Source organism: Muscardinus avellanarius (assembly GCF_963383645.1).
Source record: "Muscardinus avellanarius genome assembly, chromosome: 1".
NCBI lineage: Eukaryota > Metazoa > Chordata > Mammalia > Rodentia > Gliridae > Muscardinus > Muscardinus avellanarius.
The window spans coordinates 150885112-151018240 of record NC_137786.1 but is presented as its reverse complement, the minus strand read 5'-3'; the positions used below and the strand labels follow the sequence as shown (position 1 = coordinate 151018240).

General features: G+C 40.2%; 2 protein-coding genes across 2 annotated transcripts in view; both read right to left on the bottom strand.

The window, feature by feature from the left end:
* Positions 1-12672: 12672 nt before the first annotated feature.
* On the bottom strand, positions 12673-69660 carry MMP20 (matrix metallopeptidase 20; the record flags this gene model as incomplete). Its single annotated transcript, XM_080719838.1, has 10 exons — positions 12673-12773; positions 13794-13897; positions 31417-31573; positions 32488-32624; positions 48816-48957; positions 51899-52060; positions 52859-52984; positions 54639-54787; positions 59987-60237; positions 69535-69660. 10 exons carry the CDS (start codon positions 69658-69660, stop codon positions 12673-12675), a joined length of 1455 nt encoding a protein of 484 aa, XP_080575964.1.
* A 61885-nt stretch (positions 69661-131545) lies between these two features.
* Positions 131546-133129, bottom strand: part of MMP27 (matrix metallopeptidase 27) — a gene marked incomplete at both ends in the record, with an annotated part of 14857 nt that continues 13273 nt past the window's right edge. Inside the window, one exon of the mRNA XM_080688870.1 lies at positions 131546-131778. Coding sequence (XP_080544996.1) covers positions 131546-131778 — 233 coding nt within the window. The remainder of the gene's footprint in view (positions 131779-133129) is intronic.

Genomic DNA, 133129 nt, shown 5'->3' with positions numbered 1-133129 from the left:
CAAGTACTGAGATTACAAGTGTGTATCACTATGCCTAGCTAATTTTATTATTTTATTCTTAAATAGCCATAATTCCCTACTAATGCCATGTGTGCACCTTTTGAACACTCTATTCTTGACAGCTCTATTTTTGGAATGAGATCAATCCACATTAATTTTCATATAGTGCTTTCTTTCCATTATAGCAACCAGCTTTGCAAAGTTCACACACACACACACACACACACACACACACACACACACACACACCCTATACATGTGGCAAGTACTCTGGAAAGAACCTGGCAGTTCTGTTCAGAAGATCTGGGTGGTGATTTGTTTTGCTCTTGGGTGACCTGAGGAACTTTTTTAGCCTCTCTGAGCTTCAAGCAAAGACACAGCATGTTGAGGACTCGTTCAGCCGCAGGTCATCGCAAACCACATGTTAACTGAGAATCGGGACTGAGCCTCAGGGGTGGGGTGGGCTGGGGTGAGGGAGATGTGGTGACTGCAGGGAGCCCCAGAGCCACATCCAGGCAGAACCGGGCAGATACTACTATACCAGTAGGCTGTCATTAGATTTTCAAAAATTGCCAGAAATTTCTAACACTTCATGACAATCCTGATTTTTATGTATTAACTGATTAAAACAAACAAACAAAAAAAAAACAAACAAAAATGCCATGTGGTTCAACACCATGAAATTCAAAACAAAATACATCTGTAGATTTGCTTTCGCCCATGGACCACCTGTCTCCAACCCTGGCACCAGGCCAATCCCCTTTACCTAAAACTGATGGAGGCAGGAGGAAACTTAGTGTATATGGTCCACAGAATGAATTCTTTTTTGATACCTTCTTTCTCTATATGATAAAATCACTTTCAGTAACAACTGGGAAATAAAATTACTGGGGATCAGAAATTATCCCCAGAGTAGGATGCTTTGACATACTGAGCATTTTGAATGATAAGAATCAAGGTCATTAAAGTCTTTATAACCTTCCCTTGTTTGACCTTCCCTGTCTCTGCCCCAAGCTCAGGAAAGGACTTTTTCTGAAGTTCTCTTATTTGACTGAAGGAATGCCTTTTAAAGGAAATTCCGTTGTCTTAAACTCCCTCTTTTAGCTTTTCACTATTATAACAAAACACCCGAGACAATCAACTTATAAAGAAAAAAGGTAGCCGGGCGTGGTGGCGCATGCTTGCAATCCCCGCGCTTGGGAGGAGGAGACAGGAGGATGGCGCAGGTTTAAAGCCAGCCTTGCTGGCTTAAGAGACCCTGTTTCCAAATAAAATATAAAAATAGGTCTGGGAGTGTAGCCCGGAGGTAGAAGGGTTTCCAGGAATCCCAGTACCACAAAAAAAAAAAAAAAAAAAAAAAGCAAAAAGGTTCATTTTGGCTCACAGTTTTGGAGGTTTCAGCTCAGAATGGATCAGTCCCATTGCTCTGAGCTTGTGGCAGGGCAGCACATCATGGCATGAACATGTGGCAGAACAAAGCGACCCACGTCATGAGCCAGGAGGCAAAGAAAGGACAAAAGCAGGGTCCCACAGGCTCCTCTAAGGGCACATCCCCAACAACCTAAGGATACCTTACCAGGCCGCTTCTCAAAGGTTCCACCACCTCCCAGTACTGCCACCCTGGGATCATGGGTCTTTGAGGATCATGTGAGATCTAAACTATAGCACCCCTTCCCTTTGGAATCTCATTAACTAACCAGGAAAGATTAAACTGCTGAGATAAGAAGCTGAAAGTCATTGTCATGCCCAGAGAGAACTTTCATCTCTCCTCACAAGGGCAGCTCGAGGTGGCTACTAGAGAGACTTGCATTTGTGTAGAGAGACAGCCCTTGTGGTTCCATCCTGTAACTTCTCAGCCCCCCTCCTTAAGCCCAGAGGGACTTTGCCCAGGCTATTTTCTGTACTCTAGGCTCTAAGATGGTACTCAACAATCATTTACTCTTCCTATCAAAGTGCAGACGGCAGCCCACTTTCTCCTTCCCTTATGAAGGGGTATTTAGGTTGCACATGGCTGGCACTTCTTTGAGTTTCACATTTCGTGTGGTTCCTACGACAGTGTAGCGAGGAGATTGCTTTTTCTCCTGATAGTCTGTATACTGCCAGTTTGTTTCAGCAGATTTCATTACTGAATGCTCACAGGGGAAACTAGAACTTTTTCTGTAAAATGTAAGAATATTGATTAGAAAAGAAACGAAGAGAGTGAATTTTTCAGTTACTGAACATTTCATAGATAAACATGCCAGGAAAACAAAATAAAAATAAAACGTTTAAGTACAAAATGGAAAGTTAAATTTAATGTTGAGAGAAGGGAAGCATTTATATCTCATGCTAATCTCATGCTAATGAATAATACAGTTTTTGTTTTTAATCTTTAACTGCATTATAATTGATATCAATCTATCTCTACTCAGGATTAATTGAATTTCAAAAGTTCCTGTCACATGGAACAGACAATATACTAATAGGAAAAGTCTAAAATGTCAAGGGTAAATTTGTCGAAATTATAAAGAATCTTATTGTGCATCAATTCCATAAATCACAATACCTATTTCCTTGGGACCACTTTTAACAACTTTTATTTTTCGACACTTGAAAAATTTTTAATGTAAGTAAAAACTCTGTATATTAAAGTGACAGAATTGATGACTTTTAAGTTCTATTTTTTTTGGTCGGTCTGTCTGTCTGTCTGTCTTTTCCTGCGGTACTGGGGACTGAACCCAGGGACATTCTACCTCTGAGCTACACCACCAACCCTTTTTATTTTTTGTTTTGGAACAGGGTCTCACTAGGTTGGGGTAAACTGACAAAGGTAAACAGGAGAAGGGGCAGACACATCTATTAACCTATGTAAGGGAAACACCCCAGCATGAGGGAGGAATCGCTGGAGTGTGATCACCCCAGTTCAGAATTTTTCAGAAACGGTGACACTCCCCTTTTCTACGGGGTGATTTTGAATGGTTTTAGGGGAATTCAGTGAGCATGACAAACATGCAATGGGTTTGGACAAAGTGCAGAAGAGACAAGCGTTTGCAAATTATTTTCTTTGAGACTAAAATGGAAGACAATGGTGTGTGACAAGGTCTATCCAGGTGTGTTGACAGACTTCATGCTCTTCTCCTGGGATATGAGTTTAGGCGATGGAAACTCAGGGGAGGAACAGAGGGAATTATTTCTTCCATGGAGTTCAGACTATTTTTGGTAGTGGAGATTGAGCCCAGGGTGATTCTACCTCCATGCTACACCCTCAGTCCTTTTAATTTAAAATTTTTTTGTGTGTGTGATACGAGGGATGGAGCCCAGGGGTATTCTACCTCTGATCTACACTCCTATACCGATTTTTTTATTCCTTATTTTGAAACAGTCTCACTGAGGTGCAAATGGCCTCACTAAGTAGTAGCTGAGAGTGTCCAGGAACTGCGATCCTCCTGTCTCAGCCTCCCAAATGCTGGGTTTACAAGTGTGTGCCACCATGCCCGGCTTTTATTTTATTTTTTATTTTTGAAACAGGGTCTCTACCGGGCATGGTGGCGCACGCTTGTAATCCCTGTGCTTGGGAGGCGGAGACAGGAGGATGGCGCAGGTTCGAAGCCAGCCGTGCTGGCTTAAGAGACCCTGTTTCCAAATAAAAATATAAAAAATAGGTCTGGGAGTGTAGCCCAGAGGTAGAAGGGCTTCCAGGAACCACAGTACCACCAAAAAAAAAAAAAAAAAAAAAAAAAAAAAACAACTGGAAAAAAAATGAAACAGGGTCTCCCTAAGTTGCTGACAATTCCTGAGGCTGGCCTCAAACCTGCAGTACTTTTTCTTCAGCCTTCCAAGTACTGGGGTTACATCCGTCCACCACTGCATCTGGTTTGGGGTTCAGATTTTTAGCAGACAAGCAGAAAGCCTGTCCCTGTGCTGGAAGGGGAGAAATGAGGGAAGTTCAGTGGGAGCTGGACTCTGAGGTAGGTACTAAGGTCTCTCAGCATGTCAAGGCTCCAGTACTGGGGTATCAGGTTCTGAGACTTAACACAAGGCATGCAAGAATACAGAGCTCATCAGTGAAGACCTAGAGGAGCAGAACCCAGTTTTTCTTGCTTCTAGGCACTGAGAAAAAATAAAAGTCAGCCCCAGAACATGAGGCATGTACTCTGGGCTTTAGAAGGAAAACACAAATAATTAATTTTAAAAATACTGTACCAAAGCTGGGTATGGGGGCAAATACTTATAATCCTAGTACTTGAGAGAGGTTGAGACAGGAGGAAGATCACAGGTTCTCAGGGGTCAGCCTCAACAATTTAGTGAGGCCCTCTGCAACTTAGACTCTGTTCCAAAATAGATAAAATAAGACTGGAGGTGTAGCTCATAGGTAAAATGACCCTGAGTTCTATCCTTAGTACCACAAAATATATAAATAATAAATAAATATCATACCAGTTATTAACCAATTGATTATTATGAATTATATGACAATCTTTATCTGGATTATCTCAATTCCCACGAAAATTCTGTGATTTTTATTCCCATTTTATACATGAGAGTCCCACAAAACATGAGATTCAAAGTAAGGCTAGATGATTAAAGTTTTTATAGTGGCTGAGTTATAGAAAGAAAGGGGCATGGGCTTTTGGGTGAGTTGGCTACAAGTTAGAGGAGAGTAAAGGGAGGAAATCCTTGGTGGATAAAGGTTGTCTTGTGCCAGATAAAGTCTCTCACATATTAAGAGAAGGATAGAGCGATTTTGGTTCTTCAATAGTGCCAAAGCCCCACCATTGAGGTATCATTTCCTGAGCCCCAACACCCCTCATCTATGTAATTTTTTGGGAGGACTTGTGGTAAGAGACAAAGGCTAAGAGGTAATCTGCCTTTTGAGTGTTTGGCTTAGCACTGTATTTTGTGAAACTACCACTTGCTAGGAACTTGGAATTTGAAGGGCAAGTTTTAATTACTCTTCTGGCAATTGTGTTAAAACAGGCAAAAATCTCAACCCATAAGGACCTCGACTATACTGGTTGTTAGGTGTGAGCAATGACCTCATCTCTCAGAGTGATTTCAGCTCTTGACCTAAAGTAGGGGAGCAAAAGAGTTTCTTTGACAAGGATCACAGAAGTAGGACCTGATCTCTCAGCTCAAGATATCATGCACCTTGAAGAATGTTCAGATTTTGTTTGTGACAAAATTTTGTTATTCAGCTTGATTTTATGTGTTTGTTTGAAAAATATGGAAGTGCATTGTTTTCCCAGAGGGAATAGTGTAGAATTTTTTTTTTTATCCTTTGACTATGGCCAATCCTTAAATGGAACTTTTGCCTAGAGCCAAAGACATGACCCATTTGTAGGAGATCTTGTCCTTAAAAAATATTTGTACTTTGCCAGGCGTGGTGGCTCACGCTTGTAATCCCAGTACTTGGGAGGCTTAGACAAAAGGATTGCAGGTTCACAGCCAATCTCAGCTACTTTGAGGCCCTCTGCAACTTAGTGAAATCCTGTTTTCATGAAAAGATGTTCTACATCATTAGCCATCAGGGAGATGCAAATCAAAACTATGCTGAGATTCCATCTAACCCCAATCAGAGTTGCAAGCATAAAGAAGTCAAATAACAACATATGCTGGTAAGGATGTGGGGAAAGAGGAACTCTTTTACACTGTTGGTGGGAGTGCAAAGTAGTTCAGCCACTATGGAGATCAGTGTGGAGATTCCTTAGAAAACTGGGAATAGATCCAGCATATGATCTGGCTATACTACTCCTGGGTATCTTTCCAAAGAGGCTGAAAAAAGAGAACTACAGCAACATATGCATACCCATGTTCATAGCAGCACAGTTTGTAATAGCAAAAATATGGAACCAACCTAGATCTCCATCAACACATGAATGGATTGCAAAATTATGGGAAATACACACAATGGAATTCTATTCAGGTATAAAGAAGAATAAAATAATAGCATTTGCAAGAAATTGGAAGGAACTGGAGAACATTATGTTAAGTGAGATTAGTCAAGCACAGAAAGAGAAGGGACATATGTTTTCTCTAATATGCCCAAGCTAGGGAGTGTTAGGGATACCAGAAGGACTCCAGATAATGAAGGGGAAACCTCAGCAGAGCTAAAATGGAAGGGTAGGAGAGGAAGAAGGCTGAGGTTGATTAATGGAGGAGCTTACGTTTGAATATGTATCTAAGTATGAACGTAGCTTGGTCAACCTGGACACTCATTGTTGGGAGGGGGGGAGGGCACCAAGCACAGTCTGAATGTATGCCATTTTCAGTATGATTCACATAAAAATAAAAAAAAATTAAAAATAGGGCTGGTAATGTAGCTCAGAGGTAGAATGCTTCTGGGTTCCATCCCCAGTATGGCAAAAAAAAAAAAAATATTTGTATATGAAAAAATTCTCCTTTTAAAGAGCTTTAGATTGGATATTTGCCCAGGAAGTGAGAAGAGTAGATTATTAACTGCCCTCCTCCTACCTACAGACTCCCAGGATAGGAAAGCACAGGCACTTTTATCAAGATAACTAAGATATTTTTGAAACCAGAAACTTTAGAACTGTTAATCCCTCCCTGCCTCCTCCAGAGATCTGGGTTGCTGCTGGCTAAATTGGAAAAGTTAGAAGCCCCCAGCCTGCACCAGTTATGACACTGCTCAGGGAAGGAGCGTGGGGAGCAGAGGATGTGCCCACAACCTGGACATTCTCAGGATGGGGGTGGTGGTGACGGTGTCACAGAGGGACAGGGATGGCTTGAGACCTGGTACAGGATGGGGCTCTCATTACTCTACTGGGCATCAGAGGAAAGTGTGGCCTCAGAGGTGGGCATTGATATAAAATGTAATGCTCTAAGCTAGCTCAGAGCAGTGTCTACCCACAGAGTAAGGCCAGGTCCTGGCTTGGGTCTCAGAGAAGCAGACGGAGTCTCCCAGGTCTCCTTCTCTCAAGGAAGTCAAGAAGTTTTGAGGGAAGAAAACTGATGTTCTGCGCACAGAAGCATTTCACCTGTGGGTTGTGGGAAGGTGGTCAGATGGCCAAAGGGTCAGGGCAGCTTGCCCAGAATTTACCTTCTGACTGCAATGTGAGGTTCACCAAAGAGATGATGGGAATTTGAAGAGGAATTCCCCCGCAGAGCGGTGGCCAGTGACTCAGGTGCCAGAAGAACAAGGAAGAGACTTGGAAAATCTCACTCAGGAACAGCCAAGGAACCAAAGAACAAAAGGAGGAGTTCCCCAAGAGATACACTTTCCCCCTGGGAACAGTAAAAGAAAGTGGGCAAAACCATTCTTTTATTCAGGGCCCTGGGGCTGTATCCTTCCCAGAGAGTTCTAGGAAATCGAGGACTCACTGCTAAGGCTGTCACCTGTGCATGAGGGTGCAGGTGCTGAGGCAGAGGGACCCTGTGCACAGAGCTCCTGGGCTCCCTGGTGTGTCCCTCACCTTCCTGCCTGCCAGGCCACACTCCCCTCCTCCTAAGTCTCCAGCCCCTTCCTGTGCTAACTCCATTTGCACCCCCTCTGCTCAGCCTCAGCCTTTCCCTGTGCCGTTGAACTATGCACAGGACCATCCGCAGATCTTCCTCTGGTGTATGATGAGGGTTTTTTATATGTGTTTGCTCTGAGGCATTGCACTGAAGGCTCTTAGAAAAGGCTTAATGGTAAGAGTACTGGACCTGGGTTGCAATCCAGAGTACTGGACCTGGGTTGCAGTCCCAGCTGTGACTCTTTCTATCTCTATGACTAGTATAAAGTCCCTTAACTTGAAAATGGAGAAAACACAGTGAAAATTAAATGAAACATGTAAAGCATTTACATGATACCTGGCACATAATACATGCTCAATTAAAAATTATAATTTGCCGGGTTTGGTGGTGCACGCTTGTAATCCCCGCGCTTGGGAGGCGGAGACGGGAGGATTGCGCAGGTTCGTAGTCAGCCTCTCTGGCTTAAGAGACCCTGTTTCCAAATTAAAAAAAAAAATATATATATATAAATAGGTCTGGGAGTGTAGCCCAGAGGTAGAAGGGTCTCCAGGAACCCCAGTACCATCAAAAATATTTATAATTTAAGAAAACTCAATAAAAACATACCCACTGTTGGTGGGAGTGTACATTAGGACTATCACAACCATTTGTGAGTGTGTGTGTGTGTGTGTGTGTCATTGGGGATGGAACTCAAGGGCTCTCTACCTCCGGGCTATACTCCCAGGCCTATTTTATATTTTATTTGGAAACAGGGTCTCACCAAGTTGCTGAAAGTCTCAATAAGTAGCTGATGCTTCAAACCTGCACAATTCTCTTGTCTCAGTCTCCTAAATACTGGGATACAAGCATGCACCACCCCACCCCACCCTGCTCCTATTACAACCATTTTGAAAACAATTTTTGACATATATTAAAGTGAAACATACACAGGTTATTACTAAACAATATATTTTTCTAGATACATATACTATATAACAAATTCATACATGAAAATGTATCTACAATGTAGCAAGATGGCACTCTCCAATTATCAGGCAGTTTAAGTAGAGTATGCTTTTATAGGAGTTTTGAGCTATCACTACATTGATTAACCAACTTCAAAAGCTGACATTCATCACTGTATTACAGGCATGAGATTTTTTTCAAGAATAAACAAATTTCTAGCTATTGATACCAACATGCTACCCTGCCCCACTCACTGCAGATGAGCTAAAGTTGATTTAAGTGCAACATTTCTCAACTGTTCTTTCAGTTTTCTCTTTGACTTCCTCCTGTCTTTCATCTTCTGTTCTCTCTTGCAACTCTTGTCAGAACTGCATTGTGCAACAAAGTTTAAGTTCACCCTCAAACATGTTCAATGATATAATGGATTAGAGGAAAGGAGGTTGGATTAAGATTAATGAAGAAGAGATGAGAATGAGGATATACGCATGAAAAAAAAAAAAAAAAAACCTCTTTTGGATCCCAAAGCCATCCACTAATTTTTCACTATAATTTATTTACCAGCAAGTTTCAGGTCCTGCTTCTGCTTCAACTCCAAGAGTTTAAATGTTGGAAAAGAGGCCAGGGGTATGGCATTTTGAGTATAAAAAAATGCCCTTTAAGCCAGGCATGGTGGCGCACGCTTGTAATCCCAGTGCTTGGGAGGCTGAGACAGGAGGATCGCGCAGGTTCGAAGCCAGCCTCAGCTACTGAGTGAGGCTCTCAGCAACTTAGTGAGACCCTGTTTCCAAATAAAGTATAAAATAGGTCTTGGAGCATAGCCCGGAGGTAGAAAGCCCCTGGGTTCCACCTTTAGTATCACACACACACACACACACACACACACACACACACACGCCCTTTAAATTGACTCTGGATAGAGCAAAATTATGTTTCTAAAGAAAACATTAAAAAGTCTTATTTTTACTGCTCTTTAAAATAATAAGTTCCATACATGTTAATTAAAGTTTACCAGTATTTTCATACAAATAAACATCTTGCAATAAAAAAAGAAACAAAAAAGATGACTTTTAGTCTGGTCATGTTGATGAGCCACTTGGGGATGAAGTGAGACCAAGGACAGGCTTGGAAGAAGGAAGATGACCAGAGGATGTTGTTTATTCATTTTTAAAGAGGCCTATTGGTGAAAAATGCAGAAACTTTGGCCTGGAGTCTTCTATGCTCCATTGTGGGAGCCTAAAACTCTAACCCGTGTCTCTGTATCTGCAGAGGATTGGTTCCAGGATCCCTGGGGCCACCAATACCTGTGGATGCACAAATCCCATTTATAAAATGTGATAGATGCATGCTCTCCCATGTACTCTTAATCCTCTGTAGATTGTTTATAATACCTAACACAATCTGAGTGCTATGTAAATAGTTGTTCTGTATTGTTTAGAAAATAATGGTAAGAAAAAAATCTGTACATACACAGTACAGACTCCATTTTTTGTAAATATTTTCTATTCCTGCTTGGTTGAATCTGTGAATCAGTAACTCATAGATATGAAAAGGCTGACTGTACATGTTGTGAAGTTCTTGTGAGGAATGGGATAAGTGCTCTGAGTCATGATATGAACACAATCACCATTTCTTGTGCTTTTGAGAGACTACATCCAAAAATATATACTAATTATATTGGGAGCCAGGAGTTCTGTAGTTCAATAAAGGAATGATGATTCCTAAGAATTATTTTTTGGGGGTAGGGATTAACCACAGTCATGATACATTTTTTGATTATTGTCTTAATTTGAAATTTGGATGAGAAAAATTTCAGGTCTCTGGTTATCACTTGGTGTTACATATCAGGTGCTCTTGAGCTATATTCTCCACAATATCTCAGCACAAAATGAACTCTAATTGTTTTAAAGACAACAATTATAGAGCCCCTAGAGAGTAGCAGGAGCTACTCTTAAGAGCTTTGCATATTTTGAGGCATATTTTGAAGCCTCAATATATCTCTAGAAGGACTATTTTTATTCCATTTTTACAAGAGAGGAAATGAAGACAGAGAAATCAGTATATTTGAATAGTATCACATAGCAAAAGACAGACGATCTGGGGTTCGAATCTGGCCAGTCTCTTCTCAGAGGATGGAGCATGTGGTTTTGCTTTCAGCATCTTCCATCTCTGTAGCAAAGGGGGGCGGTCTTCAGTGCGTATGCACCTGCGCTGGTGCTGGACACAGGAAGACGTCTGACTGGCTGTTCAGGACCAGATGTTTTGGGACTGTTGCTTCATTGCTGTGTGCTCTTTGCCACAGCTGCCAGGGTGTGGGAACTTCCTGGATTATCTCACCACTTTGATCTCCTTGTTTATTTATATTTTTAGTGTCCCAACTTTATTGAGATATAATTCACATGGCATACATTTCACCCAATTGAGGCATACAATTCAATGGCTTTAATATATTCACAGAGTTGTACAACCATCCCTGCAGGCAGTTTCAGAATAATGTCATCACCCTAAAAAGAAACCCCAAACCATTGGCAGTCACTCCCCATAACTCCTGACAGTGCCGGTCTGCTCTCTGTCTCCACGAATTTTCATATTATGAACATTTCACAGAAATAGACTCATACAATATGTGTCTTTTTGTGTCAGGCTTGTTTTGCTTAGCATGATATTTTAAAGCTTTACCCATATTACAACATATATTAGTACTTCATTACTTTTCATTGTTGAATAACATTCTATTTTTGAACTTATGTATCCATTCATTACTTGACAGAAATATTTCCCCTTTAAGGCTATTATGAATAATGCTGCTATGAATATTTGTGCGCAAGTTTTTATGTAGGCATGTTTTAATTTTTCATAAGTATATAATTAGGAGTGAAATTGCTGTATTGAATGTTTTTAGATATTGCCAGACTGCTTTCTTCTTTTTTGTTGATAGTAATTTTTCCCTTACCTCAGTTTTTGTAAAGTGACTTTGCTTTTCTATGGACTCACCTTGGCATTTCAAAGCAAGGGTACCAGATGTTGTCTTCAATATTCAACATCTGGTTCACTGTATATAGCCACTTTTGGTAATAAAAACCAAATGGAAAACTTAGAGTAACCTGGAGTAACTACCCCACGCTTTTTAAAGTCTTTTTAGTGAGCACATGTAACACATTTAATAAATGATGGTAGCAATGGTAGCTTACATCTATTAAAAACTATAGATGCTATAGATGGTCTGGTTAGTCTATTAAATCCAGTATATGAATTTTATCATCCAATTTTAGAACTACTGAAATATTTTAGAATATTTACATTCTGAAGGGTATGATTTTATAAAACCATAAGACTTAGAGCCATAATTCTATCTGTGCTGATGAGTAGGTAGAGAAAAATGAGTTAGCTTGAAATAAGAAAAACTAAAACCAAAACTCCTGTAAATGAAAAACTATTCAGAAGAGACCAAGATGGGTCAAAGAAAGTCTCAATGAGGGTATTATCAGGAAACAGGAAGTTGAGTGAATTACTCATCTCTTGGGGCAGTATACTCATGATACTATATTAGAGTTTACATTTTCTGTATATACACAGAATTTGTTGGTAAATAAGGTCTTATACAGGCTAGTATATGTTAACAGAAAAGAAATGAGGAACCATCCTAAGAGAAAATTTTTATTGGCTTTTGTCAAAAAGTTTTTCTGTTGCAAAATGCCTGTTGCCTCGTATGAGAATTCATTTGAATGTTTGCCTACCAAAAAAAAAAAAAAAAAAAAAAAGAGAAACAAACCTTTTGCAGTATTTTACTTGAGATATGTTTAAAGTAAAAATGGGTAATTTGTATTTACCACAATAAATGATGGTCAAGTGATGGCCACAAAAGCCATTGTTTATAAAGGATAATTATAATATGAATGGTAATGACATTTCCACTGAAAAGAATGCTATGTCAGAGAATGCACAGTGGGGTTCTTCCTGAAAATAAAAAAAATCAATCTGATTAATCTACTTTAGTATATTTCATAAGAAGAAAAGGGATGAACATTTAATTGAAGACTGTATTGTATTGATTTAGTTTGTATAAAGCTGGCCCAGTTTCTCATTTGGATTGAAATTCTGAATATGCAACTACAAGAAAATTTAGAAGCATTATTACTTTCATTGAATTCTAAATTGCCCTTAGAATCGAAGGCCATGGGAACAATCCCCATCAAACTTTGTGCTTTAGTCCTTAAGATCCAGTTACCAGCTGCTTGTAGTCATCTTTATTCCTTGGGAAAGACTAAACCTTTCTGTTTAGCAGCCGATCCAGGAACTAGATTTCAGCACACTAACCACGTCTTCCTTCTCTGTATCATACTTGAATGTTTTTGGTCCTGAAAAGAAGTAAATGTAGCCTAAAAAAGACAAAAGTTGAAATTGTGGTTACTGAAAGTGACTTGCAGATCTGTAAACAGGACAGTTTGTCACTGCAGCTTTCTGGAGGTGGTGCCAGTGGGGGACTGGGAACGTGTCTGGTGGCAGTTAGCTTGTCTTCCACATGGCTCTGTCATGCCCAAGAACTGATACCTCTTACTTTTACATTTCTCTTGTTCCAACAAGGGAAGATCTTCTCTTTGGGGGTCATCCAACAAGCCAGCCTCAATTATGCTTTGTGTGTCTGCTCAAGCTTTTCTTTTCAAAGAAACCCCCCCCTTCTTTTCTTAGTCAAATCTCTAGCCCATCTTCAAATCCAGCCCTGCCATGAAACCTCCAGTTACTGCTGCCAATTCCGATCATTTATTTATCAGATCACCTCTTGCAATTGCGAAGTTTCCCATATAATTCAACACTAAATTATAGGTCGTCTTGTTTCCCAGTAATTTCATCTGGTTTCCCAAATATGTTAGCTGTTCTGTGAGAGCAGAGGCCATGTCCGAAACAACCTTTGCATTTCCAAACAATATCCAGCTCTGTGCTATGTCCTTAAGAAGGACAGATTGAATTATTGAAAAAAGTCAATTTCCTTTTTTCAACTCAGTTCATTTAACTTTCTTAGTATTGTGCTAAATTTCAGAAATTTGGTGATAGAAGGGAAAAAGGCACTGGGAAATCTGAGACTATGTGTATTTCAGGATAAAATAGGTGATCTGAGCTTAAGCTAGGTAGAGTTTATGCTCCAGCCGTCTCATGGAGTGAAAGCTATACTTTTAGGCTGTCCACTAGTAAAGAGATAATCACAATGACAAATGTTTTAAAATTCCCCTTTCTATTGGATAATCTGGTTAGCTCAACTTATAAAAGGATTCAGGACAAAAAAAAAAAAAAAACCAACAACTAGTGATTTCCATTTGAAATCTCATTTTCGGAGGTGTTAAAGCCACCCCAGATTCTTGTTATAAGTTCCAAAAGAGAACATTCTTAGTGGAAACACTCACCATTTAATTCCACAGCAGCATCTATTTGGCCATTTACTCCTGAAAATTCTTCTTCAGTGCTTTTTGGGTAGTCTTTTTCCATTTTCCTTTTTCGTTCATCATAGCTGAAGAAAGTATTGTTTCATAAGTAATAGTAATAAAAAGATTTTGTTGATTATAGATGACAGTGGGCTGGACAGTCATTTTAGCCAGGGCTGATTTGTGACTTATTTTAGATGATTCTTTCTCAATAAACAGTTCAAAGCCTTTTATAGGGATGTCTGTTCATGGGTTTGGTGCTATGTACCCATGGAGAAGAGCTTGAACAAATAATTCATATTTAGTGAATAAATCAGTATATGAAGAATCAGTAAATAAGAACCAAGAAAATCTGCAATAACCGAACCTCTACCTTTTAAATCAGTTTAATTGAATTCCATTTCTTTTGCTTCCCAGAAACAAAAACAAACAGTATATTGGGTTTCTTTTTCTGGATCAGCGACCACCATTCAATGATCATTGTGAAGAATGGTTAATACAACCCTTTGTGATCTAAATTATACCTTGCAAGCAAGACTGAGTCAGCGTGACTGTATGAGCTCAGCACTAGGCAGAGATGACTCTTACTCTTCAGGAAGATTTCGTTTAACATGTGAGAAAGTCCCTTCTGCATTAGCACAGAGCTCCAAATGGGGGACATTCCCAGGTGCACACCTCATTCCTTTCCCACCAAAAGGTCAGGCAATTTTTTTTCTGGCTACTGGGTAGTTTCCTGTGACTGCAGATCACACCCACCATCTCCTGAAATGTGCCTCTCATGTGGCTTGGTCTGCAGAGGCCAGGGGATGTAACTCTCATGATACTGAGCAGGAGCTATGCTTTGGGAAAGAAGTATTCAGGCTGAAACTGACTAGGGATTGAACTGGTTTGGGGAGTATGGGGGTAGGGATTGGAGCTAATTTTCCCAACATCTCAATGTATTGACTACAATATATTAATATTTCATTTATACCTTTTATGTAGACATTATGGAGTCTGGGGTCTAATTAACTAACAGATAACTCAAGGTTTCCTACTTTTCATTTTACCAAGTAAGAGCATTACTATTAAAATAAGAGCATTACTATCATCAACAACTATTCTACCTATCTCCTTATCATTTCACAAATAAACATTATCACCAAAAGGGTAGAAAGGACCTAAACTTGAAATGAAAGACTGTTATTGCCAATAATTTATTTTTATGCTGACTCAGAATATATTTCTTTATAATATTGTTCTTATTTTGCTGTAAACTAATGAAAACTATGTGATGTTCTAGCTATTTGTGGGTAGATACGTAGGGATTTCTATAACGGAACAGACTAATGCATACTGTTAGAGGGCTCTGAGTTTGAGTTTCTGACTGTTATTTACTGATACTATGAACAGGAGAATGTTCTTTAAGCTCTGAGCCCTGGTTTCCTCATCTGGAAAATATTAGCCATGAAGAGGAGAGAAAAATTTTCACACACATATACATAACACATGTCTGGATTATATGACACTTATGATAGGCTGTAGCCATAAGACTTTGGCCCCCAAGAACCATTAATTTCAACTAGTTTAGGATGAGGTGTTAGATGAACTTTGCGATTTGATCTGGGATCCCAATTCATCTATGAGTTTAGTCCTTAATTTTTTTCTTCTTTTTAAAATTTTTGGTCTTTTCTTTGTTTTTGTTTTGGCACTAGGGATTCAACCCAGGGGCTTTCTACCTCCAAGCTATACCCTAATTCTTTTTATATTTTGTTTTGAAACAGGATCTAGCTAGATTGTTGAGAATCTCATTAAATTGCTGAGGTTATCCTTGAATCTGTGATTATCCTGTCTCAGCCTCCCAAGTACTCAGATTACAGGTGAGTGCCACTACACTTGGGTGGTCTTTCCCTTTTTTCTCCTTGTAATCACTAAACACACTTTAGCAGATTGCGTTTTGTAGTAGTACAAAAGTGGAGAAAAGGTAGACAAAAAGAGGGCTAGACCATGTTAGATAGATCAGGAGAGGATTAGGGACATCCACTGGTGTGTGTGTGTGTGTGTGTGTGTGTGTGTGTGTGTGTGCGCGTGTGTGTGTTTGCCAAGAGGAAAGGAAGGAGCAGAAGAAGGAGAGGGAGGAGGAGGAGGAAGGAAGATGAAGAAAACAAAGAAGAAATAATTATTTGATAGATGAGAATCATGGACATTTTGACTGACAGTAAATAAGAATGAATGTATGTGGTAAGTGGGAAGGCCCTTTACATTTGGATTCAAAAGACATGAAATACAGCCTCAGATGGGCCACTTTTTAGCTGTGTAATCTTGATTTAACCTTTAACTTCTTGGAGACACAATGCTTTTAACTATTAAGCAGAGGTAACAGTATCCACTTCTCAAGATTGTTGAAAGGCATGTGGGAGAAGGGGAGAGTATAAAATAGAGTTATCTTGAACTCAAGACTCATTTGTCGAGCTTTCTTCTGGACAATTCCATTCTTGGGTCTCACCCGTATGTCAAACTCCACAAGTACAAAATGGAACTCTTCACCCACCAAATTACGCTGCACTTCTCAAGTCTACTATTTTGGCAAGTGTCAAAAATCAAATAACCACTTATCAAAGACATTAACTTCCCCCCAAACACACAACTAACCAGTCACCAAGACCTAAGTCTCCTTCTGGTTGGAAAACAGTCAAATCTATCTCAAACCTCCAAAGCCATTATCTTTGGAAAGATTATTTCAATAGTTTGTGTTATCTTGCTCATTTAACAATTCAGTACAGTTTTAGTATATTTACAGAATCCTGTTGTCATCGACACGATTTGTTTAGAACATTGTCAATGTCCCTAAAAGACACCTCATGCCTTTTGTTATTAGCTCCATCTGAGTCCACCCAGCCTTTGGCAATCAATCTACTTTCTGTCTCTGTATATTGGCCTATGGTGGACATTTCATGTGAATGGAACCATATCTGTCCTTTGTGTGTGATTAATTTCTTTTGTTTATCACAGTCTTTCAAGATGTGTCAATATTATAGCATGTACCAGTACTTCATTTACATAGCCACATAATATTCCATTGTATGTATTCGCCACACTTTATGTATTGATTCAACACTTTATAGACATTTGGGTAGTTTCCACCAGCTGGCTATAATTAATAATGTTGCCATGAATATTTGTGTAAAGTTTATATGTGTGTGTGTGTGTGTGTATGTATGTATATATATGTATGCATGTGTATATATACATGTATACATATATACACACATACATATATACATATATATACATATATACATATACATATATGTACATACATATATATGTGTATATATATATATGTGTGTGTGTATATATATATATATATATATATATATATATATATATAATTTTTGCAGTACTGGGGATAAAACCAGGGGCATTCTACCTCTGAGCTACACTCCCAGCCCTATTTTTTATTCTTTATTTTGAAACAGGGTCTCAGTGAATTGCAAAGAGCCTCACTAAGTAGCTGAGGCTGCCTTGGAACTGTGATCCCTGTCTCAGCCTCCCAAATGCTGGGATTACAAGTGTGCACCACCATACCCAGATTATGTTTTTATTTCTCTTTTGTGTTAGTAGAATTCTGGTAATACAGTTTGACTTTTCAATGAACGAGAGACTGTTTTCCAATGTTGCTGTAACTTATAGTCCTGTCCGCAGTTGTATGAGTGTTCTGCTTACTCCAAATTCTCAACAATACTCATTCCTTGGCTTTTTCATTATAGCCTCTTAGTAAGTATAAAATAGTAATTCCTTGTGGCCTTGACTTGAATTTATCTGATGACTATTGATGTTGAGCATTTTTTCATGTGTTTATTGACCGTTTGTATATTATTCAGAAAAATAGCTATTTAGTTCTCTTGCTCATATTTTAACTGGATTATTCATCTTTTCATCAATAGTTATAAATTCTTTATATATTCTAGATAAATACTTTGACAGATATATGATGTACAAATACTTTCTCTCAGTCCTTATGTTTCCATATTACTTTCTTGACACTATTGTTTGAAGAAGAAACGTTTTAACTTTGATAAAACCAAATCTGTGTAATTTTTCTTTTTGGCATGTGCTCTTTTAGGGAGAAGGGGCTCATATCTAAACATTCATCACTAAATCTAAGGCAATAGAGATTTACATCTATATTTTCCTTTAAGAGTTCTAAAAATAATTTTAGCACTAATATTTAAGATGTTTGAACAGTTTTGATTTTGGTTTTATATATGGTATGAGGTAGGGGTCCAACTCCATACTGGAAATTTTTTTGTTGTCACTGATCATAGGGGGAAGGCAACCAGTCATGTCATTCGCCACTGAGCATGATGTCAGCTGTGGAATTTTCATAGATGTTCTTTATCATGTCAAGGAAGTTTCTTTCTATTCTTCATTTAGTGGGTGTCTTTTATTTTATCATAAATTGTATTGTATTTTTGTCAGATGCTTTTTTATGCATTTACTGAGATGCTTATATGGCTCAATTTCTTATTCTATTGATAGGTTATATTACATTATTTGATTTTTGGATGTTAAGACAACCTTGCAATTCTGACAAAAATCCCACTTGGTCTGTGTTTAATTCTTTTTAGATATTGATGGATTTTATTTGCTAATATTTTTGGAGAATTTGTGCACCCACATTCACAGTAGATAATGGTCAAAAGTTACATTTTCTTACGATATCTTTGTCCAATTTTAGCATCAAGGTAATGCTGCCCTCATATAGTGGTGACTCTTGTATATTTTGGAGAAGTTTGTGAAAAGTTGGCATTCATTCTTTAAATGTATTAGTAGAAATCACCAGTGCAGTCATCTAGATTTTTTTTTTTAATTGAGAATTGAACCCAGAGTCATTCTACCACTGAGCTACATCCCTGGGACTTTTTTTTTTTTTAATCTTTTATTTTGAAGCAGGGTTTTGCTAAGTTGCTGAGGCTAACTTCAAACCCAAGATCCTCCTGTCTCATACTTCCAAGTACTGGCCACCATGCCTGGCTTTATGGATAGTTTTTAATTACTAATTCAATCTTTTATAGATTTATTCAGATCTTTTTTTTTTCAGTACTGGGAATGGAACCCAGGGGGATTCTACCTCTGAGCTTCACCCTCAGCCCTATTTTTTATTCTTTATTTGGAAACAGGGTCTCACTGAGTTGCAGAGGGCCTCACTAAGTAGCTGAGGCTGTCCTCGAACCGCGATCCTCCTGTCTCAGCCTCCCAAATGCTGGGATTATAATCAAAACTTATGGATGCAGTAAAAGTAGTCCTCTGAGGACTACTTTTACTGCATCCATAAGTTTTGATATGTTATATATTAATTTTCACTTAGTTCTGAATATTTTATAATTTTTCTTATGATTTCCTCTTTGACCTACCAGGTGTTAAATAGTGCATTCCTTCAAATTTACATTTTTATAAATTGTTCACTTTTCCTTCTGCTATGGATTTTCAGCTTTATTTCATCGTGATTAGAGAAGGTAATTTTACATGATTCCATTGTGATTAGAGAAGGTAATTTTACATGATTTCAGTTGTTTTAAATTTTTTGAGACTTGCACTGTGGCCAAGCCCATTGTCTAGGAGAATGTTTTGTGTGTACTGGAGACTGTTGTTCTGCTCTTGTTGGCTGGAGCATTCTGTAACCCTCTGTTGGTCTAGTTGGGTTGCAGAGCTGCTGCTCAAGTCTGCTCTTCCTTGTGAACTTGCCACTTGACCCTTCTGTTTCTGAAAGTGAGTGTTGGCACCTCCAACTATTATGGTTCCATTGTTAATATCTTTCTTCCTTTCTGTCAGTGTTGCTTCCCACATTTTGGGGATCTGTTGTTAGAGTCACATATCTTTATAATTGCTATAGATTGACCATCGTATCATTATAAAATGCTCCTCTTTATCCCTAGTAGCATTTTTATTTTAAAGTCAGTTTTACCTGATACTAATATAGCTACTGAGACTTTCTTATAATTGATATTTACATGATATATGTTCTCTATTCTTTCCCTTTCAATTTACGTATGCTTTTGAATCTAAAGTGTATCACCTAGACAGCATAAAGTTGAATCCTTGTCTCTTCTATGGCCTCATATATGTTAGGTAAATGCTTCACCCCTGAGCCTTACCCCAGTGCTTTTTGTTTTTTTCAGATCTAGTCTGGTAGTCTTTGCTGTTTGATTGGGTTGATTAGCCACTTATATTTAATATTATTGATGAAGTTGGATTTATGCTAATTGGATTCTTGTTTTCTCATGTCTTTTGTTTTCTCTATTCTTCCTTAGTGCTTTCCTTTGTATTGATGAAAATTTTCTATTATGAGTCTATTTTCTTTTGTGATTTTATACTATATTTTCTTAAGTTATTTCCTGAATGGTTGCTATAGGGTTTGCCACACACAGTTTTGCTTACAAAAATCTGCTTCGAATATACACAAATTTAATTCTAGTGAGATATAGAAATATTACTCCGGATTAGCTCTGTCTCCTTCCTTCCCTTTGTGGTTTTATTTTTTCAGACACATTACATTGCTATATCACAAGCCCCAAATAATTTTTATAATTATAATACTATATAATTTAGTGTCTTCTAAAGAAGCTAAAAGAAGAAAAAGAGTGAGTACAGCTTTGTGACTTGCTATATTACTCTTCCTGTTTACTATTTCCATTTCTTTTCTTTTGTTCTATGAATTTGAATTACCATGAGGTGTCATTTGCTCCTACCCACCTCTTTGTACTGTGGGCAAATATGTTTTCTACACAAGCTCAACAATAGAGTTCTATACACATTGTTTTAACAATTGATGTTTACATCAGTTAGGAGAAGAAAGAAGAAGAAATAATCATTTATACTGCTTCATGATTACGTAATTACATTTGCTGGCACTCTGGTTTTTTTGTGTGGGGGGAGTTGAATTATTATCTGGGGTCATTTTCAATCTAAATAGCATTCTTTAATAATTCTTGTAAGGCTGACTTGGTAACAAATTTGTTACTAGGCAACAAATTCTCCGAGTTTTTGTTTATCTGAGAACATTTACATTTTTCTTTTTTCCCTTAAAATAAAAAATCTCTTATTTTAAAAAAGCTTTGCTAGGTATGGAATTGAGATTTTTTTCTTTGAGCACTTTAAAAAGTTTTAAAAATTTTTATTTTATTTTATTTTATTTTATTATTTTATTTTATTTTTTGCCAGGTATAGTGGCACACTCCTGTAATCCCAATACTTGGGAGGCTGAGATAAGAGGATTGCAGGTTCAAGGACAGCCTCAGCAAGTAGTAAGACTCATCACCTAGCAAGACTCTGTTCAAAAATAAAAATAAAATAGGACTGGAGGTGTAGCTTGGAGGTAGAATGCCTCTGGGTTTAATCTCCACTACCACAAAATAAAGGAAGGGTGTTTCTAAATCTGGTTTGGTGGTGCGCCTATAATCCCAGTACTTGGGAGCCTGAGACAGGAGGATTGCAGGGTTGAGGCCAGCCACGGCAAGTTAGTGAGACAGATCCTCAGCAACTCAATGAGACCCTATTTCAAAAACTAGAAAATGAAAAAGGCAGGGTCCGTAGCTCAGAGGTAGATTGGCCCTGGGTTCAATCTCCAATATCCCCTCCCAAGGAGCAGTTCTAGTTCACTAAGCCTACATTTTCCTAAAATTTTAGTTTATTTATTTGGGCTTTTTATTGTGGTACTGGGGGTGGAACTCAGGGGGTTTTCTACCTCTGGGCTGTATACTCCCAGACCTATTTTATACTTTATTTGGAAACAGGGTCTCACTAAGTTGCTGAGAGCCTCACTAAGTAGTTGAGGCTGGCTTTGAACCTGTGCGAGCCTCCTGCCTCAGCCTCCCAAGCGCTGGAATTATAAGCATGCGCCACCACCCCCGGCTTAAAATTTTAGTTTTCTAAAAAATTGCATTGAGTTAGCCAGGCGTGGTGGCGCACACTTGTAATCCCAGCATTTGGGAGGCTGAGACAAGAGGATCACAGTTCATGGACAGCCTCAGCAAGTACTTAGTGAGATCCTTTGCAACTCAGTGAAACCATGTTTCAAATAAAGAAGAAAAAAAAAATAGGACTGAGGGTGGAGCTTGGAGGTAGAATGCCCCTGGGTTCTATCCTCAGTAAGACAATAAAAAAAAAAAAAATTGCATTGAGTTCAGCTAAAAATGTATTACAGTTGAAGTTATAATTAAATTACATATGCCTTAAAATAATATTGGATAATGCTTCTTGTTTTGGGGGCTTAACAAGAATAATTGTCTATATACTTTAATATTAATGTTAAATTAATATAAACAAATTAGAAATTAGAGGACTGCTTTCTGATGCCTTTTGACTTACTAACTTAGGCTTTTTTGTAGCCCCGCCTCTCTTAACCCAGCCACACTGCTGCCAGGGTGACATTTTTATAACATGAATTGCTTTGCGTGAGTGCCTTATTTAAGATATTTAAACATGCCCCTCTTTTCGGTAGAATAACCGTAAATCTTCCTAGAGGGTTACTAGCCCGCAGTGACCTGTCTGTATCCTCCTTCCCTTGGGCCACAAGTCTCCTTTAGCCCATGTTCTAGTCACACTGGGCTGCCTGGGGGCGCCCCATCCCCGCACAGGCCCTTCCTGCCCCGGTCCCTTTGCCTCTGCCTGGAAGCTGTGGGGCAGCGCTGCTCCCACCCCCGCGGGGAAACTCCACTGGCCTCTCAGCCAGAGCTTGGGGTGGCTTCTTCTGAGAATTCTCTCCCTGTACCCTTCGTTTTGGTCCACTGATCCTCAGGCAGTCTTCTGTTAGGGCACTTTTGGTACTCAGATTACTGTTAGTTACTTATTTATATATTTACTCTCAACTGTGAGGCCTGGTGGGGCATCCACTTAGCCATTCTGATTTGAATACTAACCACATGGTGGAGATTCACATTTTCCTCATCAGTCCTATAACTTATGAAGTACGTGATGCTTCTGCTTGCATTTTGCAGATGATAAAACGAAGAAAGAGGACATATTACCAGACGGCTGCTGGTAAAGATCAGCGCTAGGGCTCTTTTCTTCCTGCCCACACTGTTATCTGTTTTTTTTTCTCCCCCCGTGGTATTGTGGATTGAATCTAGGGAGTTTCTACCTCTGAACTCACCCCAGCCCATTATTATTGTTGTTGTTGTTGTTGTTGTTGTTATTATTACTACTACTACTATTATTATTAATTTTATTTTGAAACGGTCTTGCTGAGTAGCTGAGGCTGGCTTCAAACTTGCAATCCTCCCATCTCAGTCTACCAAATACTGGGATTACAGGCATGTGCCATTGTACCTGGCCTGCCCCACACTCTAATCTCACAAATTTTATGCCTTTTTTTGCTATCAAGGACCCAGTACAGAGCCTGACACATAATCATGCTCAGCTGGTAGTTTGGTAAATTAAAAAAAAAAATTCAGGCCGGGCGTGGTGGTGCACACTTGTAATCCGCGTGCTTGGGAGGTGGAGACAGGAGGATCGCGCTGGCTTAAGAGACCCTGTTTCCAAATTTAAAAAAATGTATAAACATAGCTCTGGGAGTGTAGCCCGGAGGTAGAAGGGTTTCCAGGAACCCCAGTACCAACACCAAAAAAAAATCAGGCATTAGAAAACAAGATTTTGAATTCTTTTTCCATCATTTAAATTTTTGTTACTTATTATCTATTTCTGTATGTTGACCATAAAATCTTTAAATAAAGTGATATGTTTAAAGTATTACTGGGGCATTCAAGAAGGAGAGGATGTTGAAGATGTGTTCTATTTTGCAGCAATAATGTCTCCAGTCTGTCCACTTAGAAAGACTAATTTGGAGCCTGGCATGGCGGTGCATGTTTCTAATCCCAGTATTTGGGAGGCGGAGACAGGAGGATTGAAAGTTCACTGACAGCCTCAACAACCTGTGAGACCCTCTCCAACTTAGTGAGACCCTGTTTCAAAATAAAGAACAAAATAGGACTGGGGGTATAGGTTGGAAGTAGAAGGCCCTGTGTAACACACACACACACACACACACACACACACACACACACACACACACACAAACACACGCACACATGCACGCACGCACGCATGCATGCATGCACACAAGTAATTTGAGGGTTGTGACATGATTGAAAAGATCTGGGACCTGCTGATTTGAAAACCACTTTACATAAAATTCAGAAATCATTGGTCCTCTATCTTAAAGAATGATGGCAGCAATGGTGCAACACCAGTCCCTAAAAGCCCTTGACGTAGAGCCACTGGCGAGGGAGGATAGCTAGAGGAAGAGATTGGCCATAGAAGGTGGAATTAACAAGAGGAAAACACTACTGACTCGCTGGCCCCTGATCGAAAGAGGGAAGGGGAGGAAGAGACGTACCTGGATGAATGGACAAACAGCCTGCTTGGCAAGGTTTAAGCCATGTGTCACTGGGCGATGTAGCACCAGCAGCGTCAACATGGTGGGGCCTCCTCACGAGATTTCACTTTGTACGTTATTACTACACAACACATGGGTTCTCACTCTTAGTGCCTAAAACAACCCGGCCCTCAGCCAACCTCAATCTATTTTTTTTTTTTTTTTGTACTGGGGATTGAACCCAGGGGCATTCTATCTCTGAGCTACACCCCAGCCTGATTTATTTTTATATTTAATCAGGGTCTCACCAGGTTGAAAAGAGTCTCACTGTCCTTGAGCCTGAAATCCTCCTGTCTCAAGCCCTAAGCAGTGGAATTACAGGTGTGTTCCACCACACCTGGCTTCACTCTTTGATGAAGACAGTTCTTCAATCATTTTCCCACTCATGCCATTCTCTGAAACTGGGTCCAAATCCTAGGAATTCATAGAGTAGTTACCCGATAATAAGCATATGTAAAAACTATTTTTACCTCCTTGGTTAGATTTACTCCTAGGTATTTTATTGGTTGTGAGGCTAATTGCTTTGAATGGAATTGTTTCCTGCATTTCTTTTTCAGTGGATTCGTTGTTGGCATATGGAAAAACTACTAAATTTTTAGATTGATTTTGTATCCTGCTAATTTGCTAAATTTGTGAGTAAGCTCTAGAAGTCTTTTGGTTGAGGTTTTTTTCTTTCTAAATATAATGCCATGCCATCTGCAAATAGAGATAATTTTGGTTATTCTTTTCCTATTTGAATTTCTTTGATATCCTTCCTTTGCTCATCACTCTGGCAAGAGTCCCAAGTACCATACTGAAAAGGAGTGGTGATAATGGACATCCTTGTCTTGTTTCTGATTTTAAAGAGAATTCCTGCAGTTTTTTTCCCCATACAGAGCTATAGTAATAAAAAGAGCATGGTATTGGCAAAAAAAAAAAAAAAAAAAAAACAGACAGATAAACCAATGGAATAGAATAGAAGATACAGAAACAAGTCCACACACTTACAGCCAATTGGTTTTTGAAAATGTTGCCAAACACACACATTGGAGAAAAGATAGCCTTTTCAACAAATGGTATTGGGAAAACTGGTTATCCATTTGTAGAAAAATGAAATTAAATTCCTACCTCTCACCCTGCACAAGAGTCAACTTGAGATGGATCAAGACCTGGAAATTAGACCAGAGACTTTGAAATTAGAGGAGGGCATAGGTTCAACACTCCAACATATAGGCATAGGTAGACACTTCCTCACTAAGACCCCCAAAACTCAGGAAATCAAAATAAGAATTAATAAATAGAATGGTTGTTAATCTGGAAAGTTTCTGCTCATCAAAGGACCATCAAGAGTCTAAAGAGAAGGCTTATAGAATGAGAGACCTTTGCCAGCTATTCCCTGATAGAGGACAAAGAATATACAAAGTACTTAAAAGACTAAAAAAAACAAAATATCTCAATCAAGAAACGGGCAATTGAGAGCTGGGTGTGGTGGCGCACGCTTGTAATCCCAGCATTTGGGAGGCTGAGACAGAAAGACTGCAGTTCATAGACAGTCTCAGCTACTTAGTGAGGCCCTTTGCAACTCAGTGAGACCTCTTTCAAAATAAAGAACAAAAAATAGGGCAGGGTGTGTAGCTCGGAGGTCGAATGCCCCTGGGTTCCATCTCCAGCCAGACCGCAAAAATAAATAAATAAATAAATAAATAGACTGAAAACATAGGGCTGGGGCTGTAGTTCAGAGGTAGAATGTCCCTGGGTTCCATCCCCAGTGCTGCAAAAACAAAGGAAGGAAGGAAGGAAGGAAGGAAGGAAGGAAGGAAGGAAGAAAGAAAGAAAGAAAGAAAGAAAGAAAGAAAGAAAGAAACTGGACAATTGAACTAAATAGGCACATCACAAAAGAAGAATACAAATGACCAATAAATACATGAAAAAATATTTAACATCCTTAGGAATCAGGGAGATGCAAATCAAAACTATACTGATTCCATCTAATCCCAATCAGAATGGCAATCATGAAGTCAAACAGCAATAAATGCTGGTGAAATAGGAACTCTTTTATACTGTTTGTGGAATTGCAAATTAGTACATCCACTATGGAGGTTGGTATGGAAATTCCTCAGAAATTGGGAATGGATCCACCATATGATATGGCTATACCACTCTTGGATATCTTTCTAAAAGGACCGAAATCAGAATACTATGGTAATACATGTATATCAGTGTTTATAGCAGCACAGTTCACAATGGAACCAACCTAGGGGTCCATCAATAGATAAATGGATGAAAAAATTATGGGATATATACACAATGAAATTTTACTGAGCAATAAAGAACAAATTTATGTCATTTGACCTAGAGAACATTATGTTAAGTGAGATTAGCCAGTCACAGAAAGGGAAGGGTCATATGTTTTTTTCATATGCAGAAGCTAGGGAGTACCAGGGATACCAGAAGGACTACAAATAATGGAGGAGAAACTCTAGTGGCACTAGTGAGTTGGTCTAGGGAGGGGGGGGGGAGGATCAATGAAAGACTCACTTCCATTGTAAAATTATACGTGAGAATACCAATGTCAATGTCATTTTCTTTTTTTGAGTGGATGTGGAACTGGGGATTAAACCTAGGAGCATTCTATCTCCAAGACATACCCCCAGCCCTATTTTTTATTTTTTATTTGGGAACAGGGCCTCACTAAGTTGCAGAGGGCCTCATTAAGTAGCTGAGACTGCCCGAAAGCCTGTGATCCTCCTGCCTCAGCCTCCCAAGTACAGGGATTATAAGCACGCACCACACCCGGATTCAAATGTCAATTTCAGTACCATGTATGGGGTAGGGAGGGAAAGGGGAGAGAGCTGAGGGAAAGCCCACCAAGTGCTGTGCGTGTAAGTCACCATCACTATAAACTAGATTATGACGTGAGAGTATAATGCACCAAAAAAGTATAAAAAACAACTATTTTTTAGTACTGAGGATTGAACCCAGAGGCATTCTACCTCTAAGCTATACCCTCAGCCTTTATTTATTTGTTTTTGAAACAGGGCCTTGCTAAGTTGCTGAGGCTCGCCTGGAACCTATGATCCTCCTGTCTCAATCTTCCAAGTATTGAGGTTACAGGTGTGTACTATGATGCCCAGCTGGTATATTTAAATTTTTATTTAGTTTTTGTCACAGAATGAACTCACAGAAGGACCAAGGAAGAACCTGAGAGGTGGCTATCATATCTTCAGTGGGTGTTGACATGGTAAGATTTTAATTTCGTGACTTGAAGCAAGTGGCCATCTGTGTTTTTAGTGTGGCCATGTGCTTACTTATAGAATTCCATCTGTCTCCCTTGCCCTTCCCTCCTAGGTTCCTCCTCCTTTTTTCTACTTAGTACTAACTGAAGCTCCACCCCCCATCTCAGATCATGAGGCAATCATGGAATGGAAGCCACCTGTTAAGAACAGGGAAGCAAGCTGGGCGTAGTGGTGTATGCCTGGAATCCCAGTACCGGGGAGGCTGACATAGGATGATCATAGGTTTGAGGTCAGCCTTGGCAACTTTGTGAGATCCTGTTTAAAAAAAAAAAAGGCTGAGAGTATAGCTGAGAGGTAGAACACCCTGGGTTCAATTCCCAGCACCACAAAACAAAAAAAGAAACTTGCATCCCCTCCATGACCGCAGACCTATCATGCTGTTGAACATGAGGATCTCTATGTATATGAAAGTACACCCTATGTGTCTTAACCACAGCTATTTTTGGGTCTCTGTTACTGGCAGCTGACTGCAATTTGTAACCAACAGAAGGTTTTGCATGACAGTGAGATGTCATTCATGTGAGGCCCCATGAAGCAGAATGAGCAGAATTCAGGCCTGGTTATTAATCAGGCAGATGCAATAGCGTTTTCTGGTCTTTTGTGCCATTGGGCAGGGTTGTATTATTTCTAGTGCAGGCAACAGTACTTTTCGGAGTGTGTGAAAGTAGAAGCTTCACATTGCTAGAAGGATGGTCTTGTGCTTTGCCAAAAGCAGTCAGTTCCGTCCAATTACAGAAGTTTTCAGTATTTCTAAAGGAAATTCCCTTTGACTAGTTCTTTGATGGGATCACTACTCAGAAGAATATTGAGGTATAAGCAATCATTTCTTAATGATCACACCTCTGAGAGCAATTATTTGTTAATTACCAAGTAAGTGCCTACTCTAAATTCCTACTCGTAGTGAAGAGTTACTCTTTTCGAGCATCTACTCTGCACCAGACCCTGTGCTGGCTGTCTGCCTGTATTGTGTCACTTAAAACTCTCAGAAGGTTCAAAGAGACTGCCTTGTTTTCTTTCCTAAACAGCAAAATGAGCTCATTAGTATTTGAGTTAATGTCCTAAACCAACTTATTTATTTAACCTACCTTCCTTCTTTCCTCTTTCTTTCATACAAGGAATTGAACCCAGAGAAATTCTACCTCTTAGCTACACTCCCCTATCCTTTTTATTTATTTATTTTTTGCAGTACTGGGGATTGAACCCAGGGGCATATTCTACCTCCCAGCTATAACCCCAGCCCTATGTTTTATTCTCTGCTTTGAGACAAGGTCTCACTAAGTTGTGGAGGGCCTCACTAATTTTCTGAGGCTGGCTGTCAACCTGTGATATTGAAACAGGGTCTTGCTACATTGCTGAGGGTCTTGCTAGATACGTGAGGCTGGCCTTGAACCTGTGATCCTCCTGTCTTAGCCTCCTAAGAAAGTACTGGGATTACAGGTGTGCGCCACCCTGCCTGGCTCTAAACAAACTTTTAAAATGAATCCTCTTTGTCTACATTACTAAAGGTTCTTCCTTAGTGGACACTCATGGAGACCCAGTTGAAAAGGTACAGTATTATTTTCTCTGGCAACATTGGGCCTCACTAAAATTAGCGACCCTGCTCTTTCCACCCTCAGTTTACAGAGAATCTTAAACCTCTGCTTTCAGCAAGCCTGTTGCCCTAGCTGCTAAGCCTCCACCTGGCTGGAGGTGCATGCTTTACTCAAGGTGAGTTGGTAGAGTAGTACAAAGACCAGGTGACAAATGAAGACGGTAGGTGGTGAGAGAGTGGATAATCCTTCCAATGAGAATCCGGCAGTGTGCGCGTTTTGAGAAATTGACTGAGAAATCCTCACATGAAGACTTCACATCCCTGCACTCTTGCTTACACATGCACCTGCTGAGCTCCGCCCCTGGAGCTCCACAGTGGAGCGGGTTTCTCAGTACCTCTTTCTGTATTTTAAAGAGAGCCTTTGGGAAGTCATACACTGCCTTGCAGACATTAGTGTCTCAATAGTCAAATTTCAACACTGTGTTTCAGATGGGAAGGTCTGAAAGGAAATGATTTGTTTAGTGGCTTAAATGCCGGACTGGAAGTGAGATCATGATGGGACCTGACACTTAAGCAATACTTCCAGGGCTCTCAGGGCCGAGAAGTCAATGGGGTCCGCATTTGTTTGAAATCCTTTTTAACGAAATAAAAAGGTTTCTTCCTCGTGAAGTACATCTGTGCTCCACTTATATTATTTTCTCACCTCCAAATTGGGGAGGATAATATCAGCTGAACTATAGAAGATGACATATATTTTTACAAATATCTCCTATGCCACTTACATAGTTACTAGAAATAGATGATACAAGTACTTGGGAGGCTCAGACAGGAGAACTGCAGGTTCAAGAACAGCCTCAGTGATTTTGTAAGACTCTTAGCAACCTAGAGAGGCCCTATTGCAAGACAAAAATTAAAAAAAATGGGGCTGCATATATAGCTTGGAGGTAGAATACCTCTGGGTCAATCCCCAGTACCCACCCTACAAGAAGAAAAAAGCAGGAAAAAGAAATAGAAGATACAAAATAAAACAGAAGTCCTTGGATCAAAGTTGGAAGTTCTCATATTTTTCTCTAGGCCTTATCCATGGGCATGAGTTGTTTAGTTATTTAGTCTGTTTTTGCTTCTCTCTCTTTCTTTTCTCTCTCTCTCTCTCTCTCTCTCTCTCTCTCTCTCTTTTCTCTCATGTGTGGTACTGGGGATTGAACTCAGGGGTGTTCTACCTCTGATACACACCCCCAGACATTTTTATTTTTTCTTTTGAAATGGGGTCTTGCTAGGTTACTGAGAGTCTTGCTGTTCCTGAGGCCGGCCTCAAACCTGTGATCTTCCTGTCTTAGCCTCCCAAGTACTGGAAGGATTGGTGTACACCACCAATGACTGGCTTTGCTTCTCTTTTGTTGCACAACAGGCAATGCTAAAGAAAGAAGTGGGCGTAGATAGAGGAAGGTGTGCAGAGGCAGAGGTGGCTTTGGGGTAGCTAGTTGGTAAAAGATGCTGTCAACTAAGGACAGAAATAGTAGGTGAGACAAATCACCTGTGTGCAGTGCTTGGGTAACACATTACATTTTACTCAGGACAGGCATGGAAATTACATTTGGATGACATATTATATCTTACTCATCTGTGAATAACCACTCTTCAGGACAGAAAATTCCACATGATTCCCTTTGGATAAGAGGAAACTTCATGTTCTGGGCTGGATAAAAGGATTTAGCAATAATGCCTATTCCTTTCAGCAGAACTTTCCTTCCAAGAGCCCAGCATTCACGACCACATCCATTTTGCCACAGATCAGAGAGAATCTTGGAATACAATTTCTGATCATGTGACCGTGGATTCAGTTTCCCTAAGGCATTCCCAGTGGGTAGTTAGGCACTGGGTGATGCCATAGCCACTCTTTGGGGCCAATGGGGTCCAGTTAATGAGTTCATTGAAAGATCAGGATGCTTGACAGCCTAGAGACCAAACATTGGGATCACTGATGAACATATCACTTATCGTTTGGACGAGCTTCCAGTAGCTTTCTTAAAGACCAATAGCCAAGGAGTGTCAGTCAGCCTATTGTAAACTTGCCTTGCATTATTTTTGCAAGTATTTTCCCTTTTAAATTAATTAATTAATTAATTAATGCCGTACTGGGATGGAACCTAGGGGCTTTCTACCTTCAGGCTATATTCCCAGACCTATTTTATATTTTATTTGGAAACAGGGTCTCACTAAGTTGCTGAGAGCCTCACTATGTAGCTGAGGCTGGCTTTGAACCTGTGCGATCCTCCTGTCTCAGCCTCCCAAGTGCTGGGATTACAGGCACATGCCACCACACCAGGCTATTTTTTTCCTTTTTCCATGGACTACATCTAGATAATAAAAGGAGAAGAGCCATACCTGTAGTATTCATCTCCCACAAAGAAAAGGGTCTTCTGTGGCTCATTGAGATAGACAGCAGCATCTATCCGCTGAACGTGCCTTGGAAACCCAAAGTCGTAAATAGTCCGAGCAGGCCCTTGCATCTGGAACCCTCGTGTTATCCAATAGTGGGGGCCTGAGAACAGAAATGACAGCTTACAGCAAACTCGGTTACCACTTAGCAGTGCACTTCACACGTGAAGAAGTCTACGCAGAACGCTACTTGGGGCTAGTTTCTGGGGGTATCTGCCATAGCTGTGACCCAAGAGGAGATGTAAGCCTCTAATTATTCAATTCAGTAACAGACTTCAAGCTTCCCTGAAGGCAAAAATCTCTTGTCACCCCTGAAGAAAACAGTAATATTGATACAATTATGTCTTACATTTGACACATTAATCCTTTCAAGATGCCTTTCATTTGTAATCTCACTTCACCTTCATGTACCCAAGACAGAGGGGGTGAGTGACATGAAAATGCTCTGATTCTCAAACTGGCACCATCCTTCCACCCTTATCCCCGAGCATCAGGAAAATGTAATTCAAAAGCTGATGGCTATCACTCACTGGGTAACATCCATTGTCTAGCTATTGTTTCAACATATCTCCAAGGCTGCTATTACTCTAATCACTTTGTGAAGTAAGGGATGAAGGCTCATCATGATTAGATCACTTCCCAGAGTCACTCGAATAGTAAAGGGGCTGCAACCAGAGACATGCGTGTCCTCCTCCTAAAGTCTGAGCATGACACTGCAGCCAGGTCATTGTTCCATGTCAAAGGCTGTCTGTGGAACAGGCTGTGTCACTCTGAGCAGAGAGGGCAGGGAACAAATTGTCTAGAGCCCTGGCCATGGTCCCCTAGCACAGCGCCTCACTAAACTCAAGAGCTGGGTTCTGAAGACAGTCACAGGTCACTGTTATTTCTGTCACTGTTACTTGTAGGGTGATATTCAGACCCAATCTGCGAAGGAGCAACTGAGCCAGAACTAGACTTTCCAAACAGGAGGGGCGCGGCATCCTTGCCATATTTTCCTTTGAGGGATCCTGGGGGTACCTTTGAAGAAGTAAGCAGCGCCCCTTTCAGCCACTTCATAAGCTGCATCCACATGGGACATGAGCTGGGGGAAGGAGCTGGTGATAGTGCTGGGCCGAATCCCTGCTGGCACGTGAACCTGCCGTCGCCAGAAAATCCTATTGGGCATCGCAAAAGAAAGCAAGATCAATGGTTGATTTAGATCTTAAAGTGCACCTGAACTAAAATGGTACTGCAAACCACACTTCAGAGGTCGTCACTAAACTCCCTTTCTCCTTGCCCTGTTATAAGGAATAACATATTTTACTGCTTTTATTGGTGAATTGTAACTATACATCATGGTGAGGTTCTAAGTGATGCAAACATACATGCACACAGTACTTGGCGTGTTTCCCTCCACAACCCGCCCTGCTCCCCCTCCCCATACATGTTAGTGAGATTGATAGTGATACCTTCATATACGCACATAACATTATTTGAACTGTTCCCTTTATCAAGCCTCATTTTTTCCCCTCTCCGCTTCCTTTCCCCAAAACTCCTCCCACTTTTTTGGGTACTGGGGGATTAAACCACGAGACATTCTACATCTGACTTGTACCCCCAGACCAAACTTATTTTTATTTTTTGATCATTAAGCTGCTGAAGGCCTCACTAAGTTGCTGAGGCTGTCCTTGAACCTATGATCCTCCTGTCTAGCCTCCCTAGGACTGAGATTATAGGTGTGTACTGCCATACCCGGCCCCTCTACTATCCCACTGGTCTCTCTCCTCATTTAACTAAAGTCCTTTTGTTTTCCATTTCTCTCCAGTGTCCACATATGAGAAAAAACATACAACCCTTGACTTTCTGAGACTGGTTGATCTTAGCATAATGCTCTCTAACTTCATTTATTTTCCTTCAAGGGACATAATTTTGTTATTTATGGCTGAGTAAAATTCCATTGTGTATATATACTATATTTTCTTTGCCATTCATCTGTTGTAGGGCACCTAGGTTGGAGCCACAATTTGTCTATTGTGAATTGTGTTGCTGTAAACATGGGCATATATTTATCACTATAGTATTCTGACTTTCATTCTTTTGGAAAGATACTGAGGAGTAGAATAGCTGGGCCATAAGGTGGTTCCATTCCTAATCCTTTGAGGAACCTTCATACTGATCTCCATAGGGGTTGTACTAATTTACAACCCCACCCATACTGTATTTCTTATTTCCCCACATCCTCTCCAGCAATAATACACTTTTTAACCCTATACATTTTCTTCTGTTTCATTGTCTTAGCAACTCCATGATCCCCTTTTCTTCATCTATTAAAGGATGTCCTAAACTCCAAGGATATAGAAAGGAAACAGGAGTCTGAGGAAGAGGAAGGGGACGAGGACAACGAGCGACAGGGCGGTGGAGGACGCGGCGGAGGGAGAGGAGGCCGACCACAAGATGGCCCCTGCTGCAGGAGCGGCCCCGGCAGCAGCAGGGAACATCTAAAGCTCCCAAGGGCCGGGCACAGCACAACTGGCAAGGACTCAGAGCGGAGTTCAAAACCAGAGAAGAAATATGCCGCATCACGGCCAAGGGCGTGGCAGTGGTGCCATATTGCCAGTGGCGGCAGCAGCAAATCCACCGAGTTCACTACAGCTCCATCAGCGCACTCAACAACCGTGAGTCAAATTGTGGCCCCTAGGGGAGAAATCCCAGTACTGCACTCCCAGGGACTTGCGCAGATAGTCTCCCTGGGTCGGATATTTTAGCAGTGCAGCCCAGTGGGGGAGTGGCAGTGGCAGAGATATCATATCATGGTCACAACTCCCCGCTGGAGAACGCCCAACTTGGCACCCCCCACAGTCTAAGCAGCCTTGATTGACTCCCTGGGTCTGAGACTTTGTGATACAACCCAGTAAAGGAGTAGTGGTGACTGAGATACCACAGACTCGAGATCCAGAGCATCTTAAGTGAACTCATAGTGACTCAGGGAAGAACCCAGAGAAGGCACAAACTTCCAAAATCATGGGAAAGAGAAATAACAATGGAGCAGTGAATGCCAACAACCCCACAACATCAGAATCTGATAACACAGAAATCCAAAGATCTCTAGAAGATCAAATTAGGAAAATAACTTTAGAAATAATAGAGGACTTTCGAAAAGAATTTAGAGAGAGTCAAAAAGAGATAAAGGATGCAATTAATGAAGTAAAGGCCTCAATTCAAAGTATAAACAACAGATTAGACCACATGGAGAATAGAATCTCGCTTCTTGAAGATGATCATTCTAAAAATGAACGCATAGTTTCTAATTTAGAAAAAAAAACCTGACAGCAGGAATCTGACATTGAAGAAATATGGGCCCATTTCAAGAGAGCTAACCTAAGAATAATTGGAATAGAGGAGGGAAAAGAAGGTGAAACCAAAGGGATCAACAATCTCTTCAAGGAAGTAATAGCAGAAAATTTTCCAAACATAGAGCAAGAGGTTGATACACAGGTCCAGGAAACTTATAGAACTCCCTTTAGACAGGATCAGAGAAGAGGATCCCCACACCACATAATTGTCAAAATGACTAATGTGGAAGCCAAAGAGAGAATCTTAAAGGCAACAAAAACAAAAGGCCACGTGACATACAGAGGCAAACCAATTAAAATCACTCCAGACTTCCCAAACCAAGTTATGAAAGCCAGAAGGGCTTGGAGTAACATATTCCAAACTCTGAAAGAAAACAACTCCCAGCCAAAAATTTCCTACCCAGCAAAACTATCCATCAAATTAGATGGGGAAATAAGAAGCTTCCATGACAAACAGCAACTGAAGGAATTTATGTCTTCAAAACCAGCGCTAGAGAAAATACTCAAGGAGATTAACTGCAAAGAGGAAATGGGTAATACACGCCAGAACCAAAGAAACAAGAATTCCCACCCAGCAGACAACTAAGCAAAGAAGAATAAACAGTATCTCAAATAGAAATAAGATCTTAACATGTTGGGAATTAAAAATTATCTCTCTATAATCACACTGAATGTAAATGGCCTAAACTCCCCAATAAAAAGACATAAAGTGGCAAAATGGATTAAAAGCCAGAATCCATCCATCTGCTGCTTACAAGAAACACACCTTACAAGTAAAGATAGGAACAAACTCAAGGTAAAGGGCTGGAGCAAGGTAATCCATGCTAATGGTACTTGAAGACAAGCAGGAGTAGCAACTATGATATCAGACAAGTTAGACTTCAAACCCAAACTTATTAGAAGAGACAAAGAAGGTCACATTTTACTGGTAAAAGGAATAGTCCAGCAATAGGAAATAACAATAATCAACATCTATGCCCCAAACATAGGGGCAGCTACTTTCATAAATCAAACTCTTTGTGACATGAAGTCACACATAAATCCCAACACAATAATACTGGGAGACTTCAACACACCTCTCACAATACTAGACCAATCTTCCAGACAAAGGGTCAGTAAAGATGTCTCAGAATAAAGAACACCATTAACCAAATGGACCTGTTGGACACATATAGAATATTTCACCCAACTACAGCAGAGTTTACATTTTTCTCAGCTGCTCATGGAACCTTCTCCAAAATAGATCACATCCTGGGACACAAAATGAGCACTAGCAAATTTAAAAAATGTTACATACTTCCCTGTGTCATTTTAGACCATAATGGAATGAAACTAGAAATCAACTATAAGAAGACCCAGAGAAACAACATAAACATGTGGAGACTGAACACCACACTTCTGAATGAAGAATGGATCATAGAAGATGTAAGAGGTGAAATCAAGAAATTTCTAGAAACAAATGAAAATAAAGAAACAACATATCAAAACCTCTGGGACACTTTGAAGGCAGTATTAAGAGGAAAATTTATAGCACTGAGTGCTCACATAAGAAAAACAGAAAATCTTCAAATAAATAGCCTTATGAAAGCCCTTGAAAAGCAGGAACAATTGAACCCCAAAGCCAGCAGAAGACGGGAAATTATTAAAATTAGAGCAGAAATGAACGAAATAGAGAATAAAAAAAAATACAGAAAATCAACAAAACCAAAAGCTGGTTTCTTGAAAAAATTAACAAGATTGATAAACCACTAGCCAACCTAACTAAAAAAAAAAAGAGAGAATCAACCCAAATTATGAAGATAAGGGATGAAAAAGGAGACATTACTACTGACAGCGTAGAAATCCAGAGGATTATCAGAAACTACTTTGAAAAACTATACTCCAACAAAATGGAAAATCTGGAGGAAATCGACAACTTCCTAGATAAATACAACCTTCCTAAACTGAGTCAAGAAGATATAGAACACTTAAACCAACCAATAACAATCAAAGAGATTGAAATAGCAATAAAGAGCTTACCATCAAAGAAAAGCCCAGGACCAGATGGTTTCCCAAGTGAATTCTATAAAACCTTTATAGGAGAACTAATCCCAATACTACTCAAACTATTTTGGGAAATAGAAAAAACCGGAACTCTCCCAAATACATTCTATGAAGCCAACATCACACTAATACCCAAACCGAATAAAGACAGTTCAAGGAAGGAAAACTACAGGCCTATATCTCTGATGAACTTGGATGCAAAACTATTAAACAAAATACTAGCAACACGCATTCAAAACCACATCAAGAAAATCATTCACCATGACCAGGTAGGGTTCATCCCAGGGATGCAAGGCTGGTTCAATATACGAAAATCAATCCATGTAATTCATCATATAAACAGAATCAAAGACAAAGACCACATGATCATCTCAATAGATGCTGAAAAAGCATTTGATAAAATTCAACATCCATTTATGATAAAAACACTGCAGAGAATTGGAATAGAAGGAACATATCTCAACATTATTAAGTCAATCTACAATAAGCCCACTGCCAACATCATATTAAATGGGGAAAAACTTCAAGAATTCCCCCTAAAAACTGGAACGAGACAAGGATGTCCACTATCACCACTTCTCTTCAATATAGTACTAGAGACTCTAGCCAGAGCAATAAGGCAAGAAAAGGAAATCAAAGGAGTACAAATAGGAAAAGAAGAACTTAAGCTTTCACTATTTGCAGATGATGTGATACTATATTTAGAAAACCCAACAAACTCAACCAAAAGGCTTATAGAACAGATCAACAAATTCAGCAAGGTATCTGGATACAAAATCAATCTTAAAAAATCAGAAGCTTTCCTGTACACCAACCATAAATCCACTGAAAAAGAAATTCAGAAAACACTTCCACTCAGGATCTCCCACAAAAAAATAAAATACCTAGGAATAAACTTGACCAAGGAGGTAAAAGATCTCTACAAAGAAAATTATAAAACACTGAAAAAAGAAATCGAAGAAGATCTTAGAAGATGGAAAGATCTTCCATGTTCATGGATTGGCAGAATAAATATCATTAAAATGGCCATCCTCCCAAAAGTGATCTACAGATTTAATGCAATGCCCATTAAACTACCAAGATCATTCCTCACAGACATAGAAAAATCGGTCCTTAAATTTATCTGGAATAACAAAAAGCCCAGAATAGCCAAGGTAGTTCTCAGCAACAAAAACCACGCAGGAGGAATCACAATACCTGACTTTAAACTATACTACAAAGCCATTGTAATAAAAACAGCATGGTACTGGCAAAAGAACAGATATATAGACCAATGGAGCAGAATAGAAGACCCAGAAACAAGTCCACACACTTTCAGCCAATTGATTTTTGACAAAGAGGCCAAAAACATACACTGGAAAAAAGATAGCCTCTTCAACAAATGGTGTTGGCAAAACTGGTTAACCATATGCAGAAAATTGGATGTTAATCCCACTTTTTCACCATGTACAAAAGTCAACTCACGATGGATCAAAGACTTGGAAATTAAACCAGAGACTTTGAAGCTCCTTGAAGAGGGCATAGGTCCAACACTACAACACATAGGCACAGACAAACATTTCCTCAACAAGACCCCAAAGGCACAACAAATTAAAAGGAGAATCAATACATGGGATTGCATGAAACTGAAGAGCTTCTGTTCAGCAAAGGAAACTATCAAGAATCTCAGTCGAGAGCCAACAGAATGGGAGAAGATTTTTGCCACCTACACCTCTGATAGAGGACTAATATCTAGAATATACAGAGAACTCAAGAAACTCAACACTAAGAAAACAAAGCATCCAATAACAAAATGGGCAAATGAACTAAATAGACACTTCACAAAAGAAGAAATTCAAATGGCCAATAAATGCATGAAAAAATGCTCAACATCACTGGCAATCAGAGAGATGCAAATCAAAACTACCCTGAGATTTCACCTAACTCCAACTAGAATGGCCATCATTCAAAACACAAACAACAACAGATGCTGGCGAGGATGTGGAGAAGTGGGAACTCTAAGACATTGTTGGTGGGATTGCAAATTAGTGCAACCACTTTGGAAAACAGTATGGAGAATCCTCAGAAGAATGGGAACAAATCTACCATTTGATCCAGCAACACCACTGTTGGGTATCTACCCAAAAGAAAAGAAACCAAACAACCAAACTAATGCATGTGTATCTATGTTCATAGCTGCACAATTCACCATAGCCAAACTATCGAACCAGCCAAGATGTCCATCAACAGATGAATGGATTACAAAACTGTGGGATATGTACACAATGGAATTTTACTCAGCCATCAAAAAAAAAAACCTCAATTACATCATTTTCAGGGAAATGGATGGAACTGGAGGACATTATGCTAAGTGAGATTAGTCAGGCACAAAACATAAGAAATCAGATGCTTTCCCTAATATGTGAGAGTTAGGGAGAAAAGAGGAGCAAACAAGACAACCTAAAGGAGGAGAAATGAGGGGGGAAGAGGAAAATCTCTAAAGCTCACAATGTACTTAAACATATCGAAGTCAATCACTAAACCAAGCAAGGGAGGGAGGGACGGGGAGGGAATGGGGTGGGATTTGGGTAGGGGTCAAATCAGCGATGAGTACATGTTTGTACACACAAGTTTTTTACCCCAATAAGTTGTATGAATATAATGCACCAATAAAAAAATTAAAAAAAGAAAGGAAACAGCATCAGTGACTTACACATTAGTGTTGTGCACCCTTCTGTTCCAAATATCACTTAATACAAAGTTCTTCCTATTCTGATCTTTTAAAAATTAAAATCTCAAAAAGACACATAGGAGAAAATAAAAATAATAAATAAATATATAAATTAGTCAAAAGTTCGTGGTTTGGAGATCCTAATTATTCTCTGTAGAAATAGAGAAAATACTAATAGTCATAAATTCTGATGTTGCTTACATAATTGTCTTATCAGGAGTGTTTGCAATTTTGAGAGGATGACTAATTACCAGAAAATCTAGTGTGTACATATAAATTTAAGAATTAGCAACTTATCCATCTTTTTATCTGATATCATTTTCAAAAAATGTGGTAGTAAAAAATATGCGGTACCTTTATACTCATGAAGGTACCAGGTTGAACTTATAAATGTGGCTTATTTTGCATTGCAGAGATTAAAGCTTGTTTTTCTCTAACCACATGTTATACATATTTATTCATCTTTTTAGAGGTTCAGAGTCAATGCATAAGATTATCTTGGTACATTAAAAACCTGTAATAAAGTTTTGATATTTAACTCTTCATCATGTATTTAGTTTAGGAACTCCTCAGATCTTATTCTGAGTTTTCTTTCTCAGTTAACACATATTTATGAAGCACCCATCATCAGGCATTTGCTAGATAGCAAGGATGAATAAGACCAAAGTTTTGCCTGTAAAATGTTTACAATCTGAATATAGAACCTGAAAAATAGGTGATTATAATTCAGAGTGATTAGTGCTACACAGTTAAGTTCAGGATGCTCTGTAGACACACAGGAGAGGTACCTCACCACATCTAGAGGTGTGGTGAAGACATTTCGAAAGAGGAAGCTTAAAAGGAGGATGAAATAGCAAAAAAAGACATAAGAAAAAAGAAAAGATATTCTTCATGATTCCTATAAGGCATCATGGCACGGAAAGAAAAATAGACTGTGTTTCAGAAGATGTAAGCTGGAGTTTTAACTCCACTGCTACATATATCCCCAAACCTCAGTTTCATAATACCTTCATAATATCTTACATGGAAATAATAATTCCCTGACCAACAGCATGAGATCTTTAGGAGGATCAAACGAGATACGCATATGAGAGTGCATTATCTGAAGTACATATGAATACAATGTACCAATATAAAAAAAGAAAGAAACTGAAGTGCGATATGGATGGATACCATCAATTTAGAAAATCACCATTTGCCCTGGCCTTAATTACTCATCTATTGGGAACGAACCATGGGCAATACACAGGGTGGAGGAAGACCATTTAGGGTATGCTGTTTCACTGTAGATCCAAAATCTCACAGTCATATCTAAACATATGGATTAGCAGATGGAAACTGAGATCCAGAAAGGCTGATGGGCTCCAGGGTCTTTGATTGTTAGGGGTAGACAGACCCTGGACTGTGATTGCTATCACATACCCCAGCTCATCTGCTTGCTCATTCTCAGTCAACTTAGAGTCTCTGGTTTTGCTTTATTTATAGTTTGACCTTTTGTCCAATGGGACCTGGACTTTTCTGAAGGCAAGAGGAATTGCTTTTCCTTTTCCTCCTTCTCCTTTCTCTCCACCACCTCACATTGAGCAGTTTTGGGAACCCAGAGTGTTAAAAAAAAAAAAAAAGACTTCTTGAGTTAACTGGAAACCTGGTGGAGAGTTTAAGAAGGTGTTCTCCAGGCAGTGCAACTTGATAATAGTTCTGAAACAATGACCTTTCAGGCCCCTGTGCTAGGATGCCAAGCGTGCACATCAGGAGGTTGTCATGCTTGGGCGGAGGAAGTGGGGAAGGGGAGAGGCAGATACATCCTCCTGTAACTAGGATCTGTCTAAATTAATCTCTCATGAGGCATAGCCATCTTCCAGCTGCTTTTTCCTTGGGGACTTGAAGGCTGGGAATAATTTTACTTCTTTTTAATTTAAAAATTAACAAGAGACTGTAGGCAAAATGAAGCCCTACGTTTCACATGGAATCATGGGACATGTATTTCCTGACTGGCTCAATAAGAGAGATAGCAAAGTAGTGGTTAAGAAAGCAAGTGAACAAAAATATACTTTTTGAACATTTTTACAGGTAGTAGAATTTTAACTTCTTACTAAATCAACCTTGACTTATGATATTGTGGATATTGTGAGGACTAAATTAGTAATTCTAAATCAAGTATGACTTTGTGCCCTGGGGACATTTGGCAATGTGTAGTAACAACTTTGGTCATTACAACTGAGGCAGGGCAGTGCCGTCAGAGCCAGATGTCACTAAACATCCCGCAGGCACAGGACAGCCCAACATAATGCACTTACTTGGCTCAAAACATCAGTAGAGCCAAGGTTAAGAAATCCTGGTTAAATGCTGTTGTGACCTACTATAAGGTATAGATTATATGCATAAGAAAAATAAATGCTACTCATCACTTACGTAAATTATCACCAATTCCAAAAGCAACTTGGTAACCATGAAAAATTTTCATAAATTAATGAAGAAAAATTAAGTCTGGTAGGTAGACAAACAGAACACATACTCAGAGGATCCACAACTTTAAAGTTATTTTTTCAGTTTTTAAAGTGTTTTTATTATAAATATTATACGCATACATATATAAAATAATGATAATTATTTTTAAACCTAAAAATAGAATTGGCACCATCTATTGAGATAGTGTTGGGAAAACAGTGATGTCATAGCAAGGTTGCCAGGTGCAGAGACTGATGCCTCTGCTGCCCTGTTGCTTATAAAAATCATATTAAATTGCCCTCCCACCAAACTATAGCAAGTAACCTGTTACTGTATCTGTAAATGGATTTAAAATATAAACCAAAAGACTCAGAGAGCTCTTTGAAAATAACAGCTACAGAACATGCTGGAAATGTGTAATGAAAATAGATAAATAGATCCTATCAATAGTTCATAATCTGATTTTTGATAAGGAAGGCAAGACAATGGAGCTTACTGGTATTATAGAACAGCTGATTAAATATTTGGCTGTACTGTTCATCTTTGTGTACCCAACAGTTAATCCTGTGTCTGGCACAGAATCAGGGTTCAATATATATTTGTTGGGTAAGTAAATAGGGTTGATCAGAAGGTATTTGATCAGTGAATTTTATATTTTCTGAAATTTTTATTTCCTTTTACTATAGAACAGTAACTAATTGTTCACACTTGAGATTAAGTTAAGGTCTACTGATAACCTTTCTCTGGGCTCTTACAGCTCTCTGCCCATCTGTCGAACTCCTCGGGAGCAGAATCATATGCTATTCATCTTTTTACCTTGGGGCTTTGCATAGTGCCTGGTGCGGTTTTGATTGATGTTATTGAACCTTTTTTTTTTTTTTTAGTGCTAGGGATTGAACCCTCACGCATGCTAAGCCTGCACTCTACCACTGAGTTACCCATTCAGCTCCAACCTTTGTTCTTTTTGTGCTATATCCAACCATCTTCACTCCCCACTGACCTAAGCTGGTGGCATCAGACTTTCATTTTAAGGAGATGCTTCACCTCCTATTTGCTGGACTACCAAGGCAATTCAGCCCCAGCAGAATTTTCTCTTCAATCTCTTTTACTTGGGCTTTGCTTTCCTCTCTCATCCTGTTTTAGGGGAAAAGTGGGGTCCTTTTTGTTTCTAAGTTTCTGATACTTAGTTTAATTTGCTCACTCTCCTAAAATCAGGTAATGTGGTTGCAATGAAACTACCAAACTAATTAATGTGTATCTATGTTCATAGCTGCACAATTCACCATTGCCAAACTATGGAACAGCCAAGATGTCCATTAACAGATGAATGGATTACAAAACTATGCGATATGTACACAATGGAATTTTACTCAGCCATAAGAAAAACACAATTACATCATTTACAGGGAAATGGATGGAACTGAAGGACATTATGCTAAGTGAGATTAGTTAGTCACAAAAAGTAAGAAATTGAATGCTCTCCCTAATATGCGGAAGCTAGGAAGAAATGGGTCATAGGAAGGACTCTAAACAAAGAAGGAGATACTATAGATGAGCAAATAAGGCGACCTAACTGAGGGACTGGGAGGAGGAAGAGGGAAATTCTCTAATGCACATGATGTACATTAACAAACATATCAAAATCAATCACTAAGCCAAGCATGAGAAGGAGAGAGGGGGAGGGAATGGGTCGGGAATTGAGTAAGGGCTAATTGGATGATGTGTGCATGTTGCCTCCACCATCTTGTATTCCATTAAGATGTATGACTACAATGCACCAATAAAAATTTTTAAAAGAAAGAAGCAAGTGGTGCTTGGAACTTTTTTACAACGGGAATGTGATGTGAGTCAATTTTCTTAAGACTCAGTTTCCTTCCGTTAAATGAGATTGAGAACAATATCTTTACATGATCAATTGAAAAAAATCCATTGAAATAAGGCATATGGAAATGTTTCATAAACTTGCAATTATTTGTAGGTACTTAATAAAGATAGGAGTTCCCTCTACAAATTCATTAATTGATATGGAAAACTTAAACACTGAGTTTATAAATATAGGTAAGTTTCCAACTAGATTTAATTCATTGGGAAGACTGAAGTACACACCATCACATCACTAGGTGAGAAGCTATTCGTTTTGTGGGTTTACTAGTGGGGGCTGCTTATCTCAGAAGGCCTCAGAGGCCAAGAAGTCAACCATGTCTCATCTATTTCTCTGACTCCAAGAAAAGTAAGGCTTATAAAATGAAAAACACAGGTGTAGACAGTGATGTGGGTTAAATATAGAGTGGCATGTGGTGTCCTTAAATTAAGAGTGTTTACAGTCATCTGAGGCACCCAAAAGGATCCATACATATAAGCCATAACCTGTAAAGATCCCCAACCCCACAAAGACAAGAGAGTTCAGAAGAAATGACAAAGAGGGATCTAAATTCACCTTCAGCCTCTTTTCTGAATTCTTAACCTATCATAGAGAACAGGCTAAGTAAATACAATGCCATCTTTTGACTTGCAATGAAGCAACTCTATTAGCCAGAAAAGACACAGTCCCGTGGAGAGCAGGGAGGAGGAAGGCTTGCTCCTCAGTGTGGGGCATGGAATCCTAGGAAATGAGATTCAAAGATAGCAAGCATCTAATATAGCCATGGCTACTGATTTTATTAGCCTTTCCTCCTGTAGCATTGTGCATTTCTTGTTTCCCACTGGCTTCTTCTCCTGTCTTTAATCATGAACATTTCCCATCTTTGAAACCCTCCTTCAACTTTGCCGCCTGCACCAGCTGTTATCTTAACTTCTTTTATTGCTAACAGAATTCTAAAATGGATGACCTCTGCCCAACCTTTGCTCTCTTGGCCCTTCCTCAGTCCTCTGCTGCGACTACATTCCTTTAAGTACCTGTTCCCCAGGCCTGAGTTGGGGCGACTTTAGCGGGATTTTCCACTGTTGATCATTAAAAAACAAAACAAGAGAAGTCTCCTTTCCCCTAATTTATTTGGGACTCAGCCACAGAGATTTTATTTCTGATGTCAAGCAGACTGGAAGTTAAAATTCCAGCCAGGGACAATAGCAGTGTGGATTAAATGGGTAAACGTGTACAATGCTTGGTATAAAACACAGCGTGTTGCAAATGACCGTGAAATGTCAGCTATTGCTATTATTGTTGTTATTAATTTTGGAATGCTGCTTCATTCTGGATTTTATTAAATGCCTTTCTCCCTACAGTCACTTTCTCGGCTCATTCCTTAGACTTCCTTTCTTTTTCTTCATTCTCTCTTCCATATTCATCTCTTTAACTGCTTCCTCCCTGTGGGAGATTCAAATCCACAAAACCTACAACTCTGACCTACTTCCTAAGTACTAGCTTATTTCAATAAACCCCACCAGGAATGTCATTATTTTAAATCTGACACACCTAACAATGACTTTTTGTGTCCAACAGGCTCTTGATTTTCCCTATGTGAACGGTGCTATTATAAAACTGGCTATGAGGCTCCTACCTTCTTTATCACCATTTTCATCCCCTCAGCCTGCCTTTTACAGTTAACCTTTTTATCAATTCCTACTTGCATAACCCTTATGATGGGGATTGAGCCTGTATTGATTGCTAATAGGAGCTGTATTAATTGCCAAAAAGAACACGCTTTCATACTTAGACAGAACAATAAAATCCTTTTCTCTGCCTCTAAGCTGTCAGCTAAGAGCTGCAGCCAGGATTGACCTTGGTTAACTAAGAGTTGGCTATTAGTTCAGCTGAACACTAGAATTATAAGGATTTTCACAATAGTTTAGGCTAAAGTTAAAGAGAAAAACCAAGCTATGTTAACATGATAGTAATTACTAATTATACAAAATAGTTATAGCCCCAAATTCTTATACTTTAAAAGACTATATCCCTGTGCCTTTCTTTTCTTTATTGTAAGACAAGCTTTTTAACATAATAAGCAACTTTTAGCAGAGCTAGGAAAGGCTAAAAACTCACCAAGGACACAGGTGGACAATGCATGCTTTAAAACTAAAACCAAAGACAAAGCGGGCTTCTTCCATGCAGCCCCCTGACCTTGTTAACAAAGTAACACATTTTGATAAGACTTATCTGTCCATGTGAGGAAAGGCTTATGCAGCAGAGACAACAGGCGAGCCTGCACTGCTTTTGGTGGGAAAGGAGGACTATGGGCTAAGCAGGAGGGGAGGAAGGAGATAGTGAATTCTTTAAAAAAATGTTACATGTTCAGAGACCTCAGTGTCTTACTTTCAAGGCACTCCACCGCTTTTTCTCTGATGCAGTACTTTGATAGTTCTTCTTTTCTTTCTACCTTTGTAATAATAAAAATTGCTTAAGCTTGCAGCAGTATAGTTCTGGCTATTTTTTTCTAAACTAGATAAGAACAAGAACCCACATTGACATCTCAAACCGTTACACCTTAAAAATGTTTTTCTTTGCATTTTAACCTAAGGTATATAAAATATTTTAAATGTGACAGTTAATGATCAACAAACTTTTAAAACTAAAGAATCCCATTTTTGAGAAAACACACAAGAAAATTCCTCCTTCTTGTGGCTGTCTACCCAACCTGCAGGTAGACAGTCCACGATCAAGAGCCCAGAAATACTTTTCCTAACTCCACTGCATAAATGAAAAAAGCACACATTCATTCAAGTTAAGACTTGGTGCTTTTCATAATAGTTCCATTCATAACCAGCTGATTAGTGTGACCAGACAGACTGACTTGGACTCAGAGGATGGCCTGCAGCAGTTTGTAAAGCTAAGAGACCAAGGCCTGGTTTCTTTATCTTTAAATTGAAGGATTTGGACACTACCAACTTTTATGACTTTTTCATTTGGAAAATCTATAATTTTTTAAAGATCTGTAGTCTATTGTGATATAGTGATTTTATCCTTAAAATTATGCTGGGCAAGCTGGTTATGGTTGTATACCCCTATAATCTCAGTACCTGGGAGGTTGAGACAGCAGGATCTCAGGTTCCAAGCCAACCTCAGCAACTTAGTGAGACCCTCAGCAAGTTGATGAGATCCTGTTTCAAAAAATAAAAATTAGCCGGGCGTGGTGGCGCACGCTTGTAATCCCCGCGCTTGGGAGGCAGAGACAGGAGGATCGCGCAGGTTGAAGCCAGCCGTGCTGGCTTAAGAGACCCTGTTTCAAAAATATAAAATAGGTCTGGGAGCGTAGCCTGGAGGTAGAGGGGCTTCCAGGAATCCCAGTACCACCAACCCCCCCAAAATAAAAATTAATAAGAATAATAAAAATTATGTTTGGTAAAACCCCAAATAGTCTGAAAGATGTGAATTAAATTTTAGCATGGCTGCAAATTTAGTCATTTTTTTCTATTCCTTAAGTGACAGAGGAAGTCTGAAATCGTACTATTTAGTCATCTACTATGAAAAATAAATGTGTGTGCATTTCTGTATACATGCCTTTTAACGTATTATACTTGAAGTATAGTTTTCCTCAACAGAACATTTGAATGCACACAAAAACACTATGCAGAATGTCTAACAGTCTCTCAGGGACTTCAAAAGGTCCTGCATTCCATCTTGCTTTGGAAGCCAGCCATGTGGTTATTATGTCACAGCTTGAGATGTCCCATCAACAGAGTATTGTTGGTGATGGGGAATTCCTGGCTGGTGAGTGGGAGAGAGCAGAGGAAGAGCCCTTTCACAATCTGTGCCTCCCTGGTTGCCATTATAACTGTGGCTTGAAAGGATTCTTTGTTCTTTGTCCAGGCTGAGCAAGCACTTTGGGACTTTTGGTGGCAGCCTATTAGGTCAGAGCTATAGAGTCATGAAATTCCAGCTCTGGATGGCACCCTGGGAGGCAGCAGAGCAGGTAGTTAGGAGCATGGGCTCTAGAGTGTGATGGCCCAGGCTTGGAGCCCGGCTTGACCCCTCACTAGCTGCGGTTTCCTCAACAAGATACTTATCCTTTCTATGTCTTGCAGAAAGAGAATACTACTTCACCACTCAGGAGCATTGTAAGGATTTGATAAGGTGTTTAGCATTGTAACTACTGAATGCACTGGAGTAACTATTATTAGTAATCATCCTCATTTTGCAGAAGAGAAAGAAAGACTCAAATTCCATGTCAAGTCAGGCAAATGCAAAAATGTTCAGAGACAGAATAATTGAACCAGGGCTCTAATCTCATCAGTGAATACATCTACTGAAGAATTTACGATTTGAATGGACTGTTGGATGGTAATGTAGGCAGATGGGGTGAGGCTGGAGGAGATAGGTCACTGTTGATGTGGCCTTGGGGACTATGTCTCTCCCTGGTCACTTCCTCTCTTTCTTTTCTTCTCTCCATTCAAATTTCCTCAACCATGTTATTCCACTATGATGTCTGCCTTGCAGCCAGCCTACTATGGACCATGCCTCTGAAACCATGAGCTAAATAAACTTCCTGCATGCACTCACCAAACTCACATTAGTAAACAAACAACTATCACATAAATTTGTGTGCTGGTGTCTTATCTTAGTCACTTAAATATCACCTTGGGAAATTCACTTTCTTGCTTTGAGCTACTTTCCTCCTCTATAAATTGAAGATTTTAATCTCTACAGTGAAAAGGGTTAGAAGAAATACTGCACACGTATGGAAAGTACTCAGCGCAGGACCAAGGCCACAGTAGTTTTGGTAGTTCTGAATCTCCCCAGAGACCCATACCTGTGCATCTGCTGCCAAGGACAGCATTTCCGTGTGATCTTCAGACATGCAGCAACAAGAACCTTTGGAGTGATGCTGGTCAAGGGGAGCTGATAACTGACAAGAGTTGGTGGCACAGCTCAGGCTTACCGGTCCTTGAAGAGCAGAAGCTCCTTTCCCAGCATTGTCACTGCATCAAAGGATGAGCTGGAGTCACAGGGATCATTGCTGGCCGGCTTGTGAGGGGGGATGTGGGGTATAGAGGGTTTCCCCAAATATGGTTTCCGAGGTCCTAGAATTCAAAGTGTCTTGGTCAAAATGGTATCAGAAATTTAGAGTTTGGATGATTCTTCTCTTAGAGACCTAAGAGAGTTTGTATGCTTTTACTTTGTATTGGCATTTTACAAAGAGATGCCAGGTAGACCTGGGTTTGAATCCTTGCTACTCTGGTTGTTGAATTGTGTGATCTGAGGCGAATAATGCAGTTTTAAAAGCTCCAATGTCCTCAGTTGTAAAGTAGGAGAGGTAATAGTAGAATCTACCTCTGAAGATTGTTGTGAAAATTAAATAATGCCTGTAAATCACTTAGTAGACATGTTTGGCACATAGTAAATATTTTAAAAATGGTTGCTGTTATTTTATTGTTATACACAACTTCCTTGATGGCCACAGATAGTCCCAATTAAAAATATAACTTGAAATTGTTATTATTTATTTGTAATGAAGTTATTTCTCTCATTAAGATCATCACTTTCTTGGGTATTTTTGTTATTGCTACTGGGGATTGAACACAGGAGCATTCTACATATGAGCTATACCACCAGTTCTACTTAATTTTATTTCTAAACATGGTCTCGCCAAGTTGCTGAGGCTGCTCTCAAGCCTGCAAGCCTCCTGTTGGATATTTATTTACTTATTTTACTTCTTATTTCTTTTATTGATATTAGAATTGAGCCCAGGGCTTTGCATAAGTAAGGCAAGTGCTTTACCATCGAGCTACACCCAGCCCTTATTTATTTATTTATTTATTTACTTATTTCGTATGTTCCTTGGCATCCTGCACGGTGCTTCTGCCTTTTCCTAGGCACCCCAGAAAGACTGCGTGAACTCCTATGGAGCTGAAGTATACTGAAGGTATTTTTTATATAAGGGATCTTCTAGCAGCTCGGCTTGTCAAACAGGGACCCGCTCTTTGGGAGAGCTGCTGGTGAACCTTCGTCTCCCATTCTCCATCTCTGAGACTGCCCACCAACAGCAGGAGAATGGGTGAGGGCACGAGGTAGGATGAGTTTTCAAGAGAAGATCAGACATCATGCTGAGGGTCAGGAGTGCTCAGGTGGGTCAGGAGTGGTATGCATCAGCTCCCTGGCAACACAACTTATGTATAAGTGGCCACATCAAAATAGGTGCTTTGGCTCCTGGCCGAGGGTTTGGTGGCCATCAGGCTGAAGGAGCCTGGCAAAACACAGGCACCCATGAAGGTAAGCATCCGGCTCGGCCCTTCTTGGTGGCCCAGGAGAATGGCTTCACTGTGTACCCCTGCACTGGGTGCTCTGGAGACTTTGTAAAACAAAAACATTCCCAGCATTTGATTTCTCCCTTGGACAGAAATGCATCTGGCCTTTTTGGAAATTAGAGCTGGCTGAAGGCTTCTTTGGAGATTTGTCTTTTGTGTCCCAAGTGACATCGGACTGCTCGCAGATGCCTGTGCACTTTCTAATTAGCCAGGTTTGCTGGCTGACACATGGAAGGCACAGGGGGATGTGGCTGTATAGGACCGAGAGGCTCAGAGGACTGGAGAGGCTCTGACAAGGCCGAATATTTGGGTCTACAAGGCCCAAGGGAAAGCCAGTTCCATAATATTTTTTTGCCTTTCTATTCATTAAAAACTAATCAAAGGCCGGGCTTTGTGGTGCATGCTTGTAATCCCCGTGCTTGGGAGGCGGAGACAGGAGGATCACTCAGGTTTGAAGCCAGCCTCTCTGGCTTAAGAGACCCTGTTTCCAAATAAAATATAAGATAGGTCTGGGAGCATAGCCTAGAGGTAGAAGGGCTTCCAGGAACCCCACTACCATAAAAGAAAACCAAACCAAAACAAAACAAAAAACAAAACAAAACAACAAACTAATCAAGGTCTAAGGATGTTTCAATTGTCCTTCACATATATTGATTGATTTTTTTCCCCTGAAGGAAAAATGTAGATAGAGTTTCTAATAAATTTTGATTGCTTTTTGAGTGAATTTAACACAAGATCATTTGAAATATCTTAGTAACTTTAATAAGGTTTGTTGTTTTGTGGTACAAGGAATTGAATCCAGAAGCATTCTACCTTTGCGCTCATCCCTCACCCTTTTTATGTGGAAACAGGTTCTTGCTAAGTTGCTGAAGCTGTTTTGAACCCGAAATCCTCCTGTTTCAGCCTCTCAAGTCCTGGGATTATAGGCTTGTGCCACAATACCTGGTTTGGAATATATTAGTAGGTATTTTTGACCCTCAGCTTTCTCAGTTTTCAGATGAGGAAAGCACTGCACACTCTACAGTTTTGTCAAAAGGATGGCGTGAGCAACACAGATGAGCATGTTTCATAAACTGCTGGTGGTCTCACACCTGGGAGGTGGAGCTATACCATCATCATGGATATTTTTAGGAAGATAAGGCCACTTAACGGCAAATGAGTAAGTACCATATACATGAATTATAAAATATACCTGTCCTTTCTGAAGTGTAAATTTTGACTTGCACTAGAAAAACAGACAAATGACTAGATTTCCTATGGCCATTCAGGACCAGAATGCCCTAGAGAAAAGCTGTGAAACTTAATTGTGCATCCTGGGGTGGGAGAGTGTGGTTCATAACTGGTAAATAAGATTTGCTCAAGAAGACATCACTGGGGCTATGGTCTCTAGATAGAGTTTTACATATGCAAGTAACTCTTGGCAAAATGCACTTTCTCTAAATTGGAGACTGGCCGGGTGTGGTTGGGCATGCTTGTAATCTCTGCACTTGGGAGGCAGAGACAGGAGGATCAAACAGGTTCGAAGCCAGCCTCGCTGGCTTAGGAGATGAGACCCTGTTTACAAATAAAAATATAAAAAATAGGTCTGGGAGTGTAACCCAGAGGTAGAAGGGTTTCCAGGAAATAAATAAATAAATAAATAAATAAATAAAATAAATTGGAGACCGAATGATTGTTCCTTTCAGGATTAGTGGTCAAAGAATTGTAGTGGTCATACCGTACAATGCCTGGATTCCTCTCACATCATCCTGGGGCAGGCGGAATTTGTAAGGATTCTGGTACTTATAAGTCGGGTACATCAGTGCTGATGGGTCTGTGGAATGTGCTAGACCCAAGGCGTGGCCAAATTCATGAGCAGCGACAGTAAATAAATTGAAACCTAAACAGTATGAGAGAGAAAGGCAGCATCAACACAGGTTTCTGTTTTCTCTGTTTTCTGTCTTCACAGGTGAATTTATTCCCAGATCACAGTTAACTCATCACATTTCACTACCAGATTATTCAAAGGTTGGCAAGCTATTCTTGCACGCATGGCTGCTGACCTCGGTCTGGTTTTCTCCCTTTGTGGGCAAGTGGTGAGATGATGGTGGTATAAAACAATCCATTTTGTCCATTTTAAGTGTGCTTGACAGACTGATAAAGAAGGGCCTTGGAGGTAGCAGTGGCAATGAAACTTGCAATAATGTATAGGTTTGGGCCACACATGCTTGAATAAATTTCTGCTATTACAGCCTACGTTTTTAAATCCACACATGCTTCACACTAAAGATTTCCAGGTGGCCTGCATGATATTCTGAAGCCTATATACCAACCCCATCACCCTTTTAAAAAAACTACTGATTCCCTTGGGTCATCTTTGGATGAAGCCTATTCCAAGTACAAGTAAGAAATGATAAATGCTCTGTAATAAAAGAAAACGAGCGCTGTGTGTTGAGGAGGGGATTGCTGGCGCTTGAGACTATATGCTATGAAACAGAGACCGGACAAGTCTACAGCATAATCTTGGGTGTATCTTTTCCCTTATGGTGTTCCATTTTGGAATTTTGGCTTACTTGTTTTTCCTAGCCAGCCTCCCTAGTTAAAGGGTGGCTTGGGACGTTGAACCTCAAGGTTTCATGATGGAGGCCCAGAAGAAGGTACAATATTTTCCAGGTTATGGTGAATTGTGCATATATACCATTCATCCCCATAGTCCACTTCTCAGCATTGTCGAAATGTGTATCTCCTCCCAGGCCTTCTCCGGGTGCAAATGCATGGGCCAGTGTCCCACGAGGCCCGTCGAATGGATAGGAATCCCCATGATCTAAACAACAGAAAGTTAAGCCGACAGGATTAAGTCCTACAGGTTTACAGGTTCTGAAGGACATGGAGAATGGACAACATTTTGAATGGCATTGGCACTTAAACTAACTAACTAACTAACTAACTATATATATATATATTTTTTTTCCCCTTTCTTTTTTTTTTTTTTTTTTGCAGGTCTGGGGATGGAACCCAGGGGCATTTGACCTCTGAGCTGCACCCTGTGCCCAATTTTTTATTCTTTATTTTGAAACAGAGTCTCACTAGGTTGCTGAGGGTCTGGCTAACTTTCTGAAGCTGGCCTTGAACCTGTGATCTTCTTGTCTCAGCCTCCCAAGTACTGGGATTACAGGAGTGCACTCCGACGCCCAGTTTTACTATCTGTATTTTAGTTAACAGTTCATTTCAGAGAAAATAAAAAGAAAGAAGAACTAAGTGAGGGCCATAGTAGAAGCCACACTTAGTAATTTTTCAGAATTTTAGTGAGTATACCTTGTTTTTAATAAACCAGTAAAACAAAGTTCAGGCCTGCCCTTTCTCAGATTTCAGTGCAACATAGTCTAATCAAATTGCATGTCCTGAAGATTTAACACAATGACTGCATGGCTCCTAGCTGGCTTTTGTGTTAGGGGATAGGACAGCAGCTTGAAAGACCCAGAGAGAGAGAGCCACGTAATAGCAACCTTGCCTGCAAAGCTGTCCTGAGTCACTCTGTCCTGCCACTTCACCAGCTGGCCTTCGTCCTCTGGGAGGAACAGACCTACTGGGGGCCAGCTTACACTCAGGGCCATTTCTAAAGCTTTTGTAATCAGGATTTGCTCGATCTCCTCTCTTCTAGTTCCTAAACATGTTTTACCTCAATGACATCAGAATAAAGTTGAAATTGGAACTTGAAATGTTAAGGACACTTAGAAACGTTATCTGCAGAGGGGAAGAGGCTGTGTGGTTCACACTTAATTGTGGGGAAGCTGGAAAAGGGAAACGGATTTCACAGGCCATCTGTTCCTCCCTTTATCTATTTCCTACACACTTTTTTCTATGAAGGGCTGGGAGTTTGCCGTGGATCCTGTGGAAAGTCATGTTCTCCTCCTTACCACGGTGAGTTGGGGGGATGGAAAAGTGGGCAAAGTGGAGGTGGGTCTCCTGTGCACCTCCCCAAAGGTACTCTGCAAGCATGGAGGAGACAGGACGCCCTGCTCCCAAACACTACTCAGTGTCAGAGGAGCTGCGCCAGGGTCACTGGAATTTATTTCCTTCAGTGGGGACCCACTGTGCCAAATTCTCAGGTAACATAGAAGGAGGGTAATAATGATATACATCATCATGGGCAAATATGAGATCTGGTGATCTCTGAACCAATGGGAAAGTTAATATGACAGAATCAGTCTCCTAATGGAGCAAAACCATAATGGACACTTTTTATGGCAAGTCAATTATTCTACAGCTCAATCTAATGATGACCAGAAAGGCTAAGAACTCCTCTGGTTCAATTTTGTGAGCCAACGAAGACCATGACTTGGCCATGGTCTTGGCCTTTGCCCGTCATAACACTGAGTGAAAGAGATTATGCTGATCACCTTAAATATGTAGAAGAAACATTATTGGAACAATTCTCCTTTGCTTTAGTAAATGGAATTTAAGAAGCACCATAATACCTCCAGTTTCAAAAGATATCATAATATCAGCTTCTCCTGAGTGTATCCTGACAAAGCTCAGAGGGATGGCACTACTCCAGGCCTGCAAGGCCATCTCTACAGCTTTGTCCACTTCTGCAGGGCTCATGGAAGTTGTATATTTGGATACTCTGTGAAAAGAAAAGGAACATGCTTTATTTTATTTTATTTTTTTTCAGTAGTTTATCCTAAATGAAGGCAAGCATTATGCAATAGGTTATGGAAAAAGAAAAAAAAATTCAATGTACCTCTAAAATTTAGACTTTTTTCCTGAAACAGTAATTCCTATTTTGCTTTTATCTATGTCAAATGACTGTATGTTAAACAAGACAAATGAAGGGGTGCAAGGAGAGGCGGCTGAGATGATCTCAGATTGAAACACTTTGACTTTCATTATCATTAAGCTATCCCTCATTTTGACAGACAATATTTGACAATATTTGCATAATGTTCAAATTAGTGAGAAGTCTATCTTTCTGAAAGCCATGTTTTTTGGGAGAGAATCTCTTTTCCCCGAAAGGCTGATTTAAAAATTTCAATTATAGCTGGGCTTGGTGGCGCATGCTTGTAATCCCCGCGCTTGGGAGGTGGAGACAGGAGGATCGTGCTGGTTCGGAGCCAGCCACGCTGGCTAAAGAGACCCTGTTTCCAAATAAAATATAAAATAGGTCTGGGAGTGTAGCCCGGAGGTAGATAGGTTTCCAGGAACCCCAGTACCACCAAAAAAATAATTTAAAAAATTTTCAATTATAAAAGCCAGACATGGTAGCACACGCTTATAATTCCAGTATTTGGGAGGCTGAGACAGGAGGATTGCACAGGTTCAAAGTCAGCCTCAGCTACTTAGTGAGGCTCTCAGCAGCTTAGTGAGACCCTGTTTCAAAATAAAAATATATAATACAGGTCTGGGAGTATAGCCCAGAGGTAGAAAAGCCCCTGAGTTCTACCCCCAGTACCACAAAAAGAAAGAAAAAAAATTTCAATTATAAAAAATATAACTGTGCAATTTTGAGGTTTTGCTTTTTTTTTTTTTTTTTGCAAATTTTCATTCAAAGGTCAACAGGATTTCCCCAGGACTGTTGGGAAATTTTTTTCCCTTAAAATAATGCCTTCTTAAAGAGGAAGTGTTAGCTTTAAGAAAGAATGTTGTCTAGGACTGACAATGGGTTGAGTATTTCAGCAAGCACTGATGTGATTGTGACATCTGAAGGCAGGAAAAGGTAGAGCTTGTTGGACAAATGGGTGGTTCTCTGCTCTGAAACCCACGGCTTGGGGATTCTGGGGTATGCAAAAGGAAAGACAGGAGAGAGGAAGCTCTACCTGGAACCTTGGGCTTGGCTGAAATAGTAGCTGCAAAGTGAGAAGCGAGGTGTGTGGGAGCCAACCTCAGGAGCAGGACATGAGCCTACTTTCTCTCTCTAGCCTTGCACTCCAGTCCCTCGCACAGAGTAGGGGCTCAGAAAATACTTGCTAAAGTATAAAATCAAAGCTAGCCCTGTAGGGGCCATTTAGTGGCTCTCAAGATTAAGGATATGTGAAAACCACCTAGGAAGCTAATTAAACATACAAATGTGGTCCAGAAACCTGCATGTTAGCAAGTATCCTAGGTTATTCTGATGCAAGAGGAACAATTTCAACCAGAAACCAGTCATAGTAATGATGGGTCCCCAAAGGAAGGACCTTGTCCTGCAGACAATGGTAAATAACTCAATTCAGGAGGTGGAGGGAAAGGAACAGGCTCTCTTTAATCCCAGGAGTTAGGGACTATCCCAAGTTTGGAGCCCAAAAAAGAGAGCTGTAGATTTAAAGGAAAAAATCAGAAAGATCCTCAAAAGAACTATTTAATGCTCTCAAAAAAAGCCAAACCCGCAGGGCGTGGTGGTGCACACTTGTATTCCCCGTGCTTGGGAGGCGGAGACAGGAGGATCGCGCAGGTTCAAAGCCAGCTTTGCTGGCTTAAGAGACCCTGTTTCCAAATAAAAAGATAAAAAATAGGTGTCTGGGAGTGTAGCCCAGAGGTAGAAGGGTTTCCAAGAATCCCAGTACCACCACCAAAAAAAAAAAAAAAAAGCCAAACCCACTTTGCAATATAAATCTGTGATTTATCACAAGTTTATATAGTTGGTACCTTGAAATTACCCCATATTGTAGATGTCAGCTGTATTTTTGAGTTGATTATGTGTGTTCAGCTGGAAAAGACAAGGGTGGAGAAAAGGGTAGCACCAGAAAAGAAGAGAACATGGAGAAAATCTTGTCTCTGGGTCTGTCAATTGACAAAGCAATGGTAACCTTAGCTAATAGTCTTTGAAAACATACTCTATGGTAAAGATGATTCTGAGCACCGTGTGTGTGTGTGTGTGTGTGTTGCTAGGTATCAGACCCAGGGCTTCACACATTCTAAGCAATCACTGTACCACCAAGCTAAATCCCCTACGCCAGCTCTAAGCCTTTTGAATATGGTATGTCATCTAACCCTCACATCAACCCATAAGAGATAGGTAATTATCACCTACATTTTGTGATTAGTCAGGATTTGAGTCCAGTTCTGTCTGACTCCAAAGTTCATGCATGTAATTATTATGTAACTTAAATAAAAGCCTTCTGGTATTGTTATAGAAAGTTATTCTGCCATTCAGCAGTTATACAGAGCACTAAGAGAATGCTATTGCCTTTTGAAGGAGGGAGGCATGAAGCTTGCTTGGGAGCAGGAGTGGCTGGGCACTGTGTGTGTGTTTGAGGGATTTGGGGGTTGCTCCATTTATCTCAGAATATTATATTTCTCCAAGTGCCGTTTCATCTGGTCCATGCCCCTTATAACTTTGCTGTACAGTCATGGACTAAAATCATAGGACTCAATTCAAGGGAACCATGAAAAGATTCTATGGACTTCCATACATATTTGTCGTACTCTTATTTTATAATGACTCCTGTAGTCAACTGCTAATGGAGGATATTGTCCTGGATGCTTTAGTTTTTTTTTGTTTAGAGCGCCACCTTATGGATTCATATGCTCCTAGCATGCTATGCGAGGCCTAGTAGAATGCTCGGAATGCTCCCTGAGTGTTTGATCACAGGCTGGTGTTCTACAAGAGTCTAACAGCCAGCTCTGCGAGGGAAAATAAAACTCTTCTTATGTGTTTGGTTTGCTGATGTCTGTGTTGTAAACACTCACTGTGGCTGATATCAAGCTAGCGACTTGCCCTCACTCCCTGGGATGTTGGTAGAAGACCAGAAGGAAGGAGGGCCCCATAGTATAGTGTGTTCACCACACAGATAAAAAAAGATGTGCATAGCCTTGTGCCAATAAAATGCAGTAACACAGAAAAAATATTGATTACTTCTATTTTAAATATAATGAAATTGTGACTTTATATAGTTTAATAATGGTTGTATCTTGGTAGCCAGCGCACAAAATTCTTGGGAGCTTGACCACTGGCCCGTACATTTCTGACATTTTAAAGATCAGCTCCTGTGCATTGCTAAGAGACAGCTTTGGGACACCAGTGCCTGGGCAGTTCATCCTTTCCTGATCTCCGGATACCATCCAGATGTGCTCATCCTAGAAATGCAATTCAACCCCATCCTGGCCTGGCTCTCCACTGCCAGGGATGAAGTCCAGACTCCTTAGCATCATGTTCTAGTTGCTGTTCAGGCTGCCTCTCAGCCTCAATTCCCTTTCCTGCACCTTCTGCTCAAGCTCAAGGCATTGCTGGTGCACCAGTGCAAGAGGGCCGCTCAGCGCCACAGGCCATTTCACTCTCTGCTATTTGCTTTGTCTGTTTTTCTATTGGAAATCCCTAATGTTTGCAAGACCTGGAGCAAGACTACACATTGGAGGCCATCCTTTCTTTCCAAAATGGCATCCATCTGGCATGCATGTGGCCCATACATGCAGACACCATGCACTCCTCTCAAACCTACTGTCAGGCTGCAGATTAGGCACCTTGGTTGATCCACCCTCAGTTGAACTAATCTGTGAAGGAGTTCTGCTCTGGGCCCAGAAGTGGGTCCAGGCTGCTGGAGCAGGGAATTCTGGCCTCCATACCCAGAGCAAAGGGAGGAAGGAAGGTTCTTTCCTTTGTTGGTCTACACTGGAGGAGGCTAGAGTGTAGGGTGGTTGGTGGGGTGGCAAGAGGAGGTTGGGATTGCTACACTGTCTTCTTGTCAGTCCCAGTTGTTACTGCCTGGCTCCTAGCAACTGGACACCTCTTTCCATGTGCCCCTGCGGTTCTCTACTTAGGTCTGTGGCATCTATCTCTTTATGCAGAGCTGAAGATTTTTGCATCTGTCTTCCTCCAAATTCTGTGAGTTCCCTAAGGTCTGAAGAAGGGGCCTATTTACCTTTATACCCCACAACCAAATGCCTGTTATAGAAAATAAATGATTGATAAATGACTTTTAGAATCAATGAAAAATCAAGTTATTATTGTGTGAGTTTATCTTTATTATTGAGCAAATCATTTTGAGAAAACTGGTTGGTATTGTTAGGTTATTAGTTCTAGACTAGATTACTTTTTTAAAAAAGATGAATGTGGCCAGGCGTGGTGGCGCACGATTGTAATCTCCGCGCTTGGGAGGCTGAGACAGGAGGATTGCACAGGTTTGAAGCCAGCCTCAGCTACTTATTGAGGCTCTCAGCAACTTAGTAAGACCCTGTTTATAAATAAAATATAAAAACATAGGTCTGGGAGTGTAGCTCAGAGGTAGAAAAGCCCCTGGGTTCTACCCCCATATACATACACAAAAAGATGGATGTCCTTCCTTCCTTCCTTCCTTCCTTCCTTCCTTCCTTCCTTCCTTCCTTCCTTCCTTCCTTTTTTTCTTTTCCTTTTCTGATACTAAGGTGGAAGCAAGGAGCCTTCTACCTCTGGGATACACCCCCAGACCAATTTTAATATTTTATTTGGAAACAATGTCTCACTAAGCTGCTGAGAGCCTCACTAAGCTCCTGAGGCTGGCTTTGAATTTGAAATCCTCCTGTCTCAGCCTCCCAAGTACTGGGGTTACAAACGTGTGCCACCATGCCCGACTTTGAATGTGCTATTTCTAATTGGTAAATCATTATCTGTAATGCCTAATGATGGTTAATGGTGATATTATGGTTTCAAGTGAATTTCCTATTGTCAGAGTTCTTATTTTTTCTTATGGTTGTAGGAAGGAAGTCATGACTTTTATATAGATCAGAAGAAAGATATTTTCTTAAGAGCAATGATGTGTGTGGAGATTGAAACAGGAGAGAGAGAGAGAGAGAGAGAGAGAGAGAGAGAGAGAGAGAGAGAGAGAGAGGTATTTTGATTCTGTCTGAATTTGAAAAGACTCAGTCTCATTACCTGTATGTCAAAATATTTTTTTTCCATTTGGGTTCACCTGGAAAGAGACGATAGTTTGCCACATCAGGAACTCCACAGCGAGGCCTCTTGATTACATTCATTGTATTTTGGTCCAACTTCCCCGTGACTTGGAGACCAAAGAAAGCTTGCATCTCCTTAATCTTCTTTGCCATTGCATTGCCTCCTCTCCCGGCAGCCATCTCCCCAACGTGGAGGCCTCCTTTCTTTGTATAATACTTGTCAAGATATGCCTGCAATGGAGAGGCAGGCTGACACATTTGTGGTGTTTATTCTTGCTCATGTAAGACAGGACAATATTCTTTTTTTTTTTTTTTTTTTTAAACTGGAGGTTGAACCTAGGGGCATTCCACCTCTGAGCTATACTCAAGCCCTTTTTATTTTTTATTTTGAAATAGAGTCTTACTAAGTTGCTCAGAGTCTTGCTAATTTGCTAAGGCTGATCTCAAACCTGTGATTCTCCTGTCTCAGCCTCCCAAGTACTGGGATTATAGGAATGTGCCACCATTTGAGGGTGACAATATTCTTGATGTGAAAATAGTGTGTAGAGTATATGTTTCCATTTTTGAAAAAAGTTAAATACATTTACATAGACATAGCTTATACCTATTTCAGATTATTGATGATTATCTTTGAGTAGTGAGACTTTTGGCTCTAATTTCTTTTGTCTTCTTGCATTTTTTCTTCTTTTTTGTGGTACTGAGGATGGAACCCAGGGGCTTTCTACCTCTGAGCTATACTCCCAGACCTATTTTCTATTTTTTTAATTTGAAAACAGGGTCTCACTAAGTTCCTGAGGGCCTCACCGAGTAGCTGAGGCTGGCTTCGAACATGCGCAATCCTGTGGTTTCAGCCTTTTCAAGTACTGGGATTACAAACATGCACCACCACACCTGGCTTGTCTTCTTGCCTTTCAGAGTTTTTTCTTATTTTACTGAATCTGATGAATATGCACTATTGCCTTAATTTTTTAAAAGAAAAAACAATGGAAGGAAAATGAAGTGTACATTTTCCCTGGGAATTAATATTTGTCATTGAAATTCCTTATCTAGTTTGCAAGACAAAGGCTGTTTTCTTTGTAAAGAAGTGATGTTCTCATTTTCATGACGCATAATGTAACTGCTTTTAACTCTCTGAGGCATTATGCTCCAGCCTCTGATTTGATATAAAGGCAGAAGTCAATCTACTTAGTTGAGGCGTTTAAGCAGTTCAGGTGTGTTGTGGGATGGAGTTTGTTTTCTTGGGAGAGGTTTCTTAAGACAAGTTCTTTTGCCCCCTTGAAACAAATAAAATGAGCCAGAAGTTAAAAGGCCTCATTTGTACATACAGACTTAAAACCCCTTAGAATATATTGTCCCAAAACACATTTTCTATGACTCAGGGCTGGGACTGGGTACAGTGAGAGAGGCAGGGTGATCAAATGCAGGGTTGAGGCCTGACTCCAGCCCAGGAGTTTTACCTGCTCAACTATTTCAGAAAAATAACCAAAGAGCACCTAAAATTTTACATGCATCTATCATATATGTCTCTATATATGATTTTTTATTATATAGTATAGAGTTCCTTGTTTACTAGATATCCATTATAAATGATATCTCTCTTGTTCATATACTTATTTGTACATTATATAAATTATGCATATTATTTACTAATAAGCTATATAAAATAATGGAACATAAATAAATAATAAATTTAAATAACAAAAATTGGAAGTGAACTTAATATCTTACAATAGGGGATTAATTTGATATGTTATTATAAATTTATGCAATACAAAACTAGGTCTCTACCAAGATCACATTTTGTGTGCTTGTGTGTGTGTATATGTGTGCACGTGTGTGTGTGTGTGTGTGTGTGTGTGTGTGTGTGTGTGTATGTGTGTGGTACTAGAGATTGAACCCAGGGGCATTCTATCTCTGAGCTACACTCCAGCCTGATTTTGTTTTTTTATTCTGAAACAAAGTCTCACTAAGTTTCAGAGAGTCTCACAAGGTTGCTGAGACTGCCCTTGAAACCTCAATTCTCCCAAAGTACTGAGATTACAAGCATATGCCACGGCGCCCAGCCTACAATCACTTTTTTGAAAAATATTTAATGTCATGGGGGAGTGTTTCAACATAATGGTAATATACTGAGAAAAAGAGAGGAGAAATCTTTACACAGTTTATAAGCACAATTTCATAAATGCTTTCAAATAACACAATAAATAATAAATGAATGTATTTGTGAAAATTAATATTTGTCATCTCTGGGTGATGGAATTAAGTGTGACTATTAACTTCATCTTTATACTTTCCTATATTTAAATTTTTTTTCCCCCTTTCTGCTGAGCTGGGGATAAAACCCCGGGTTGTACATTCTGGGCAAGTGCTTTACCACGGAGCTACACCCCTAGTCCTATTTCAAAGTTTTTTGCAATGAACGTGGACTTGTTACTGTTAGGGAAAACAGGAAGGGGTAAGCCTGACTTGTTTGGAGAGGGCGCTCTATTTCCTTACTCTCTGCTCTGTGTATGAGAGGAGCTCACTTTCTTGGTGATGGTTCCTTCAAACTTTTAGGTGAGATGAAAACCCAAGAAGGAGGAAAAGTGGGAGGCAACACAGAGAGCCAGGCCTGGGCGCCTACATGCAGCACTCTGAAACAGGCGAGACTAGTGAGCTCCACTTCCACGCTCAGCATTTTCTGTCCTTTATTTTTATTTATTTACTTCTTATTTTTATTTGTTTTGGTGGTACTGGGGTTCCTGGAAGCCCTTCTACTTCCGGGCTACACTCCCAGTCCCATTTTTTATATCGGCTTCCAACTTGCGCGATCCTCCTGTCTCCTCCCAAGCACAGGGATTTCAAGCGTGCGCCACCACGCCCGGCATTTTCTGTCCTTTATGAAAGATGAAATTGACTCGGAGCTAGGCGAGGAAGTGCATGCCTGTAACCTCAGTACCTGGGAGGCTGAGGCAGGAGGTTTGCAAGTTTAAGACTATCCTCAGCCTAGCAAGACCATATTTAAACACCAAAAAAAAAAAAAAAAAAAAAGGGCTGAGGATGTTGCTTGAAGGTAGAATGGCTCGAAAACTCCCCCCCACCTACACATACACACCCACACACACACTTACACACACACAGATGAAATCGATTTGGTCAATTCCTTTATGTGCAAGTTGAAGTTTGAATTCTGTTCCTCAGTTCTGCTCTTTATATAAACCAGATATTCACTATTTCTGAGATTGTTTTGATTTCAAGTACTTAGTTCCCCTGCTGAGTTATATGTTATACTCTACAGTCTAAATTTGCTTCACAAAATATGTTTTTATAAGGGAAGGTGCTCATAATAAATTAAGTGAAAATATATTTGTCACACTATTGCAGGAAACTGTTGTATAGTCACAAACCAGGACTCAGGGGGATAAAGTGGGGGAGTCACCAAAAACTCAGTAATCAAAATAAATAAATTAAAAAAAGCAATTCAGTGCAAAAAAATTCATGATAAAAATATCTCAAATTTTTAAGTGAAAAGAAGATCCAACCCTGCCTTCTCTTCCTTATTCAAATCGTGGTTTGAATTGGAGGAAAGAGTTTTGAAAGGTATAGCTGAAGGGATTAATAATGCATATATGTGCATATACACACGTGTGTATATGTATGTATGTATGTACGTATGTATGTATGTATATGTGTACTAGGGATTGAATCCAGGGGATTTCTACCTCTAAACTACAACCTCAGCCATTTTTATTTTTTGAAACAGGGTCTCACTAAGTTTCTGAGCATCTCGCTAAATTGCTGAGACTACCATCCTTCTGTTTCAGCCTCCTGTAACACTGGTTTTATCTTTATGATCGCATTAAGATAATTTCATTCAAAATTAAAGTCTTTCTGCTGGGCATGGTGACACAGGCTTGTAATCCTATTACTTGAGAGGCTGAGACAGGAGGATTGCAGGTTTACTGCCAACCTCAGCTATTTAATGAAGTACTCTGAAACTTATTGAGACCATGTTTCAAAATAAATGAATAAAATAGGGATGGGAGTATAGCTTGGAGGTAGAATGCCACTGAGTTCACTCCCCAGTAACACACACACACACACACACACACACACACACACACACACACTAAATTAAAAATATATATGTGCTAGACCTGCAAAAGGTTTAAGACTGGTCACAGTAGACAGGATTAAAACAGTGCCTTTTAATAGGTAAGAATAAAAATAGAAACTATGGTTATTAAAAAAGACATGAGTGAGTTGCTCTCTACCTGATGCTTCAGTAGGATGTGGTTCTTATACTGGTAAAACTCTTGCCACGTTGCACTGTAAGACCCAACTTCTACTGGTGTCTCTGATCTCACTGGCTCAGCTGCATGCTCCTTCCTTCCTGCTGGGGATGCTGACTGTAGCACAGACATGGGCCCTGTGCTTGACACCGTTTTGGGCTCAGTGTTTGAGCTCCTTTTCTTTAGACAAAGTGTGAAAATATTCTTTTTTTTTTTTTTTTTGGTGGTACTGGGGTTCCTGGAAACCCTTCTACTTCCGGGCTACACTCCCAGACCTATTTTATATTTTTATTTGGAAACAGGGTCTCTTAAGCCAGCGCGGCTGGCTTCGAACCTGTGCGATGATCCTCCTGTCTCCGCCTCCCAAGCGCGGGGATTACAAGCGTGCGCCACCACGCCCGGCCCGAAAATATCCTTCTTTGAAGAATTGTCAGCTGTTTTTGGTATGGAGACCCCGAAATTCCTGGGAACATTCTTGTCACAGATATTGACAAGGTCTTATTATACTTTTTGGAGTCTGGGTGTTCCAACAGACACTTAGACGTGCATTTAGAATTGCTTCTGTCTTGTATTTCAACATTTAATGTTGGCAGCGGCTCAAAGATTTCAAAGCTCTCCAGAATTGTCTCATCTGCCCCTTTGCCTTCTCCACTCCTCTGTTGTTCAAATCGCAAAGTTTTAGAATTGATTACCAAGTGGTCCTCTCCCTCCTCCTCTCCCTCCTCCTCTTCCTCTTTCCCTTTCCTCTCCTCTATCTCTTCCTTGTCCTTCAGATTAACACTAGGGATATTCTACCTTAAGCTACACCTCTGTTCACTTTTATTTTTATTTTGAGACAGGCTCCTGCTTAAGTTGCTGAGGGTCTAAGTTGCCGAGTCTGGACTTGAATCTGCAATCCTCCTGTCTCTGCCTCCCAAGTGCTGGGATTTGAGGCTTGAGCCACAGAGCCTGGCCTCCTTTAATTTTTTTCTAACATCTGACCGACAGAGATAATGGAAGCCTAGAGTGTACCTGCAGCCTGGTGGTCTCCAATCTTCTTACTCAGTGTACTTTAATAATGTTCTTTTTAAAAAACGGGAGTTTAAGACTCAAATTTGGGTATGTTTTCAGATAAGCTTAACTTCAAGGTATGTTTCTTCAACATTTATTTTCTTTTCGTCTGAACCCTTGAAATGGATTTGTGAGAAGCTTTGATGTAGTCTGAAAATTGTAAGTTTTAGTCTGGGCTATGTCACTAACAGGCTTGGACAATTTCTTTTAGTTTCAGCTTATCAATAAAATGAGGAAGGTGTTCCCTCTACTGCTCACTCCAGTGTGAAGATCAAATGAGTTCCTAAAAGTAAAATGCTCAAAAAACTTTAAATGTCTCTTCATTCATCAATGCCCCTTCTGGAAATCTATCCTGAAAGAACACCCTTTAGGTTAGGCTGAAGTACAAAGATGCCCATTGAAACATTTTTCATATGGAAATAATTTATTTGTCTAACAAAGGAAATGGAGGAATAAATGATAAGATAACTAACATATTATGGAAAGTTTGTGACTCTTTAAAAACATGTTTATGAAGATAGCATAAAAAATAAAAAATTTCTCCTAACACAATAGTGAGAAAAGTAGGAACTAAATTTTTTTTGTGTGTGTATGATACTGGGCATAGAACCCAGGGGCATTCTATGTCCGAGGTCCACTCCCAGCCCTATTTTTTAATTCTTTTTTTTTTTTTTTTGAAACAGGGATTCACTAAGTTACAAAAGGCCTCATTAAGTAGTAGCTGAGGCTGTCCTTGAACCACGATCCTCCTGTTTCAGCCTCCCAAATGCTGGGATTACAAGTGTGTGCCACCGCGCCTGGCTAGGAACTAAATTTAAATACAGTAACAAATTTAAAAAAACTTTATTACAGAAAATAAAATCATAGTAAAGGTGCCTGGATTTTTCAGTTTACATTGAGAAGGTTTTGTTTTTATTTTTATTTAATTATGAGTTCATAATAATGGGGTTAATGAAAATTTATGTTATTTTTAGAGACAATTTGAAAAGCCTGTTTTAAGTATTATATTAATAGTACTCTATGGTCCCTAACTTATGATGGTTTGGTGCAGCTTACAATTTTTTAAGTATATGATGACATGAAAGCAATATGTATTCAGTTAGGAAGCATACTTTGGATATTATGATCTTTTTCTAAGCCAGCAATGTGTGCTATGATACCCTCTCTTGATGTTGGGCTATAGCAGTGAGCCCGGCTCCCAGGCAGCCAGATAATCACCAGGATAAACAATCAATGCGCTGTGGCACCCTGTGCTGCTGAACAATGACATTTGGTTGGCTAGGTGTATCAAATGCACTTTCACTTGTGATATTTTTTACCTATGATGAAGTCATTAGGACGTACTCCTATCATAAGCCAAGGAGCATCTGTACCAATGCTTTTTTTAAAAAAAAAATTTCTAAAATTAGCTCAGGACTTTGAGAACAGTTATATATTTTACCATCCCATCATTTTTCAAACCTTTACTGGAATCAGGAAATCAGAATTTAAAGGATGTAAGTGGGTGTAAAATAAATCAAATAAGAACTATGCATATTTTCAAGTGCAGATGTTTGTGTCGGTGTGTTTTGGAGGGAGATATGGATGCTGTTTGGAAATGTGCCCTATCTGGTGTTCCCAGGCAGAGGAGAGCAGTGTAGAGGTGACAGGCTACCAGGACCCAGACGATGCAATGACCTGGCCTGTTCCTGGGTCTCATCTGTATCCCCTTTCCCTGGTCTCTAAGACAGTGACCTAGGGCTGCTGCTGAGTTCCCATCCGTGCTCCTTCTGGCCAGGGCTGGTGCACTTCTTTCTTCTGCCCGACTGCCCTGTCTCCACATCTTCACAGTCTTCACACAGGCTCTTTCACACTGTTCTGGTTCCTGTCAAATGTTGCTTCCTTTGAGAGACCTTCCTGGGCTTCTCCCCCACCGTTCCTTGCACTCTATCATCGGTTAACTTTTTTCTATTATTACCGATTGTTTTCTGAAATATTCTTGTGCCCTTATGAGTTGACTTGCTTTGCTCCTCCCCATACATTCCCACCCTCTCCCACGTCCCTACGTAAGCCCACGAGAGCAGACACTGCCTTGTTTTGTTTGCTCGTGTTCCTCCAGCTCATCTCACATGGTAGGCATTTAAGAAACAAACTTGAGCTGCCTCTTTTCATATTGTTTTCATTGGTGATTTTATAATGCTTATGAGGTTATATATTTCTCTAAATGATATGGTGGGACATTATTCTTTCTAGTCTCTGGGATCTGCATTGGAGGTTTGACCAGATCCTTTTAGCCTCCCAAAGATTCCTTGTTCACCCTAGAACTATGGGGACCTTTGCAGGCAGAAGGTGCTGTGTGCCAGGTGCCAAGGTGTGGATGCATCTCTGAGCTCCTTGGTGTAAGGTCTTTCTGCCAGTAAGTTACAACAGATGCTGGGGACGGCTAACTTGTTTGGAAAGTCAGAAGTAAGGAATCATTAAAAATCTCCACAATTCCAAGACTGTACTATTATTTCTAAGTACCCCTAGCCAAATCCTACCTGGCCCCTGACTGTCTAGGCTAGCAGGGATTGCTTCCCCAAAGCTTTCTGACCTTATTCCTTTGTAGACTGAGGCCAGCTAATTTATTTTGGTAAAGGGCTAATTGTTGATACTGATTTGTTTGTTTGTTTGGTTTGGGTACTAGGGATTGAACACAGGGGCATTCTATCTCCTAGCTATACCCCCGGCTCTTTTTATTTTATTTTAATTTTGAAACAGGATTTTGCTAAGTTTGTGAGACTGGACTCAAATCTGCAATTCTCTTGTCTTAGACTCCCAAGTCCTGGCATTACAGGTATGTGCCATGATGCCCAGCTGGTCGTCAATGTTTTGACTTTGTAGCCTTTCCTGTGCCTCAGTGGCAAGAAAGCAGTCATAGGCAATATGTAAACTAATGATATGTCCCGGTTTGGCTCAGGAACTGTCGCTTGCCTGAAGCCCACTCTAGAGTTAGGGCTCCCACCATCTCAGATCTGTTCTGGCCTCAGCCAGGCCTTCCATCAGGAGGCCACAAACCTCTACTTCCTCAGTCATGGCATGAGTCTGGGTAGTAAAACATTACATAGAGGGAGAAGCGACTTAGAGCTAGATGGCACCCATAAAATACAATCTCCAATAGATCCCACTCTTCTGAGTTATTGTGAATTTAGTGCGTCTCCAAGTTATCTCTAGCCAAAGGAAGTTAAATTCAACAGGCCTGTCCTAGGCATCTGCTGTTGAATTAAACTTCCTTGTTTTTATGCACGGCTGTATTGAACAATTTTAATGACTAGTGTTGTGGGAAAACTGACCAATTAGAATGGATTAGTGGTAAAAAAATAAAACTGTTAGGGCCAGGCCAATGTGCAGGGTGGAAAGTCAGCTCTGCGGTGCACAGGCCCACGCTCCCACAGGTGCAGCTGGGCATGCAGAAAAGCGTGCCTAAGACACAGCTGTAATCTGAACTTTGACAGACTCTTGAAAGAAAGACCTGGGAAAATATCTCCCATATACACCTCTCATGAATGCTGGGGATTCCATCACTAGAAATTAATTTCTACAGGTCAAGGAGCACCCCCTTATTTTCAAATGTAAAGCTAGGTGGACTCATTTTGAGTCATGTTGTATTTACAAAAATTCTAATATGAATAATTTCTATCAGATCCTTTCCAACAATCAGATGGTAGAGATCTTAAAAGAGGAAAACACAGAAAGCATGAGTAAATAGGATCATGAGAGAATATGCAGAGTGAGGGCTTGCACTTAAGAAAAACTTGGCCCTCTTTAAATTTTGATCAAAGTAACACTGAATGCAAAAGGCATCTTTCAAAATGTGAACACAGGAAAATCTTTTTGTTGTGACTGCTAGGAACTAAATTCACAACCTGCCTCTAGCATGAGAATCTTAGTCCTCAGTCTTTATATTTCTGCTCCTATTTCCCCCATTATTTCTTGTTTGTCTTTTTGTATTGCATGCTTTTTCATTTTGCAAACTGCCTTGAATTTTGTATAAAGCAAGATACCTCAACATTCAGTCATGCAATGCATGCACCTAATATGTACCCAGCATCCATTTTAAATGGTACCAAGGACTTAAGTGCACTTATTATTTAAAAGAATCATAGATAATTGCCTAGTTTTTCATTTTTCCCTTCCAGGTTTTCCTGGCTAGGAGGAGGAAGAGGGTATTGGGCAAAGATTCACAAACCTGTGCGAGGTGGTAGTTGTTTCTCCACGTCCTAGGGGTGGCTGCAAATAGGGAAGGGGCTGCAGTGGACAACTTCAAGGCTGTGACGAGGAGGACAGCAAGGCCAGATGCAGGGAGCACCTTCATCTCCTCTTGGAAGCTCGGTAATTATATCAGCCCAGAGATGGCAGCCAGTGCACATTTGCACTTCGACCCTGAGCTCCTTTTATAGAGTCAGGCAGGTCCGGGCTCTCCAAGCAAGGATGATTCATGTCTCAAATGGTAATTATACAGCTTGTTTCTCTCCCTGATGATGGGGTAACACAACCAACTGTTCACAGGAATCAGGGAAAAGCTTCATTCTTTTCGATTTCCAAGTCACAAAATAAGCAAAATAGTCACTTTTAATGGAGTTTGTTCGCTACTGACACACATTGGGGTAAACTTGATTAATTTGAATTCAACTCTACTGGAGCATTTTATTAGTCTCAGTTTTAAGCTCCCTTACCATTCTGATTATAGAAGAGGGCAATGATTAGAATTTAATTGAATTAGAATGTAATGGAATAATCCCGGGTTCCCCCTCCACATTCAACCCAGTCACCTGTATCTTCTGCATCCACTTCGACATTTCTCAGGAATGAATGTTGTTGATAATGATGGTTCTGAGACATGTAAGATCCTGAATCATGAAGGCAACATTACATTATATTGTGCTGACTTAGGGTGAAAGTGACCGATATGGGTTAGAAAGCTTTGGAACAAGTTAACACAACAGCTGTGTTTTAGTTAACCAGAATGCTGGACAGAACTCCCTATTCTCTGTGCCCTCTAGTTTACTGGAGTCACATTCTTTGTTCTGGCTCTGATTAAGATGGATTTTGATATAAAGATAGCATGGAGAAAGGAAACATGTCAAATGGCACTGTATGTACTTATATAAGACCATTAATGCCAATCTCAATATCGTGTTTGGGGGAAGGGAAGGAAGCGGGGTGAGATCCAGGGGGCAGCTCACCAAGTGCTGTGTGCATGTATCTCCCTATCATTCTGAACTTAATTATGGTGTATGATTACAATGTACCTATAAGAGTATATTAAAAAAAAAAAAAAAAGGATAGCCGGGTGTGGTGGCACACGCTTATAATCCCAGTACTTGGGAGGCTGAGACAGGAGGACTGTGTAGGTTTGAAGCCAGCCTCAGCAACTCAATGAGGCTCTCAGCAACTTAATGAGACCCTGTTTCCAAATAAAATATAAAATAGGTCTGGGAGTATAGCCCGGAGGTAGAAAGCCTCTGGGTTCCACCCCCAATACCAAAAAAAAAAAAAAAAACAACAACAACAACAAAACAAAACAAAACATGGAGAAATGGTGGTGTATGGCGGGAAAAGCATTTTGAGCACTTTGGAGTTAGGAAAGCGGAGATTAAATTTAAGATAATTTTAGCTCTATGACTGTGGACAAGCTATTTAACCTCTGTGAACATCAGTTTTTGTTTTTTAGTCTGCAGAAGATTGCCAGTACGACTATGATGTGTAAATTCCCCAATAACACTGGGGTGGCGTAGCATATAGCATGAAATCTGCTGGTACTACTTGATATCTGTCATCCTGGTTTCCCCCCCAAAAAACTGCTGATAATCAAGATAAAGTCACTCTTGCCCAATCCAGGCAAAATTCAGAGCTGGTAAAATATGAAGGAGAGGAGCTCATGTTTTGGCTAAGAACTGTCTTAGATGGCAGGGGATATAGTACAGCAATTGCCTAATGTAAATGAGGACCATAGATTTGATTTCTAGTCCCAGAAACAAACAAAACCAAAATTGTCTCAAAGATGTTTTACAAAATCCTTCACACTCTGCACTTTGCACATCTCTCACAGGCACAGATTTCTTCATCTTTAACATAACCGAAGACTGTAGTAATCAGACCCGATGCTTTTCCAGGAGGACCTCCACCAATGTGCTGACGCCAACTCCTGCCTCAGGCCTCCAAGGTCAATGGACTTCACATCCAACCTGCTTATGTGAACTCCTCTCTTTTGCTAATAAAACTTCCTCTTTGAATTCTGGGGGTACCTTGGCCTAGTATGCATCCCAGATTTTATTTCTTTGCTCATTCCTGAAAATATTCTTTATTTATGGAGATATCTTTTTCCTCTGGTTCTTCTTTTTAGCTCTTTAAAAATTTTTTTTTTTTTTAGATATGACAGTTCAAACCCTAATTCTCACAACTATACATGTGAGTTTGAGCTGGTTGATAAACCTCATGTAGCTGTGGAATTTTCCTCTTTAATAGGAGAAGCCGGGCGTGGTGGCGCACGCACGCTTGTAATCCCCGCGCTTGGGAGGCGGAGACAGGAGGATCGCGCAGGTTCAAAGCCAGCCACGCTGTTTTAAGAAACCCTGTTTCCAAAAATAAAAAAGTATAAAATAGGTCTGGGAGTATAGTCTGGAGGTAGAAGGGCTTCCAGGAACCCCAGTACCACCAAAAAAAAAAAAAAAAAAGAGAAAGATGCCTACTTTGTAGGATTGTCATAAAAAAATAAATCGTGTCATAACAAAGCTTTTTTTTGTGGTATTGGGGTTCCTGGAAGCCCTTATACCTCCAGGCTACACTCCCAGACCTATTTTTTATATTTTTATTTGGAAACAGGGTCTCTTAAGCCAGACAGGCTGGCTTTAAACCTGCACGTTCCTCCTGTCTCCACCTCACAAGCATGGGGATTACAAGCCTGCGCCACCATGCCCTGCCCATAACAAAGCTTTTAGTAAAGTGCTCAGTAGGCTTTAGCTCTTACAAAATAATATTTAATGTGTGTGTGTGTGTGTGTGTGTGTGTGTGTGTGTTAGTGGGATTGGACCTAGAGGTGCTCTGCCACTGAGTTACATCTTAGTCCTTTAAATAAATTTTGAAACAGAGTGTGGCTAAGTTACTGTGTGCTGGCTTTGAAGATGTGATCCTCCTGTCTCAGCCTCCTAAGTATTAGGGTTACAGGCATGCTATGGCATACGGATTCAATTTATCTTTTTATTTTGGCTCTAGGACAACTGGTTGACATTTAACAGATATTTTTTTAATGGATGACTAAATCAGTGATTCTCAAAGCATGCTTCCTTCAGTGATTCTCAGAGCTTGGTTCCTGAACCAGCAACCTCAGTATCACCTGGGAACTTACAGGAAATGAATTCTCAGGCTCCACTTGGATGCACTGAGTAGAAATTCTGGAAATGAGGACCACTGACCAGAGTTTTATCTAGTTCTCTAGGTAATTCTGATATGGGCTAAAGTTGGAAAATTACTGAATCAGTTGCATGAATAGAAGAAGTCCGAGGGGAAAAGAAGTCTAAAAATGTCAAGACCATCCTGGTCACAGAAAGTATTCAATATATTGCCATCTAGGGCCACGCCTTCCAGTGGTGACATACCTAGTCAATACCTTACCTTCACATTTAGATGAGATTTCGGGTTACTCCTGTAGTAATTTTTCTCTCCCACCATTGCATTCTGCTACACTTTTTTGCATGGAAGACAGAGTGGTAGAGTTATAGTTGGTCTGTGGGGTGTAGTTAACAAGCCAGGGACCCTCAGTAAGTCTGGTTACATATGCAAACACCAGCTCTATTAGGTACTGTGGGAAGTACAAGCCAAGTGTTTCAGAAGAAAAATAAAATCGGGTCTATTAAACCCATTTAGTAACTAAATTATAAGCTCCTTGAAGATTGTATGAGAGAAAAAAGGCACTTAAGTTTGTTTAGTAAATGAATTAGTGTATAAATATGCTACTTATCAGTTTTGGGGTCTCAGGAAAGGAAAGCGACACTACAATAATCTTGATAAATTTGTGTGCTTTTTTATCCTCTATGGCGGCACCACTACTGCTTCATAGCAGCTGCCAAAATTGAACAGGGACCAAGTCCTTTTCACTTCCCTCTGATTGTTCATCTGTCCCCTTTTCTCTCCCCCAAACACTGGTCCAGCTCATCCTGATGGCCCCAACACAAAGACGGACAGACAGGTGTTGGAGTAAAAGGCATGATGGTATGAAATTCTGAAGTCAAGAGAGAGAAAAATATTTTCACTTCTATGACTCTAAAGAGTATGATCACTTCCAGTTTTTGGAAGCAAATTTAAGTTTGTTTATTTATTTATTTTTAATATTTATTTATTTATTTATTTATCTATTTTTTGTGTGGTACTGGGGGTGGAACCCAGAGGCTTTTCTATACTCCCAGACCTATTTTTATACTTTATTTGGAAACAGGGTCTCACTAAGTTGCTGAGAGCCTCACTAAGTAGCTGAGGCTGGCTTTGAACCTGTGCAATCCTCCTGTCTCAGCCTCCCAAGCGCTGGATTACAAGCGTGCGCCACCACGCCCAGCTGCAAATTGAAGTATTTTTATTTTTATTTTTATTTTTATTTTTATTTGGTAGTACTGGGGTTCCTGGAAGCCCTTCTACCTCCGGGCTACACTCTCAGACCTATTTTATATTTTTTGAAACAGGGTCTCTTATGCCAGCGTGGCTGGCTTCGAACCTGCGCGATCCTCCTGTCCCCGCCTCCCAAGCTCGGGGATTACAAGCGTGCGCCACCACGCCCAGCTGCAAATTGAAGTTTAAAAAGTGAAATCTAGGAGAAACCGGCCCAGTCACAAGGCCTGGGTTCCGGGCAGGGGTCAAGTGGGGCACGCTGGACCCCTGGAAGAGCTGGGGCCCGGGTCGCAGGACTCTGAGCCCCAGGCCGGACTGCGCAGAACATGCCAGACCCCTGGAGAAACTGGGGCCCGGTCGCAAGGCCTTGGGCCCCGGGTTGGGGTCAGGCGGGCACGCTGGAGCCCGGAAGAGCCGGGGCTCAGTTTGCAGGACTCTGGGCCCTGGCGGGATCGCGTGGAACATGCCAGACCCCTGGAGAAACCGGCCCGGTCGCAAGGCCCTGAGCCCCAGGCGGAGGTCAGGTGGGGCATGCCGGACCCCTGAAAGAGCCGGGGCCCAGGTCGCAGGACTCTGGGCCCCAGGCGGAGTCTTGCAGAGCACACTGGACCCCTGGGGAAACCCGGGTCGCAGTGCTACTGAGTGCCTGATCCACAACCTCCTCAAACCACATATACTGTCTTCTCTTATTAAAAAAAAAAAAAAAGGAAAAGAAAAAGAAAAAAGAAAAATATCGGAGAGGGGTCAAGAAGGCCGTGGCGGATGTCAGGATACTGGAGATGCAGACAAAACTTATCCAAATGAACTGGAACTTTTGGAAAAATTCCCCGCGAAGGAGGACTGCTTCTTCTCTACATTCTTAAGAATCTTGGACATCACCTGTAAGGAGAGAGTTTAGCGGGGACCTAGGAGGAAGGCGGTGTTGGAAGCTGTCTCCGCGATGGCGGTGGAGACTTGTATTCAGGAGAAGCAGAAATCGGATCCTACCAACCTTATTTTTTGGAGAAATTACACCAAACGTTGAATGCTACCGTCTCACATGCTTAGGAACACTGGACAACATTCAGAGTGGAAAAAGAACTTGGGAAAGATTTGAAATGGTGGAGGCAGTGGCAATGGCAGTGGCCAGTACTCAGGGGAGGCAGAGATCTGATGCATTATACCTGGAACCTTTGAAGTAATGACCCCAGAGGCAGAATGCTACCACCACGCACCCTCAAGAACATGGGACAAATGGATGGGCGAAGAGGGTGCTCGGATTGGAGCCTGCTGAGGGGTGAGGCCGGCGATGGACAGAGCAAAGCTGGGATTGGAGTCTGCCGTGAGGCAAGACCAGTGCTGGGGCCTCCGAGGCCGAGATTGGAGTCTGCCGAGGGGTAGGCTGGTGCTGAGGCCAGAGGCTGGCACCGGAGCCTGTCTAGAGCCAAGGCCAGTGCTGGGGCCTTTGAGGCCGGGATCAGAGCCTGCCGAAGGGTTAGGCCAGTACTGGGGCCAGCAAGGTCGGAATTGGAGCCTGCCATGAGGCAAGGCCAGTGCTGGGGCCTCTGAGGCCGGGATTGGAGCCTGCCGAGGGGTTAGGCCGGTTCTGGGGCCAGTGAGGCCGGGATTGGAGCCTACCATGAGGCAAGGCCGGTGCTGGGGCCTCCGAGGCCAGGATCAGAGCCTGCCGAGGGTTTAGGCCGGTTCCGGGGCCAGTGAGGCTGGGATTGGAGCCTGCTGTGAGGCAAGGCCAGTGCTGGGGCCTCCGAGGCCAGGATTGGAGCTGGCCAAGGGGTTAGGCCGGTGCCAGGGTCAGCGAGGCTGGGACAGAACCTGCCTTGAGGCTAGGCTGGTGCTGGGGCCACCGAGGCTGGGATCAGAGCCAGCCGAGGGGTTAGGCCAGTGTGGGGGCCAGCGAGGCCAGAATCGGGGCCTCCCATGAGGCAAGGCCACTGCTTGAGCCAGTGAGGTCTGGATCAGTCCACTGGGTAATTAGGCCACTACTGGGGCCGTGAAGAGTGGGATTAGTACTTGCAAACGGCATGCACAGAGAAATATCGCAGAAAATAAAAACTAGATGCTTCCCCTAATCAGTAATAACTAGGAGGAAAGGGGGAACAGGAAGAGGTTGAGTTATAGAAAGGGCCCTATAGTGAAGCAATTAAGGTGACCAATCAGAGGGTATGGAATAGGGGAGGATGGAGCCTCTTTAAAACGCAGGAGGTACATAAACAAATGTATCAAAGTTAATCACCAAACAAGCATGGGATCGAGGAAGGGGGAGCGACTGGGATGGGGGCTGGGTGAGGGCTAATTGGATGATGTGTGCTTGTATGTCCTCTCAAGTCTTGTATTCCAATGTGATATGTGATTACAGTGCACCAATAAAAATAAGTGGAATCTAGATACTCCTGGAAGGTTCCACTATCCACTATTCAAATGCATGAAAATAATCAACCCCAATGTTTCTGAGCATCACATTTCAATTGTTAACTGTAAGCCCCTGAGAAGTAATAGTAATTTATGTGTCTAACAGGTCAGTTATATGTAGCATGGTTAAATTTCACTTTAGAGTCAGTGGTAGGCAATATGTTTGACCCTTCCAGAAAGAGAATAACATTATCACTGTCTGGCAGTTTCTCACCAGGCTTTTTTCCCCTCATTTTTCTCTCTTCATGGGGAAGTAAAAGTGTTATTATATATAATCACTCTTGTATTAAATCTAGATTATTCAGATCTCAAAAGATCATATCAGAGCATATCAATGACTAAAAGGAAAAAAATGTTAGACCTTATCAGAGAAATGAGGAAAGCACAGTATGTGTATGTATGTATGTATGTATGTATGTGTGTGTGTGTGTATATATATATATTTTTTTTCAAACAAAATTAATATAGGTTGGAAGCCTCTAGGCAAGGGTGACATTTGGGGATTCTGAAGATACTTAGCAAATTTAAATACTATTTCTTTCTATGCACCACTAATACAAAAAGATTAAGGTTTTTTTTATTTTTTATTTTTTGTGGTACTGGGTATGGAACCCAGAGGCTATACTCCCAGACCTATTTTATATATTATTTGGAAACAGGGTCTCACTAAGTTGCTGAGGGCCTCACTAAGTAGCTGAGGCTGGCTTCGAACCTGTGCGATCCTCCTGTCTCAACCTCCCAAGCAGGGGGATTACAATGTGCACTACCACGCCCAGCAAGATTAAAGTTTTAAATGACAGGATTAAGTTCATTAAAAAGAACTGCTTCTTGCTAGATCCTAGCTGGATTCAATACCACTGGTGTTTTAGTAAATCTAAACAGTTAGGTTTCTGAGACTGCCTGCTATGTGTGTGATGGGCCAATGCATAATTGTTGAGTAAATAACTGACTTTTAGTCTTCCAGAAATAAAGAGCAAAGGTTTGGTATTTAGGCAACTCTAGACTCAAACACAGATTTGACCACTTTCTAGATGTGTTATTAAATTTCAAGATACGGAAACCATCTTTGGCTAGTTTGAGAGTATCAGTATTTTTTTTGGAAAGATATCAGGTAATTCATAGAATTTCCAGGAAGTCTAGAGCCATAGTTTGGGAGAACCTGCAGGAACAAGGGCAGGGTGAGCCAAGCTGAGGCCTGATCTGCTGGGACCTTGACTCTTATCATTGTACAGTACCCAGCTGAACAGTCAGGATGTTGCAGATAGGCTTTTTTTCTTGTTATCTTTGTCTCACTCCTTCAGCATCAACAGCCCTGGGAGTGAGAATTTGTTGGTTGGGCCCACACATGTATCGCATGCATTTGTCCTGATGTCCAGACACAAGATGCAGAAGGATCTCCCTTCTTGGTCTCCATACCAGGACACCTTCCATGGAGACCACAGATACCATAATGGGGAATGCCCCTCTGAGAAGAACAAATCAAAGTCAACCAAAACCAAATCCAGAAATGTTCTGGAACCTTCCTGAACTTTCATCTCCTACTCTGTAAAACGGAGGATAATTATATCTGTATTAGAAGAATGCTGAGAAAATTAAAATAGCCAGTAGATGATTAGTGCTGAATCCAGTTCATAAATGAGAAATTTACAAATTAGTTTTTTCCAAATTTTGCAAAAATTTCCCAGAAATATTGTGATGGACTAATAAAAAAGTAATGTATGGCATTTTCTCCTCCTCTTCCTCCTCCTCCTTCTCCTCCTCTTCCTCCTTCCCCTTCTTCTCCTCCTCTTCTTTCTCCTTTTTCCTGGGTACGGAACCCAGAGCCTAGCCCTAGAATCCAGAGCCCATCCCAGTCCAACAGTTTTTATTTTTAAGACAATATTGATTATTGAATTGACCATTGATTAAATAGCAGTTGTAGGAAAAATAAAGCCTTATACCATTAAGCAATACATTATTAGCATATTATATATATTTATGCTTTTCTTTTTTTTTTTGCATCACAAGTATGCAAAGTCCACGAGGATAAAGACTTTATGGTGTTCACAGCAACACTCCTAGGGCAAAGAATAGTGCTGAGTACCAAATAGGGATTTGATGAACAGTTGTTGAATACATGAATGTATACACAAGTAACTAATTGAATGATTAAAGCTAGGGATAAGAAAAATAAGATTGTCCTCAGAGGCATAAATTTTAAATCAGCCCATATAGTCAATCAAATAAAGGTGTGTAGCATTACTGTAGAAGTCAGAATGTGTACTAAAACTTTATTACATGATAGACATTTGGGTTTTGGGACAATAAACAATTTGTTGAAGTTCACATAGATATTTAGTGGTATTGCCAGATTTTCATGCAGGTGTTAGACCTCAAAGCCTGCATTCTGAACAGCCACAGGGGCATGTGCCTAGGCTGAGCGGTGCCCTAGGAATGCTGGGTCTCTTGTTGGCTGGTCCCCAAGCCCTTTGGCTGGCTCTCATGCCAAGCAGCTCCTGGCACTCTGTGTCACCACAGAAGGTGGTCACCAGACTGGCCAAGTTCTCTGGTTGCTGAAGATTTTTCTCATTTTAAATGATTTCATTGTTACTCTTGTTCCTATACTTAAATCTTTAGTGAATTTAACTTTATAAACAAATTTCTTGATTTCCAAAGGGTTTGGTCACAATCTAGTAAATTTTTTTAGAGAGTAAATAGGAAATAAATGGATTTTATGATAACAAGAGTGAGACCAGTAGAAGAGTGGACAGGGGAGAGGAGGGAGGACAGAAGGGGAAAAATGAGGCTTGAAGAACGAAACAGACAAAATAGTATTATGCCCATATAGGAAGGAATTACTAACAACATTTAAGCCTTCATGGAGGGGGAGGAGGAGGGTAGCATACTGTGATTAAGAGGGAACCACACCAAGAAGTATTGTGGGCATATATGTATGCTTCACTGAGTCTTAGTATGATATATAGTTGTATTGTACCAATAAAATTCTAAATGTGTATAAAAAGAAATGGCCCTCATGAGGCAGGCTTAAAAGTACTCAGCCACCAGATCGCCGACAGTCCATACTTGACCATTCTTTCAAAAGCTTCAGTAAGTACACATCATGTTAAATGCCTGGCTTCAAAAAGTATTTATTTAACTTGTAAACCATATGTGCTATCCTATATTATTTTTAAGTTTAGAAATTTTTTATAAAAATACAGAAGATTATTAACTGATATTTAGGATTTCTAGGTAAACACATGTTCTAGAATTGGATGGAATAAAAAAGAGAAGAAAAGGAACAAGCATGTATTTGGAACCAAAGACTATACTTAGAATTTTATACAGAAAATAAGCAAATGATCTTACCTCATTTGTGTGAATGAGAAGCTCACACAGGGCCTGGCAAGCTGGCTTCCAGAAGCCAGTTTGTCTGTCTTCACCAGGCACAGGAAATGAAAAACAGAAGAGCAGGGAAGGAAAAAGAAAGAAAAGAGAAAAAAACAAAACTCCAAAATATGTATTACCCTGCACCATAGGTGATTTTTGGTTAGAGAGAAGAAATCAAACAATCTTCTAACTCAGAAATTATTAGCATTGAAAGGAACTGCTACAGAAGCTTGTGAAAATTCCTATAGAAGTCTTTGAATATCGCTAGACAATCATGCTTTCAGAAGAGATTGGGTTAAATGGGGTTCTGCTGGCTGCTCAGGTATGAGAATGTGTAAGAATTAGATTAACTTCCAAATTACATTCATATGTTTATAATTTATACATATTTATGCATGTAATTTATACATAATAATTACAAACCTATCTTCATTCACATATTCAAAATATTTGTTGAGCATCAATTACTTAGACATTGGGAACACAAAGATAGGAGACACTTATTTTATACTTCAGTTTAAAATTTACTATTAAAATAAGAAGGAGAACTTAGAGTGAGATCTTGGATAAAATTGAATTTTTGTGCAAAAAATGTACGTTTGTATTGCAAAATAGTAGAATCCTTCCAAGAAAGCAATGGTGCAATTCATACAAAGAACCACACAAGGGCTTATACTGCAGGGGATAAACTCTGCTTGTTCCTAAGAGTTTTCACTAAGAGAATAATTTTAAAAAAGAAAACAAAACTATTTACTTTATGCTTAGTTATAGGAGCAAAAACCTGGGAACAACCTGTAGGGAAATGATAACAGGTGCCATGGCAACTCAGAGCTATATAACTTAGTTATCAGAAATGACTTAAAAAGTAGAAAATGTTTAAAATAACAATATTAACCAAGGAAATATAAAACTACACAAAATTTTATTTGGTATCTTCTAAAGAAAAGTATATTGTCAAAAAAGTTGGAAGAAAACCTGGAGAAATTAAAACAGTCCTGTGAGGATGATGGGCCCGTATACACAACAATTCTTGTAAATTTTCCTTTAAAGCGACCACATACTTTTTTAAAACAGTAAATGAAGCTTTGGAAGATCATATTAATGCATGCTTTACATTTGAACTTGAGAAAGCAGAAGACCTCTCTGATTAACTCACTCATTTGTTCACTGAGGCCTCGTCTCTTCCCTTGGTCTAGAACTCTTGCTCTGAGTCCATATTCTGGGACCAGGTGTCAGTGCCGGAGGTACAAAAGGCAAACAAACAACCTGTCCTGACCAGGGTCTTAGATCATCCAGGGAGAGACTCAGATATAAACTCAAAGTATCCTACAATGCAATTAGTGGAATAACAGGTCTGGATAAGAACAGAAGAGGGAAAGCCTGTTTCTTCCTGGGCAGCTGAGGATGGGAGGATGGGGAAGGGAGAGTCAGTGTGGCTTCTCAGAGGAGCAGGCTTTGGTTGAGTGCCCATTGCCAGTGCAGTTGGATCCAGCTGACTGGCAAGAGCAGGATGGATGCAAAGCTGAGGGGATTATGGGGTAAGAGATGTCAAAGAAGGCAGGCATGGTGATGCACACCTGTAATTCCAGTACTTTACTTGGGAGGCTACATCAGGAGCATTGCAGGCTCAAGACCAGTCTCAGCAACGTTAAGATTCTCAGCAACCTAGTGAGACCCTGTTTCAAAACAACAACAACAACAACAAATAAATAAAAAGGCTGTGGGTATAGCTTGGGGTTAGAATGCCTTGGGTTCAATCCCTAGTGAAACACACACACACACACACACACACACACACACACACACACACACACGAGCATCTGATCTTAAGAAATTGAATGCATTTCTATGCTCAAAGCTATTTGAGGATAGCAATAGGTGGTGTAGAGAAAAAGGAAGACAGAGGCCAGGAGGCACTTGCTAGGAAAATGCCAAAGGGGAAACTTGTCCAGAGAGCAAGTTATAGCCCAAGCTGCAAGTCTAGTGAGTTTCTAGGGTGCAGAGCTAGAACACAGCCAGCAATATAAAGAAGGTAGTAGATGGGAAGAAGGGCAGGAAGCAGGTCTGCAGCAGCAAGGGCTTCTGAGTACTTGCTGGGTTTATTTAAAGGACCCAGAGAGGGGCGGGCTGGGCAACGTCATGGTAGCTTTGTGTGCCTGCTAAGGCATCTAGACATTAATGGTTTGAGATGGGAAACCACTGGAGGGTTTCTTTCCTGGGAATAATATGATCCAGTGTGTATTTATAAAAAAGACTATTCTCAAAGGAGCACACAGTGCAGATTGGAGGAGAGTAGAATATGGAGACAAAGGGCCACTGAGGGGTGGGCTGGTAGGGCTGGTTGGTGAGCTAGTGGTGATATTTAACTTAGATCATAAATTATGAGAAACAGACATGTCAGTATAAATACTTAGTATTTTGTTTATTCTTGTAAAATCCCTGGCCTGCTATGCAGTGATAGCCAGTGTGAACATTGAGGTTGGGTTATAAATATGTACGTAGCTGTCTGTGTAAGGGGCAGGATGTCAAAAGTCTTATTAGAGCACATTCCTCTTGCCCAGTCAATTCACTAAATTATAGACCTATTGCAGTGTATGAATCAGCAATTTCTAGAAGTTGATAGTTTGCCCTTTAGTTTCTTTTGAAAGTCTCCATTTTTCCCTTCTAGAGTTTTGTCTACATGTAAAATAAATTTAACTGCTTTGAAGGTGGTAACATATCTTCGGTGCTATAGTCTGAATGTTGTGTCCCTTCAGATTCATATATTGAAACCTGTAATGGTTTGAATTTGGAACATGCCCCTAGCGCTCACAGAAACAAAGCAGCAATGTTGGAAGTAGGGCTTGGTTTCCAAGGAGGGGTCCCTGGGGGTGTGGCATTGAGATTATGAATGGTCCTCTCCTCCCCCTGCTCTCTCTTTTGCTTCTGGCCTCCACAATGTGAGAGCAGAGCCTTGCTCTCTGCCTCTCTCTGCTTCTTCTTCTTCTTTTTTTTTAATTTGAATGGATTCCCTCCACTGTCTATATATTTTAGAGATGACACGGCAAGTTGAACAGACCAGTACTAAGATAAATTAAAATGCAATATTCTTCAGCTACAATAATCCACACTACTATAAATTATAGTGAAGAAGATTCACTTTCAAAAACATGTTAAAAATTCCAAATCATAAGCGAGAGAGACTGAGTTTTTATCACCATTGTTAAGTGTCTAAATATTTGTATGTATTATTTGGAAATGCCTAATTATATTTCTATTGGTTATAAATATTTCTATTAAAATTATAATATAACATATCCTCCTTATAAATAAATCAAACACAGACTTATAAACTAAGTAGTAAAATATCAGTTGACTTAATTGCATAACTCAGAGTTAAATACTCTTAATATTTTAGCTGAAAATACATGCATATGCTACTAGCATTTTTTTAACAAATTTTTTATTGAACACAAATAGTATACATTTACACTATATTTGGTGCCCTCTCCCCCACCGCCCCCATTATCCCTTTCCCCCTCCCATCAATGGTTGTCCAGGTTAACCATGTCTTATTCATAATTTTACACATGTTCAGGTGTAGACCCTCATTAATCAAGATCGGCCTTCCTCCTCTCCTATCTTACCATCCAAACTTAGCTAGTATTTCCCCTTCAATATCTGGAGTCCCACTGGTATCCTTTGTGTTTCCTAGTTTGGGCATATTAGAGGAAACATATGTATCTTATCCTTCTGTGCTTGGCTGATCTCACTTAACATAATGTTCTCCAGGGCTTTCCATCTTCTTGCCATTCTGATAGGGGGCTAATATCCAGAGTATACAAAGAGCTCAAAAGACTCTACACTAGCAAAACAAACAACCCAATCAAGAAATGGGCAAATGAACTAAATAGACACTTCACAAAAGAAGAGATACAAAGGGCTAATAGATACATGAAAAGATGTTCTTCCATCAGGGAGATGCAAATCAAAACTACACTGAGATTCCATCTAACCCCAGTCAGAGTAGCAAGCATAAAGAAATCAAACAACAACAAATGCTGGCGAGGATGTGGGGAAAGAGGAACTCTTTTACACTGTTGGTGGGAGTGCAAACTAGTTCAGCCACTATGGAGATCTGTGTGGAGATTCCTAAGAAAGGTGGGAATAGATCCACCATATGATCCAGCTATACCACTCCTGGGTATCTTTCCAAAGGGGTTGAATTCAGAGAAATACAGCAACATATGCATACCTATGTTCATAGCAGCACAATTCCTAATAGCCAAAATATGGAACCAACCTAGATCACCATCAACAGATGAATGTATAGCAAAACTGTGGGAAATACACACAATGGAATTCTATTCTCTCTGCTTCTTACCACCATGTGCTGAGCTCTGCAGACCTGGCCTGACAATGGAGCAAACCATAAAATCTCCAAAACTGTGAACTAATAAATCTACCTTCCTCTAACTTGTGTAGTCAGTTGTTTAGGATTACAACAGTGAGAATATTGACTGAGAAAACCCTACTCCCCGCGATGATAAGGGTGTTGGGTAGTGGGGCTTTGGGAGGTGATTTGGTCATCACTGGGATTAATGCTCTTGTATAAAGCACTCCAGAGAGCTCCTTTTCCTCTTTTGTCATTTGAGGATACATCAAAGAGATGCTGTTTGTGAATCATGAAATAGGCTCTTGATCTTGGACTTCCCAGGCTCCAGAACTTTGAGAAGTGAATTTCTCTTGTCTATAAGATGTCCAATTTATAGTATTTTGTTACAGCAGCTTGAACAGACTAAGACTAATCTGAAGATCTCATGGTGCCAAGTAGTAAGGAATTGCTCAGAGAATGATATGGAGGCATATCTAAATGACACAAATCATCTTGTCAGAGTCCCCTCTGGCCAAATCTAGACCACTTTGAACTGGGTTTCAGTCCCCTGAAGAACATAGGAATTCATGCACTATTATATATCAACCAAAACAGCAAGAAAAACAATGGGAAAAAGTGGTAGGTCTTTCTTCTAGTAGGAAGTCAAGTAATAAATAAATATAGAAAGATTGATGGCTTTAGAAAATAAGTGTTAGGAGACCATCTTAGTATTGTTGTTTCAGGGAAAAGTATCAAGGGATCCTAAACTAATGTGTGAAAGAGTGTGAAAGAGTGTGAAGAGAGGGATTTTTGCAGTCCAATTCCTTAAATGTTGGTTCTCCCAGGGATCATTTCTTGCCATCTTTGTGTATTATCTTCTATGTATTCTCTTTGTATTACCTCATCAACTACTGTAGTTCAAGATCATATATATGCTCTATAAGACTTTATGATAAGTGAAAAAAAGCTAGATGAAGTAGTCAGACTTATAGAAACAGAAAGTAGAATGATGGTTGCTAGTCACTGGGGGATAAGAAATAAAGAGTTGATGTCCAGTAAATGTAAAGTTTTAGTTAAGTAAGATAAGTTAGGAGATATACTGTTATAACATTATTCCTACAGTCAAAAAATACTCTAGTCTATACTTAAAATTTTGTTAGGAAGGTAGATCTTATGTTAAGTATTCATACCACAGTTACATACAGGCACACACACACACACACACACACACACACACACACACACAGAGTAAACCTTAATTTTCATCTTCAACCCAGATTTTTTTAAATGGTATGTCCAGTAGTCTTCTGAAATGTCCACTTGAATCTCTCCTGGTAGACACTATGCAGTGGGCATCTACTCTACTGGCTACTTAGAGCAGTTACAAAGTCTACTGGGACACTACTCTTGGAAGCATGTAATGTGAATGAAACTTCTTATAGTTTCTCTCTTTCCCTGTGAGAGAAAGGAGCTTGTTCTGGGGAAGACAGGCACCTGGCCTGGTCTGGACCAATCACAGTTCCCTGTTTTTTCCTGGCTTTAGTTAGTTCAGAAATGGGCCAATCAGTGATCCCACTGGAACACTTAGACTGGCTTTCAAGGGTGATTGAAATTTGGGATTATATATGGGTCTTTTCCAGGAATGGAGATGTGAGGTTCTTAAATCATTTAGGGTCATGTCCCTGTTGGGTGAAGATGACCAGTGGCAGAGGTGAGAGGAGGAAAAGGAGAAATGGAAGGAGAGAGTTGGGGGAAAAAGAGAGAAAGAGAGAGGAAGAAGAAGGAGGAGGAGCAGAGGGAGGAGGAGGAGGTGGTGGAGGAAGATGAGGGAGAAGGGAAGAGAAGAGAAGAGAAGAGAAGAGAAGAGAAGAGAAGAGAAAGAAGAGGAGAGGATTTGTACATATTTTATCTATGGCCAGGCTCAGATAAACATCTTCTTTATCTGTGGTTGCATAACTCCCAGTAAATTTCTCCTTGACTTTAATTCTACTTGAATTTCTGTCACTCGCATCCAGAATTCACAGTGCTTCACCACTCAAATGCCGGTAAGTGCAGAATGGATTCCACCATGTGTTTCAGTTTGCCTTCTCTAGCCTGTGCCCAGCCGATCACTCCTCTTGTATTCTCTAGCTTTGCAATGGCACCACCCTTCAGAGTTGGTGTGTATTCATTATGTATAGGTGGAATTTTCATAGTTGGTCATGGCCTTTGGTTTGTCGTGCCGGTTGATAAACATTTTGAATATCACTGCTACCGACTACCCAGAAACCAGAAATTTATGATTGATTGTTACCTCCCTCTACCTCTGTTTGTTCCTCTCTGACATTTTAACTATTAAAATTCTCTACTTAAGTTTTACTGTTTTTCCTTTTGGTAATGATAAGGATTGAATCCAGGCCCTTATGAATGCTAAACATGTGCTCTACCACTGAGCTACATCCACAGCCCAGATTTTACTATCTTTTAAACTTTTCAATTTGAAATGCTTAGCAAAAGGTTGCAAAAAATGAAAGTAGTACAAAAAACTCACCTATACTTTTCATCTAGATTCTCAAACATCTTATATAACCTCAAATTATCAATGCCTAGAACCTAACTTTTATGCAATGCTATGATGTAATCCAGTAGTTCTCTAATTATGTTCCCCTCAACTTGTGTTTTCAAATTGAGGTCGCCAGGTTCCCCTGAGGGATTTAAAAAAAATGTTCAGGAAATCTATGAGGTTAAAATTCTGCTTATACCAATGCTAACCTTTGTTTTTCTTCTTACTCTCTTTTGTGACTATACAGTGTCAGAGGCTACAGGACATGTGATATTGCAACAGGTTGAGTGGTAAGCAGATATGAGAAAACAATGCCCTTCTTACTTTTTTAGAAAACATAGTTATCATTCATAAAATACGTCACCATGCAATGTATTATTATCTTAAAATGAATTGCTAATTTTTCAATTTCAATTTACAATAACCTAATGTAATAATGTAGCCTACAATAAACAAGAGCTTTTGGGGATTCTAATAGTTTTTAGGAAAGAATGGTGAGTGTGACTGTTCTAACCTACAGGTCTTATTCAGATTTTTACCAGTTGTCACTCTAATTTCCCCCTGCTTTTTTTCTGGTTCTGGGGTTTGAACCCAGTAGAATTCTACCACCAAGCTACAACCACAGCCATTAAAAAAAATTTTTTTTTTAAATTTTGAAACAGGGTCTTGCTTAGTTGCTGAGGCTGGCCTTGAACTTGTGATACTCCTGTCTCAGCCTCCCAAGGATTGAGATTACAGGCTTGCACCACCACACCTGGCTTAATGCCCCTTTTCTGGTCTAGAATGCATTCCAGGACTATACATTACATTAGCCATCATGCCTTTCATTTACCTTTACCCTAGAACTGTTCCTCAGTCTTTGTCTTTCATCTTCTTTATACTTTTAAAAAGTATTAGCGAGCTTTTTTAAAGAGAGGAGCAGTTGGGGTTTTAGATGCCTTCTCATGGTTAAATGCAGGTTGTGCCTCTGGGGTAAGAACACCACAGAAATACTGATCCTTCCTGGTGCATTGCATCAGGAGGCATGAGGCGGCTGTTGGCTTCAATGTGGGTGTTACTGACTGGTCCCCTGGACAAGGTAATGCATGTCAGATTTATTTTTTTTCAGTACTAGAGATGGAAGCCAGGGGCATTCTAGCTCTGAGCTACATACCCAGCCCTATTTTTTATTCTTTATTTTGAAACAAGGTCTCACTAAATTGCAAGGGCCTCACTAGGTAGCTGAGGCTGTCCACGAACCCCTGTCCATGAGTCCTCCTGTCTCAGCCTCTGAAGTACTGTACTTACAAGCGTGCACCATCACATCCGGCTAGATTTTCTCACTTACTGTTTTCTTTTTTGTATAGTTTATATTGTGAGAAAATTATTTGAGACATACACACACACACACACACACACACACAAAACATTCTCACTTTAAAAATATAGTTCTTTTACAAAATATATTAATATATTATTAATATCAATTTAAAGTATTATCACTCTAAGATAATATATACACACACCATTCTTACTTTTAAAAAACAGTTATTTTTACAAAATATATTAATATATATTATTAATATAATTTTAAAGTATTATCACTTTAAGATAATACATATACATACCATTCTCACTTTTAAAAATATAGTTATTTTTTCACAAAATATATTAATACATACTATTAACATCACTTTAAAGTATTATCACTTTAAGATAATACACACACGTGCACACACACATCTCCTATACATTAGTACTGATACTTCTATCCACTGATTTCAGCATCTGCCACTGATTCTTGCTTGAAACAATTTTCGCAGGGGTAACGTTAGTTTTCACCACTCCTTCTGTATTTGTTTGCTAGCGTTCAACTGTAAACAAGAGCATTTCCTTCTACTTCACCTATTTATTTATTTACTCCTTTTTATTAGTTATGACTTGTGGATCATCTCCTTTTGTGGATTATAAGCCATTAGTATAATTTTTTATGTTGAAATAGTCCATCAGGGCCCCCATTTCCATGCAGGATGCCTCCGTTACTTGGGGCCCACTCTCACAGCGCTGGCCCCATGGAATCAGTTATCTTCCACTTTCCTTGGCCCAGCCCTGGAATCAGCCATTCCTGCTCCAAGGAGCCCTGGTTTCTTTTACTGGAGAACAGTATTTACAGACAAGATCTGGCCTAGTGGTGTCAGGTGGTACTTATTTATTTTTAGTGATTTTTTTTGTTACTACAAAAAGGTTTCAAAGTTCCTATTCATAATCTTTAAAATCAGATTTTTAAAAAGTAAATTAAAAATGACCCATAATCCTATTATCTAGGAATAACCAGTGTTATTTAAAAATATTTTAATGTGATGGTAAAGACCTCTATATTTATAGAAAAAAAAAAACTCCATTTCTGTGTGTGTGTGTGTGTGTGTGTGTGTGTGTGTGTGGTACTGGGGATTGAACCCAGGGGGTATGTACCTTTGGGCTCTGCTCTCAGACCTATTTTATACTTTATTTGCAAACAGGGTCTCACTAAGTTGCTGAGAGCCTCACTAAGTAGCTGAGGCTGGCTTCGAACCTGTGTGATCCTCCTGTCTCAACCTCCCAAGTATTGGGATTACAAGTGTGTGCTGCTACACTCAGCTTCAAAAACTTCATTTCTGAATGGTTGATTAAGTCCTATGAAGTCTGTTTTTTTTTTTTTTTTAATGGTACTGGTGATGGAACCCAGGAGCATTCTACCTCCCAGCTACAACCCCAGCCCTATTTTTTTATTCCTTATTTTTGAAACAGGGTCTCACTGAGTTGCAAAGGTCCTCACGAAGCAGCTGAGGCTGTCCACAAATTGTGATCCTCCTGTCTCAGCCTCCCAAATGCTGGGATTACAAGCGTGTGCCACCACGCCAGCTTTGAAGTTTGCCTTTGAAGTATCTATCTTTGGTGCCTGTTTCCTTTGTCCTTCATTGCCTCTGCTTAGGTCTCATTCTTTCTTTTTCTTTCTTTCTTTTTTTTTTTTTTACTGATCCAAGAGTAATATTTTTCTTTCTTTCTTTCTTTTTATGATTTTATTTTTAAAATTTTTTATTGGTGCATTATATTCACACATCAAATTGGGGTAAAAAACTTGTGTGTACATACATGTACACATCACTGATTTAACCCCTACCCAGTTCCCACCCCATTTCCTCCCCGTCCCTCCTTCCCTTGCTTGGCTTAGTGATTGACTTCGATATGTTTAAGTACATTGTGTGTTTTAGAGATTTTCTTTCTTCCCCCCTCCTTTCTCCTCCTTTGCGTTGTCTTGTTTGCTCCTCTATAGGATTTCCTTTTTCATCTAGAGTTCCTCCTTATGACCCATTTCTCCTTAGCTCTCACATATTAGGGAAAGCATCTGATTTCTTATATTTTGTGACTGACTAATCTCACTTACATTATGTCCTCCAGTTCCATCCATTTCCCTGAACATTCAGTGACAAACCAATTAGAATCATTATTTCTCACTTGCATTTTAAAATACCCTGCTTACAGTTCCCTGCATTTGTTTCTTATACCATGCTGTTCCAAACTCCATCCTGTTGCCAAAGTAACATTTTAAAAAATAAAATAATCATATCACCTTGTCCATAAAATCTTTCCATGGCTCTACAGCCTTTGAGCCCATGCCTATCATCAGTTGCACTACATTTCCTTTCCATCTGTCTCTTTTCCTACAAACTCCTTGTCATCCCTGAATTGTGTCCCGAGTACCAATCCCACTCTGTGTTTCCCAGTGTTTGTGTCCCTCTGTGTTTGTCTCTCTACCAGGGACATCTTTCTTCACTTACCCCTTAGCCTGCCTGTCCTCTTAGACTCATCTGTAACTAAAATACTTCCTCATTGCAGGATAAATTGTTCCTTTTGCTCTTGTGCTTTGGGCTCCTCAAGAAAAAATTTGACATCTAATTATGTTTTTTGAATGAATGAGAAAATGTTTGCTAAGTTAACAAAATATATTCATTCAATTAACAAATTAAATTTGTTGAAGGAAGTAACACAATTACTTGGTAAAAAAAATAGAAATAGAATGGAGAACCCATATGTAAGAATGATACCACAGAGTCGTTTCCTTAGAATATAGGAAAAGCTTAAATGTGATGTGGCTTGGAATTGAATATTTAACAAACTAATTTTTATGGTATATTTGTCAAAGTTAGAAGTTGTCGGTCATCTTAGACTATGGTCCCCTGTAGCAGACTCTGCAAAAGACAGGAGAGCGCTCTTGGGGCCATCATTTGTGGAAGGAAAAAGAAGAATGCAGGGATAAGCAGAGGGAGCAGGTGGCTGTAATACTGTCTCAGTACTTGCGGGAGGTTCTGAAGCTGACATGGCTCTTTAGAGTTGTCTTGAGCTGATGTGCCCTTTGTGGTACTTATTAACTCTCATGGACCAGCCTGCCCTTGGAAGGGGGCATTGCCTGGAGAGGGCCAAGGCTCTCTTGTTGAGGCAGTTTTAAAAAGGGATGGTGACTGAGGGCTATGATGCTCCCAGTAGCTGGAGGAGTACATCCTTTACACTGGGGTGGCAGCATCTAGACATTGTACCCTGGTGTCCATCCACTACCTCTACAAATATGATGGCCCAGTTGTATTGGACTCCATTAGTGCTGGGTGGGGATGAAGGTGTATTTCTTAAGAATCTTCTAGGCTCCGGTAGACATGAAAGAGAGTGTATAGGAGGCTTGACAGCCAGGCACACACATTCAGCTTCTTCATTGGGCTCCAGGGACATACAACAGCAGCAATAACAAAATCCTTCAGCCTGGAGTCAAACTTCCTTTATCTCCTTTTTCTTTGAGAGAGAAAAGCCATGAAGGTAGAGTACCGAGAGCTGTCAATCAACTATTTTCATCTGGGAAAGAGCAGTGCAAGGGAGCCAGAGGAAGACAGATGGGTCAAACAATGGCAGTCACTAACTGTGGTTTTTATGAGGGAGGACAGAGTAGAACTTTATGAAACACTGTGAATGGAACGGTAAACAAAGTCGATAAAAACACTTACAATAAATGGAATCTAGTCTTCTCACTTTGTTGATCATCGGTGTCCACGATGACATGCAGTGTTTCTGCTCAAAGAATAAAAAAGATTTTCAACATTGAATTCTGCAAAAGCAATCATTTCAAAATCTTCAGTCAGTAAACATGAAGAAGATTTGCACTTTTAGATAAGAAAAATGATTATTAAAATACAATGTGGGTAGCAGTGATTTAAAAGAAGTGTATTTAAATAAAGGCTACTTGTTCTAAAGCACATAATCATAGTAATTCATAAGCACGTAGAGAAATAACCATGGAGCTTTCTGCTCAACTGTTCCTAGCAAACAGAAGTATATTTTGCATTAATCACGCTTCTTAAATAATTTTATTTTAATCTTTATGACAGCAGAGCATAAATCTCTTTAGTCTGTAATCCCAAAGTATTTGTGTCAATAAATTTGTTATCCTAAGACCTGAATAGTGGTTAAATAAAACCTTAGTTTTCTTTTATCAACCTTTTCCCCAATAATTTGGGGCAAATTTAGAGGAACCAAGTCATGATTCATATACGCTCAACCACAATCTAAACAAGAGTCCTATTTCCTTTCTGAGTATGAATTATTGACACTTTGAACACATAAGTAATGTTTTTGTAACAAGACAATAGCCCTGGAAAGATCTTCCCGGAACACCTACTGTTGGACAAGTCTGTGCAACATGATGGAAAATTTCAGTTGATTACGTTGCCTGTATTTTTGATTACTTATATATGCTAGAGAAATAGGTACTGTAGCTGCATGATTTTGGATAAGTAATTTAACCTTTCTAAACTTTAGTTTCTTTATTTATGAAATGAATTCAATTCCCATAAGATCCTTCTCTTTCAGAAAAGGCATCTGTAAATGCCTAGCACAATGCCCGGAATATATAAAGTAATGGATAAATTATTTTTTATTTTTATTTATTTATTTTTGGTGGTACTGGGGTTCCTGGAAGCCCTTCTACCTCCGGGCTACACTCCCAGACCTAGTTTTACATTTTTATTTGGAAACAGGGTCTCCGAAGCCAGCGCGCGTGGCTGGCTTCGATCCTGCGCGATCCTCCTGTCTCTGCCTCCCAAGCAGATTACAAGCGTGCGCCACCACGCCCAGCTAAATTATTTTTTATCACACAGAATTATGTTATGATATAAGAAAATAATTTAATACCACATATAGTAATTATTACAATCATAAGATATAATTTATTTACAAAGCTTTTCAATACCACTCCCTTTTAACTTGAATCTCTTCAAATATGCAGAGAACTGCTAAGCAAATGTGTACCACTTAATGAGGGGTTATGATAGTTTTTGTTTTTCTTCTTTTTCATACTTTTCTCCTTTTCAGTCTTTTAAACATATTCTAAACTTATGTCTATTCCCTTTCCCCCATTAACCACTCCACAATTAAAAGTCATTCACTTTAAGGACACAGATTCCATGGGGTCTGACCCATCCATCCGTCCGTCCTTCCTTCCTTCCTTCCTTCCTTGCTTCCTTCCTTCCTTCCTCTACCCTCCCCCACCTTTCTTCTGGTCATGCCCACAGTTTCTGGGACATTGCTTAGGGTGTTTGTTCATTTATTCATTACTTATTTTATTTTATTTTGGTGGCACTGGGGTTTCTGGAAACCCTTCTACCTCTGGGCTACACTCCCAGACCTATTTTCTTTTTATATTTTTATTTGGAAACAGGGTCTCTTAAGCCAGTGAGGCTGGCTTTGAACCTGAGTGATCCTCCTGTCTCTGCCTCCCAAGCACGGGGATTATAGGCAGGCGTACGCCACCCCGCCCGGCTATTCATTACTTATTTGTACTAGGAATTGAATCCAGGGTCATTCTACCTCTGAGTTACACCCTCAGCCTTTTAAATTTTTATATTAAAAAAGGTCTTGCTAAGTTGCTGATGCTGACCTTGAACCTTTGATTCTCCTGTTTCTGCCTCCCAAGTACTGCAATTACAGGTGTGTGCTACCACGCCTGGCTGCTGAGGTTGTTTTTGCTAGCAAAAGTTGAATAGGTAGGTGAATGAAAGTTTACAATGTACCAGTATTGGGAATAGCCTAGGAAGATTTGAGAGAGCTCTGATTATTAATATATTTCAAAAGAAGATGATTGATATTTCAAAAATAGTTGTATCAAAATGGCGGCAGACATGGGTGAGGGGCAGATCTGTGCAAGGACTTGACCTCTGCCTAAGACAGGCAGTTATTCCAATGTAAATTAACCTAGTTCAAAATAATTAACAAGTCAACAGAGGAGAGCTAGGATTTCTGCTTTCTAAAGAGATCTACATGATGATCTAGGGAGGATAGGGCAGGGTTTGACCTTGTCTTTCAGGAAAGGAGACACCTCACCACACCTTGCTAGGGGAGATATCTTACAGGGACATTCACTACGTCAGAGTCACACAAGCAAGATGGAGGTCATGGGTATAAAAAGTCCGGTCCACGTGTAAGCCTTTGGTGTACTCATTCGAGTCATCCCCTCATGCCATCTTGGCATAGGGCTGTATTTCTTTTTTCCGTATTTCTATCTTTCTAATAAACTCCTTTAAATCTTCAGCAACGGTCCAAGCGATGAATACTTATTCTTAGCTTAGGACAAGAATCCACGGTTTTTCTGTTTGTCTGTTTGTGTGGTGGTGGTGGGGGGATTACTTCTCCCCCCACACACACCAAACCCATTTCGACCGCAGCATACAAATATCATAGTCGAACATTCACTTCACAGATAGCCCCACGCCTGCCTCACACCAGAGATGTTATAAGAGATGTGGCCTGTCTAGCTCAATGGCTGATCCAAGACACAGTCATGCCGGAGAGTAATGACAAAACAAGGCTTGAGGGCTGGGAAAGAACATCATTATGGGATTATTGGGCCATGAGGGAAACCTTGCTGAGTGTGATAGGAAGGGAGTGGGCAAAGGTGCACTTTGGGAAATGAAACAGTATCAGGTGGTATGATTTGTGCAAGAACATGGCAAACCAGTGTTCCTGAAGCCTGAGGGTGAGGTGGAAAGGAAGGAGGCCTGTTGAGGAGGTTGGCAAGGTCAACACAGAGGGATTTGACCACTCCTGCACTTTCAACTGTGTCCTCTTGGGTTTTCCTGTTGGTATTTACCTCCCTCTACTGCATCAAGCACAGTGTCTTGACTCTGGCTGGAGCCCACAGGGAATGGAAGGCACTGTCTGGATTCTCTTCACTTCTGCCTCCGGTACGAGTTCACAGTGCACTACTGGGCTCTCCTGAAGCAAATGCTGGTTTCTTTTGGATCGCCAGCACTTTTCAATGATCTGTCATCATCTTTTCCTCTACTCAGGTGTGAACTTTCAAGGTATCATTGTCAGGCGTCATTTCTGTTATGGTTATCTAAAAGCAATGTTCAGAACTGGCCCTTCAAATTTAATAATGTGCATTATAACCTTTGAAATTGCTCTTCACAGCTTTATTTCTCAAAAGAGATGTTCTTATTTCCTTGGAGCGTTTAATTAAACTTTTTTTTTATCAGATGTCACTTAAAATTCAGTATACCTTTCTCCCCTTCCAATTTTTATTAAAAAGGAGATCCATGAGTGATTTCTATTGAATGTGGCTTCACATATTTAGTATGATACAGTTTTACTTAAAAAAGAAAACTCAGCTATGTTTTCTGTTAAGTTGGGTCCTGCACTCATGTGACTTTGTGTCACATGACCTCTGCAGGGCAAGGGAGGGGCTGAAACCCCCGCGAGAATTGGGCGTTCCCACGAGTAAAACCCCCATCTCGCGAGATGCATGCCTTTAAAAGGAGAGCCCGCGTCCTCTAGCTTCGGACAGGCGCGCGGGCCCCACGGTGCCTCGCCCTGATCCCCGGGAGAGCCGTGCCATTAAAACTTTACATGCCACGTGTACCGGACCTCTCTCGTGTTTTTCACACTCTGCCGTATGCACATTATTTTTATTTTACTCGCATTTAATTTTTTATTTTACTTATCATTTTCCACATTATTAAGTTTTATTTATTATTTTCCCCTCAGAAAGCCTTTTATAGCTGGTCATGGTGGCACATGCCTGTAATCCCAGTACTTAAGAGGCTGACAGGAAGATTTCAGATCTAGGCCAGCGCGAGCAACTTAGTGAGGCCCTCAGCAATTTTGCTAGATCCTGTTTCAAAATAAAAAATACAGTAGGGGTGGGGTGAAGCTCAGAGGTAGAATGCTTCTGGGTTCAATTCCTAGTCTGTGTGTCTGTCTGTCTCTGTCTCTGTCTTTGTCTCTGTCTCTGTCTCTGTCTCTCTCTCTGTCTCTCTCTCTCTCATACACACACACACACACACACACACACACACACACACACTCCCTCCTGATGTTCATCACTCGTTTTAACTAAAGAGATGTAATTTGTTTATCTGCACATAGTCCAACTGGCTAAACTGGCTGTAAGTCTTTTGGTAACAAGAGTAGAGGTTAAGGTTATCCAATGGTAGTAACAGTGAGGGCTGGTCTCCTGGTGGGCCAGCCAAGTCTCAAGGTGAAGGTGACTGGGATGGGCTTCACTTAGCAGATGGGCTAAGGGGATCTTAAGCATTTCCACTTGTTCCCCTAAAATTATCATAATCAATTCAAAGCTTTTCTGGGCTTCCCTACACCAACCCAGGAAAGTGGCAGATGGCTTTTTCAGATTTCTTTCTTTCTTCTTGATGTTCCTATTAGTGTGATTTCATCAGAACAAAATGGTGGCAGCAGGGGTGTGGTGATGAGCTCTACCTCCTATGGGCCAGTTCTTCTTAGAGTTGTTTGTATCTCCGATGCTACCTGATTCCTTGAATGGTAAGGCCACACCGTTTTGCACTACAGAATCATCTGAAAAACAGCCTGCAGCCCTCACGAAGTTACACTCCAACTTCTGGGCTCAGAGCCTCACTTTTTCTTTCATTTGGTATCATCATCTGTTGTAGCTTTGTTGTCTGTCTTCACAAAGCGAAGTTGTCATGTTATGATATGAAACAAAGTATGCTAGTGCCACTGAGGAGAATGTGGAAGATTCGCAGTGGGTATATTTCTCCTCTTGAATAAGAATTTCTTACTAGGTAGCATTTTCCCCTAACTCCATTTTAGCACTTGTCTCCTTTACTGGGTTATTTATTACATTTCTATCCCCTAAACTAGATTATGAGTTCTCTAAAGGTAGAAATCATATTTCACTCATTGTTAATTCTCCACACTCATAAGATACAATATAAAATGGAGAAGGCAGTTTAGCAGATATTTGTTGTATTGAAGACATATAGTGGACGCTCACCAAGTGCTGTGTGCATGTATGTCACTGCCAATATGATTTACATTGTGATGTGAGATTTTATTGCATCGATGAAAGCATATTTTAAAATATTATAGCAGCAGCAGTAAAAATAGTCACCTGGAAGCAGAATCATATTCTGAATTCAGAAGCATTTACTTTTTATTCCTTTGAGGATATAGGATCTTTTTTTTTCTAGGTTTCTAGGTATATTTATTTATTTTATTTTTACTTTCTACTTCTTACAAACTGGTTGTACTGCCAAGTTATTTTATTTTATTATGTTTTTACATACTTTTTATTGAAAATAAATGGTATACATTTAAACTGTACTTGGTGCCCTCTCCCCCCAACCCACAGCTTCCCTTTCCCCCTTCCAACAATGCATGTCCAGGTTAACCATGCTATATTCATACTTTTACACATATTCGGATGTAGCCCCTCATTAATCAAGTTCATGCTTCTTACTCTCCTATCCTTCCATTCAAACTTTGCTGAGATTTCCCTTCCATTTTCTAGAGTTCCTCTGGTATTCCCTATGCTCCCTAGTTTGGGCATATTAGAGGAAAGATATGTCCCTTCTCTTTCTGTGCTTGGCTAATCTCACTTAACATAATGCTCTCCAGGACTTTCCATCTTCTTGCAAATGCCATGATTTTGTTCTTCTTTATAGCTGAATAGAATTCCATTGTGTGTATTTCCCATAATTTTGCAATCCATTCATCTGTTGATGGGGACCTGGGTTGGTTCCATATTTTGGCTATTACGAATTGTGCTGCTATGAACATAGGTATGCATATGTTACTGTAGTTCTCTGATTTCAAACCCTTTGGAAAAATACCCAGGAGTGGTATAGCTGGATCAAACGGTGGATCTATTACCACTTTTCTTAGGAATCTCCACACAGATCTCCATAGTGGCTGAAGTACTTTGCACTCCCACCAACAGTGTAAAAGAGTTCCTCTTTCCCCAAATCCTTGCCAGCATTTGTTGTTATTTGATTTCTTTATGCTTGCCACTCTGAGGTTAGATGGAATCTCAGTGTAGTTTTGATTTGCATCTCCCTGATGGCCAGTGATGAAGAACATCTTTTCATGTATCTATTGGCCATTTGTGTCTCTTCTTTTGTGAAGTGTCTATTCAGTTCAGTTGCCCATTTCTTGATTGGGTTGTTTGTTTTGCTAGTGTAGAGTCTTTTGAACTCTTTGTATATTCTGGATATTAGCCCTCTATCAGAGTGGTGGCTGGTAAAGATCTTCTCCCATTCTGTAGGCTTCCTCTTTAGGTTCTTGATGGTTTCCTTTGATGAGAAGAAACTTTTTAGTTTGATGCCATCCCACTTGTTAATTCTTGCCTTAATGTCCTGAGCTTTGGAGATTTTGTTGTGAAAGTTAGTGCCTGTGCCTATATGTTGTAGTATTTAGCCTATGCCTTCCTCTAATAACTTCACAGTCTCTGGACCCAGGATCTTTTTTAAAAATGCTAATTTGCAGTTTGGAGCTGTTTAGGTGAAAAATACAAGCAACAGCAGCAAAACAGACGAAGCAGGCACTTTTGGATATTGTAATTACATGTAAGGTTTGTTTTTATTATAGTTCTTCAGGTCTAATCATGCTGTTGATTCCATGAAATGTCATAGAATCACAGGACTGAGAAGATCTCAAAAGGTCTTTTAGTCTCTGTTTCTAAGATGACACAGATTTAAACTTTTGCAAACATGTGCTTATCCTGTAGTTTTCTTTGAAAATATCCAAGAAAGGAAGGACACATAGAGGTCCACATCACTTGTTTTTAAATAAAAAAGGTTTTATTTAAGTCTTTTTGGTTTATGGCCTAACCATTTGATTTTTCTGTTCTCATCTTCGTACTATTTTGGGGATTTTCTTTCTCTAACTTCAGTTCTCTTTTCAAAAGGAACTTTAAGCTTCTTGCTTTCTACTGCAAAGGGCAACTTAGCAACACATTTTTGTTTCTTGAGCATACACCTGCAGGATGTGGGTGATTCTCAACTTTGACCAATAGTGACTAATAAAGACATTTATTCCAGGTAAAAGCAATATTTTTCATCTTACTATATTTTATGTGCTCTTCTAAATATGTGACTATTCCTTCTTTCCTGCACCACAGTGCTTACTTTCCAGAAATATAATATAAACCTTGTTTTTCCTCTTTTTGGTCCTCTGTTTAGATAAACACCTATCATCTAGGTTTAGGCCAGAGCTGATTACAGGGTTCTAAAAAAGACCAGACCACTCCAGATTGCAGCATTCATAGGTTGTTGGAAATGCTGGTGACTCAGTTCCTGGAATTCACTCAATACCACCATTTGCAATGCAAGCTATGTCTGTCATTGTTTTTAAAATTATTGTCAGCCACTATGGAGATCAGTATGGAGATTCCTTAGAAAACTGGGAATAGATCCACCGTTTGATCCGGCTATACCACTCCTGGATATATTTCCAAAGGGCTTGAAATCAGAGAACTACTTTAGCATATGCATACCCATGTTCATAGCAGCACAGTTTGTAATAGCCAAAATATGGAACCAACCTAGATCTCCATCAACAGATGAATGGATTGCAAAATTATGGGAAATACACACAATGTAATTCTATTCAGCTATGAAGAAAAGTAAAATAATAGCATTTGCAAGAAGATGGAAGGAACTGGAGAACATTGTGTTAAGTGAGATTAGTCAAGCACAGAAAGAGAAGGGACATATGTTTTCTCTAATATGTTTCAAGCTAGGGAGTAGTGGTAATACCAGAGGGATTCCAGATGATGGAGGGGAAATCTCAGCAAAGCTTGAACGGAAGGATAGGAGAGGAAGAAAGCTGAGGTTGTTCAATGGAGGAGCTACATACGAATATGTGTAATAGAATAAATACAACACGATTAACCTGGACACTCTTTAGTGGGGGGCAGGAAAAGGAAGGGGGAGGGCATGAAGCACAATGTAAATGTACACCATTCTCAATATGTTTCACTTATAAAAAATAAAAATTAAATTAAAAATAATCATTGTCATTATTATCATTTTTAAATCTTCATTTTCCTTCCATCAGATTTCTAGGTTTTCTATTTTACTCCATTGGTTCCATTTGGGGCTATTCTTTTTTTTCTCCACTCTTTAAGACCAAAGGATCCTACAGGTTGAAATAGTGTTTGTGGTGTTTGTCTCACCAGATCGCTTTGGCCACTTCAAGACACAGAGATTTTTGCCAGGTTCGATCACTTGGTGTGGGTTTCTGCTAGCTTTCTAAAACTCAATCCAAGAATTAGGCAGTTTGCTCAGCCAGCCTGACCTCCATCATGGAGAAGAGGAGGTTAGTGTGTGTGTGTGTGTGTGTGTGTGTGTGTGTGTGTGTGTATGTGTGTGTGTATGTGTGTGTGTATGTGTGTGTGTATATGTGTGTGTGTGTGTGTGTGTGTGTGTGTGTGTGTGTAGCAGGTAGAAGGCTCCCAAGAAAGGAGGAGCACAGGGAAGGGTTGGCATGGCCACCTCCCCCTTCCAAGGTGGACTCTGCGTGTGGCTGTGCAGCTTTCTCCTTGTGAAGGAATCATCCACTCATTCCCCACTAACAGTCCTCAGCTTAGTCAATCAATCCCAAACATCAAGCCTGGGGTGAACCAAGACTGGGCTATCCTTCCCTTCATGGAAAAAGCTCAGCTCTCAAGTTTATTATGATTGCCATTTTCTGCTCATGGAACCTGTTTCTGCAACATTAAGCACAAGATCCGGGTGCCAGGGAATAGACAGGGTGGCTTTCTAAAAAAAAAATTGTGCTGGGCTCAAGCTCTAACATAAACTTCTTTATAGACAGTGCTCAATGAGTATTGCCATCTTTTCTCTTCTGGACCCAGGGGAGATGGAACTGGTTCTTATAATACTCTCCCAGAGTCTGGACTTGGTTTCAGGAATTTTTACAATCCTGAAGACAGCAGCTCCTGTTCAAACAGAGCTGGCCCTCCACATGAAGTCTCTTGTATTTTTTAATCTATGGGATCTTTATTAAACACTCTTTAGTGCTAAACATTAGAATTCTGTGAGGTTTGACCTCCTCCCACCCTAAGATAACTGTATTAGTTGCAAAGAGTATATATATATATATATATATATATATATATATATATATATATATATATATATAGTACTGGGGTTTATGGAAACCCTTCTACCTCCTGGCTACACTCCCAGACCTATTTTTATATTTTTTTTATTTAGAAACAGGATCTCTTAAGCCAGCGCGGCTGGCTTCGAACCTGCGTGATCCTCCTGTCTCTGCCTCCCAAGCGAAGGTATACAAGCATGCGCCACCACGCCCAGCTTTACATTTATATTTTTATTAGTTATCATATATGAAATATTTATTACATGCTAGACACTCTAAAATATACCAACTTTACTCTCAAGATAGACAGTGTTATACCTACTTTATTGATAAAAAAAAGAGAATAAAATGGTGTTCATAAATCACCAGTTAGTAAACGGTTGAACTTGAACTAGACATTGGACTTCTTGCAGGTCAAATTCTCAGTTTCTTTGAAACACCATAGGGGCCTCTGTGTTTCCAACCATTTGAATAAATTCCAGACCTTTAGCCAGGTGCCTCGTGCAATGCTGGTATTCAGTAGAAATTTTAACCCTTCCCACACTGTAAACCGCCCCCCCCATATCTACTTCTTTCAGGCACTTGAAATCTATTCTTTTTGGCCAACTACAGAGTTTAATAGTTATGAAAGCACAATTATTTAATGTATAAGACCTAGTTCTCTACCTCTGGGAAAGATCTATATACACCACACACACACACACACACACACACACACACACAATGATATATACATATGTATATATATATACACATACATATATTTGTTATATATATATTTTTTTCCAGAAAATAGCTATATATGTAACTGGAAAATAAATTTCCAGCAATGATTTTGCTGACAGCCGCTGAGTATAACTAAAGGGTACACAGATGCCTAGCCTTATATTAACAAAGAATCAGGTTAACAAATATGCAGACAGCCTTTATTTAATTTTCTGGATGGAATCTTTGGCATATTATATCTGAAGCGTTTTGATCCTTACTTGAAAGTTATATTTAAATGGAAACATAGTTATTATATCTAATTTTCGGTCTCTCTTACCTCTAGGTCTTCTAGTCAAAGCTAGATTTCAGGTACTTACTTCAATTGAAATTGTAATTCCCAATTCTTTTTTCTTTCTCTCTTATTTTTCTGTAAGTAGAATCTATCACAACATATTATAGTTGTTTTATTTTTCTTTAAAATAAAAAATGTCTTTCTAAGAAAGGCACCTATTAGAAGTAGTTATCTTGAGATCGGGTTGGGGAATTCCGCATGACTATTATTTTTCTCTGTGCTTTTCTGTGTTTTGCAGTTAGGAAGAAAATAACATAAAAACGAACCTTTTCCAGTGATCTCTCTGAGACTAGACTTTTTACAATAGAGATGAATATATCCACAGAAATATACATGTAGCAGGTTCTACATGAATATCTAATATTTTTATATTTTTATATTATATTTTTATATTAGGCAAATACAGACATACATGAAATAGAAAACAAAAATCAGATGACTTTTAAAGTCAAATCAGGTATGTTCAGAAATATTCATATTTGCAATTATGATTTGAATTATAGCTGTTATTACTTCTCTGTCAATAAGAGTTATTTCCTAGGCAGAGACAGGAGGAGAATCATAGGTTCAAGGCCAGCCTCAGCAACTTAGTGAGACGCTCAGCAATTTAATGAACGCCTGTTCAAAACAAAACAAACCAAAACCAAAACAAAACAAAAACAGAGTTAATTCATCAGAGCAGTTTTGGGGAAATGTTGAGAAGCACTGACTTATATTTGGAAACTTGACTTATTTATTTATTTATTTATTGGTAAGAGGGATAAAATCCAGTAGCATTCTGCCTCTGAGCTACACCCCAGCCTTATTTTTTATTCTTTCTTTTGAAATGGGGCCTCATTAAATTGTGGAGGGCCTCACTAGGTAACTGAGGCTGGCTACAAACATGCCATCCTCCTGTCTTAGCCTCCCAAGTACTAGGATTACAAGTGTGCAGCACCACACAGGGCTGGAAATCTGATTTAAACACAGCTGTTAACTATTTCTCTGCCAATAAGAGTTACTTCCTTGGGGGTAGTCTGGAGATTCAAGAATCTAGAAATCTAGATTTCTAGTTTTAACTTGGTTTCATCTCAAGGAAGATCATGATTTGACTAGCATCCACTGTACAGCAACTTTCTTTTCTTCTATCATGAGTAAGTCTTAAACTCAATGATGTGCTTCTAGGGCAAAACTCCCCTTAACTAAAGTCTGCAAAAATTCCTCATGTTTCCCGAAATGTCTAAGACCTAGATCAACTCTCTAGTTGATGATTATGGAGTTCACATCTAGTATTTAAACCTCGTAGTCTTAGTCCATATTTCTGGTTTTCAGGCCATGACCCATCTTCATATATCCCTAAGAGCACAGAAAAATTGTTTGTATTGGTGGATCCTCTCCTTCCACTCTAGGTTCTGTGACCCTCTGGAATGACTCATGAGACTTAGCCTATAGTCTACTCACTGCTATGATTTATTGTAGTCAAAGAATACAGAGAAGAATGGGCACAGGGAAAGGTGCATGGGGCCAAGTCCAGAGGACTTGAGATGCAAGCTTCCAGGAATTCGATTCTAGTGCAGTCACTCAGGCTGCCCTTCAATCCCTTACGCACATGTCATAATACATGTGAACTGTTGCCAATCAGGGAAGCTCCTTAGAGACTCAGGACCCAGGGCTTTAATTCTTTACTGGAATCTGGTTGGCATGTACCCTCTGCTTGGCATGTCCCCAAATCCCAGGCTCCCTGAGGGGAAGCAAGTGTGCAGTGTTAGCACATTGTTTGCACCAACTGTTTAGGTGCAGAGAGTCGTTCTTATCCGTTGATGGTGGGAACGTTCTGAAATCTAGGTTTCCAGATGTCATCCAAAGCCTTACATTGTAAACAGGACTTCATAAGGATAGCAGGTCAGACTCGCTATCTTAACTTTTTGCTGCACATGGTTCTTTACACACTTATTGAAAAAAGAATCTAGCCAGGCGTGGTGGCCCACACTTGTAATCCCGGCGCTTGGGAGGCAGAGACAGGAGGATAGCGCAGGTTTGAAGCCAGCTTCGCTGGCTTAAGAGACCCTGTTTCCAAATAAAAAACAAAGTATAAAACAGGTCTGAGAGTGTAGCCCAGAAGTAGAAGGGTTTCCAGGAACCCCAGTACCCCCCCCACACACACACACACCTAGTATTGCCAGCAGAGGAAGGGCTTATGATGCTTCTTTTATAACTTCTGGAGAAATCCTAACTACTCTACAAACCTCTCTTTCTTTCAACACCAGAAAGAATAAGAAAAATAATAGAGAAAGAATCAGCATGAGAATTTTTTTGAACCGTCAAATAGGGTCAAATAAGTAGATGCTTGTTTCCATGGGCAACTAAAGTTGGCCCAAGTAAATAAGCATAAAAGAGATCCCTCACCACAACCCAGTATCTGCCTTAAGTATGTGTTGGAGCAAGAAAATATACACGTGCAAGAGCCCAGTAAGCACTTACAGGCATCCTGCTGGCTTACCCACAGGGGCTAAATGCTGACTGCAGGTTTGATACACAGTCATCACTTTAAACAATGTTTACTTGCCAGGATCCTATTGTGTCTGGCTGGTAGAGCTCCTTGGTGTTTTTCCCCCTCCTCACCAGAATGCCCTATCTAGCACATCATCTGTCAGCCCTTTTAGTGACTTTTTTGATGACACTGGATCTCCACATATCTCTGAAGGTTAATCAACTCTGGTGTCAAGAGAGTCTCCACAATTACTATTCTAAATGATGTTTCTCGACAAAATATAACTCGATTGGCTGTGCAGTGAGGCAGTGGTGGTGGAAGAAAATGTGATGCATCACTTTTGAAGAGTGGGTTCATGAAGAATGGCAAGCAGGTGGCCAATCCCCTTGCTCACGCTTCTGGTCCTATGGCACTCAGAGAACAGGATGTCATTTCTTGTTGTGTCCAATACAGTATTGTGGGAAGCTATGGAAATTCCTTAGAATTAGTATAGAGGGCAGGGGTGGGCTGTAGCTCAGTGGTGAGCACTTGCCTAGTATGTGCAAAGCCTTGGGTTTTATATCCAGCACTACACACACATACATACATACACGTGCAACATATAAATAGAAACCTATTTGTACCTGGAATAAATATCTTAAGATCCTTTGTACTTACAAAACACACAATTACATCATAAGTAAGCCAGGCCTGGTGGTGCATGCCTGTAATCCTAGTACTTAGGAGGCTGAGACAGGAAGATGGCGGGTTCAAAGTCAGCCTTAGCAACTCAACAAGGCCCTCCACAACTTAGTGAGAACTTGTTTTAAAAAAAAAATAGGGCTGGCCGTGGATAGTGGTGCACGCTTGTAATACCAGCATTTGGGAGGCTGAGACAGGAGGATCACGGTTCAAGGACAGCCTCAGCTGAGGCTACTACTTAGTAATGCCCTTTGGAACTCAGTGAGACCCTGTTTCAAAATAAAGAATAAAATATAGGATTGGGGGTGTAGCTGGGAGGTAGAATGTCCCTGGGTTCCATCCCCAGCACTGAAAAAAAAAGGGCTGGGAGTGTAGCTCAGCTATAGAATACCCTGGGTTCTGTTCCTAGCACCCCCATACACTCTCGTATTAAGAAAACAGGCTGAGCAGAATGGCTCTGCACCATGTTTACGAAGTAGTTCTGTGGAATATATGGTATTTTTAGGTGAAGCATGAATGAGCAACTATTGTGAGTTAGAAATCTATTTTAATGTGAATTAGGATAATTAGCAAACTTCTCAATCTCACTTGTGAAAGTGAAATGAAGTCTATTATACTACATTTATTTAGAGGAAAAGAAACCAAATTAAAAGATATTCAGTAAATTATAGTGGATGTGTGGCAAAAAAGCACTCAAGTGTATGTAGTTTGCTGAACTTTGGAACGTGTTAGCATAGTGGAGAGAGTCAAACGCCCTGGGTTCAAGTCCTTCCTGATCATGTGAATTTGGGAAAGATTCTTATTGTCTATGGATCTTGGCCTTGTTATTGGCGGAGGGAAGAAAATCCTGCCCACTCCTAGATAATTCTAATCCCAGCAATGATACTGGAATCATTGCTGGGATTAGAAGTAATATATGTCAAGTTTCTAGTAATAGGTGTCAAGTTTCTCACTCAGAGACGGTGGGAGCTGAAGGCTTTATAAGGAAATGGTACATTAACAAGCATATCGAAGTTAATCACTAAGCCAAACATGGGAAGGAGGGTGGAGGGAGGGAGTGGGGTGGGAATTAAGTAAGGGCTAAATGAGTGATGTGTGCATGTATGCTTCTATCATTTTGTACCTCATTAAGATGTATGACTACAATGTACCAATAAAAATTAAAAAAAGAAAATGGTGCCAGGTGATCTTAACTGGGTCGATGGAAGGTTGTAACATTCAACAGGCACTCAACCATCAGAATTTGGGTGCTCACTATGTGCCGAGACTTCTTGAGCTTTACATATATTAACCTAATTCTCCAAGTAAATCTTATGAGAAAGCTACAAGTATTGGTACCTTTTTTGTCATGGAGAAAGTGAGACACGGAGAGGTTAGGATAATATACAAGTCACATAGTCAGTATAGGTGGAAGAAAGATTTGAACTCAGGTGGTCAGGTTCTAGAACCTTCAGGTAATGGATATTCTAATACATTAAGTACTATCTACCATCAGGTACTACACTTTATTATTCAGGGGCCTCTCTCCAGGGGTACTGATGCAGAGCTAGACGTGTGTGAAGAGGCATCAGGGAGACTCAGCCTGGCTGGCAGTGGATGGGACACGGAGGGGAGTACTGAAGGGACAGGTGAATCACTGTTAATGATGGGGAAGGATGCATGGGATGCATCTGGTAGGCAATGAAGACCAGTTACTGGCATCAGTATGCTCTAATCCCTCTTTTAGGTGCTGAATAAAAAAATGATGTGTGCATACATGCCCACATTACTATTTAGCCCTTCCCCAATTACCACCTGCCATTTCCTCCCCCCTCCCCCCTTCTCCTGTTTGGCTTGGTGATTAACTTTGATATCCTTGTGAATGTACATTATGTACATTAGAGAATTTAGCTCTTCCCTACTCCTAACACCCCCAGTTAGGCCTCCTTATTTGCTCATCTATGGTTTCTTCTTTTTTGTCTAGGGTTCTTCCTATGAATGACCCTTTTTCTTCCTAGCTTCCACATATTAGGGAGAACATCTAATTTATTTTTGTGACTGACTAATCTCACTTAGCATAATGTTCTTCAGTTCCATCCATTTCCCTGAAAATGAGGTAACTGAATTTTTTTTAATGGCTGAGTAAAATTCCATTGTGTACATATCCCACAGTTTTGTAATCCATTCATCTGTTGACGGACATCATGGCTGGTTCCATAGTTTGGCAATGGTGAATTTTGCAGCTATGAACATAGATACACATGCATTAGTTTGGTAGTTTGGTTTCCTATCCTTTGGGTAGATACCCAGAAGTGGTATTGCTGTATGGTAAGTTCATTTCCATTCTTCTGAGGTTCCTTTATATTGTTTTCCAAAGTGGTTGCACTAATTTGCAATCCTACCAACAATGTATGAGAATTCTCACTTCTACACATCCTCCCCAGCATTTGTTGTTGTTTGTGTTTTGAATGATTGCCATTCTAGTTGGAGTTAGGTGAAATCTCAGGGTAGTTTTGATTTGCATCTCTCTGATTGCTAAAGATGTAATTTCTTGTCTTCTACTGACTTTGGGGTTAGATTGATCCTGTTATTCAAGGGCTTTGAGGTGTGTCATTAGGTTATTTATTTGGTGACTTTATGTTCTTATGTGGCATTCAGTGCTATGAATTTTTTCTCTAAATACTACCTTCAAGGTGTCCCATATGTTTTAATACATTGTATCTCTATTTTCATTTGTTTCTAGGAATTTTTTTATTTCACCCCTTACTTCTGTGACTCATTCTTTGTTCAGCAGTGTGGTGTTCAGTGTCCACATGTTTATGTCATTACTCTGGGTCTTCTTTTTTTTTCTTTTGGTGGTACTGGGGTTCTTGGAAACCCTTCTACCTCTGGGCTATACTCTCAGACCTAATATATATATTGGAAACAGAGTCTCTTAAGCCAGTGAGGCTGGCTTTGAACCTACACAATCCTCCTGTCTCCGCCTCCCAAGAGCAGGGATTACAAGTGTGTGCCACCACGCCTGGCTTGGGTCTTCTTATAGTTGATGTCTAGCTTCATCCCATTGTGGTCTGAAAAGACTCAGGGGAATATGTCACATTTTTTTGAATTTGCTAGTGCTTACTTTGTGGCCCAGGATGTGTTCTATTTTGGAGAAGGTTCCATGAGCATATGAGAAAAATGTGAACTCTGCTGCAGTTGGGTGGAATATTCAGTATGTGTCTGATAAGTCTATTTGTTTTATGGTATTCTTTAGATATGAGGCATCTTTACTGACCTTTTGACTAGAAGATCGGTTTAGTAGTGTGAGAGGGGTATTGAAGTCTCCCAGTGTTATTATATTGAGATCTATGTGTGACTTAATGTTACAATGAGTTTGTTTTATGAAAGTGGCTGCACCTATGTTTGGGGCATAAATGTTGACTATCATTATTTCCTCCTGCTGGATTGTTCCTTTTTCCAGTAAAAATTACTTGCTTTGTCTCTTCTGATAAGCTTGTGTTTGAAGTCTTAACTTGTCTGATATAGTTGCTACTCCTGCTTGTCTTCAAGTCCTGTTGGCATGGATTACCTTGCTCCAGCCCTTCACCTTTAATTTGTTACTATCTTTACTTGTAAAATGTGTTTCTTACAGGCAGCAGATAGATGGAGTCTGGTTTTTAATTAATTTGTTCAGTATGATTATTGAGAGATGATTTTTAATTCCTAACATTTTGAGTTTTAACTTCTGTTTGAGGTAATGTTTGTTCTTTGATTAGTTGTTTGCTTGATTAACATTATTGTTTCTCTGGTTCTGGCATGTATTACTTGTTTCTTCTTTGTAGTTAATCTCTTTGAGTATTTTCTCTAGTGTTGGTTTGGAAGACATAAATTATTTCAGCTTCTGTTTGTTATGGAAGATTTTTATTTCCCCATCGAATTTGAGAGATAGTTTTGCTGGGTAGAAAATTTGGAAATTTTGGGTAGATGCCTTGGGTTCAATCTCCAGTAAAACACACACACACACACACACACACACACACACACACACACACACACCTTACTATCTTTTACTTTTCTCCATTATCTCAAGTTAGTTTATGACCCTTGCTTTTTCTCACTGGAGGCTCAGTGGACATAAATGAAACATAATTTACATGGGGCTGGGGCATCATTGATGCATTAAGCCTTGGTCTGGGTGGTTTGCTTGCATCTTGATTTGCTTTCCTGAAGAGAATAGAAAGAGAGAAAGGATGTATTCCACCTACTAGATAAGCAACTTTAAAGAATCTTCTGTACGTATTTAACTGTACATTGGCAAATGTTTATTGAGCACTTGGTAGTAGGTATAGTTCTTGAAGTTGGGAGGCTATAGAAAAATAAATGAGCCCTGTTCTCCTGGGACTTACATTATGGAGTCAGGGAGCTAGTAAACACATATATAAAAGAGTGGGTGATACACATACCTGGGGAACAAGGATCTAGAAAGATGGGACAGTAAGTGAAAAGATGCTGTGGCAGAAACAAATTAGAGTGAATGAGAGTTTTTGTAGAGAACGTCATAAATTGCTCTTTTGGACCAACACCCCTTACTGACATACTCTCAAATTCCAGAAAAGCCCCCTGAATTATTTCTTATTAAGTGAAAAAACAACCTTTGAGTTTGCATATTGTTTGGGGCAGCATTAGGTCTGTTTTGTAATTTGTCAGCCTTGGAGATTTGGGGATTTTACTTCCTTGGTTCAAACTCAAATGCTCTGGAGGCAACTGTCATCTAGTGGCACAGTTTTGGAACACAGCCGGCAGCTTGCAAAGGTAACTGAGCCCTCTCAACTCAACCCCCACTTCTTGGCTCTGAAATTATTTCTCTGAAAATTTGCCAATTCCATACTTTCACAGAAATCTAACCAAGTTAGACAATTGGGCCAAAATAACTTCTGTCACAGTTATTTTCTGACAGAAGACTTCATTTCTCTGGCATCTACAGGGGATTGTATACATTTCCACACTTAATTTTCATATCAGTTCTGTAAGGTAGGTATTAAAAATTAATTTTTAATTTATACATAAAAACATAACAATTGGCATTTGGGAGACTGAGACAGGAGGATTGTAGGTTTGAGGTCAGCATGCACTAACTTAGTAAGGCTTTGTTTCAAAAGTTTTAAAAAAAACTAATTAAAAGGTTTGGGGATATTGCTCAGTGGTAAAATGCCTCTGGGTCCAATCCCCAGTATCACAAAAAAACCTATAAAATTGTACACACTAATGGGGTATCATGTGATGTTTACTTTCTTGCTTTAAATTCAAATGTTCTGGGAGGCAATTGCCATCTAGTGACAAAGCGAGGAAACACAGTCGGCCCCTTGCAAAGGGGGACTAGGTAATGGGGCCCTCTCAGCGCAGCCCATGATCTTTGGCTTTGAAATTCCTCTTTTGAAAATTTGCCAGTTTTCATGTTCTCACAATAAACTCTTTCATGCTCTCAATAAACTCTTAAATCTTTTACTCTAGGTAAACCAAGCATGCTCACCAGGAGCAGCCTGTTATTATTAATTCCTTATCTATCTCTTTAGAACTTTCTTTTTTTTTTCCCCCCTGTACTAGGGAGGGAACCCAGGGGCATTCTACCTCTGAGCGACACCCTAGTCCTATTTTTTATTCTTTATTTGAAACAGGGTCTCACTGAGTTGCAAAGAGCCTCAATAAGTAGCTGAGGCTGTCTGGGAACCATGATCCTCCTGTCTCAGCCTCCCGAATGCTGGGATTACAACTCTGCGCCACCATGCCCGGCTTTTTTAGAACTTTCTCTAGATATATAAGCACATCTACTTGCTTATATACATTTTTTTTTTTGCAGTACTGGGGTTGGAATCCAGGAGAATTGTACCTCTGAGCTACACCCCCAGACCTATTTTTTAGTATTTTTAAATTTTATTTATTTATTTATTTATTTATTTATTATTTATTTATTTATTTATTTTGGAAGGTCTGGAGATGGAACCCAGGGGCATTCGACCTCCAAGCTACACCCCCTGCCATATTTTTATTCTTTATTTTGAGAGGGTCTAAGTTGCAGAGGGCTTCACTAAAGAGCTGAGGCTGTCCCCGAACCACAATCCTCCAGTCTCAGCCTCTGAGTGCTAGGATTACAAGACTGCGCCCCCGTGCCTGGCTATTTTTTTTATTTTTGAAACACCTGGCTATTTTTATTTTTATTTTTTGAAACACAGTCTCACTGAGTTGTAAAGGGCCTCACTAAGTAGCTGAGGCTGTCTGCAAACCGTGATCCTCTGGTCTTTACCTCCTAAATGCTGGGATTACATGCATGTGCCACCATGCCCGGCCTTGCTAATGTATTTCGAAATGAAAAAACAAACAGGGGCACTATATATATATGTATGTATATAAATATATATTTCTTAACCCTGCTTCTTTTCTTACTTTGTCTTACAGTTATTTTTATTTTATTTTATTTATTTATTTATTTATTTTTTGGTGGTACTGGGGTTCCTGGAAGCCCTTCTACCTCCGGGCTACACTCCCAGACCTATTTTTACATTTTCATTTTGGAAACAGGGTCTCCTAAGCCAGCGCGCGGGGCTGGCTTCGAACCTGCGCGATCCTCCTGTCTCCGCCTCCCAAGTGCGGGGATTACAAGCGTGCGCCACCACGCCCGGCTACAGTTATTTTTAAACTACACAAAACAAATGTTAAATTTAAAATGAATGTTTGGCTGTTTATTTTTTAAAAATAATAATATTTTATTTATAAATGATTGCAAATTCTCATAAAATTGCAAAATAACGTAGAAAGGACCCATTTTTCCATGATGGTTCACCCAGTTTTCTCCAATGGTTCTATCTTCTATAATTACAGTACAATAGCAGAAGCAAGAAATTGACACCAGTACAATGTGTACGTCATTCTGTCATTTTCTCACATGTGCAGATTCATGGAACCACTACTGCAATCAAAATATGAGCAACTCCTTCACCACACAGATCTACTTGTGCAGCCATGTTACAGTTACTGAGCCCCCATCTCTTTCTCTCTCTCTTTTTTGCAGTATTGGGGATGGAACCCAGTGGCATTCTACCTCTGAGGTACACCCCATCTTTTTTTTATATATATTCTCTATTTTGAAATAAGGTTTCACTGAGTTGCAAGGGCCTCACTAAGTAGCTGAGGCTGTCCTTAGCCACAATCCTCCGGTCTCGGCCTCCCAAATGCTGGGATTACAAGCGTGTGCCACCATGTCCGGCTTCCCATCTCTAAACCGTGGCCACCACCGATCTGTTTTACATCTTTATAACTTTGTCATTCAGAGAATATTACATGAATCATATAATAGCCTCAGCATCAGCTTTGATTATCTGAGAGGTTAAAAAAAATCAAAGCTTTTTATTCGTTTTTTTTTTTTTTTATTATTATGAGTGAGGTTGAGCATAGATTGCTATATAATCTCTCCTTTTGCTTGTCATAAACTGTTTATCCTGGCCGGGCGTGGTGGTGCACACGTGTAATCCCCGGGTTTGGGAGGCGGAGACAGGAGGATCACACAGGTTTGAAGACAGCCGCGCTGGCTTAAGAGACCCTGTTTCCAAATAAAAAATGTATAAAAACAGGTCTGGGAGTGTATCCTGGAGGTAGAAGGGTTTCCAGGAACTCTTGTACCACCAAAAACAAAACAAAACAAAACAAAAACCACCTGTTTATCCTGTCAGGAGACCACTGATTTTATTGACTTGGTGGCCATTTTCTTACTACTAGTAAAGTGCTTTCAACATTACAGAAGGAAACAATCCTTTTCCATAGGCAGTTTTTTTCTATTTTGCCTTTTTTAAATTTTTTTTTGCCATGTAGAAATTTCAGTTTTTGCTTGATCATTTCTTTTTGTTTTGCCACTGTGACTTATGTACACAGAAAAAAATGTTTAGAAAAATCACTTTCCATATTTTCTCTTGGCATATTAACAACTGTAATTTATAGCCTCAGCTCATGTGGAACAGAGCCTTTTATAAAATATCTTGTTTGGAAAACCTCAGCAATTCAGCATCAAGGAGCTTGCTAGAAATGTAGTCTCAAAAGCCGGGCGTGGTGACGCACGCTTGTAATCCCCACGCTTGGGAGGCTGAGACAGGAGGATCACACAGGTTCGAAGCCAGCCTCAGCTACTTAGTGAGGCTCTCAGCAACTTAGTGAGACCCTTTTTCCAAATAAAATATAAAAAAGGTCTGGGAGTATAGCCTGGAGGTAGAAAGCCTCTGGGTTCCACCCCCAGTACCACCAATTAAAAAAAAAAAAAAAGAAATGTAGAGTTTCAAGCCCGTTATGGTGGTACACACCTGCAATCCTGGTACTTGGGAGGCTGAGACAGGAGGATCACAGGTGCACGACCAGCCTCAGCTACTTAGTGAGGCCCTCTGTAACTTAGTGAGACCCTGTTTCAAAGTAAAAAATAAAATTGGGCTGGGGGTACAGCTCAGAGTTAAAATGTCTCTGGGCTCAATCCCCTATAGCACACACACACACAATGAAAGAAAGGAAAGAAAGAAAAAAAGAAAGAAAGAAACAAGGGAGAAACCCAATCTCAGACACTCCTCAGGTCATCCTGAGTCAGAATCTGCAAGTTGGTGAGATTCTTGGCGAGTCACAGGCACTTTAACATTAGCCAACCGCTGGAGTAGGCTGTTTCTCCTTTTGTAAACCATGGTCAAAACCTGCAGGATAGGCAAAATATTTCACTAGGTGGCGCATTGAGAATTTTAAATAATTCTTAGGACTTAAACATTTTAATCAGAAACTTGTGAAAACAAGGCTTGGCTTTCAGGATCCACTAAGCTAAGGGTCAGTTTTATGGGACATTAAGACAGAGCTACCCCAGGTCTGTGCATAGGAGGAAATGACTCAGAATGTCTAAGTCTAGGATCTTTTATTCCCTTTAGGTCAGAGGTTTGAATATTCTCAAACTGGCTGTGTCTAATATTTTCTAATACATCTATGGAGATTTATGGGAACTGTCTGGTGCCTATCTAGCTCTAGAAATGGGGTTCTGACTTCTTTGGTGAAATTATCCTTGTTTTTCAATACTGAGGATCGAATGTAGGTGTGTTCTACTTCGGAGCTACACCCCCAGCTCTTTTTACTTTATTATGTTTTTAAAAATTTGAAGCAGGGTCTTGCTAAATTGCTGAGGTTGGCCTTGAACCTGTGATCCTCTTGTTTCAGGTTCCCAAATACTGGAATTAAAGACTTGTACCACCATACCCAGCTAGAATTATCCTCTTGCGGAACTTCTCAAAGCTAAGCCCAGCTGGCCCTGCACTCCACTAGTTCTCACTACCCAGCTTTCAGAAACACTTGGAGCCGGGCGTGGTGGCGCACACTTGTAATCCCAGCATTCGGGAGGCTGAGACCAGAGGATCGCGGTTCACAGACAGCCTCAGCTACTTAGTGAGGCCCTCTGCAACTTAGTGAGACCCTGTTTCAAAATAAAGAATAAAAAATAGGGCAGAGGGTGTATCTCGGAGGTCAAATGCCTCTGGGTTCCATCTCCAGACCCACAAAAAAAAAAAAAAAAAAAAAAAAAAAGAAAGAGAGAAAAAGAAAGAAACGCTGTGGAATTATTTGCCCTCTTCTTCCTACACTCAGAGTCCAAGGGTCAAAAACAGATGAAATGATTACAGCCCTCCTGATTACAGTTAGGAGTTGGCTAATGAACCTCCCATTTCCCTGATCAGCTAAATAGTCAAGTCAGGTATCATCACACGACAGGAAGATGCCGTCTGTCTACAGACTGTTCTTGTGAGCAAATTCTCCTTCCAAGTAGTTTCACACTGACTTAATGAGAGTCCTTATGTTTCAAAAAGATCCCTGCAACTGCGGAGCTCAGGCGGGTGTTGGTCTTTTCTGGGACAGATAGTTCACAGCTGGTTTTGATTGCCCATGCTGGGACTCAAAAGCCCATAGCTCCAGCCAAGGGAGTTGCCCATTTTCTTTGGGGATTGGATGACTATGTGTTAAGAAGCCCAAGTGAATGTGAGGCTTATTCAATCAAATAGGTTCCTATTTGACAAACATGTGGCACAAAACCAGGACTGCTGGACAGAGAGAATGCAGGAATGAGGCTAGCTGCCTTCATCCAAATCTTGAGGTTAAGTTTATGGAATCAGGCCAGGAGTGATGGTGAACACCTGTAATCCCAATACTTAGGAGGTCGAGACAGGAGGATTGCAGGTTCACAGACAGCGTCAGCTACTTAGTGAGGTCCTATTTCAAAATAAAAAATAAAAAATAGCACTGGAGCCAGGCGTGGTGGCGCACGCTTGTAATCCCCGCGCTTGGAAGGCAGAGACAGGAGGATCGCGCAGGTTCGAAGCCAGCCGCGCGCGCTGGTTTAGGAGACCCTGTTTCCAAATAAAAATGTAAAAATAGGTCTGGGAGTGTAGCCCGGAGATAGAAGGGCTTCTAGGAACCCCAGTACCACAAAAAAAAAATAGCACTGGGAGCCAGGTATGGTGGCACACACTTGTAATCCCAGCATTCGGGAGGCTGAGGCAGGAGGATCGTGGTTTGCGGACAGCCTCAGCTACTTAGTGAGGCCCTTTGCAACTCAGTGAGACACTGTCTCAAAATAAAGAATAAAAATAGAGCTAGGAGTGTCGCTCAGAAGTAGAATGCCCCTGGGTTCTATCCTCGGTACTGCAAGGAAAAAAAAAAATGCTGGGATGTAGCTCGGAGGTAGAAAGCCTCTGGGTTCTATCCTCCGTTACATCAGTTACACAAAAAAAGGGGGGGGGGACGAAGGGTATAGCTCAGGAGTAAAATGCTCCTGAGTTCAATATTCACTATAAAAAAGAAAAGGAAAGAAGAAAAGAAAAGAAAAGAAAAAAAGAGACTTCCGGGAAGATGGCGACCGAGAAAAGCGGGGCTTAAGAGCCCCTCTAACAACAAATATCCATTACCACAAAATCAGCGCCTTTCAAAGCCAGAAAACAACATCACCAGAGAAACAAAAAAAATCACCAGGCTCCAGAGAGAAAGCGGACTGAGAACAGAGCCACAGAGGATATCCTCACGCCCAAGGATGCGGCAGACGCGGCAGCAGCGCCATACTGCCGGCGAATTCACGGGATGGCCACAGCAAGCCGAGGGGAGCCGCTGCGGAACAGCCAGGCGGGATTTCTCGGCGCAGAGGACATCTAAAGCTCCCAGTGTCTGAGCTCAGCACACGCTGCAGGGATTCAGAGTGGAAATCAAAACCAAGAAAAAAAAAAAAAACGCCAGCCCAACAGCCGAGGGCGTAGCAGCGGCGCCATATTGCCACCGGCGGCAGCAGCACGGAACTCACTACAGCTACATCTGTGTACTCAAGAACAGTGAGTCAAATTGCAGGCCACAGCGGAGAAATCCCAGTACTGTACTCACTGGGACTTGACCCAGTGGGAGAGGGGCGGTGGCAGTGATATCACACCATAGGAGAACATGCAACCTGGAACCCCTCACGGTCTAAAGCAGCCTCTATCGACTCTCTGGGTCGGAGACTCTGTGATAAAACCCAGTAAAGGAGTAGTGGGGTCTGAGATACTACTGACTTGAGATCCAGAGCACCTTAAGTGAAGTCATAGTGACCCAAGGGAAGAACCCAGAGAAGGCACAAACTTCCGAAATCATGGGAAAGAGGAATAATACTGGAGCAATTAATGCTCACAACCCCACAACATCAGAACCCGATAAAACAGAAAATCAGAGATTTCTAGAAGATCAAATCAGGAAAATAACTGTAGAAATAATAGAGGTGCTTCGAAAAGAACTCAGAGAGAGCCAAAAAGAGATAAAGGATGCAATTAATGAAGTAAAGGCCTCAATTCAAAGCACAAACAACCGATTAGAACACATGGAGAACAGAATCTCGCTCTTAGAAGATGATCATTCCAAAAATGAACGCATAGTTTCTAATCTAGGAAAAAATATCCGACAGCAGGAATCTGATATTGAAGAAATATGGGCCCATTTTAAGAGAGCTAACCTAAGAATAATTGGAATAGAGGAGGGAAAAGAAAGTGAAACTAAAGGGATCAACAATCTCTTCAAGGAAGTAATAGCAGAAAATTTTCCAGACATAGAGCAAGAGGTCAATACGCAGGTCCAGGAAACTTATAGAACTCCCTTTAGACAGGATCGGAGAAGAGGATCCCCACGCCACATAATTGTCAAAATGACCAATGTGGAAGCCAAGCAGAGAATCTTAAAGGCAACAAAAGCAAAGGGCCAAGTGACATTCAGAGGCAAACCAATTAGAATCACTCCAGACTTCCCAAACCAAGTTATGAGAGCCAGAAGGGCTTGGAGTAACATATTCCCAATTTTGAAAGAAAACAACTTCCAGCCAAAAATTTCCTACCCAGCAAAACTTTCTATCAAATTAGATGGAGAAATAAGAAGCTTCCATGACAAACAGAAACTGAAGGAATTTATGTCTTCAAAACCAGCACTAGAGAAAATACTCAAAGAGATTAACTACAAAGAAGAAATAGGTAACACACATCAGAACTAGAGAAACAAGATTTTCCATCCAACAGACAACTAAGATTGGTTATCTGTGGAGATTCATTATTTATGTTAGTCTTTTACCTATCTCTAAAGGGTATTGTTTGCCTTTATTGTTGTTAATTTTTAGGATTTCTAGTTGGAATATTAATATACCTTCAGATATAGCAACTGGAAATATTTTATCCCATTCTATTAGTAACTGTTAACTCTGTTTACATTGTCTTTGGATATACAATATGTTTTTTATTTTTTAGGGAGTTTGTATACTCTTCTGTTGCCTGTGCCATTGAAATCATAACCAAGAAATCACTGCCAATTTCAATGTTGTGAGGTTTTATGACCCAGATTTTCTCCTAAAAGTTTATAGTCTTAAGATTTATATTTAGGTCTTTTATCTATTTTGAGTTAATACTTGTATATGGGATTAGGTAAGGGTCCAATTTTATTCTTTTCCATGTAATTATTATGTTTCAACAATATTTAGTTAAAATATTATTATTTCTACCACCAAATGTTCGTGGAAATCTTGTCAAAAATAACTTGACAATATAGGGAAGAATTTAGCTCTAGGCTTTTATTTAACTCCAATGGTTTATATATCTGCCTTTAGAATAGTACTACACTGTTTCAATTATTGTAGCTTTATATGGTTTGAAATCAGAAAATATATATCTTCTAGCTTTGTTCTTTTTCAAGATCGATGTGGGTACCTAGACTCCATATTCCATATTAGGATAGATTTTTTTTTCTGAAAAATAAATATATAAATATATGATAGTTTCACCTAAAAAATAGAAAAAAATAGATTCTCTGGTAAGAAAGAAAGCAAAAAGAAATATTGAAATGTTATCTTTAAGTCATCAAAAGCTTGGTATCAGACAAATGAAACTGTTATGAGAGATTATAATTTTTAATTTTGGATAAATTGCTATAATACTAGATGTCAACTACTAAGCCAAGCATAGGAGGGGGGGGATAGGGAGAGAACGGGGTGGGGATCGGGTGGGGGCTGACTGGGCAATGTGTGCATGTATGTCTACAAAAGTATGTATCCCACTATGATGTATGAATACAGTGCACCAATTAAAAATAAATATGAAAAAAAAAGAAAAGAAAAAAAGAGAAAAAGGAAGGGGTGGGGCTCCACAGCTTACAACCAAGGAGCAGCAGCAGGGCTCAGGGTGAGAGGGGTTAGAACACAGCCTGGGCTTTGCTGGAGGGCTGGGGACCAGGTAGGCCAGTGGCAGAAAGGCCCAGATCAGGGTAGGGAGGCAGGACCTCTGGGAGAACTTTAGGATTGGTCCAGCCCATGAGATGACTGCTGGGCTCCAGTCTCCACAAGAAAGGAGACACCGGCGACTTAGCAGCCAGGCTCATCAAACTGATGGAGTATAGATATGAGACTCTAAGAAGGAGCAGCTTCATATTTGTGAATGTCTGCTCCCACTGGGGCCTTCTCCCAGTGTCTTACAATGCTTGAAATGCCTGGCAGTTATCCCTTTGGGTGTTAAATTTAAAATTACTGATTGCTCCCCTTTGATGCCTCTTTTTTTGTTTTTCTTGTGGGGCTGAAACCCAGGGAAGCTCTTCACCACTGGGCTACACTCTCGTCTTGCCCCTGTTCTCTGGATTATGTAAAGAAGTGAATTTTATTTTATATCCCCTATACCACTGGTACCTTAGGTTTGTGTCTTATGGAGTAAATTCAGGGAACCTGAAGACCTAAACAGGACCACGGATAGAAGTATCACCATGAGATTGTTTATCTCAGTGCAATCCATACTCCCAACGTATCCTTGGGATTAAATTCTATGCTGAATATAAAGATACCTATGGCTTAGTCCTCTCATTTAAGAAGGGGGCTGTGAAGGCTAAAACAATCTTCAACAGCAACAAAAATACATATTGGAAATAAAAAAATCCTTAAATAGAAAACAACTGTAGTATAAAGAACACTTAGCCACCGTATCTAAATATGAATTCCGTCTTTATTATCAGTTAATGTGTATTTTTGGTTTTCTTCTCTGTGAGCAAACTGGACTTAACACTCCCTGAGTTCTCTTCCTGAAAGGGTTATCTTGAGAACCAAATAAGATCACGGATATGAAAACAATTTGTGAAATCCAAACTTCAAATGCATCACCATTTATATAGATCAGTGCTATGCAAAGAACTTGCTAGTCAGTATTTTAACCATTCTTATTACCGTGGGATAAAGGAATCTCAGGCTGAGAGGGTGGAGTCAGATCCCCGGAGCCTCTTGGACAACTGCATTCTACAGGAATATCTTCATGACCCAGTGCAGGTGTCGGTGAGTCCAGCATAACCTGGGTGACCATCAGCAGTCACTGGTTGCTCTGTGGGATTGCCTAATGAGGAACAGATTGTGTCCTTTCTCTTTCCTTTACACACATTGAGAAAATAAACCACAGCAATCGTGAAATTGAACTTTGGTGAAACATATTGCAGAAGAAGCAGGAAACACATCGCAACAGAGCCTGCTGGCTGCAGCTGAAAGTTTGAAATGAACAAGAGAATCAGGTTTTTTACAGGTGAAAAAATAAACATGTGGAGGGTGCCTTTGTTTTGAGTGGTGGTGAGTCCAGGACATGATAAAGTACTAGAACATTCATAGCTCATGAAGAGATGGAAAATATAAATACATGAGACCAGATCTGGATTCTGACATTTATTATATGACCTTGGGTAAAAAAAAAAAATCTAAGATTTTCTTCATTGGTAAAACAGCAACCACACTCACCCTTACAAGATTGCTATGAGGATAAAGGGAAACCACAAAGTAATGATAGCATGTTGTATGTGCTCAGTAAACTGTCACTGTATCTATCATTATTTATAGAACTAGCTTGGGTCTGTCACAATAAAGATAAGGGCATAAAAATATAGGGACTTACTTACTGTTTGAGTATCTCTCAGAGATTGTCACCCCTTTTTGGCAGTGTGCTATTCTTATCAACAAGAGTTGTGTCTGGACATGTGTGATAGTGCAGGCCTAAGTCTGGGTCCTTGAGTGGCTGAGACAAGAGGATCACAGGTCTGAGGCCAGTGCATGGTAACTTTGAGAGGCCTCATTTCAAAGTAAACATTTTAAAAATGAGTTGGGGATGTAGCTCAGAAGTAGAAAGCCTCTGAGTTCAATTAGCATTACAGTAAGAAATAAAGAAAGGGAACGGGGGATTGGGAATAGGGAAGGGCTAAATGAGTGATGTGTGCTCCTATGCCTCTACCATCTTGCACTCCATTAAAGATGTATGACTATAATGCACCAATAAGAAGAAAGAAAGAAAGGAAGAAGGAAGGAAGAAAAGAAAGGAAGAAAAAAGAAAGGATAAAAAAGAAAGGTATGTCTGGAAAACAGGATGTTTTTCTCATTTGAATGTAAGACAGGTGGAAAATATTTTTAAAAGGTATATTTCCTCTAATATAAAACTTTGAATTGATTCTTTTTTCTTTTTAAATTATTATTATTATTATTTGCTGGTACTGGGGATGGAACCCAGGGGCCCTCTACCTCTGGGCTATACTCCCAGACCTAGTTTATATTTTATTTGGAAACAGGGTCTCTTAAGCTAGCTGAGGCTGACTTCGAACCTTTGTGATCCTCCTGTCTCAGACTTCCAAGCGCGGGGATTACAAGCATGTGCCATCACACCCAGCTCTTTTTAATTTTTTTTTATTGGTGCATTGTTCATACATCTTAATAGGATAAAAGATGGTGGAGACATACATGCACACATCACCCAATTAGCCCTTACCCAATTCTCAACCCAATCTCTCTCCAACCCTCCTTCCCATGCTTGGCTTAGTGATTGACTTTGGTATGTTTGTTTAAGTACATCCTGTGCTTTATAGAGTTTCCCTCTTCCCCCTCCCATCCCCTCAGTTAGGTTGCCTTATTTGCTCCTCTATAGAATCTCTTTCTTAATCCAGAGTTCCTACTGTTACCCATTTCTCCCTAGCTTTCACATATTAGGGAAAACATTGATTTCTTATTTTTTTGTGACTGACTAACCTCACTTAGCATAATGTCCTCTGGTTCCATCCACTTCCCTGAAAATGATGTAATTGTGTTTTTCTTTATGGCCAAGTAAAATTCCATTGTGTACATATTCCACAATTTTGTAATCCATTCATCTGTTGATGGACATCTTGGCTGGTTCCATAGTTTGGCTATGGTGAATTGTGCAGCTATGAACATAGATACACATGCATTAGTTTGGTAGTTTGGTTTTCTTTCTTTTGGGTAGATACCCAGAAGTGGTAATGCTGGATCAAATGGTAAGTTCGTTCCCATTCATGAAACTGAAGAGTTTCTATACAGCAAAGGAAACTGTCAAGAACCTCAACTGAGAGCCAATTTTTGCCAGCTACTCCTCTGATAGAGGACTAATATCTAGAATATACCGAGAACTCAAGAAACTCAGCACTAAGAAAACAAATAACCCCGTGGTGGCGCACGCTTGTAATCCCCACGCTTGGGAGGCTGAGACAGGAGGATCACACAGGTTCGAAGCCAGCCTCAGCTACTTAGTGAGGCTCTCAGCAACTTAGTGAGACCCTGTTTCCAAATAAAATATAAAAAAGGTCTGGGAGTATAACCCGGAGGTAGAAAGCCTCTGGGTTCCACCCCCAGTACCACCAAAAAAAAAAAAAAAAAAAAAGAAAAGAAAAGAAATAACCCAATTAAAAAATCACTCAACATCACTGGCAATCAGAGAGATGCAAATCCAAACTATCCTGAGATTTCACCTAACTTCACCTAGAATGGCAATCATTCAAAACACAAACAGCAACAAATCCTCAGAAGAACTGATTCTTTTTGGTCCTACTAAAACAATTTTACTTTTATAGGAAAAAAAAAAGATGTCAATAGTGTTGATCATGCTGATTACAATAAAATCCTAATAGCACATACAATGATTCGCTTTTGAGTATTCTACAGTATTTAAATCTGGGAAGTAAGGACTTGTGCCTGGCCGCCCCTCCAGTTTTCTTCCTATAGAAATACATCCATGCCCCTGGTTGTAGAATCCATCAGAAAGATTAAGAGTCCTGGTAAGTTAAGCCGGGTGAAGCAGGGAGTACAGCAGCAGGGAGAATGAACACTCAGTCAGAAGAACGTGTCTACACGCATAAAAGGAACTGCCGTGGAGATTAAACAACAACAAACAAAGAGACAGCAAAGTTTAACCTGTTAATCAAGGTTGGGGATCAGCTCTCAGTTTCCTCCTGTGCCTCCCTGCTTCACCACCTGGGTGACCTATTTCAATCCTGTGTCTCTATGTAATAACCATCTTTCAAATTTAAATCTTTAAACTCAGGCTCTTCTCTGCAGGGAAGACCTATATCCCCGACTGCTTACTGAGCATCTTCCTTTCCTTCTCTAAGCTAGTTCTCTACCCGAGTTTACCACCTCAATGAATGGACACTCCATTCTACCACTGACTCAGAAAACAACTTGGGTGTGGCCTATTCTTCTTAGTATTATCATCATTATTGTGATTATTATTATTACTATTATTTTCTGGTAATAGGGATTGAACCCAGGGTATTCTATCTCTGAGCTGCACCCCAACCCTATTTTATTTTATATTTATATTTGGAAAAATAAAGTCTCACTAAGTTACAGAGGGCCTCACTAAGTCACGGAGGCTGTCCTGGAATTGGCAATCCTCCTTCCTCAACCTCCCAAGTACTGGGATTACAGGCGTGCACTACCACACCTGGCTCCTCTCTCTTTATATCATGGGACACATCCAATCCATTAATAAATCCTGTTGTCCCTTCAAAATATACCCAGTATACTCCAGATTAATTCTAACTTCCACCACTGTCATCTACTGTTGCTGGGGCAGTAGCTTCCTGACAGAGCTTCTGTTTCTACTCTTTTGCTCCTGTACTTATGATCCTCAGAGCTTCCAGAGTCAAATGATATTATTTCTGATTAAATCTCTCTAGAATCTAATGTCTGTAATAATGGTCCTTAAGGCCTCACATGATCTGGCTCCTTGACACTTTTCCAACTTTGTCTCCGTCCCCTTCACTCCAGTTCTTCCCCATTTCTCTCCATCCACAGGAGCCTCCTTCACTGCTCCTCCAACAAGCACAGCACATCTCGCCCCAGGGCCTTTGCACTTACCACCATCTCTCTGGAGCACTCTTCCTCCCAGACTGTTTTCTTGCTCACTCCCTTTGGGTTCAGATGTCCAGCCTTCACTGAGAACTCTGTGTATGGAGTTTATTTTAGAACACCCCGATTTGTTAGAGTATCAGTCAAGTGTCAATCAGAAAAACAAAAATCACTCCTGGTATTTGAATCAGGGAGAATTTAATGTAGGACAATGAGTTAACATTTGTGATGGACAAGGTTGAAAAGCAAACAGGGGACACTGAGGCAGCCCAGGAGGTAAGAGACAGTAGGGATCCATTAGCCCCTTCCCCCAGAAGGAGGGATCAAACCACCCATATCACCTGGCCGAGCAGGAACCACAGGTAATTGTGGTGGAAACTGCAAAACCGAAAGACTGAGGCCCAGTCCAGGTGCTGCAGTCCAGGTGCTGCCAAGGGAGGAGAGGGAGGCACAGGGGTTCTCCCCTCCTCCGGCCCTCAGGGCTCCATGATGCTGTGGCCTGTGCTCCACCTGCAGGGGGCAGCACCCACCACCCATTCCCAGCAGAGCCCTGGAAGGGCTGGGAGCAGATCTGAGGGCACTGGCGCGATGAGCTCTGTTTTTCCTCAGATCATTTATTATCCTCGACATATTTAGAATTTTGAACCTGTTTGTGGTCTCTTAGTCTTGATCAGTATGTAAGACCAGTGAGGGCAGGGGTTGCTTTATTCACAGCTCCTGAAAAAGTACCTGGCCTTCAGTGAATATTTAATGAACAAATGTATGTAAGCTGAGAGTGCATGCAACTCTCATCAGGCAGTGAATAAATATCTTTTGAAACAAAGAAACCAAGCAATAATTTAATATCAAGGAAGAAGTGGTTACATGAAAAATAACAAGATGGTTTTTTTTTTCCAAAATGGCGACTGAGGGACACAGTACTCCTCAGTAGCTGAAGCAAATAAAACTTCAGATACTTAGAAAACTGTGTCTTAATCAACAAAATAAATACATACCAGGAACCAAAACAAATCCTGGTACCTCGGGGGAACTCTGAACTTGAAGAAGAAGAAGAACATAGACCCGGACACCGGACCAGCTGCAAATGCTGATCGGTGGCCGCAGGCTGCTTTCGCGGGCCCGCGGAGCTGCCTGCCCGATAGCCCCGATAGTCCCGCAGCAAGATAATCCGGGACTGAAAACAGCGAGCAGCTCCCACGTCAGAATTCTGTGTGCCCACCAGCGACTGGATCACAACAGCATAGAGACTCCCACGAACCCTGAACCAAGGAAGACAGGTACCTGCGGGCAACGGGAAGTGCGGACCCTAGTGTGCGCTGCACTCCAACCCCCCAGCACGCCCAAGCCTCAGACCCGAGCACTCCCCTCTGCGCACCTTGTCGGCGCCCCGGTTCCCTGCTAGCAGTCATTGCCTGTCCCACTCTCTCCACTAAATTGGAGCCTACCTGGGTGTCTGCCCCCCCCCCCCCCCGCCACCTTGCCAGAGACTGCCTTCAAGGCTGCGAAAGCCCTGTGTAAACCGGAAATCTCCTTGGGGCACCCCCAGTTTCTACGTCCCGCGGGAGGCATAGGCCTTTACTGGACACCACGCACTGGATCCTTGAGCACCTATCCTGTACTCCTGGCCCACCGCTGGGTGTTCCCACCCTCCTGCTAGCCAGAGGCTTAATTCTAAGCGAGAACTCAGCTCAATACACCTTGGAAGAGCATACCAGCAGCAACAGACAGCTGCATCCACTCACTCCTGGGTCCAGTAAAAGCAGCACACCCAGCCTGCACCCTTGGAATAGGCAGAGCTCTGGCAGCAAGCGTGGGCACCCAGGAACCAGCACCCATTTGCCCAGGGTACATCTTGGGACCACACCGGCTAACCCAGCTGGAATTTCCAGAGACACAGGAAAATCCATCGGGCCACAATATCTGCACAGGACCTCAGGGGGAGGTTCTAATTATACCTTGGTCATGCTCCACCCGTGTCGTAGGGAAGCACAGGCTGGAGTCTAGGGTGGTGAGTGCAGAGGTACTGACCACAGGTTAGAATTTCGCAGAACCTGTGAATGGTACAGAATCAAATAAAAGTGAAACCAGACATCCGGACACATAAACCTAAAGCAGCTAAAGGAGAGAAGGTGTCCAAACACCCAGAGTGACCTAAGAAGATAAAAAAATAGAGTACAAAGAAAACTAAGAGACATTGGATGGTATTCTGAAAGTTACTAAAGCAATCACATACGCACATATTATATAGGCCTGACCCCATATGCGTAAATAAGGAGGACTGTTTATTTTACTTTTAATGTGGATGTTTTGTTTTATATTGCTTTTACAGTGCTTTTGTTTTGGTATGGTTATTGCTGTGTTATTTTTTTTTCTTTCAACCCATACTTCTCTTACTTTCACATTTTTTTATATATATATATATATTGGATAGTTTGCCTTATTTTTTTATTTCACACAGCTGCTAGCTCCTTTTATTTTATTCTTGTTCTTTTGTCCTCTTTCTTCCTCTTTCCTTCCTTTATTTTCATTCTCCTCCTTTGATTGGTCTTCCTCCCTTTTTCTAGGATTACATAATAGTCTTGGTATCTTGTGTGGATTTTTTTTTTCTATTCTTTTTTTGTGTCTGTCTGCTCCTTCCATCACCCCTATTTACAAACCTTCCCACACTAACCCTACATACTTTTCTCCCCCAAAACTTTTCCACATAATATACCTCCTGGTCTAATACTCTAAGTATTTCTTACATTCATAATTACTCCACGAACGACAAGAGTCCTAGTAGTTAACTCTCTCTCATTCCTAGCAAGATTTCACCTTACGATACTCAAAGTCTTTCTCAACCTAAACATATCCTCTACCTAATCCGACTCCTTTACTAATCACCCCAGCTCCTCCCACATCACCCACCCTCAACACTGGAAAGGCTCTGCTGACTAGCCGATACCCCAACTCCTAATATCAAGATTTGACTAAGCATAATACTCACAAACGATGGGTAGAAACCAGAAAAACAGGACAGAGAACGCTACAAATATGAGAACCAGGAATTATGAAGAGACAGCAGAAATCACGAATACTGACCTACTAGAAATGCAAGAAGGGGAGTTCAGAATCTTGTTGTTCAATATGATGAAAGGATTCAAAACAAGTATAGAGGAGGTTAAAGGTGAATTAGAAACACTAAAAAAGAATCAGAAAGAGGTCTGGAATGAAATGAAAGAGGCAATAAGTGAAATGAAGACAGCAATTGAAAGAAACTCTGGAAGATTAGATGAAATGGAAAACAGAATATCAATATTAGAAGACAGTACATCCCAAACCGAAAACACAGTCAGCGATATACAGAAATCTTTACAGCAACAAAACCTAAACATCCAGCAATTATGGGATAATATGAAGCGCCCTAATCTACGGATAATAGGCATTGAGGAAGGGATAGAGGTACAGACCAAGGGCATCTGTAATATCTTCAAGAAAATAATCTCAGAGAATTTTCCAAATATGGAAAGAGACTTCGATCTTCAAGTCCAGGAGGCATACAGAACTCCACTGAGACAAAACCAAAGAAAAACCACTCCACGCCACATAATAACCAAAATGACCAATATAGAGGCTAAGGAAGGAATCTTAAAAGCAGCGAGAACAAAAGGACGGGTGACATATAGAGGCAAAACAATAAGAATCACCCCAGACTATACAACCCAGGTTAGGAATGCTAGGAGAGACTGGTACGACGTGATTCAGACCCTGGAAGAAAATAACTTCCAGCCCAAACTAATCTATCCAGCAAAACTACTATTCAAGATCAATGGTGAATCCAAAATCTTTCACGATAAACAGAATCTCAAAAAATTCATGAATTCAAAGCCAACACTAGAGAAAATTCTTAAAGAAATAAACCATAAGGAAGAAAAAAGAAGCAGACTTCAGAATCAGAGAAGAGAGGAAGCTAATAAGTGGGCCACTTAAGTAAAGAAGAAAGATCACACCACCCAAGAGTAGACAGAACACAAAATGGCAGAAAACAAAAATCATATTTCAATAATATCTCTTAATGTCAAAGGACTTAACTCACCAATCAAAAGACATAGATTGGCAATGTGGATTAGGAAACATAATCCAAATATATGCTGTCTGAAAGAAACACACCTCACAGCCAAAGACATTCACAGGCTGAAGGTGAAAGGATGGAAAAAGATATACCATGCCACCAGTGACCAAAAAAGAGCAGGGGTAGCAACCCTAATATCCAACAAAACAGACTTTAAACTAAAACACATCAAAAGAGACAAATCAGGGCACCTCCTTTTACTAAAAGGAACACTATACCAAGAAGATATAATGATAGTAAATATTTATGCCCCAAATATGGGTGCAACCACATTTGTAAAACAAACCCTTCTGGACATAAGATCCCAAGTAGACCCAAATACAATAATTCTGGGAGACTTTAATACGCCTCTCACACCACTGGATCGATCTTCAAGGCAAAAGATGAGTAAAGACGTTTTAGAACTAAGGGAAACCATAAACCAAATGGACCTAATAGACATTTTCAGAGTATTTCAACCAGGAACTACAGAATACACTTTCTTCTCAGCAGCCCATGGAACCTTCTCCAAAATTGATCACATCCTGGGACACAAAGAAAATACCAGCAAATTCAAAAAATGTAATATAATTCCTTGCATCTTTTCAGACCACAATGGAATAAAAGTAGAAATCAACAACAGGAAACTCGAAAGAAAGTATTCAAATTCATGGAGAATGAATGATACACTATTGAATGACGAATGGGTAAGAGCAGAAATTAGGGAAGAAATAAAGAAATTTATGGAAACAAACGAAAACAGAGACACAACCTACCAAAACCTATGGGACACCATGAAGGCAGTACTAAGAGGAAAGTTTATTGCATTGAGTGCCCACATAAAAAGGACGGAGAACCACCAAGTAAAGAACCTAATGACACAGCTCAAGGATCTAGAAATTCTGCAACAGTCTATTCCCAAAGCCAGCAGAAGGCAAGAAATCATCAAAATTAGAGCAGAAATAAATGAAATAGAGAACAAAAAAACAATTCAGAGAATCAATAAAACAAAAAGTTGGTTCTTTGAAAAGATTAATAGAATTGATAAACCCCTGGCCAACCTAACCAAAAGAAAAAGAGAATCAACTCAAATTATCAAAATTAGAAATGAAAAAGGAGATATCACCACAGATAGTGAAGAAATTCAAAATATTATCAGAAACTACTTTAAAAATTTATACTCCAATAGACTTGAAAACCTGCAAGAAATTGATAGATTTCTAAGCACAGTTAACCTTCCTACACTTAGCCAGGAGGACATAGCAAGCCTAAACCAACCAATAACAACCAAAGAAATAGAAATGGCAATAAAAATTCTTCCACCAAAAAAAGCCCAGGCCCAGATGGGTTCCCAGGTGAATTCTACAAAACCTTCAGTGAACAACTAATACCAATACTACATAACATGTTCCGGGAAATTGAAAGAGATGGAACTCTTCCAAATTCCTTCTATGAGGCCAGTATCACATTAATCCCCAAACCAAATAAAGATACCTCAAGAAAGGAAAACTACAGACCAATATCCTTAATGAACATAGATGCAAAAATTCTAAACAAAATACTAGCTATACGCATTCAAAACTATATCAAGAAAATAATACATCATGACCAAGTCGGTTTCATCCCAGAAAAACAAGGCTGGTTCAACATACGCAAATCAATACATGTTATTCACCACATAAATAGAACCAAGAACAAAAACCACATCATCATAGCAATAGATGCTGAAAAAGCATTCGACAAAATCCAACACCCATTTATGTTAAAAACACTGCAAAAAATTGGGATAGAAGGAAAGTACTTCAACATCATTAAGGCAATATACTGCAAACCCAAAGCCAACATTATATTGAATGGGGAAAAACTGCAAGAATTTCCGCTACAGTCAGGAACAAGACAAGGATGCCCACTTTCACCACTCCTTTTCAATATAGTCCTTGAGACTCTTGCTGCAGCAATCAGACAAGAGAAGGAAATCAAAGGAATTCACATAGGAAGAGAGGAATTAAAATTATCCTTATTCGCAGATGACATGATCCTTTATCTGGAAGACGCAAAGAACTCAACCAAAAGACTTCTGGACCTGATTGACAAATTCAGCAAAGTCGCAGGTTACAAAATCAACCTAAAGAAATCAGTGGCTTTTCTTTATGCCAACAACGAATCCACAATGAAAGAAATAAAAACAACAATTCCATTCACTATAACCTCAAAACCAATAAAATACCTAGGAATAAACCTAACCCAAGATGTAAAAGACCTCTACAACAAAAACTATAAAACATTAAAGAAAGAAATTGAAGAAGACCTTGGAAGATGGAAAGATCTCCCGTGCTCATGGATAGGCAGAATAAATATCATCAAAATGGCCATTCTGCCAAAACTGATCTATAGGTTCAATGCAATTCCCATTAAAATACCAGTGACATTCTTCAGAGACCTAGAAAAATCAATCATGAATTTCATATGGAGAAAGAAAAGACCTAGAATAGCCAAAGCAATTCTCAATAACAAGAAACACGCAGGAGGCATTACAATCCCAGACTTCAAACTATACTATAGAGCAATAGTAGTAAAAACAGCATGGTACTGGCACAAAAACAGATATACTGACCAGTGGATTAGAATAGAAGATACAGAAACAAACCCACACATCTTTAGTCAATTAATCTTTGACAAAGGGGCCAAACACATACGCTGGAGAAAAGACAGCCTTTTCAACAAGTGGTGCTGGGAGAACTGGCTAACCATTTGTAAAAAGATGAATCTAAACCCCTATTTCTCACCAAACACAGGAATCAACTCAAGATGGATCAAAGACTTAGAAATTAGACCTGAGACTGTGAAGCTAGTAGAGGAAAGCATAGGTTCAACACTACAACATATTGGCACAGGCAGTAACTTTCTCAACAAAACCTCCAAAGCTCAGGAAATTAAAGCAAGAATAAACAAGTGGGATAACATCAAACTAAAAAGTTTCTTCTCATCAAAGGAAACTATTAATAACCTAAAGAGGAAGCCTACAGAATGGGAAAGGATCTTTACCAGCCACCATTCTGATAGGGGGCTAATATCCAGAGTATACAAAGAGCTCAAAAGACTCTACACTAGCAAAACAAACAACCCAATCAAGAAATGGGCAAATGAACTAAATAGACACTTCACAAAAGAAGAGATACAAAGGGCTAATAGATACATGAAAAGATGTTCTTCATCACTGGCCATCAGGGAGATGCAAATCAAAACTACACTGAGATTCCATCTAACCCCAGTCAGAGTGGCAAGCATAAAGAAATCAAATAACAACAAATGCTGGCGAGGATGTGCCTCACTAAGTGGCTGAGGCTGGCTTCGAACCTGCGTGATCCTCTTGTCTCAACCTCCCAAGCGTGGGGATTATAAGAGTGCACCACCACGCTCGGCAATCTATTACATATTTGGAACTAGGATTGGCAACTTGATGGTAAAGAATGGTTTTATTCTCCTGTGTGGCAGAATTCAGGTTAAAAGATTTTTGAGGTTTAAGTATATGAATTTATTGATGGCTACACAGTTTTTTTCAGCAGATGAACAACATTGAAAATAAACAAGCTTACACTTTTATGATGTAATATCTCCACTCCTCCTGAATATGCTCTTTCTTTGATATCAAAACCAAATGATGAGTTTAATGGTTCTTTACACTTGAACCAAGTATTGGGTCTCATAATTCGGGTAATGTTCTTTGCCTTAATATCATATTCAAATTGTTTTGATCCACGGAAGAAATAGAAGAACCCTATGAGACAAAGAACTAGGATTAGTTATCTCACATAGCTATATAATGGTTCCATAGTTTTTAATTTTATGAATGTAGAATAAAACAATACTACAGAGAACAAAGAAACGTATGGAATTATACAGATGTATTTCACTTTTCTACTGCCTTGTGGGAAATTATACTTTTATTTCCCTGGGGAGGAAGCCAGAGTATGAAATCTAAGTCTCAAGTGATTTGTTACCTTTATAGCTAGACAGTGGTTTAGGCCAGAAATTCTCAGACCAGATCTCAACAAAATGTCTCACTGACAGTCAGAAGAAGGCTCCTGTGGGTTTGAGCACTGGCATTCCATCTTCATCTCGTTAGAGCTGTAATACTTCTATTTTAGGGTTTGAGGTTCTGTGCTAGGTGTCATTGTAATACAAGATAATGTCACTCGAAAACATTTTGAGACTCCCAGTTACTCCATGGTCCAGGTTACTTTATTTGAATATAAAGCAGCTGGGACCTGTGCACTCAATTGCCTGAGGTTCTTTTTTAAAAATTAAAAAAAAAAATACTCTGTAACTGGGTGTGGTGGTGGGCACTTGTAATACCAGCATTTGGGAGGCTGAGACAGGAGGATCAAGGTTCGTGGACAGCCACAGCTACTTAGTGAGGTCCTTTGAAACTCAGTGAGACCCTGTTTCAAAATAAAGAATAAAAAATAGGGCTGGAGATGTAGCTCAAAGGTAGAATGCTCCTGGATTCCATCCCCAGTACCACACACACAAAAAAAAGGTTTAAAAAAGTTAAAAAACAAAACAAAACTTTGTACTGAGGCTTGACCTCAGGGGTATTCTATGTCCAAGCTACACCCTTAATTCCCCTGCCCTTTAATTTTTTTTTTTTTTCGGGTCTGGGGATGGAATCCAGGGGCATTCAATCTCCAAGCTACAGCCCCTTCCCTATTTGTTTTTTTTAATTCTTTATTTTGAAACCGGGTCTCACTGAGTTGCAGAGGGCCTCACTAAGTAGCTGAGGTTGTCCATGAACCGCGATCCTCCAGTCTCAGCCTCCGGAATGCTGGGATTACAAGTGTGCACCACCACGCCCAGCTCTGCCTTTAACTTTGAAACAGTCTCACCAGATTGCTGAAGATCTTGCTAAGTTACGAAGCCGGGTTTGAACTAGTGATCCTCCAGTCTTAGCCTCCCAAGTAATGGGAATGCAGGCATGTGCTACCATTGCCAGGCCCTGGGGTTCTTTTATGGGTGGGTCTCACCTCAGATTCTACTACCCCAGATAGTTGAAATTTGTAGTTTTCACACCTGAACCTATCTGTGCACAGTAAACTGCATATATTAAAGTTCTAGAATAACTGTTCGGC